Genomic DNA, 144,179 nt, shown 5'->3' with positions numbered 1-144,179 from the left:
CTGACAATCCATATTTCTACTACAGCCCTTTTGTCCTACAGGGAAGAAACAGATGTCTGTGCTTATGTATGTCCTTGTCCCTGAGAGCAGGGGGGCACTGACTATGACCAGAGAGGCTGCTGCCTCATCACTGTCTCCCACACTCCCTCTGGATGGTCTCACAGCCTGCCCCCACTGCTGCTGCCCTCTGAAGATCCCAAGTTCCATATCCTTCATTTGCATATTGTATTTGCATAATTGAGAATATTCCATTTGAAGCCTTGTATTACTGAAGATGTGACTAGTACTGATGGAAAGAGATAAAAGCAAGGAGAATGCAAGTGGGAAAAACATCTGTCCCAGAGGTTATCTCTCTTCTATCAGAAAAGACTGAGTACGTCTGGAGGCAAAAGGGAGAAACATCGCATAACTGGTGAAGCCCTGAGACTGGTCAGTATGAAGAGTTAATTGATACAAATTGTTAAGGAGTGACTCATTTGTCATGGCTTGCACAGTGCCTTGGATGAAGAAAATCCTTAAAGACAGAAAAGCATTTGCTGTAGTTGTGTGAAACCATTTGCTGTAGTTGTGGAGGAGTCTCTGGAACAAACTGCACATATGCTTTCTAGCTCTGCTTGATGTCTGCCAGAGCAAGGCTTTTTTCGTTCATTTTCTGGTACTAGTATGGATCTTAAATGAGCAACCATCACAGTTGGTGGCTGATGCTAGTTCTGGCTGGGAAGGATACGAGGAGCTCTAGCGATTGGTGCTGCATTTATTGAAACTGACTCAAGTGGATGGCAACACCGGCCCTGCCAAGAACGGAGGGAAGGGCTCAGCCAGGGAACCAGGGTGGTGGTGAAGGAGGGGATTGCAGGCAGTGCCACACAGACAGCATGCTGTCCTATGCCCAGTGAGCATAGCAGGGCACAGTCCATGACAGCAACAACAGACTAGGTCCAGGCCCCAGCAGAAGCAACCCAAAATGATAAAAAATTCATCTGTCCCACAGGTAAAGCATTGTGTCTTTTGTCAGAGGGAGTAGTTCTGGGCTTAGAAGAAGGAAACAACCTGAGTAGGAGTTTCTTTTAGCATTTTTGAGGATGGAGTTCCCACCTCCAGGACAGTACCTGCCTGCAGCCCTGTTTCAGGACAAGAATTGTTAAGGGACTTAGAAACAAGGAGTGAAGTGATATGGAGTGACATGAGACCAACTTCTGCAAGAGGGGATGCAATAACTTAAATTAACCCCATTCCTCCAGCCAATAGATGGTAAGTACTCAATAAGAAAGGAGAGATACAGGACAGAGGATAGCCTGAAAATCCATTCACTGCAGCCTGGCTGAAAACACAAAAAGTTTTTGAGGCAGCCAGCTTCATAGTAGGTGCCTTCTTCTAGGGAAGAAAACATGGCCAAGCACCTCATTCTGCTCCTCAGCACCAGGCCGGCCTGACACAGAGGACAGCAGTTGTTCATGCGCTCCTGCTCCAGCTTCCACTCTTGACAATCAATCATGCACTTTTTAGGACCTTACAATCTTTCTTTTGGGTCTGCAAGCCAACTACTTGGCCAGTTTAGCCTATCTCCAGCACAATGTGGTCCAAATACTCACTTCTTTCTGCTGGAATCAGACATTTTTTACTTCGAAGACCTCACCCAACACACAAAAATCTTAAGCTAGTGTAGAACTGGAGGTTTTGACATTTCAATTTACTTCAATGTAGGGGCGGAATTTTACGGGGAAGGGAGCTGCTAATCTAAGTTTTGCTATCAACCTAGGGAAAAAGCCAGAGCATTTACATAGCATGAACAAATACAGAGGTATTTACATAGCAATCTGTGCTATTATTTCTCATTTGGCCCAGTGATAAATTTGCATGCATTTTTCTTTAATCTGAAGATTGCTGATGCCCCTCCTTAGCTCCTAGGTTTACTTTCTCCATGCTCACTGACATGGCTGTGCTGCCTGTACCAACCAAAAGACAGTCTGGCACACAAAAAAATTACTTTTTCGGTGAGTTAATTGTTATGCAGAATAACTGGAACTGTGCAATAAATGAGATTTCCATCATAGATCTCTTCTGGTCACGTATAATAAAGTATTTCTCAGATTTGCTGGTTGTGGGAAATCATGATAACGTGTCAAGGCTTGATATACACACTTGATCTTCTTATATGTGGGTGAGGTCAAACTGCCATCGCTGATCAGGAGCAATTACTGCTGCAAAGATAAAAGTCATTTCCACCTTCAAAAACTTTATGTTTTTTTAAATTAAGATATTGGTTTGGGCTTAAATTGAACATACCTGTAAGAATTGTCCTTGTAAGCCAAATACGAATTATTACTAATAATATAATGTTATTGTTAATATAATATAATAATTAGCAATCACTAACGTAACAGAGAGTAGGAAAATATTACTGCTATGAAACTGTAAGTTGTAATTATTGCTGTTATCACAGTGCTTTATATTCAGAGTTCTCTTTTCTGGATACTATTAATGAAAATTGATTTGGAGAACAGAAAAAGAATTTCTCAATATTAAAAGCAGTTTAGCTGTATTTAAATCAAGACAGTTCCCCTTTTTATTTTTTTTTCTTCCTTTTTTCTTTTTTTTTTTTTCACTGCGTTGGCTGTATCTTTAGACCCACATCTAACAGCAGCTGTGATTTATTCTTAGCTTTTTTTCTTTGCATATTTAAAATGGTGTTTCCATATGGTGTGAAGCATAAGCTAGTGTAGCAATTAACTGGCAAAGAGACTGAGCTTTACAATTCCAAATAACTCAGAAATTAATTTCTGCTATGAATCAAAGACATCTACACAAAGTGAATAGTATGCTTCTACTACAGACACATTTGTAGATTTGTCCATTCAAGGGACTCAGCAGCACGTGCAAGCTAAATTCAAAAGAAGACATCAAGAAATGGATTTAAATGTCCATAACACCATGATACAAGCTGAACTGTTGTGAGGCTGTCTTTTTAATTCATATTATAAAAATTGAATATTGAAGAAATCAGCAATATCCTTTCAAAATATTTACCTTATACATTAATAGAGCATGATCCAAAGGCTACAATTGCATCTATATACAAGAATCTATGCAGGAAAAGCAGGCTTTTATATATAAATTGCAATGCTTCTCAGAAACGTTCTCTTTAAAGGAAAGGAAGCTCCATCTCCCAAGAGATGATAAACAACTTTTTCTTTGGATGTTACAGTGGTCTTACCAGTCTAGGTATGCAAAACATTAGGAGTTATAAAATATAGTGAGTATATAGATGGTTTTGCTTGACCGCGTTTAACCATTCCAACAGCCTCCAGTAGTATGGTTAGGTTGCAGTTGGACTTGGTGATCTTGATGGTCTTTTCCAACCTCAGCAATTCTATGATCCTATTACAGAAAGGGTGGTTAAGCTCTGGAATGAGCTCCCCAAGGAGGTGGTTGAGTCACCATCCATGGATGTGTTTAAAAACCATCTGGATGTGGTGCTCAGGAACATGATTTTGCAGAGGGTTGTTAGTGTAGGTATGGTTAAGCTGTGGTTGGACTTAATGATCTTTAAAATCTTTTCCAACCTGAGCAGTTCTATTCAAAACAAATGATGGCTTACAGAGCAAACTCTTTTTGTACTGCACTTACTTAGGAATTAATTAACAAATACACAAAAAGAAATAATTAATTCCGAGATCATAGAATCATAGAATCACTCAGATCTTCCTTGCTTTTCTGTTTTATTATTCTAAACAAATTTTATGGGTTTTGACCTAAAAGACACAAAAAGCCTTCACAATTAGAGAGCACCCTGAACTTATATTTGTGCACATTAGAATTTCAACAATACAAATCAGTGTGGGGTTTTTCATACACATAAAAACCCTTGGAGTCCTCTGTCCGGTCCATTTCTCTTTCACAGGCAAGCAGTTGTTTTCTGACCTCTGTGCCCTCATCAGCAGGGATGGGAAGGAAGGGCTTTGTTTTCCTATTCTGCTTTGCTCATTTACGCTGGTTTACAAGGCAGGCACTTTAAACTCATTGAATATCTTCCCAGGACGGCCTGAGACCACTGTAGGTCTCCTTCAAGCCTTTCCAAAAGCGACACTCCTTTACACAGCCAATTAAAAACCAGCAGTGAAACCTGCAGAGCTCTGGCCAGACACACAAATCTGCCTTCTCAACTCGTGGCACTCTGTCCACCCCAGCTTCCTCGCCCTCAGTTATCACTTCAGCTTGGCCTCCCTCCAAGCTGGATCAGATGTAGCTGGCTGTACCCAGTCTGAGCCCTCTGCTGCTTCCCAGCTCATAAAGGGACAGAAAATCCAGCTGCCTGCAGCACTTAAACTCTTAAGCACTTAAACTTGAGGAACGTTTTTGTGAGACACCTCAGCAAACGCTGTTTGTTAAGCCTGCCGTCACAGCAATTCCCTGGCACATGAGATAGACCCTAACTCCTCTTCATCATGCACATCCACTCCTTCCTCTCCTGTTCCTGTCTGAATATGACTGCAATGCAGTCACTGTTTTTAGAAGCACTGCCAGACGGGGTTACGCTGTTGCTAACTGCTGCTGTTATAGCAAAAAAAACCCTGTGGCAAAGGCTACTTCAGCACTCAGCAGATTTCTGCATAGCTCTGCTGGTTTTTTGATTGGTTGGCTGGGGTTTCTTTTTTATTATTATTATTTTTAAATTATCTGGAGTGAAATTAGACAAAACTTTTAAAAGTGAAGGTCTATGCTCTGCCAGTCTGAAGAGCTGTGCACCCAGGAATTCTGAGAACCATTCATTTATTTACATATATGAATTCAGGTATCCACTTTTTAAAAATTAATTGCCCATTCTACTTCTGTACTTGTATTTTTTAAAAGATAATACACTGGGTAATTGAATTCTCATGACAAGGACTATTTTTCTGCATATCTTCACTCAACTCTTCTCCAAATAAAACAAAGGTCCCCAATCTTTCTCTTTCTTCTCACAGTACTCAACAGTATCCAGTGTCCACCTTCAAGGATGGTGTGAATTTGTGCACAACTCCTTTTCAAGGACTTTTTCTCAGTTGTTATGGCTATGCTTATTGGAGCTCTGTAGGGACCTGCTCCCTGTTTTATTCTCTGTAATGCTTCGCTAACAGTGACAGGAATGGGAGAAGCTTGAGTGCGGGAACAGTGATTTGCTATCCCAAATCCAGGACAATTTTGGTCAAGGTAAGACAATTCAGAACAAAAATATTTGTGTTCTGGCTGCAATACTAGCAGCTTCCTTTATTGCAATGGGAGGACCCCTACGCCATCATTCAAATTCTGTTATAGATCAGGTTTCTGCATGCAGATTTACAGCTCTGACAGATTTATTGCGTGCTGAAATTCTTTCACCAACACTACATGATGCTGCAGCTGTGTTACAGGACATGCAATACAACCTCCATCCACATTGCATTGATGTCCCGACTTGTATCCATTGATCTTTAATGTATTTGGTGTCTCCCTGACATCCGTGTAGATACAGAACACCGCTATGTTGATCCTACAAACATGAATCTCCTCGGGATGTGATCAGCAGAGTTCTGGTCTGCGTATGGCATCCACTTTGATTAGTTTGTCCTCTTCCTTTCCTTCCCATTATGTATAGTCTTGAGAGATGTCCTTCTGGGAGCGGCCATCGCTTACAACAGCTGAAAACATGAAGTATGTTTTCACATCTTTTTGTGAAAAAATCCACAGCATTCAGGGGAGGAGGTTGGTATCCCATTACAGCATTAGGTGCACAGCATGCAACATGGGACAGGAGCTAGCAGAAGGGCAATGAGGAGTAGAATTCCACCTAGTTACCTCGGTGGAGTCACCTTCAGGCTGGTGCCTCATATCAGCTACTCCAAGTGTTCATGGCATTGAATAATTGTGGTAATCAGATCACAGTTAAAAACATATCTTAAGAACATGGGTGTCTGGTGGCAACATGTGTTGCATGATATAACTCACCACTTTTGGTCCTCAGTTCAGATGGTCGGAGCAGAGAAGGCTGGAGCACTCTGGAGAGCAAGGGGAGTAAAATTCCTCTGCTCCTCTGCCAACCAGAGCCTCCTACCCCACATTGGTGACACTAGTACTAATGCTGCTGTTGCTATGTGCCAATGTGCTTGGTAAGAAAATGAAATCCGTGGACTGCTGAAAAAGCTTTCATTGTTCATTCACACGTGATTAATTGTTTACACGGCCATCAAATGGCCCTCTGGAGGGTATGATGGGAAAATAAGTCTCAGTGATAAAGTACACTGTCAAAATTGTCCTCATGTAGTTTTAATTACTTTGGGTGTTAAGCATAAAGTCTACTCCAGCCGACAATTATTCCACATATATTTTATAATGGGTCTAGATGAACACATAAAATTAATTGATTTGAAATGGAATACACTATTTTGACAGCCAGCTTTTGTTAAGGAGTGTGCTCCTATCATTAAAGGAGGGAATATAGCTGAAGTAATTCATGAATGACAGCTGGAACATAATACTGAATAGCAATGTGTTGAGCATGCTAGATACCAGAAATCAAAAAAATATTTTTTATAATCTCTTTGCATATAGGTTGGTGGCACTTTCAGGAGCTATTCTTTCATCTGTGAAGGCTCCAAGTGAATATGTGAGAAATTAATTAATATGTCATTACACAATTTAATGTGTGGGACAGCCATAGCTTAGCTAACATAATTAGAGAAGACTGTCTTCCAGTGTTTCTATTTGTGGTGTCATCTGTGAAGCTGAAAATGACAGTAGCTGTCTGTGAGCTATCCCAGAAAAAAAAAGAATTTCTACCCCTGAGATGCCAAAATACACGTCTTTGTCAGAATAGCCATGTTCTGCCCATACAAAATCTCACCAGTCAGTAGAGTATGGCCTCTCCTTGGTGAAGCACACGTTGGACCTAGGCCACTTCTATCTTTCTTGGGTTTGCCATTTTTCAGTCTGGAAAGGAAAATGTGAATGTAGCATCTTCCAGATATCACTCAGGACATCAGAGTGCCATGGTGGGTCAGATCAAAGGTCTATTTGTCTAACCCAGTTTCTTCTCTCCAGCTGGCATTGGTAGCAAATGTCAAAGGAAGGGCATGAGAAAAGGACAAGCACATAATGATACTTCTATGATAGTTTCTCCCAGCTTCCAGTGAGTTGTGGCTCAGGGAATTCCTTAGCTGGAGGTGGTATTTAATAGCCTATTAAATGCACTCAACAGTAGGTACTTAATACATAGCATGTATTTAATAGCACTCAACAGATTATTCTTCCATTAATTTATCCCAATTACTTTTTTAACCCATGGAAATTTTTAGCATCCAACATACCCTGTGTCAAAGCATTTCATAGTTTAAACTACCCTGTAAGAAAACTGTTTTATTTTGTAGCTTTCAGTTTGCTGTGTATTAGTTGCATTTGTTGACTTTTCTTATATTAAGAGAGGCAAGGAATGATCATTCACTATTCATTTTCTCCGCGTCACTCGTGATTCTGAAAACTCCACTGTTTCTTCACAGTTGTGGTTGTTTTTTCTTTCTTCTTTTTATCTTATTTTTTTCTCCCTTGGTATACCTATTTCAGTTTTAACTTGTACATATTGAGATAGGGAGACCAGAAGTGCATACTGCATTCAAAATTCTGCATACAAGTAATTTTGGATTTGTTCTTTATTCATTTCCCTGTGTAATTCCTAATATTAGACTTGCTTTTTTATCATTGCCATGCATTAAGCTGATAATTTTGGATAATTATTTTAAAGTTTCATTCTATGTGGTTCAAGTTGGTCAGAAACCATCACTGTAAATATAGATTTTTTTCCCATGTTCTTTACTTTACAGTCAAATTTCTTCTTCTAATTCATTACCCAGCTCACTTAGATTCATGAAATCTGTCTGTATCTGTTCAGAGTTGTTCTTTTCTACACAAATACTTTAGGATTATCACGCAGTGCTACTTTGCACTTCTTCAATGCCCTCAGATCTGTTATGAATGTATCAAACAGTGCAATCTCCTGTGCAGATCTCTTCAGGGCTGTTTCCCTGGAGTAACATCTCCCTTCCGTGAAAATAAACTTTTTCTTTCTACTCTTCATTTGTTCTCTTTTAATTGTCATGCAGGTGAGAACCAAACTTTTACATACCATAATAGATCTGTTTTTAGAAGCTTTGGTTGAAAACTCTTTCAAACAGCTTTTAGAAGTCCATGTGGAATATGTCAACAGAATGAGCTGTTCACATTTGCCAACTCCTCAAACTTTAGTACATTTTGGAGATACTATATGCTTTCTTCAAAGCAGTGTTCACTCTTAGCATGTTAAATTCTTGATACATCCACTGACTCTGTTCTTTCTAACAGCTTCTATGAAATCACTTTTTTTGACCTCTTATGTAACCTCCCCACAGACCAAACAGGGCCATTCACTTGAATTCCCTATAAACGATGAGCATCTGTGATTTTCCTTTGGGTCTCCTGCATGACTGATGGAACAGCTGTCAAAACTGATTGTAAAGAAGTGATCTAGACACCTAGCTATCTCACTGAACTATGAATGGCCATTTCTCAGAATGCCATTTCCAGGTTTATTGGAGATGTGTGCAGGAATGTTTGCAGAGATAGCAGTCAGGTCAGGTCACCTTCATAGTATTTCTCTACAGCTCTGATAAGCACACAGCCTTCATCAGAATCATCAGTCCCATCACTCTTGTGATACTGGTATGCACACTACTGCATTCAGCCTGGGTCTGATTCACATCACATCCCTCTTGTGCTCAACCTGCGGGTGAGGTGCTGGAGGGGACACATGCATTGCAGGCAGTGGCAGCTGAGGGCTTCAAGCACACCTCCTAGATGTGACAGCATCTTAAAGACCCACGCCCAGGCTGTGGTCTCAGTATTCCTCTGCTTTGTGAGAAAGATTTTGGTACATCACTTCAATTACTTTTGGCTCACTGAATTCTATCTTAATTCTAGGTAAAGCAAGAAAAACTGTCTGGCTGCTCTCCCTTTATAAGCAAGAGGGAGGCTGGTACCATCTTGTAAGAAAGAGCACCAGGAGTTGTGGATTGAGGTATTACACTTGCTAGATTTACAATTGTGTTTTCATTAATCAAGTATTATACATTTTTCAGCTCCATAACTTTATAGTTTTTAGACTCAGATTAATTTTTTTTTTTTTCAGTCTTTTAGAAATAACCTTCTGCACAATTCTACCAGAAAGATCTGCATTTCAGAAATGATGCTCTCTGCATTTCTATGTTGGCATCTCAGTTCGGGTCAGAAGTCTGCTTATGAAGTGAATCTCTGATAGTACTCTACTGGCCATGTTTCATCTTCATCCTAGAATGATCTTTGACAGCATGAGATGAACTCCTTTTAGATGAGTCAAAACCAGAAGACACCTAATGTGCCTCAAGCACAAATGGGTATTCAAACCATAGGACCAGACCAGAACTGATCCAGAAACATGAACTCCCTGAAAGATGGCAACTTCTGACCCTCCTACAGAATTGAATCATAAACTTTGTAAAGCTACAGCTTCCTCATGGGGTGTGGATGGTGGGTCCTCATCACCCACTGCTTTGCTACACAAATCACTTCACTGACTGATGTGACTTGCTAATACAAACAAACAGCCTGGAGAGCATGGAGAAATCAGCAGCTAATCACAAAAAATCTGCTGTATTCAAATGATTGAGAGGAGAAAGGAAAAAGGATCAGGAAGAGTCCTTCTGAGTACCACGCTCTGAAGTGCAAGATTATCAGCTGTCCCCCTCCGTCTGCCACCAGGCCTGGTGAAAGCACCTGTGCAAACTGCTTGTGCTGCTTCACCAGAGAGGTTTGTTGGTGGTTACACCCACCTGTGCTTCTGCTGTGACTATCATACCAAAATCAGGAAGAGGAAGGAAGGCAGAGGCTGCATGGCTACTTCTGGTCTGGGGATTCTAGTAACAGAGAACGCAGTGCCGCAATTAAATTCAACTGAACATTCCTCAGTATGAGGGATCCAGCCAGACCTAACCCAGGAAACTCAGAACTAAATGTATTGAGCTGACAATCAGTTACATTTACATGATGAAATTATTGGTATATTCCTCCTCAGTAATCCATTTTTGGTCTTACCACTTTGAATTCTTTTGTGCTGAAATTCATAAGAGCAAGTCAGAATATTAAGCCCCTTCTTGTACAGCTAGGATAGTGATTTGCATTTAGACACAGCCATCCAGTTCTCTTGCTATTTATTCTCAATTTTAAATGTTTGTAAAATTGCAGCCTGTTTAACTGCATTTTGAAGGAGCTGCAGCTGTGCAATTCAAATACACGTGTTAGAAAAGAGCAACTTTAAAATAGTTCAGTAAATTGGGGGGAGGGGGAAATGGTACATCTTCTTCCAAGCTTTACCCTTTCTTCATAGAAATCCCACGTACCAGATCCTCAGGTGGAAGGAAAACAACCTCCATTTACACTGGCAGGGAATCCATCACGCTGTGCCTACCCTGAGCTGCTAGAAGCCAACAATTATTTCACATTCAGGCTCTGGTGCCAGTGCATAACCATGTGATGGTTGGTGTGGCAATACAGCTTCCTCATGCCAAATGCAAGTTTGCAGCAGTAGCTCAGAATATATTTGGCATAGATGAGGTTTACGAGAGGTGAATCACCAGTGACACCGTGTAATGGTTTGCATTTACACATAGAGATCTGATGAAACTGTTGTAAAACAGGAAATTTGGACACCACGTCTGTGCTGGTGGGCAGGCAACTGTTACAGCTAAAAAAAAAAAAGACAACAAAAGGTTTTTTTAAAGCACAAAGACACAGTAAAGATCATCTAGGACAGCTTCCCAGTGACAACAGTAAAGTGGAGTTTTTTGAAGTACTGGAATGTTTGCTAACCTGGAAGAAATGTGGAGAAAAATCACATATTTGGCACACTTTCTGTCTGAACAGCAGTGATATGCAGATGCACGCTGTTTCCTGCCTGATATCTCAAACAGAGGCGAATGAAACAAAACCAGAGAGAATGTTTGCACGTATATAGGCACGTATTTATCAGTGAGCAGACTCCCATATTCTAACTTAAAGTCAACAGAGCTGTATGTGTCCCCCATAACACAGAAAACCCCTTTGTCTGATGCTGTCCATTCTGGTAACCATTCCCAATCAGCCAGACAGGTGTCAATCAAAGTAATGCCTCTCAGCACAGAGCCAATCTGTCTGTGGTTGCAGGGTTAGAGCCAATTTAATTTAATTTATTGGAGTTGAAAGGAACCTTTGCCTCTGCGACAATGGGTGAGACAGTTTGTAATGATTCTCATTTAATTGATGAATGTAGACTTGGCACTTGACAATTAACCAGACGCGTTAAGACACTTGGGGTGAAATCCCAAAAGAATTTCACAAGCATCTTCATGGTGCCCGGGTTTACTTTTCTACAGCAAGTTCATCTGAGCCTCTCCCAGCTGGGCAGAGCAGGAGCTGCTCAGCTGCGTCCCACGGAAGCAGACATCCGCTGCTCAGAAATCATCTTGCTGTGCAGGCTGAGGACCCACATCCCATCTCCACTCTGTAATCCCACGCAGTCCTACACTACATAGACCTTTAGCAGCTGATGCACCTAAGCATTACTGAGGGACATTTAAATATGCAAAAGCTCACAATGAATTAATCATTCTACACAGTGCTGTTCTGAAGGAGAAATGTTGCTTTCTGGAAACACTTTTGCCTATTTTCCTGGCACTGAAACTTAGCATGTTTCTCTATTTTTTGTCCTTTATGGTTGTGTGATTTATCAACCCACTTTGAATAGATTTTCGCTATTAATTAATGCACATTTTCAGCCCTTCTAATCACATATTGCCCAAGGGTGGTTACTTCAGAGGGCACAGATTTTAATTCCAGACTGCATCATTGCAAGTTTCTGCATAAGTCCCTATGATTTTACCCTTTACCCTAGGAATGCCTGCTGGATGCCTATCAGCTGACCAAACGGAGCGTTTTTTAAGGAAATCTAATCCTGATTTAAAGACTTAATGCAAGTAACTGCATCCTGTCATAAGCTGTTTCACTGGTCAAGATCTACAATTTATTTTTAGCTTGAACTTTTCCAGCCCCGGCTTCCACGTGAGTTGCTCTAAAAGTAATGCCTCCAGCTTATTTCCACGGAAACCATTACAGATAGAAAGAGCACAATAAAACTATTTAATAGAGAAAATTATCAGCTATAAATTACTATTTTTGACTAGTCACCACCATTGGCTGTGTGTTTTCACCAGTGATGAACAAGAACCTGCATGCTACGCTTGTAAAAATCTGCACCATGGAGGTGATCTGCTGTCTCTGTCACCACTGCTGAAATGCATCACCTGCCACCTCACTGTGCTCCCAGCCATTGCTTGGTCTCCATAAACATTCAGCAAGCATCAAAGAATGTCAATGAGTGCCATTTTTTCTGCATGGAGAAATTCAGTGCCACACCTTTGCTTCATCTGCTCTTCCATGTCAGTCACCATTGTGTCAGACTGCCCCTCTGCTGCCATCTGTTACACACCAACAGCATGTAGTGGAATACTGGTAGGAAGGTTCAGTCTCTGCTGCTAACCACCAACATACACCTCTGATGTTGTGGGCCAACAGAATAAAATAGGAGACATGGAGGCATTACTCTCAGAACAGCCCTCATGTCTGCTAAATTTATAGGTCTTTGTTTTCTGAACTGTGTTATTTATAAACCGTGACTGATCATCTCAGAATGTCCTCATTTACAGATTAATTAGATTGTTCTGTAAATGTTCTTATCTTTCTCACCAAAAGGAAAGCCCTCATCCTCATGCTTGTGCCAGTGCCTCACAGCAGAGTCTTCAGATTTGCATGGAAGCTGCGTGGTTCCCTCCTATAAGGATAAAATGCCCTGAGGTCTACCAGACCACCACTGCCCTCTGCCCTGCCTGTCCTGGTGATCACCCAACTGGCACCAGTCCTGACTGCTGCTTCCATTTTTCCATCATCTTTCTGAAGTGCGGCCTCCAAAACTGCGATGCAATTCATGTAATGGCCCCAGTACTGCTGTATTTCTTCTTGGTAATTTCCTGCTTCACCAAGAGTCCCACCAGCTCTCTGTCCCCATGTGTCCAACAGGGAGCTCATGGTCACCCATGACCCAGGAGGCCACCTAAATCCTTTGCACAACCCCTGATCTCCCCGAAGCCCCCAGTTAGGCAAGATGTAGTCACATAGAATCCTATTTTTCGCTATTGTTAGACAACGTCTTCTTTTATCACCTTAGTCCAGGAGTTTATAATTCAATGCAATTATTCTGAGAGCTCTTCCATGCAATATTTGTAAGTCTAGTTAGCACATTTATCTCTGTTCTGTTCTCTAGTGCCTGCTCTGTATGAAAGGGTTTCAATATTGTTTTAAAAAGTGATGTTTAAACTTGTTCTGACATACTTCAGATTTGCTTTACCTCCTTTCCTCCTTTTCCCCACACATCCCTCTGTCTGCTGCCTACGTTTTCTGCCTGCCAGCCTAAAAAGAGATTTCAGAATTTTAAAAATAGCTATTTAAAGGCAACAAACCAAGGCTGAAATGAAATACAGCAGGGAAGAGCTGTTCTGGGGAAACACGGTTAGTTGGAATACGCCAGGGCTTTCCTGCAGGGAGACTGTGTAGCTGTATGGACCTAAACCCACACATGTCATTAGCTGAGCCATCACGGAGAGGTCTGTCTTGTATGTGAAAATAGCTAAATGCAGACTTACTTTGTGAGGAGGAATTCCAGAACCAAATTAATAAGTTTTATTATGTAGTCTTGTGTTTCTATGAAATCTCACTCCTTCATCCTCAGAGTTTACAGGTTAAATCTGGATTTAGATGCCACCGGTCAAACAAACAAAGTCAACCAATTTTGCCCCATAGTATTTAATGAAAAAGAAAATGACAGAAGATCTTGGCCTTTCGAAATAAGCAGCTGCAGAAAGATTAGTGAAGATATATGTATGTTCAGACTGTTCCCTGCAGCGAGGCCAGGGGGCTAGGGGTACATTCATCATACACATCAGGATTAACTCGGCTCCTCTTGTAGCACTGCAGTTCTCACTAAAATGTATCACCACTGACCTACTTTTCAGGAGGCTTGGTGAAAGTCACTCCAAATCTTTCTGACATTTCAGCACCATAAAATAGTAATGTTTTGCTGGAATAGAGCATCTTCCTGAGACTGCACATAGTACAAAGATAAGTCACACAACTGAACACAGAAACTCACCGCCAGGAAAACAATTCTAGTTTCTGTAACATGAACAAACAAACAGCAGCTGGCATTGAAGGCCTTTACTAAAATGCCCTTCAGGAGTTTGTCTCCAAGGGCAGACCATGTCCCCAGAGATCTTATCATCTCTGATGCCTTTGCTCTTCTGCTCTTCTCTTCTTTATAAGAAAGTTACAGGTAGATTCTGTGGAATTTTCTTTTACCTTTTTTTCTTTTCCTTCATGCAAAAGACTAGCTTTTAGTAACTAAAAAAAAGGTTTATGTTTATGCAGAATTATGCTACACAGCACCATCTATCTCATTTGAATACTATGTTTCTTGAGGCTGAGACAGCACCAGCTTTCTCCATAGTCCCCATACACTGCCAGCACTGTCCCTGCAAGACAGACACATAGGAGTGGTACTCAGCCTGGGAGCAAGTGCTGAGAGCCTGGGTCTGACATGTCCTGCTCCTTTGCTGCTGGTGGCATTCATATTCCTGGAGCTGAGCATGGGGAAAAAAGCTGCTCAGCATGGCAAGCTTTTGACACGTGGCATTTGCATCCTGAAAGACAAAGGGCCACATCTGGTGCCATCAGGCAGAAAAGCATGAGCTTATTGGGAGCAAATCCTTAATCACTCTCCTAAACACAAGGAAGACTTCTCATAAATTTAAACCTACCAGATTATTATCTTAAGTTCTTTGGGGATTTGCTTCTGATTTGATTGTATTGGCCTCAGTGGAAAGTGGAGCAACATTTTCTCCAGTGATGTTACAAACTTTCAAGTATGCAGTTGTACAGCAGGAGATCTGGTAGATATGAATCTGCTGTATTACCAGCACTGCTATGGTAAAATGAGCTGCTGCACCCCTTAGTCCTTTGGAGGCTCCAGTGGGGTTATTAGAGAGCATGTTTCTGCTTTCCAGCCCTGGCCACACAAGGGCTGCCCTACAAAAGAGGGCATGTACATGACTCCCAGGCAGCTGAAAATCCACATTGATTTGTCTTACCCAGTAATTACATTGGTATCTCTGTGGTAGGGTTAACATGTATAGCCAGTGGGGAAGGCAAGAAAAAGGAACTGGTGAAGGAAAAAAGGACAAAGTCAGCAAATTTATGTCACTCTTAGCCTGTAGGATACGCATATTATTTCTTCCTCATCTTTCTCAGATCTGGTCACCAGTTCACAGCATTGAAAAAAAATATTTAAAGTCATGTGTATTTCTATAAACAATGCTGGAAGAAAATTTATATAAATGATATAATAGGTCAAAAAGTGATCACAACAGCAGCATGCTGAGTGAGGGAGTTGACTGGCTCTGCAATGCTATGAACTGGGGCTGCTGAACAGGTTTTCCAGCTGCTGCTGGAAGGAAGGTTCCATTCGTGCATCCTCATTGCCATGGTTGGAACCACCAGAGGTTGGTAAGGACTTCTGCCCCAGAGGAATCCCATGCCCAGGCCCTGTCCAGGCTGGGGAACTCATCTGCTGGCAGAGGAGTGGTGCCAGGCAGAGAGACACCCTGTCAGGTGCCAACCCAAAGCCCTGATTTTATGAGCAGAGAGAATATTCTCTCTGCTGCCCTACCATGTATGTTAGCGGCAGGGAAACCAGCTCTCACACATCCAGCGTACCACAGAGCTACCACAGGATGAAACTCACAGCAAGACTGCAAAGGCAGGAGGCAACTGAGCAGCCTAAAGCTTGTAAAATATGGACACCAAAGAATATGATAATGTCTAAAAAGCGTTTGTATCCCATGATATAAACATTTTGTGTTCCAGTGGTACAACTGACCATCTAACAGGTCGCTTGGAAGTGAATTAGTACTTCCAATCCAGACATTCATTCAGCTTACTTCCTTTCATATTTGTCTTGTTACAACAAAAGAAGTAGCAGACACTTAGTGAGTGAATGTTGCATAGTGACACAGGGTAGTGGCTGCCAGGAGTTTAAAGAGAGTTCAGAAAATTGAGGATTAAATATCTTTCCTAACATTAACACTGTGCTAAATCAAAAGCATTACACTCCCTGAATTTGAAATAGATTTGCCTGTAAAACCAAGCAGATATCCTTTGAAACAGAGAGACCTTTTTATCAAAAAGGAAATATTGCCTCAGTTTGCCCAAGGCATGTTTCCTTCCCTAGGATTTGAGAAGGTGGGAAAAGAAAGCAGAAAAATCTTTCATGGAATTTATTTTAAAACATATTACATTTTTGCACTTCAAATAATGACTTTCTTTAATTTTATTCTGCCTGTAATTTTTCTCTGTGTAATGGATTTTGTTTGCCCCTCATTTTAAACACATCCCTGTCTCAGGGTACCTGGAGTATGCATTTAGCTCAGAATTAATTTCTGTAGTTTTAATTAATTACGATGGCTGTATTAAAACTGAACTTCAAGGTTATTTGTAAAATCCTTTTTTCTTACTTGTGAGATACTAACGGAAAGGACAGATACTCATAGCTATATAAATCATTCTCGAGGTCTAAATCACATTTATTAAATTTCTTTCAGGTGTTCCAGGCTTCTCTTCTGATGGTTTGAGAACTCCAGTGCCATCTGCAGAATCCTTATGACAGAGGGAGAAGTGAGAGGAGCAAAGGGGAGCCGGCCCTCAGGTGCCATGGCCGCACATGGGGTTGGGCACACCCAGGCACCACAGCCCATTCCTCTGTAGCCGCTGTGTCCCTGTGGCCCCACTGTGTCCCTGTGGATGGCTCATGCTGCCCACAGCCCCACGGCAGCACTGCCCGCTCCACGGGCCGCAGCCTGTCACTGTTTCACTCTGATCCTTTCAGTTGACCTCCAGCTTCCTGGTGAAGGAGGTCAGAAAGGTCAACTGCTTTAGGCCGTAATCCTTCAAACCGCTTCCTCAGTGCAGCCAGCTGTGAAAAGAATTCATAAGGTGGAGTACTTGTCATTCAAACTGAGCATTTGCTCGGCCCGAGCTCCTCTGCGCTGGAGACCCGCACCTGGGCCATGAATGCGTGTAGTGGGAGGCAGGCCCTGGAGCTCTTGGCACTGACAGTGGTTGCGGTACCTCATCCACTATGTGCTGGCCCTAAGGCAAGGGAATCAACCGTTTACCTCAATGTGAGATAAAGTGGCAATAGTATACTGTTTCTGCTTTCAGTAATTTTTCTTTCGTTTGTTCCTTTCCTTTTTTTTTTTTTTTGGCAAAAAGCTACTTTTGAGCGTTAATGGCCACCGTGTGTTCAGGTTCATTACTCTCGGCAGGCAGGCTATTAATTGAAATGTGCATTAGTGAATTCAGAAAATGTTTTTTACTCAGTTCCTCAGGCAGGTTTTGATTTGCTTCCAAATGCTCCCTCCGTGTTCTGGCCAGACATTCATAATGGGCTCTGCTATGGCAATGGCTTGGATTTCTTGATGTGTATTTTTGTGTTTTCAAGGATTACTTTAGCTTCCTACACATGATGCAACACAACTTTGTTGATATTGAACACCATTAGCATGTCTAGAACTTTGCTACAGCAAACTGAAATGGAGAAATTATCACATTTTCATTACAAAGAGAGGAAGCTCACACAAAGCAATCTGTAGATTCAGGCATGATGCTTGTCACTGCCATTAGAAGTCAGCCTGCCATCCTGCTAATTCGATTCAGATGGGGGTTCCTCAAATTCACTTGCTCTATTCTTTCTTCTCAAAAACAAACACTATGATGCTATATGTTCTTGAATAGCAGTTTTAAAAGTCTTGTTGGAATATTTCATCAGTGCAGTCTTCAAGATTTTATTTAAGGTAGCCATGCAAAAAAAAAAAAAAAAAAAAAAAGTAGTTAGGAACCATGTATGCATCTTTATTTTTAATAAAGACTTCTCTGACTGAATAGATTTCTAATACTTGTGGGGAAAATAACAGCTCTAATGTGATCTTTTTTTTAAACCAAAACATTTTCTCACTCAGTCACAGCCACTAGCTTTAATTTATTATTTTTGTTCAGTTTCTGAACCATCTCCTACAAGCAATGTTGGAGATGCATCAGTATACAACCTCTCCAGTTTCTATCAACATACTGAAAGATTGATACACAGAAGTTAGTTTAAGGGAAAAAAATCTTTTCCTTTGTTCTATTCAGGTCATCCCCAATGCTAAAAATAAATAAATCCATAAAAATAACAATATTTCTCAGTACTGATTCAAGACAAAAAGAACAATCAATTGCTCCTGCACAGCACTACTGAAGCGCTGTCAGCTGAAGTGCTGCCACGGACACCTGCTCACTCCCTGTAAAAATAAACTGCTGGATTGTGTCAGCAGAATTGATGAGCCCAAAACTCTAATGTCCCATGGCAATAGGATTCCTGTGTAGAAATCTGTTTGTGGAAAACCACAGTGCATATGCCTTGCTCTGGTCCCTTGTAGCTGCACTGTAGAGTAGTTACGGTGGGGTCAGGGCACTGAGACACGCAAAGCCCTGCAAAGCATTCAAATTCACACTAGGCTTTCAGAGCATACGAGCTCATTTGCTAAGTCTGATCTTTGGGTCTGCTTGGCAGACAGCAGCTACCTTATTCTTCTCCTTGTGTAATCACTGTAAAAAGCAAACTGTGTGGAAGTGGGCTTCCCCAGTGCTGGCATCACAAGGAATTACTTTGTCACTTTAATAAATTCCTCTCATTTGGAGAAAACCTCAGACCATTGCTTTTGTCAGAAAATAGCTCACTTGCCCACAGGACTGAGCATTAACCAGGATGCAGAGCTAACAGTGACTGCCTCAGACAAAGCGGCCATGCCAGGGGCCACTCCTTTGACAGAACTATTTTATGCACCTCAGCCATAATGTGATTTGTCATTGATTTCAGAGATGCAGCACATAGTCACCCAGGCTTTCACAGGGATTCTTGGCCTGTAAGAAACTTCTATTAGATTATTTAACGTCCTCTTGCCAGTGGCAGTTTCTTACTGCTGTGCTCCTTGAATGGAAACAATGCTTTCCTACTAGCCCCCACACATACCCATAAAGGCCTTTAGAGCCCCTTGTTCACCCATAGTGGCTCGATTTTCAAAGGTGATGGTATACTCAGGTCTTTTCTCTCCTTAAAGAATTACAGCTGCTCAGACCTTTGGAAATTCAAGTGAACAAGGCACATACAGAGGGGTAATTGTTATCTCTGTGGGCAGGCCAAGCGCAATACACTCTGCTAATTAATGCCAAAGCCCACATTAGATGGAGTGGGTGGGTGAGACATGAGGCAGGACAGAGGTGAAGAAGGAAACACACATCAACCCATTCAATGTTTTTTTTGTCAGTGTAAGAGAGGCTGGAGAATGATCCTCAGAGCACAGCATGCCCACAGTGTCACACTGAGTGGCGTAGCTGAGGGACACCAGAAGTCTCACTTTCACCCACAGCGCTTCTCTGCATTAGTCACCCACAGGAAATTTATACTGGTGGAGTTTAATGTTGCATGCTCGTTATAAGAGGTTTGCTTATACTACATACAAATGATAATTAGGGAAATAGCTCAATGTTTCTTCAAAAGATATTTCAGTCTCCCCAAACCGCAGAACCCCGCAGGCTGAGAACTCAGAGTTTTCCCCAATTACTTATTAAAACTTCTTTAACGAGTATTTCTGCATGAATAAAATATGTGGAATTAGGACCACACTACATATTACATAAAATAGGAAATAAATGAGCAACTGCAGCCACCTGGAGAGCTGCTTGCACTAGCAGAGCTTGTGCAGAGTTGGGTTAACATTTAAGTTGGTCCCTAGTGCTGTATCAGTGAGCACCTAAATGCATCCAATGGCTTGCCATTTTGCCATAAGGGGGAAATTTTGTTCCTTCTCTTCCTTTACTGAGTTACTTCTCTGTAACTCAGACCTCTCCCAGCCATGGGCCCTACCTCATTGCTTGTGATGGCTCTGGAACTTGTCCATGGGCAGCTTCAACTCACTGATCCAGCAGAAATCTTGGCACCTCTTTCTACCTGGGTCACGTTTCTGCTTGGTTAGTAACCAGCATTAAGAGAAGGAATTCTTTGATCCACAGACATCAGAGCTGAAACAGTGGAAATGATATGACTGCTGGCTGGAAACAGTGCTTCCTTGTTCTGGTGGAGATGAACTGATGGCTTAGTGCACACCATCTCATCTGAAACTTATGGTGTCTGAGCACCTCAATCCACTATAAGCATCCAAAAAGCAGTTCAGTAAAAGCACTTGCTTTCCTCCAGTGCAGCTCAGGCCATGCATCTAGTCAGAATGTGATACTAAGGCTGCCTCACAAGATCCACTGCTTCTCTGCCAGCCCCATCATAACAGATGTTGGCATGCTTTCACCTTGAGCTGGACCGGGAACGGATCCAGCTGAAAAATAACCTCTTCCTCCAGCTCACTTAAAAAGAGTCACATAGGAACAATGCGGGACAGTAGAGGGCTGAAAAAGGCGTCAAATGGGCTTCTCCAGGGTACAAGGTGAAGGTGGAACTTCACTTGGGATAGCTGCACGTTGGTGCTGCTATCCCAAAATGAGACCAGACAAAGGCTGGGACTTTCATCAGTTCTTACACCTTTGCTTCTTGGGTTAGCCCAGCATGACTAATTGCTACCAACAACAGCCTTTGGGCTGAAGGTTAAATTAGGCACTCAATTTTTCCTGATTCTTCAATGGGAAAAAAAAACAAAAACAAAAACTAGACAGAAGTGGCTGAGATGTATGTACATGATTCATATTTTATTCACATGTGATGGTAACTGTGAAGTTGTATAATACAGGTTACAATGAAGGTTTTCAGCTGCCCTTCCTCTCCTGCTCCCTTATGCTATATTTTACATTCTTTTGTTGCATTCTGCTCCACGCTAAATTATAAGGCCCTTGTGGCAGGGACCACATCACTTATGCACCAGTGCAATGCCTCACATAATGGAGCTCTAACAGCGACTGGGGCCTTTGGGAGCACCTGTCACAGAAATGACGAGAGGGAATAGTTTCACTCTTGTGGAGTGCAGAATTAATCATGCCTCAGAGTGCTTGATTTTTGCTAGCCTCTTTGAAGGACTCCATCGCTTCCTCTTGCCTGTGTGGGTCCTTTCCCTCCACTGCCTTTACACACATATGGACACGTGCATATGCTGTGACTGCTGGTCTTTCCCATCTGTCAAGAGACCACTGGACCATTCCTCTCCTTCATTCTCTCCATCTCTCCTGTCCTTTTGCTGATGTGCTGAATAGGGCTGCAAATAATGGTTAGTTAATGAGCAAACCTCAATTTCTCTGATTTTTGTTTTAAAGAAAAACTTATATTAACTCTTTTATCCCAAAATACAGGGAAAGATGATAAATTAAACCAAATGGCATTTGAGGCTGGAGCACCAAGGGGACAGAGGGGGTGGAAGGGGAAAAAGGAAAAAGCAAAAGACAGCTGCCTTTGGACATGATGATATTTGTGAGTCCCTTCCAACTGAGCTATCCTATCCTATCCTATCCTATCCTATCCTATCCTATCCTATCCTATCCTATCCTATCCTACCCTACCCTACCCTACCCTACCCTACCCTACCCTATCCTATCCTATCCCAGACTGTTTAGCAGGGTCTGTTGTGATAGAACAAGGGGAAATGATTTCAGGTTTAAAGAGGGTAGATATAGGTTAGACGCAAGGAAAAAGTCTTCTACAGTGAGGGTGGTGAGGCAGTGGAACAGGTTGCCCAGTGATGTGGTGGATTCTCCATCCCTGGATACCTTCAAGGCAAGGCTGGAACAGGCCCTGGGCAATCTGATCTAGCTGTGGACGTCCCTCTTCATTGCAGGAGAGTTGGACTAGATGACCTTTAAATGTCCCCTCCAACTCTAAGGAATCTATGATTCCATTCAGTGATTCTATCCTATCCTATGTATGGTTTAGGAACATTGTTAGTGGACATGGTGGCAGTGGGTTGACCGCTGGTCTTTCTAGCCTTAATGATTCTACAATTCTATGATTCTACCCTGTCTATCTCATCCTACCCTATACTATTCTCCTTTGGAACTGTGTTTGATTTTGTTTACATTTGAACAAGATTACAGGTTAAGATGCAAATATAGATTATTGTGGTAATACCTCTGTTAATAGTCTATGTGGTGACCCTTGTCTAACAGCAGATATATAGTTTTTATTTAACAGGGAAGTTTTTGAACTAATGGAATCTAAGTGAAAGAAGCAGCTAGAGGTCTGGGAGCTTTCACATCAGGTGGAGGGAGCTGTAAAGTTCCTACTGGCTTCACATGCTGGCATGCTTTGTACATCCTTTGTGAAGGCTTGAGAAAAACTGCTGAAGGGGAAAGCAGCTGGAACTTTGGCTTCATTCTTTTTGAACCTATACACTATTGTTTTCCTACACAATTTTCTACAAACCAACATGCAGTTTCACACTCTAAACTGAAAACCTTACAAAGGCACCAAATGGCCATGATGACTCTCCAGGATTTGAAGGAACATCGGAAATTCTTAGGCAGAGCTGGAATGTTGGAGGACAGAGGTAGAACAAAAGTGCTCAGTGAAGTGGTTGATCCCACACGTGCAAATCTTCATTGACTGCAGTGACAAGATACCAACACAGTTGGGTGGTAAAGTCATCCTTACAGTTGGTCTCGCTGCAAAGTCACTGTGTGGGATATGGGTGCAGATGCAGGGGGTTTCACAAAGTGTGGATTGGATGGGAATTCAAGAATGGCAGGCAAAGGAAAAAAGACAACAAAGTTGGACAAAACAACCACGAGGTCAGGTACAGGGCCTTGGCTATTACAGTGGCATGTGAAGAACAGAGAAGAAAAAATACCACCAGGGTGATAAAACGCTAATAACCAGCCTGGTACTGCAAGAGCCAACAATTACAGCTAGGATAACACATATTTTGTGGCAGGGGCCATGTGGACAAACCGAGGTAGGCTGGACTCTGCTTGACACAGACTTGTTGGGCAAAAAGCTTAAAGCATGTTTGGGAAAAATAAGCAATCAAATCAGCAAGGGACCCACCAGCTGGTAACACTGTAAAATGACATGAAGAAAGGATGAGCCCTGAGGATTCATTGGATGGATGTACATGGAGACGATACACTGAGACATAACCTTGTCAAAGATCATGATGCAAATGCTGATGGTGCTGCTGTATTGGTATTGTTTTAATTATTTTTATAAAAGCAAACCAAAAGTGACCAACCAGAAACCACCTTCCTGCATAGGTAAGCATCAAATGCAGACTCAGGCTCAGACCTGGAGCAAACCACAGACGTGACATACATATGTGTTACTGCAAAATAGAGTATGGGGTTTGAGCGTGTTCTCAGGAAGTAAGAACCTCACTGTTAGCCCAGTCCTCCCATGTGGGTGGAAACATGCAGCAATTGTGCAATTTCTCGAATAATTCTCCAGAGATCTAAGTTAGGCATTTGCTTTTGCAGCCTTTCCTGCCTTTGCTGCTACTGTACCTTTCACTCAAAGCCCTCGTGCTTCCCTGCGTGATGGAGAAGCTGGTTATCCCTTTCACCTAAAGACCTTGTTACATCAAAAAGCCACCCGTAACGATCTGGATGTCCCTTTTATCATAATACCTGTCTTTATTAGTCATGCTGGAATTAAAAAAAGAAGAATAAAAGGAAAGGAAGGAGGACAGGCAGCCCGCATTCCTCCTTGCCCTCCTTTTCCCAGCCGGCCCCCGGAGCCCCCTCAGCTACACCGCGAGGCAGCCCGGAGGCAGCTCTGACAGCCCGGGGTGCCGCACAGCCCGGAACTGCCGTGCCCGCGCCCCCGGCCCCGCAGGACGCCGTGCCCTGCGCAGCCTCCGCAGAGCAGCGCTGCGGTGCGCGGCGCGCAAGGGCCCGGGGACATGCGCACTCTCCGCGGACATCGCTCGGCGCTTCTCCTCCGCCTCCCCCGGGCGAAAGAGGAGGAGAGAAGGAGGAGGGAGGAGAGAGCCGCGCGCCGCAACTTGCTGCTGCTCCTCCCTCGCCGCTGCCCGGCCCCTGCGGGCTGCGCTCGGCGGGCAGCGCTCGGCGGGAGGCGGTAGCCGGGGCGCGCCCCGCCGCGGGGCCGGCGCCTGCCGGTGAGTTGGGGGCGGTGCGCGAAGTTGCTGCGTCTGCCTGTGTGTATGTATGTATGCGTATGTGTGTGTGTCCGCGGGGCGCTGCGCGGGGCTGCGCGGCCGCGGGGCTCGGCTGGTGGCTTCTGGGCTCGGCTGGTGGCCGCGGGGCTCGGGACGCACCGCCGGCTGTCCCGGTCCGGCCGCGCTCCCCGACTTGCCCTCACCCGGCGGCCATTTGGTGCCGGGGTCGGTCCGGCGGCGGCCGCAGGTGCAGCGCGGCGCGGGCTGCGGGAGGAGCGCGGCGCGGGCTGCGCTGCGGCTCGGCGGGCTGGGGCTGCTGCCAGGCGGCCCCGAACTGCGTTTCCATTCACATCCCGTTACGTGGTGACAGAGTGTAGTTTGTTGCGCGGTGGCATCTGCTGCTCGTCTCGGGAACTCTTGGAGAGGATGAGATCGGCAGGGGAAGGTAGGGGCTGCCGTTCAGAGCGTGGCAGAGTGCTGCGAGCGGCAGCGGGTCCGAGCGGATCGCCCTGGCTGCCGCTTGGAGCATCTCTTTCTCTCAATGCCTCTGACGGGGAAGAGCCCGGCGCGCGGTCGTGGCGGAAAGTTGTGCAGCGTTACGCGCGCTGATGGACCCGATTATCTAAATAAAGAAACCCAATGATTTATAGGTGTCTGAGCTGTAATGCTCTGAACGATAGAGCTCTTTAACCTTTCTTTCTAATCTGTCCCTCAGAGATTTGGTTTTAAGCAGAGCGATACATCATCTGTGGTGCTGAGTACTTGAGTTGATTACATTTGTAAAAGGAATGGGCTTTGAAATAATACCGAGCCATTAAGCAACAAATGCAGAAAAAGTGTGTGAGAGAGAAAGAGCAGAGATAACATTCAGGCAGGAAAGATTTTTTTCCCCTTCCTAGCAGACAGGCTCGATTAACTTTTATCTGGAGTTCTTATTATATTAAGCTAAAAAGAAGAAAAAAAAGTGCTGTGTTAAACCGGCAGCAAGTGCTCTTGAAATCTGCCTCAGCTGTAGGTAAGTCGTGATTGGAGCTGCGTTCATTCAGGGACTGTGCAGAAGCACTGCTGAAGATATCAGAGGTGTATTTGGAAGTAGTTTGTTGTTGCATCTGTTTCCCATAGACAGTGCAGAAGCAGAAATATCAAATTGCTGGGTTTCTTATTCTGCATCTTTAAAATTAAATCCTGATGAGTATCCCTGTATGTTAGATGTGCAGCTAAGTTAGAGCAAAAGTGCCTCCTTTCACTGGGAAAGGGATTCATTCAGCTCTGAGCTTCTTTAACAAGGGCCACATTCCGCAGCCTGCAGAGCATCTTGTGTAAGGGGAGAGTCTTTTGCTCCTGTTGAAAAACAATAGTGAGCACAGTATGTGCAGCTTTTTGCAGGCCAAAAATACAAAAGCGGCTTTATCTTTAACCGGTATTTCAGCACAGCATTTTATTAACATAAAATCAATATTCAGGTCAGCAATGAGGATCTGCAACTTCTGAAAGAGAAACTGGTCTGAAGGCAGAACAGTGAGTAAAGGTTGTGGGATGTGGCCCTACACAAGCACACCTATCTTTTACTAAGTTCCTTTTGTGAAATGTCATATAGTGAGGAACACATTTTAAGGCGCTGCTCCTCAAAACCCTCATTGCCAGGCTCTTGAACGTGCCTTTAGGTCATGCATTGTATGCAACTGACTGCTACTCCAGAACTACACTCTGAATTTATCCTACTATTAAAGTTACATTGATCAGAAAGTGGTAACTGGATTTCAAGTCCGAAATAAGGAATGCTGAATATCTCAAGCTAATTTACATTTTAAGAAGCACTATGCCGAGGAATCCACAGGAAACGCATTGAGTTTTCTTTGCTGGCTGTGCAGTGGCATTTCGTTAATGAAGGCTCTTTCCCGAGGCTGACTTCATTGGCACACAATGGAGTTAAATCTGTTTATCAGCTCGTTGATGGTGCTGGTAAAGTGCTGGAGAGCTCAGTGGGTGGAACAGGACACAGCCCTCCTCTTTCCAGTAGAGAAGGGGAATGGAAAATGGAAGGGCTTTTTCAAAGTAGTTCCAACACTATCATTTGTAACAGCAAAATGCAATGCAAGAATAAGATTAATAGACCAACTAGGCTCAAAGACATTGTTTAACATTTAATTGAAACCATAAATCATTCAAACAGCATTATCCAGGCTCCTGCAGTGATGCTTCTGCTTCCAGGTGTTGAGAACCCTACAGATTTCACTACTGGGATGTGCAGTGCTGAGGGGCCAGCAGCTCATCCTCAATGCCCCTGAACTCCACTGTGGTCAGGAGCCATCACTGAGCTGTGGGTCACCAACCTGTGGCTCCCCCCTCAAGTGGAAATGTTAGTGGGATGAATGGCTGTGGCCCTGCTGAATGAGATTGGTCACAAGGCTATGGCTGCTTGCTTCTCGTCCTCATGTCCTGAGCACGCAGGGGCTGTCTTAGTGCCGTCAGTTGTAGTCTTTATGTGTATTGCAGTGCTACAAATGACTGCTGTGGTCAGGGAGAAAGTTCAGGGCAGCTTCTTGTTCAGTTAAGACCACAGGTTTCTAAATGTTTATATCATAGAATTGTAGACTCTTGAGCTCAAGGGTCACTGAGTCCAATTCCCAACTCCACACAGCAACATTCAAAAATCAAACCCTATATATGAGAGCACTGTCCAAACACTCCCTGAACTCCGGCACTCAGGCCGTGCCCACTGCCCTGGGCAGCCCGTTTCATGCCCTCCGGTGCAGAACCTGTCCTTAACCCCCACCCACCCGTCCCCTGACGCAGCTCCATGCCGTTCCCTCGGGCCCTGTCGCTGTCACACAGAGCAGAGCTCAGCGCTGCCCCTCCGCTCCCTGTGAGGAGCTGCCATCAGGCCTCCCCTCGGCTCCTCTGCTCTGCGCTGAGCACACACAGGGACCTCAGCAGCTCCTCATACACCTTTCCCTCTTGACTCATCACCATCTTTGTAGCCCTCCGTTGGATGTTCTCTTAATAGTTTTATGTCTTATGTTGTGGCACCCAAACCTGCACCCAGTGCTCAAGGTGAGCCTGCAAGGAGTTGAATGGTCCGGTACTTTCAGCGAGCACCACAGTCAGCTATTGCTTACTGGCCAACATGTGGAATGGGAAGCACTGCATGCTCATTTGTGTAATGCAGCCGGCAGTAAGTTCTAGGCTTGGAAACCACTCTATGCTCATGAGGACTTGTGGAAGCCCTGTAGAAGTGCATGGATACAGCAGCTGCAGCCTTAAGACTCCAGTGCAGAGTTACTGCAGATATCTTCAGTTACTGTTGTCCATCTCTATCCTAATAGTGTCTCTCTCTGAGTGGCTGTGCCGTGCCAGGGACTCTCTGCAGGTCTCCCATGAGCACACGTGACACATCCCAGGGCCTCCCAGCTCTCAGAACCCTGTGCTGGGCAGGCAGCACTGCATTGTACAAGCTGTTCATGGACTCCGGTCAGCAGGAACTTCCAGGTGCTCAGTACCATACTTGAAGCATATGCTGCAAACCCCCACACAGTTTAACTGTGCTTTTCTTTAGTGGGAAAGCATTTTTTTTACAACACTGTCTCCACAGTTACTTGAGCAAACTGTGGTGCCCGAGCCAAGAGCATCAGTCAAATTTGACAAAGACCATACCCCTCTTTGGGAATGGACACAGTTTCCTATGGCCCAATTCAGTGGCACAGCGTAGGGGCAACTGGGTACGTGCAGTCCCCATAGCAGCTCCTGCATCAGGCTACTGAGTGACCAGGTGAAAATGAGGGGCAGGAGGCATTTCTTCATTTTGTGAGTGTGGTATATCCAAGGTTTAATTAAAACAGTGATGGTGGATTGTTAGGGCAGATAAATACTGCCTTGTTACAGCCCTCTTGGGTCATATGTAAGCAGTGTTCGTTTTAGAAAGGATGAATGAACAGTCAGTGTGGAGGATAAAGATCAGCATTGTTAATTGCGATCGAAGTCTTCCGTGGGAAAGTATAAACTCGTGAGGAATGATACTTCCATAAATGTCATTTAAATATTTACATAACTCAGGGATAAAATTTCTATATTAAAATACAAAGTCATGTTTGGGATCCTGTTGGCAATAACTGGGACTTAGACAGCTGGGCTTGGTTGGTGGTTAGTACACTGATTTCTTCTGTGTTTCCGAATGCTTTGCTTGTCTGGATGAGGAGCTGCGAGATATGGTTTAGTAGCTCGTGGTAGCAATGGTCATGAGAAGACGGTTGGACTAGATGATCTTATAGGTCGTTTCCAACCTTATGATTCTGTGATTCTATGATTCTAAAAGTAATCAAGAGCTCTTCTTCAGTATGGAAAGCCCTTAACTGTTCTTATTTAAGAAAAGGGGGGTTTAATTTTGTTTTTTAGATACTTGGGAAATTATATTCGCATAAACTCTTGTGTTTCAGGTGTGATTAACTTTTACTTTTTGGTACAGTATAAGAATGCAAGTCACCATTATCTAAGCTTAGGTGCATAGTGGTTGATCACCCACTGAAGCTTCTGGCTGTTGATAAGTCTGCAGAGTGGGGAGGAATTGCTCCATGTGGGAAAGATTTTTCTCACCCACCATAAATAACTGGAAATGGTAGGAAATGTTCCTACACTGCTCATTGATGTTACAGTTCTCACAGAAGTTTCTTTTGTCCCTTTCCAGTTCTCAGAATGTGATACAACCCTTGAAAAATTCTGTCTACTTTCATGTAAACATGATGAAGATGAACCTTTGAGAACATAGCTTATGTGGATAAATAAACTAGCTTGGCCAGCGTAAATCTTTTCATCTAACTTCAAGAGCTACTGTATTGAAGTAAATATAGATGTACTTAATGTGCTCCTTTCATCCAAATACATAACAAACACTCTAATCTACTGCAAACAAACCTAAAATGAATTTCTAAGTGGTTTTCTTCTTGGTACTGGACAAGTTTAATCTAGCTAGGGTAGGACAAGAGTGGACATTACTCCTGGAATTGTCGAAGTGCTGAGGTGAGTGCTGATCTAAACAGGAGGGGTGGAGAGCACATGGTAGACCTAGCTCTTCTGCAGTTCTGTGAAAGAGGAAGAAAGTGCTTGCTCTAGAGTATGTTTCTGATGAGCTTGTTCCCACAATCATCCCTTGGAAGGCAGCTTGCAGATGACTCTTGGGTTGAAGAACCTGCAGTGTTCCTGCATGCCTCCCCCCTCAGCAGCCACACAGCTGAGAGCCTGAAACCAGGTTGCACCACAAGAGCCCTGTCCCCACTGGGTGTGACTTGCATGAGCCCTCTCCACGCAGTGTCTGTAGGGCTGCCTGCGAGGCAGCTGCACGTGGCATGCAGTGGTATAATGCTGGGGAGACTCGTTCTGTAGGGTATGTCTGGCTGTGCCTGAAACTTTGTTTCATGAAAGACTTGAACTCCATGCTAAAGGTGGCCCTGAAGCCATCTTGACATTTGCTATATGCACTGAATGATGACTACAGCAGCCTTGGTGACACTGTCAGCATTGCTTTGGTTGGAATGTCCGGGAAGGAGGAGTTGAAAGAACAGTTGAAATAACAGTTCTGCAAACCTGAAGGTGTGACAGCAGGTTTGTTTTTCATTTCTAGATTTCCAGGATGACTGTTTGCAGTGACAGCATGTTTAAATAGATCATCAACTTGCTGTGGAAAGCATCCTTAATGCATGCAGTGATTTGGTTCCATAGTACTTGCTTCACGAGGAAGACCACCATGTATCATAGAATCATAGAATGTCTTGGGTTGGAAGGGATCCTAAGGATCATCAAGTTCCAATCCTCCTACAACAGGGAGGGGTATTTTATATATACACTTGTATTTTCCATATCACAAAGAGTCTTTGGATCTTCTGTTTAAAATGGACAGTAGACAAATAGAAAAGTAAAATGTTTTGTTTTGAATAGGATTAAACCCTGTTTTGGAGGAAAAGACCATAGCTTGGTATTTTCTTAATAATAACAGTTCAGGTTCATTTCATTCCATTGTGGAATAAAATTCCATTCAAAACTGGCTGATATGTTTGTAAGATTTTGAAAATTGCACTATTTAGAGAACTATGTTAGTGTAATTACAGAAAATTTTCAGTATGAGCTTTTTCTCTGTTGCAATCTTGATGAGTAAGAGATAATATAAAGAATGATTTCTTTATGAGTTGGAGAAATGTCGTGAAAGATCTTTACATTTAGCAGACTCTTGTACTTTAAATACGTAACAGTGATATACTGATGCCCAGATTCTGCTCACCATTTGACACCACAAACAGACATTCAATTTAGCTCATGTCTGATTGCGTTGTGCCATGTGTACAGAAGTGAAATGTATTAAAAACTGTTCATCTTTGGATGTGTTCATCTGGGAATTTACTCATAAATAATTGATAACTCCCTGAAACAAAATCTCTTAATTACTCCTCGGATTTCTCACTTCATCCCTCACGTGCTCATTGTTCTTGTAGACACAGGGGAAGACAGAGGCACGGCTTTAATGAGGATGTGTGTCAGCCTCCAATGCTCCTTTCAAAAGGTCACCCACCTGAGCAGGGGAAATGAAATACATGGCAACAAACATTTTATTGTCCTATGGAGGAAGGTGGCATTTCAGAACTTAGCTGTTCTATTTAAGACTTGTTTTTATCCCACTGTAGGAGCAGTGCTTATGATGAATCACTAAATCAGTGAAATGTTTGCATCTAGTGCCCTGCAGGGTGTCAAATTAAGGGCTATTTGATGTGCAGTACCAATTACAACTGTTATATTTGGGCTTGATATGTCAAGATTTTAGTGTTTTTGAGTGTCCTTGCACAGACTGCAGTGGAACAAGTCTTTGTGAGTAGTGGCCTCTCAGTGGAGTAGGGGTTTACTTGATTGAGCTCTTGTTTACCAGGCATTGAAGCATAGTGATGAGTTTACTTTTCTGTTATAAAAAGGAAAGCCTTTCTGCTACCCGTAGACTTGATAAAGCACATTTGATTACTATCTAACAAAATCTCATTTTAATGAAAAAAGTATCCTATTGTAAGATAAATTCATCTTTCTGATGACTTTATTGCTTTAAAGATACTAGCCAAGTTCTGTAGCAGTCTTGGTAGGAGCTATTTGCTTGCAGTTCAATAGCCCTAACTATAGCTAATGTACAAGAAATGTTCAAATAATGTAAGTAAGAGAACTCTAACAAATCTTACAGCTATTTTAATGTGAGCTTTCAGATGTTACTCGTGTTTAATTGAAAGGTGAATGCTGTAAAGTCTTTGTCAGTCTGCTGTTTCTGAATGAGAACACGTTTTATGGACTAAAGTCCCAGAGAGCTGATACCAGCTTTTGACTTCAGAATTCATAGCTCAGGTTCTTCCATTTTCACCTGGCAGAAATGTGCATCTGTGGTGCTATCCAGACTGGTGACTTCCAAAAAGTACTGGTTTTGGTCAAATAAAATGTGAAAAAAATTCTTCCTGATATTGGAGAAAAGGCGGCCTTTGCTCCTTCTATAAACCAAAAGATTAAGCTTGCTTATAAAGGATTAGCAGAGCTCTCTTCTGTTAATTCATAGTGGTGTAGTAAAAGTGCCTGATTCTACATCAGTGGAAAATCAATTATCGATCAATGGGAATTTTACAGCTGAAGCCAAAGGGATTAGGGGGCTCATCGTTTGGAAGTCACTGAAGAAGAGAAAGAGCTGGATATGCTTGTTGTCACATGGCTGTGAGCCACCACTGCGGTGCGGCCACCAGGAATGGCAAAGCAAAATCCTAGGTTGCTTCAGGCAGGCTTTTTCAAGAGTTGCATGAAAGGACATGGGGCAGGGCTGTGGAGAAATCTTGTTTGGGATAGTGCTGACTGTCCTACTTACTCACCTTTAAGAAAAATTATTTCAAAATGAAAGAGAAGGTGACCTGAAGTCCTGCAGATTGTGCCGTTGTGGGGGAGAATTAATGTGAAATAAGGGCCCTGGTTTGAGGAGGTCTGATGTGCAGGATTTGGTTAAAGCAGCAAGGAGAAATACAGATCTGGAATTGAGGGCTGTGTGGAAGCAGTGGTGCCTGCACCTTGCTGCCACTTGGAGACATTGGTTTGAGAGGTGAGCTTGAGGAAGTGGCTGGAGGAAATGACTGCTGGTGGTATTGAAGGTGGTGTCCTAGCAAATTACACAACCTGCAAAAGGTTCTTTCTTTCTGCTGCTTTTCCTTCTGGTTGAGTGCATGGACTTAAACTCTTACTATTAGAACTCTAAGAAAACACATAGTTCCACGCTACTTTAATTAAGAATCTTCATGAAGCACATTTCTAAATATAATTTTGTTTTCCTTTTAAACACTGAGCATAGTTAAAAAGTAGCTCTGATCCAAAGCCAAGTATTGGATGAAAGCATGGCTTGCCCTGTCTTCTGTTGCAGCATTTGGCACGTACGTTCCCAAGGATGGTACCTAATACATCATAGAATATTGTTCAGAGTAAAGATTAGATTTCTTATGATGATATTTGGTAAATGTAAATATATTGTTTTTATCTGTTATAATAGGCAAGATTGTGTCATTTAGCATGGCAATTACAGAGATTAAATTAATTTCATTTTCCTTTATTCTTATTAAATGCAAAGTAATTGAGCTCACATCATAGAAGGTTGGGACTTTGCTGTTTGTAGCTTCATCATTTATTAATCTAAGGCATTAGATGAGAAGCTTTATAGATCTGCTTGCCTAAGGAAAAAGGAGAGGAATACAGATAAAGGCCAAACTGGATCTGTGTATTCTGTTTCGCACTTTGAGATACTGTCAAACTGTTGCCTCATTTTTAGTACATTTTTGTAAGAAAGAGCACTTCCCCCAGAATGGCTAATTGTGACTTAGTGCTTTATCAGTCTGGGTACGCTGAGATTTGGACAGACAAAGTTCCTTGTGCAGTTCCTTTGCCCTCCTCAACACACTGCTGGTATAGAAATGTAGAATTGTAAACGGGCAGGCAAAATAAAATACAGAAGAGAATGCTGTAAAAAGGTATGTTTTGTACCATCTTGGCCATCTTAATTGGCTGTCCTAGTAATGGGAGGGAAGCCAGAAAATAATATTGGCTGTGTTGCAGTAATCAGCTCAGAAGTGACAGAAGCGCTCTTCTTTCTTACCTTGATGTGGCTGAAGGGGGGGATTGGAAATTAAACATTTGTCTCTGCAGCTCCACGTAGCCCCAACACTGCCAGCCACAGATTAGTAAAATAAATCCCTCATGTTCATATTTAAGTGGAAAGTATAAAGAACATTTTCTGCCTTTTTTTCTCTTTTTTTAATGTGCCATTTATTGGCTGGTACAGTGACCTCCATTTCGTGACTCTAGTGATGTGACTTGTCACACAGCTTTCCTGTGGTGATTAATTAATCGCACTGGGGAGTAGTGGCATGTGGCATCATGCATGGGAGCTTAGGTAAACAGTTGCCTATAGACCACCTGTATTGAATCTGTACTTAAATGTTATCTATTAATGCAGATTATTATTTTTTTTCATGTGATTTTCATTCCTGTTTGTTTTTTTCTCTCAGCGGTGTCCATGGTATTCAAATGGCATGCATACCTATCAGCACCTTTTAGTGCTGCCAATGTAACCGGTTTGGAACAGGATATACCTAGCAATTAAGGATATGGAATTTGCCAATATACTGGGAAAGGGTTTTGCACTAATTATGTGGAGGTATGGCACAGCAGTTCAGTCTTCAAGAGTATCTTAGTGGACAGTCTGTCCAATCTTTTAAATTGTTGTTCCAGTCAATTTTATTGACTGAAGTGAAAGCACGGATTAATTTTTCTTTCCATTCTCAAAATTAAGATTTCACTTCATACTCTCGATTTATATTTCAGTATTAGTTGTGTATTTTGATTTGTGTGATTGAACCCTGAAGCCCTTCCTCACTTGAGAGTCCACCTTTAATTTGTTTAACAAGTTTGTCTCATTTCTGAGCAGCCCGTACATGAGGAGCTGATTCATATTAACAGACAACTTGTATTGGAAAAAGTGATGTCTGTATCTGGTTATGAGAGTGTGTTAGTATGAGCTCTAACCAGTCAGTATGAACTGATGGATGTTGGTTTGCAGACGACTGTTGGCATCTTCCTGAGCAAGTCTGGTGACACAGTCCTAGAGAAGTGCTGGAGAAAGCAAACTAGCCTACAAGCAGAAGATTGATTTTCCCTTCAAAATGAGAAGTAGTTATTGTGAGGAAATTAGCTGAATTGTTTACAGCAGGCAGATAGCCAGTAACTCAGCGTTTTGTCAGCATTTAGACACGGTACATGCACTATGTGGTGCATTTCATTCCTGGACGCGCTAGCATCAGCAGTTTCAGTTGATGGTTTCCAGAAACAGCTGGGTTTGGCTGGCAAGTGAGATCCAACCTACGAAACACATGATGGCCTTCAAGCTCTTGTTTGGACAAGTGGACAAGGGTAGCCTTACCAGAACTGCCTGGCTTCCAGCAACTCCAGAGATGATGGCAAGGTAGAACTGCAGCAACTCGGTCCTTTCTGCTTTTATTTCTGGAGGGAGGTGACCTGGGGGTTGCGTTGCCAGCCATGGAGCACAGGGCCTGGAAGTGCCAGAGCCCTCCACAATGTGAGGAGCTGGTTGGAATTACCTGGGCTACTAAGCCTTGGGGTTACAGGCCTCATGCTTGGTTGTCTGGGAGCCTGGCAATGCTGGGTTGGCTTTTGTCAGCTCTTTGCTTCTCCCAGCTGTGGGAGTTGCTGAAATTGGACAGTGGTAAAATTAGCAGCAGTTATCAGTTTTGATCAGCAATCAAGAATATTTTATTCAGGATAGACAGTTGCAAACATTTTCTGAAAACTTGTTTTCAGAAGAGGACAGAAATTACATTTTGCAAGTGCTGTGATTCCATAGAGCGAGAACTTCCAAGGCTTTGCAGTTTCTGTGTTCCACACTGTGAGAGGCATGCTCTTGTTCCACCGAGCAGTAGTATTTTCTGTATTGTATATTAGCTTGTATATTTAATTATACTAATGCTTAAAAAAAAGTAGCAGCTTCAAACAGAAAAGGCATCCTTTCACTGAAATCTAGAGTAATAGAGACAAAAACCAAACACTCATTAATGTCTGTGCTTAAGCTATCTGTCAGTAGAGTAATCAGTTTTCTGAAGTCGAACTCTGAAATGTTCATTGAATAAAAATAATGCACCCTGCAGTTCATCAGCAGCTTACAAAGATTGACTTCAGAAAAATAAGTGTGAAGATTGGTGTAGATAAATGATGAGACTTAAACACTTCGCTACCACAGCCTCGTGTGTGTCTGCATCAACCTGATTTTACATGGGTAGGAACAGGCTTTTTGAAAAAATTCTATTCTTTTAAGTCAATCATATACTAAGGATGGGACTACCATGGAAGGGAGAAGTGCAGTGTAGCATTCTCTCCCTGCAATTCGTGTTTCAGTCTAAAATCAGAGAGGTGCTGAAGATGTGCACCGCATATTTAAACTTGCTTTTTCCTCACTCTTTCAAGTCATCTTCTCTTACGGATTTTTTTTCACTTAGCCCTGGCAGCAGAAGGGATTTGATGAAGGAAGAGGTTAACCTCCAAAAGCATGGTTCAGTGATTTGGTGTGTACCAAACTTTGAATTAGGGGATGTTGATATTGCGAGTTGATCTTGCAGGTGGATGTAGCTAACTGGGGATTTAGGACTATAGGTAGTTTATACTGGGAGAGAAAAGCCTGGCTTCCGGTGAAACTGTTGCTGGCCTCAGCTGGTCATTGCTGTGTCCACAAGACATCAGCTTTGGCTGTGTTATGGAGAGTAGCCAGGTATTGTCACATATTCAACATTTAAACAAGTGGGAATGACTTTGCAATAAGAGAAGGTGCAGAGTTCTGCATCTGGGGAGGAACAGCCCCAGGCACCAGGTGGAAAGCAGTTTTGGAGAAGAGGACCTGGGAGTTCCGGTGGACACCATACTGAACGTGAGCCTGCAATGTGCCCTTGAGACTAAGAATTGGTATCCTGGCTGCATTCTGCCAAGTGTTGTGGACGGGTCGAGGGAGGTGATCCTTCCCTTCTGCTCAGTACTCGTGAGGACACACCTGGAGTGCTGTGTCCAGCCCTGAGCTCCCCAGTACAAGAGAGATCTGGATATGCTGGGGAGAAAGAGTCCAGTGAAAGGCTGTGAAGATGATTAGGGGTCTGGGGAGCACCCCTCCTGTGAGGGGAGGCTGAGAGAACCAGACCTGTTCATCTTGGAGAAGGCTCATCAGGGATCTCATCAGGATCCTGAAAGGACACTCCTGAAGGGAGGGTGCCAAGAGGATGCAGCCAGGCTCTGTTCAGTGGTAGTCAGTGCCTAGACAAGAGGCGGTGGGCACAACCTAGAACACAGGAAGCTCCCTCTGACCACCGGGAAGCACTTCTTTACTTTATGGGAGACTGGTATAGAGAGGCTGTGGAGTCTCCTTGGAGATCTTTATTAGCAGCGTGGACATGGCCTTTGACCCCCTGTGCTGAGTCCCTGCTGGAGCAGGGGTTGGGCCAGAAGGACCCAGAGGCCCCTGCCAACTTCATCCATCCTGTGATTGTGTGACCAGACCAACTGCACTTGAAAGCAGCTGTGCTGGATGAGTGGCAGGACCACTTCTATGCCATCTTCCGTGCAAACAGAACGTTTTTGAAGAGAGCCTGTTCTTAAATAACAGTTCCCTGTTTTGTCCTTTAAAGAACTTGAAGACGGTTCTCCACTTGCCCAGAAAAGACTATCAATACATTCTGGGTACCTCATGTCTGCTTCTCAGTTCAGTTCTGCTTTTTCAACCTCAATTTTTAAAACAGAAACTCTTGCATATGTACACTAGTTTGTTCAGCAGGAAAGGTGTTTGTCATTTTATCCTGTACGGTGTACACAAAAAGATATTTTCATCCTGCTATGACCACAGATGTGAAAAAATAAGCAGAAATCTCATTCTTAGCAGTGACTTGAGTCTCTAAATGTTATACAGATAATGTTTATTGTGCTTTTCACTTGTGTGGCTTTTTCTACAGATTTCTTTTTTCTTTAAAGCTCAGTTCGTAGTAGCTGTATTTTTGCTGCCAGCATCATGTCACATTTGTTTCCATGGAATGACAAACTAGGTGGTGAGCTTGGCTGTCATGCTGATAGCCCGTAAGCAGTATCATAGCCAAGATGCAAGGCAGGAGACTTTTATCGATACAGGCCTACGGAGAGTGTTTTTGTTGTAAAACACAAAGGTGTGCCACTGAATTTGTTTCTTCGTTCTGACAGAGCTAATGGCAGCCTGGAAAAAACTCTCAAAATGCGCACCTTTTTATGCAAGTGGAAGCAATGGAACCATTATCTGTGACCTTAGCTTTCTCATCTTGTTATGCAAGCTAATTTTATATTAATTTCAGGCATAGTTTTAATCTTTGTCAGTAGGGCAGCAGCAGTGGAGTTACCCTTTAACTATTGATTTCCAATTTGTTTTTATCTTCTGACTCTCTGCTTGCAGAATGAAGACTGAAGCATATTTTTTTTCATTTTAATTTATTTCCAATATTGGAATTGTTAAAGTTTGCAAAGAGACTGATCTTGGATATATCAGTGCTGTCTTCTCAGTGTAAATAGGATTGTTCAAGCATGATCCTTGGTGACTGTGGAAGGCTTTGCAGGTCAGGGATAATGTTGTTTGAGGTAGAAGAGGAGCAGTCTTAACGTGAGGTGTTTGATTTTCCTGAAGGAGAAGGAGAGTTGCCATTTTAGAAAACCATGAAATTTAAGCCTTTACTGAGTTCTCTTCAAGTTGCATAAGAATAATTTCAGTTCTGGATGTACTTGCAATATCAGAGACTTCAAAAGAGAAACAACTGCATATGTAACCTGGTGGCTTAGACCTTCACGAGCGACAAAATGGGTGACATTTCCTTTTTCATCAAGATCTGAACTGCAGAGTGGATGCGGACTTGAGTTGGAACAAGTTTAACCAACAGAGGGACAGACTTTTCTTCCTAAAGAAAATAGATATAGTTCTTTGGTTTTGGTACCTACAGCCTGTAGTGTGGGAAGAAGTAATGTTCAGCAGGATTGGAGCTTATATGGCATTTGAAGTCATTTTAACATGTTTAGAATGGTTAAGAAAGTAATCTTTTTGCTGGTTGGTTTTTTTTTTTGTTCTTTTTTTTTTTTTTAAAGCTGCAAAGGTTGACAAGCCAAAGTATACATGAGCTATTGAGGATATTTATTTCCATGATAACTAAAATGTGGATTTCTTAACACTTTGGGATTTGCATTTTGATGCTCTGCTGTGGCTTCAAAGGGATTATGTGTATAAACTCAGTGTGCAGTGGTGGTTGCATGTGTGAAATGACATTTGGTGCTACATTTGCTTTTTATTATATAAGAATGAGGTTTGGTTTTAGTTTCCGTGATTTAAAAAAAGGTACACTCCCGAAGTTGAGAAGTTTAATGATGTTTCCTTCTCTTTATTGCTGTAAATTGGTAAGTGATGCTAATATCTGAAGATAATAAGAAAATAAATCAGATTTTTTTTTTGTTATGTTTTATTTGCCTCATTACTGCACATATGATACGAGAAGCAAACTCAAGAATTACACTTATGTTACCCTTAGGAAAAATTGCTTTTTGTTCTACAATGGAAATACACAACAACACTTCAAAGAGTCTCAGAAAAGGTCTGAGATACAGTGCTTGCATATCCATCTTTTAGCTTTAAGGGCTTTTTAGAAACTGAAATACCTTTCCACACACAAATAAAAGGAAACTAGTTGAAAACAGAATGATGTCAGGAGGGAGAAAATTAATATCCTCAGGCTTGACATGGGAGGCTGCTTGGGCACATTGTATAAGTCACGTGAGGCATCTGCATCGGAACATAAGCAGGCTAAAAGAGTGATCTGCTAAAAGCACAGAAGAGTTATTCAGACTACAAAGCATGAGGATATCTGCCCCTAACGAATCCAACAGAAAACAACTGGACTGTGTTGGGTCACACATAGACTGAATACCAAGATCTTAAAAGGACTTTGAAGAGCAGAGAGTGCAACGTAAAAGTAAATGATAAACTGCAAGTGTATCAGAAAGTGGGTAGCACTGGTGGGCATGTAGGATGATTGGGCAGCTGAAAGCACATTTAAAAAAAAAAAAGAAAAAGTTATGTATTTTAGGGGAATATGGACAGGTGCTTCACTGAGTGAGAAGATGAGAAGGTGTCATCTGCTGAGAAAACTGAGTACGGAGGTGCCACTGTGCATCTCAGAGTGTAGCTCATACTCTGAGGAGGTGGCATTGCTGGCAGGAAGCGTGCTGCGTGCCATAGTGCTGCTGCTGGAACTTGTAAATCTCCATGCTGCCTTTTGGGGATTTCACTTAAAAGAAGATGGAAACTGGCAGAAAGCAAGCAGTGATTTTGAATAGCAGTGATGGTCCTGAGAGGGTGAGAGCTTCCCAGGGAGCAGTTTCTCTCCTTAGCACACTCAGCTCACTTCTTTTGCCTTCTCCTTTCTTCTTGTGGGATGAGCACAGCCATCCTGCTATGCTGTTCACAAGCCCATAACTAACTTTACTGCATAAGTCCACCCTTCCCAAAAATTAGCTCTTTCTTGATAAATGTTCATCTTCAGCTTCTCCTGGATTTGTGAAAGTGGAAAAAAAAATAATGGCAAAAATAGCTGGTTAGCCTTTTGGGTATTTTGTGAGATAACCGTATTATTTATAAATAATTTATGACTTTGAAGCTACACTCTTTTTCTCTCCGGATTATATGTCTTGTATAACCGAATGGTATGATTTACCTTAAATTGCCCATCCGACATGCATCACAAATCTTTGCACACCACTTTCTTTTCTCCTGCATGGCCTTCACTTGTGGATAGGAGATTTGCATAAAATGATTTCTTCATGTAAATGTGATCAGGCAGAGACTCCAGCGTCTTGTTATAACATATGTACCAATTCCCTTGAATTGGGTTAGCATCTACCTCAGTAATTGAATCTATTTGTTAGTTGCTGTAGTTTTCAGAATTAGCACCAAGGAGGATGTGTGCTCTTTGGTGTTTTTGCAGCAGTCTTCTTGTTTTTGTCTTATTCTAAGACTTCATTTAGATGAAACACAAATGAAGAGATGAGGGCAGGAAGGGATCCTTGCTGAAGCTGCCTCCGGCTCCTGCCCAAATGGCTGCAAGGGCTGCTCCTCGCCTTATCTCCACTGGCCCTGACCAGGCAGCTGGCCCCAGTGCAATTAAAAAGGTGTGTATAAGCTGGAGAGATAAGGGTCCATGTCATCTAAGCAGTGACATTGGGCCCTTCAGCAGAAGAAGAGCACTGGAAGCTGCATTTAATCTCTAGGAGATAAGGAAGCATTGAACGATATGTTGACTCTGAGCTGAGTTCTATGGCAATATGTTTTGGGAGTAACTCTCTTTAAATGCAAAGCTGGTGGTAGAAGTCCTGAGCAGGTACAGTGATGATGAAAGTCATGGTAAATATATCCAGGATTGGCCAAATCTTGCTCAGGCAGCAGCCTTGGGAACTGCCTTGAGTGACTATGCGGAAGTGCTCTTCAGTGGGGATTGAGTCCCTTTTCTTTTTCCTGGTTTGAGATAAAAGCTTCTTCCTAACCTTGAGCATAACCTCATTGAATCTCCACTGTTGCAAATTGCAGGATTGTGATTGTCTGCTGTTCAGATGACAGGAAGAGGTTGATCAGAAGGGAGCTGAAGGTTGTCTGAGGAAATTAGCATGAGAAAACCCTGGTAGTTTGGCACAGGTTCAGTTTGAGTTCAACTTTGCCTGTCTGTGGAGGTGCTCATGCAGCCTGCTTTCAGCCAAGGAGCTGAGCAGGACCAGATACCAAGGTGGATGGATCCTGGTTCATGTGTCATTATTCCCACAGTAATGCAGGTGGCTCTGCCTGAAGCTTCTGGTCTAAAGACGGTCTTGCAAGAGCAGGACCTATATTTGTATTGTGCTGCCCTGTTGTAACCACCTTTGAGTCTGAGTAATCCAGAAACTGGACATTATTACCCTGGTCCTGCTGGTTTTAGCCCTGCCTTTGTATAGCATGGAGCATTGTTGTTTTTTTATTTTGTTTTTTATTGTTTGTTTGTTTGTTTTTATATCAATCATGGTTTTGGCAGAAGCTCTTAATCCATGGTCTCTCCTTCCATGTTCAGTTTGTTTTCTTTCTGTTCTTCTAGTTCCTTGTATAGCCGTCCCTCCCCAGCTTCTGTGATCTTGCTCTTACATCCTTGTCTCTCCTTCACCTGAAGCATGAATAAATGAGATAATGAGACACAGGCCAGTCATCCCAATTACTCTGTATATGAATGCATATGTATGCTCTTGTATCTCTCTCATCTCTCATCTTTCTGTCTTTTTATATGGCAGTCTCTGGAGGATAGGATTATCTTTTGGTCTGTATCTAGCATGTTGACACTGCTACCGTATGAACAGAATTGACTAATGGTATACATATTTTGAAAAGCTGGAGCTGCATTGCAGTGTTCATCTGGACTAGTACTGCCCAGCACATTACCATGAAACCTTAGTTAGTCATCACTGTCAAGTATTTTCCTTCATCCAGTCTCTGATTGTATAGTTCTAATTTTTGTACAGCTTCTAATAATTTATGATGCATTTTATATTGACGTTAATGTGTTCTGAGTAAAAGTTTATGGGAAAGATATGCTAATATAAGTAATGGTGATAGCATTTTGGTCAGGTATGTAGAAAATGCAGAAATTTGCAAGTAATTTTTTTTCAAGGCTTCTCCATCTTTCTGTAATTATCAGATAGATAATATGAACTTGCCAGATCCAACATGCTAATGATTGCCTTCCAGCTTTTAAGAGGGACAGAAATTATACACTAACTGTATCTGAACAAGATTCTGCTTTGATAGCGTGATAAAACATGCAATACTTTGCTATCTTGCACTTTCATAAACATCTATTAGCATATCCCTGGTCTGTCAATAAAGAAAATAATATAGATGAAGCTGAATCTACTTCAGGAGTACTCAAATGGTTATTGATGGCTTAGAAATGCTGTGTTATCAATAGCAGATGAACTGCTTTGCTGTTGTCTGACGCTTTATAGGGGTGTCTCATGAATCATTTTCAGATAAAAGGTAAATGTTCTTGCTGTCCAATTTTGTTCTTCTTAAATTGCTACATTTTTCAGCTTTGTCTGCACATTTCCTGAAGGAAAGCTTCCCTGTGGCAGAGGTGCAGGGTATTTTCTTACTCAGATGCCTTTTTTGAACTGGCTCTGAATTGTGTTGCTTGATTAAAGGCAAGTCTGCTGAGATCTTAGCACGCGATGATCGTCTGCTGTGCTCTGTATTCCACAGACAACTCAGCTCTGGGCTGGGCTGTGCCATTAGGAGGAAGATAAAGAAAGGGTGATGGGTATCCTTAAATGTACCACATACTCTTGATGTCTTGCAATTGAATCTGGAATAATTGGTAGGAGAGCACATTGAGTCTGATGCCACTGGCCATTTTATTTGTTACACCTCACTGTATCTCACTTATAGAGGAATAATTTGAAGCCCAAAAACTCCCCTGCGATGGAGAGAGTTCTTTCCAGTATACATTTTCTTTTAAAATGCAGCGGGAGATCTATGTAGAGGGACACAGAGAGCTCGGGTCTCTTTTCTTCGTTACTATTGAGCTGGGACTGTGTAGGCAAAGGAGCAGTTGAGGGTGGTACCTCAGCTGTTAGATGAAGAAATGGGGGAAAAAAAACAGTGGTAGAAGCTGCAGCAATTCCTGACTCGCACGAAGTCATCTAATCCACAGTTAATGTAAAACACTCCTAAAATCACCACAGCGTTTGATTATTTTCTCTGTTTATGAAATAGCTGTTGAGGCCCCAGGGCAAGAAATAGTGTGAGTTTAGTGGGGTACTGCTACACAAAGGCCTTTGGGGATACAAAGCCATAATGCCACTTTGATGTTGGGCTCCTGTGTGAACCAGGTCATGCCTTGTTGGAGAACACTCTGCAGAATGTGGGGGGAATCCTGGAAGAAAGCTTTTATGAGCCCATTCTATTGGAGTTACTCTGAAAGCAGAAAAATGAGATTCTCCCATTAACAGTGTGTGTTTTAGGCTGGTCTGTACTGAGAATAGATGAGGCCTATGCACAGCTCAAAAGTTTTGGTCTCTGGAACTACTGCAGCCGAGGTGAGGGCTGAGGGGTGGATGGTGCCTGGAGCTGTGAGGGCAGTTTAGGCCCAGAAGCCTCAGTTAATGGGCAGCGAAGAGAGGAGGTGAAACACAAGGACATCAGCTCTTATATTTTTGACTAATTGGAATACTGTTGCTTTTTCTCTTGCCTTTCCTGTCATTCCCCTAATTTCCCCCACCCTCTAGGATCTCCTCTTGAATTGACTCCAGCCAATTACATGAAATTAGGCTTTATTATGTGAAATTAGACTTTACTGGAATGACTGCATCACAGAGCGGTGAGATCTCTCCCCTCATCTTTTTTCCAGAAGCTGAAGAGGCTGCTGTTGACATCTAACTGTATTGCTGAGTTGCTTTAAAAACTACTTCTGTGCTGGGTCATGGGAAAGGTTTCCAGTGCAGTATTTTATAGTGATGCATCTATAACTCTAGCAGCAGCCATCAGCAGCGCCGCTACCTTCACTTTTTCAATAAAGAAATAAATCTCAGTCATTTTTCCTGGGCTCTGTGTGCCAGCTCCATGAATTAAAATTCACAAAGAGAATACAGCATGAGGAGGGGTGGTTGTGTACTTACTTGGTTGCCATGGCAATAATTAAGGGCACACTTACACCAGTGGACCCAGGAGCACTCAGATCTGAGCATGCTGTATGCATGACCCATTAGGATGAGTCTGGGGCACGTTTCCCCTTTTCCTTCTGCCTTTCCTCCCAGTGTAGTGAAGTTTCCCTCTATATGCAGCGACAGCATATAGAGACAAGGCCTGCCTGGTGTCTCATGGGGAGAAAGGACTGAGGGGACCCTCAAGCCACTGGCATACCTAACTAAGAGAGTTTGAACAAGATCTGCAGCTAATATAAATTGATATAGAATTGTTAACAGAAACAGTGCATTAGCTTGTCATCGTTTGGAAGAACCATTCTACAGCTCCATTAGATTATGTTGCTACATCACGACAAGTCTATTATATTTTCTATTGTTTTGTGCTCTTGGTGCCAGCTATGCTAGAAATGTGTTAAAGCAGAAAATATGTTCCAGACCAATTGTCTCCAGAACAGCTGTTTGTACTTCCCTCTGTAGCCACTCTTCCTCTTTTAGTGATCTGTGCATTTCCTCTTTTACCCCAGATGGACTTATGTTGCCTTCCTGTCACTCACTTGACTCTCTCTTGTTGCCAGACCCTCTCAGGTCTCAATTGCTGCCTTCTTTGCTCTGTGTCCTTCTGCATCCATGTGGTTACCAGTCTTTTTTACCCATTTTTTCTTCCTAGCTTTTGCCTAGATTGACTGGCTCTCACCATTCTTCCTCCCTAGTTTTTTGCCCTCCACCACCTTGCTTTTCTCCCTGTCTTGGCAGCCAAATTTCCTTGCCATTCATCCATCATCTTCCCCGCACGTCTCAGTCCCAATTTTCCCCTTTTCATTATTCTTTTTTTTTTTTTTCCCTGTTTTCACATTATTGCACCCTTCCCATTTTGGGGTTCAGTAAAAGCATTTCTCTGACAAAAAGCTTTTTTCCTGTTTCATGTCAAGGCTGCTTCAAAGATTAGAGGTACTAAAACTTTTCAAAGAAAAAGGATGCCAAGACCTTTTCACTCGGGCAGGGATAGGCATTTTTCTTTGGCTTTATTTTCAGAAATATATGCAGTGCATTAATGGAGGTACTGAAAATGAAATTTAGCACAGGGCTGCATATTTAAACAGTTGAAAATGGCTCTGAGAAAGCAAAGTGCCAGACAGCTTTAGTAAGCAGTGCTGCTGCCAGCCTCACCTGTTACTCATCATCAGGAAATACCATTACTGTCTTCCAAGTGCTTTTTCTCAGCGTATTGGCAAATACATACTCTTGGAAGATCATATCGATATCATATTGATACTGCAAATTTTGCAAGGTTCTCATTAAGACTCAGTTGTACAAGGAGAAGGAGCTGGGTGAGTAGGGAATTGCTGCCTGCCTTGGCATCTTGGAAGAGGATGTTTGGGAGTGAGAGCCTTACTTTGGAAGTAGGCATTATTTGGGAGTCCCTTGATGTTAAGACTGCATGTATGCGTGTGCACACACATACAAACAATCCTTGCTCCAAAACTAGTTCTGTATAAATAAAGACATCTCATAAATTACAGAAGCCTTTATCACCCTAGCCTTTCATTTTTACAAAGGGGTCAGATTGGAATGCTGATATCCAGAAGACAGCTGGCAATGCTGCTGCATAACATTTGCAACTGTTGAAATAGTTTTTGGGATGCTTAACGAGGAAACTCAGAGAGCAGTTCCACCAGTCTTATATTGTCTAAGGTCTGTCATGACCCCCAGTGAGTTAATAAAAATAATTCTTTCATGCTGGGAAAAAAAAGGAAGAGAAAATGAGCAGTGTGAGATTTGTCTGTGACATTTAAAGTCTAAGTCTGAGTTTGTCTGCGTAATTTATCTTTGGGTATTTGCAGGAGGGAAAGCAGGAGAATATGAATGAGAGCATCTCAATTGTGTCTGAGTTTTTCTGATGAAGAGAATTTCTGGTGACTCCGTCTGGCTAGAAGGTCTATCTGTGTGATCTCTTCTCTGGCAGATGGAAGATAACACTAGGAAGAGTCCTTTGATTATCCAAGCACAGGAATGACTCCAGTGCAGTATCACCCTGAGACACTTCTTTCTTTCAGAGTGACAAGTGATGTTTCTGAGATGTTAGAGCCGATTTCCCCCTGCTGCATTGAACATGTGTATGCCAGATTTTCTTTGGCAATATTAAACCTATCCACCTTGCCTGTCTCTTGCTGGTGAGAAAAGCAATGAAAATACAAGGTATCTGTATAGACAGCATAGTGAGTACAAAGAGACTGAACAAAGAAGATGTATTTATCCCCTTCATTAATATAGAACAATATGTATATATATATATATATTTTTTTTTTACAAAAGTGCCTAGTTTCTTGGAGTTTCAGTGAACTACTTTTTGAAATACATAAAGGATGATTAGACTGACATTAATTGAAGTCTTTCTTTGAACATAAAGGTTCTCTCTCCAAGAACATAGCTATTTTTTTCCCCCCACTGTTTTTGGCTTTCTACTTGCACATGTCTGCAACATCCCACTGAGTATTCTCACATGTCCGTCAAGATTTCACCTTGCAACATGCAGTGTTGCAAATGAACCTCCTGCAGTCTTCCATTCAGACCTTTCCAGACCTGAGGGAGGGTTACCTTCCCCATCTACTCTGCCCTGGTGAGGCCACATCTGGAGTACTGTGTCCAGTTCTGGGCTCCCCAGTTCAAAAAGTGGAACTTCTAGAGAGAGTCCAGTGGAGGGCCACAAAGATGATTACGGGCCTGGAGCATTTCACTTACGGGGAAAGGCTGAGAAACCTGGGACTGCTCGTTCTGGGGATGAGAAGTCTGAGAGGGGATCTTATCAATGCTTATAAATATATACTGGGGGGGAGTCAAGTGGAGGGAACCAGGCTTTTTTGCAGTGGTCCCCAGCAACAGAACAAGAGGCAATGGGCACAAAATGAAGCATAAGAACTTCCATATGAACATGAAGAAAATCTTATTTGAGAGTGACATAACACTGGAATAAGGTACAAAGATTGAGGAGTTTTCTTCTCTGGAGATAATTAAAACCTTTCTGGATGTTTTCCTCTGTAGCCTACTGTAGGGAACCTGCTTTAGCAGGGAGATTGAACTACATGATCTCCCGAGGTCCCTTCCAGTTACTTTAATTCTCTGATTCTGTAGTTTTTAAGAATAACTTAATTCTTCATATTCAGCTTGTTCTTATGAGTATCCAGAGATAATTAATGGAGCCTTCTGTTAATTGCATACCACTTCAGTGTCAGAAGGTGTCTGTGAGTGTCAGTGCTTGCTTGGAGGTAGAAAAGAGTAGGCAGCCATGGGAGCCGTGCTTCAGCAGAATTTCCTCTGGTGTCTGAGAAGATACGTGCTGGGGAAGACAGCCTCTATCCTTTTATGCCTGTATTGGCCTCTGTCATCACTCCCCTTGCTCTGGTGGAGGTTAGAAGTTGTTTGAAGTAGTTCCTTCCTACACACAGATTGTCTTTCCCAGCTTACCCATACCAAACCTCTGCAGTTTGGAGTCGAGAGTTAGTTGTCTGAGCTACACCTCCAGCCAAGTTAATAAAGATGTATATGGATCATCTTTGGTGATAAGAATACTTATCAAAAATGTCTGCCCATACGACTCATATGAGAAGGATGTGGAGCAGAGTCCAGAGGAGGGCCACTAAGATGATCAAAGGGCTGGAGCACCTCTCCTGTGATGAAAGTTTGAGGGTGTTGGGCTTGTTTAGCTTGGAGAAAAGAAGGCTCTGGGGAGACCTTATTGCGATCTTCTGATACTTGAAAGGAGTTTACAAGCAGGAAGGGAACCAACTTTTTACTCAGGTAGATAGTGATAGGACAAGGGGGAATGGATTTAAACTCAAAGAGGGGAGTTTTAGGTTAGATGTTAGGAAGAAATTCTTCACTCAGAGGGTGATGAGGCTCTGTACCAGGCTGCCCAGAGAAGCTGTGGATCCCCATCCCTGGAGGCATTCGAGGCCAGGCTTGATTCCCAGACAGTGATCTAGTGGTTGGCAACCTTGCCTATGGCACAGGGGTTGGAATTAGATGATCCTTAAGGTCCTCTCCAACGTACGCCATTCTATAATTCTGTGACTCTTAATGGATGGTTTTGCCTCTTTATTCCTGATTTTTTCTTTGCTATTCATGTTGTCCCCCAAGGTGCTCTCTGATTTTTTTCTTGGCATACCATTCATTTTGATTTGATTTTGTAGCTGATAGCATTATTATTTTATCAAATAATGTGATAAATTGTTACAGCTATCCTGCCTAACAGCCAAAGCAATGATGCTTTCTAATGGCACGCTTTACCTCTGCTGCGTTATCACTGCCCATTTCATTATTTGCACATTGATTACAGCTATGCTTCTCAAGGGCTATGAAATATTCAGCAGTGTGGAGTACTTCAAGTGCATCACAGTCCTCACAACCAGACACCTGCCCTCAAAGGCAGGGAGGAACCAAAACCTTTGCAGATTTAAAACTGACGTAAAAAATCCTGCTTTGCCTTCGCTTTCCCTGCACCACTGGCTGGAGATGCATGCTAATTAAAAGTTGCCACTTTTCTTGCACTTGTGATTAGATGGGAAGAGAATAAGGATAAATATACAGCGAATGTATTTCTACCATATTTAACAGGCTATGACAAAGAAGGAAGGAAATCTTGTGGTAAAACTGGTGTCTGTGTGTCGCTGTGAAGCAGCTGGCATCATGGGTGGAGTTGAGAAAAAAGCTGTGTTTTAAGGGCAAAAATGAGCACTGCAGGTCATTTTCTCACGCTTTGTCTCTCTGCGGGAGTAACCAGCAATGATTGACTGAAATGGGCAATATTTTACCAAGTAGGAAGCAGATACAAATTTTATAAACAGGATACTTCATCATTAAAGAAAAGAAACAATTGCATTGACCTTGACACTGAATGAGTAAGGCCAGCATTGTGATAATTGAGAATGTAACCAAGCAACAGTTCTGTAGTCACTTGCACTGCATGATTTTGTATAGAGCGTGCCAGTAATGGGGAGGCCTGAATCAGCAAAACAGCTGGCTAATGCTTACAAAAAAGGAAATTATTTCTTTGTGCAGGGGGGTTGAGTTGTAATACGTGCTTATGCTGATTGTAATTTGGGCTTACGTCAAAAGAAAGTAATTGAATCAGTATATCCTTCTGAGCAGGCTGTTAGCCCAGCAGCATCCCTCATTTCTTAAGCTGCTTTAGAAACATGAGTCTGTTCTGAAAATTAGTGCTGTAGAAGAGATGGTATATTCCTTCGGAACTAGCCTATTTTATATCAATTTCAGTTTACTTGGCAGTACTGCACTTTTAACTAATTTAGTTTTGAAAGCCATTCAAGTAAGTTATTGCAACCAACCACTGAAGATATGCTCTAACTTCATTTTAAACTAGTCTTCCAATACTACAGCAAGGCAGTTCCCTACAGAGTTAAAGGTGGAAGATCTTTTACATCTGGAATAAGCATCCAGGAAAAGAAAGGTATTTACTTCTACCTAAGTCAGTTTACAATCCAAATTAGTTAAATTTGGATTAGTTAAATTTGGCAGCCACGTGGCCACCACATTATCCCATATCAAGAAGTATGCACTGCAAGGCTGGTGCTGATGGAAACCTGCAACCTCCACACCTTTCTTTATGCTTAGCAGATCTCTCATCGCTGCCTTCGATTCTTTCTTTCTAGATACCAAACCAGTACAGTCACTAATAACAGTGAGTTTCTGGGCACAATAAAGTGCAGAAAGCACTGCAGGATACTGTCACTGCATGGGTATAAACTACCCTGTGTACAGGTGCCTTTCATATTAATTTGGTCTATGAAATCCATGTTATTGTGAACATTATATAGACAAGATAATAACGATTTCAAAATTCAGTCTAACTTCTTTGGAAGAACTTGGAAAGTCAGAGATTTTAATAAAAATAATGAGAATGAGTTTAAAAATGACAATAATTAGTCTGGGGTATTTCAAATAAAGGAGGGAAAACTTTTTCTAAAAGTATTTTTCTTTGAAATTGATTTTAAATTCGAAGTAACAGGAGATAATGTATATTCTCTGATATGTTCTTATAGCATGGCATAATTGAGCTATGTTCAGAGTTGTGAAAATTTCTTCTTTTTTTTTTTTTACCTAGGAGGAAGCATTTGCCGATACTGTCCATCACTGGAACATCAAGCTCTACAGAGACTCTTAAGGTAATTATTTATCTGATTCCTTTTTGTTTCCTGTGGTGATGAGCTTGGCTTTAGTTCGGCTTTATGAAGACGCCCTCGATTTATGAACAATGTGATGCTAAGCAATCACATTGAGTAGCAGCAATATTAGACGTAGATTTTACAGAAGCCTTTACTTACAGTTTCATGAGCCATGATTTGCTGCGTGTTTGTGTATAAAATAAAGACATAATACATTCTGAAAATACAGTTGTTTCTATGTCTTTAAGAAGCAGTACTACCATTTTCAGCTGAAAGACTTGAGATCAACTAGATATGTTTTTGATGCTTATTTAAAAAGCCTTTCCTTATCTCTCATCTCCTGCCCTGGTGCTAGGTGATTTGGTTGGTAGATCTCTTTTGAAAGAACAAACCATGGCTGCCTATCAGAGTCTGTCATCTTTGCTTACTTTGCCAAGTTCTTAAAAGCTGCTGCTGCTGTGAGTACTGTAGATGCTGCAGATCTATACATTGTGTTTGCTTGTTTCAAAGCCTTTCTGAAAGCATAGCTAATGAGGTCTCCATGATACGGACAGAAAATAAATAACAAAATAGCTGAGAGCCGTATTTTCTGTTGAATTTACAAAGCTATCCCACTACAGAGGATATGAAGAAGAGTGCTATGGTTATGAAGTTGCCCTGGGAATGCAAACCTGCAGATCATATCTTGCTCCTTTGCATGAGGAGCAATGAGATCAAGTCTTCAGTATGTAGGCTGGTGCTGCTTTACATTCATTTACTGAAGGTCTGATGAGACTTAAGCAACATCACATTTATACTGGATTGCTGTTCAAATAATTAAGGACTCCCAACACTTAGCAGATGTGATTTTTTCAAAAACTCTAGTTGTTTTTTATTCTAGGTATCTCAGACCTTGTGTAGCTGTTTCTAGTAAGTGATGTTATGGTACTGGACCAAAGATAAATCCAATGGCAGTAGAGCTAAACTTCTGCTTCTCGTTCTTCATAATGGCAAGGTCACAAATAGATCTTCAAAGTATTAGCTATTTTCCTCACCTTGGCAATCATTTGCTCTTTCCCTATTATTTATTTATTTATTTACTTCTTATTTTTTTGAGCTGAACTGAATTCAGAGAAAACAAAAACATTTTATATTGGGCAGAGGACAGACAACTGCTTAGTGACTGGTGCACTCATCACTTGTCTGAGAATTAACTTCTTTACATAGAATACACTTTTCTTGGTGATGGTGGGTTGTTGACATTTTCTAAGCTAGTGATTGTAAATCATGACATTAGTTATTATTACTTTATCAGCCAGTCAGCTGACTGATCCCTCGTATTTGCAGTTTGAGGGATTTTTCTCAAGCAGTTATATTAGAGCAGACCAGTAATGAAGGGGCATTCAGTTCCTTCTGTATATGAATTGTTGACTTGTGCAGTTTATTTAGTCGTATGTAATGCACTCTGTGGCTCAGTTCAGAAATGCTTTGTACACTGTAAGTCCTTTTCTTAGCACAATTAATAACCTTGAAACTTTCGAGAGAATCAGTTCTATTCTAAGGCATACCAAGCAGGTGTTCCTCGCTTACAGCATGTTGATGAGACTGCAAGTGAAAAACTTTAGAAGTAATCATATTGTGCTGGCTGACTGTGTGCGTGTTCCTAGCTTTTCCTAAAAGAAAGTTCAGTCTGGAGAAGAGAAGACTGAGAGGTGTTACCACCAATGTTTATTAACATCTGAAGTGCAGGAATCAAATCATAGAATCATTAACATTGGAAAAGACCTCTAAAACCATCTAATCCAACTGTCCACCTACCATCAGTATTACCAGTGTCCTTAAGTTCTACATTTACCCTTCTCTTAGACACCTTTAGGGATGATGACTCTACCACCTCTTCGGTCAGTCCAATGCCTGACCACTCCTTCTGAGCAGAAATTTCTCTTAACGTCCAACCTGAACTTCCCCTGATGCAACTTGAGGCCATTTTCTCTTGTCCCGCCTCTGTTAACTGAAAGAAGAGGCTGAAACCTACCTTGCCACTGCCTCCTTTCAGTTGTAGAGAGTGATAAGGTCTCCCCTGAGCCTCTTCTCTGGGCTAAGCAACCCCAGCTCCTTCAGCCACTCTTCATTAGACTTGTGCTCCAGACCCCTCGCAGCTTCATTGTCCTTCTCTGGACATGCTCCAGGGCCTCAGTGTCTTTGCTGTAGCAAGGAGCCCAATACTGAACACAGTACTCAAGGTGCAGCCTCACCAGAGCTGGGGAGAAACTCCTGCCTGCTCCTACTGACTGCGGTATTTCTGATGCAAGCCAAGATGCTGTTGGCTTTTTTGGCCAACTGGGCATGCTGCTGGGCTCGCGTTCAGCCAAGCATTGACCTACCCCTTCCATACAGTTTCCAGCCACTCTGCCTCAAGCCTGTAGGGACAGAGTGGCTGGAAAAAAGCCACTCTCAAAGAGCAATACCTGACACTTCGCATGCAGTCAGCCTCAGCCCATTGGTCCAATCTGCCCAAGTCTCTTTGTAGGGCCTTCCTACCCTCAGACACATTGACACCTCCCCCCAGCTTGATACAATCTGCAAACTTACTGCGGGTGCTCTCAATTCCCGCATGCAAGTCCTCATTAAAGATATTAAAGAGACTGGGCCCCAATACCAACCCCTGAGGACCAAACACCAGTCACCAGCTAGATTTAACTCCATTCACCAACACACTCTGGGCCTGGCTCTCCAGCCAGTTGTTTACTCAGCAAACAGTGTCCTTGTCCAAGCCATGGGCTGCCATCTTCCCCAGGAAAATAGATGAGGCCAGGCTCTTTTCAGAGGTGTGCAGCAACAGGACAAGGGGCAATAAACTGGAATACAGGAAGTTCCATATGAACGTGAGGAAGAACTAATTTACTGTGGGGGTGACAGAGCACTGGAACAGGCTGCCCAGGGAGGTTGTGGAGTCTCCTTCTTTGGAGATAATCAAGATCTGCCTGGACACTTTCCTGTGCAACCTACTGTAGGCAACTTGCTTTAGGAAGGGATTTAGACTTGGTGATCTCCAGAGGTCCCATCCAATTTCTATGATTCTGTGATTTGTTCAGACAAAATTAACGGCTCTACTGATTTTGGAAAGCAGAAGCTGAGAGCATACTCAGTTACCACAACTTGTCTGACTTGATAACTCCAAAGCTACAGTGAATGAGTTCGTCTGAATATACTCGTTTTTTTTTTTTACTATCCACACATAGTGCAGAGATGCTTCAGTCCCAGATCTTGTGCACACATGAAGTACATAAATATAACTGGTATATAATCGATGGAGGCATTGCTTTTTGGTAGTAATTTTCTTTAAAAAGAATATAGAAATCAACAAACTTCACCAGACACCTTAAAGATAAAATCCATATGAAATGAGTTTAATATCACACATGCTTCTGGTGCCTTTGGAAGCCAAAGGTTTGTGATAGTTGTCTTTAATCTGCCAAAGATGAAGCCTTGTAATTCTGAATTTCTATTCTCTGTAAACAATACTCAAACCTGGAAATGAAACACCTCTGCAAGGTGAGGGGGTTTTCTTTCTGTTTCCTGTTGAATCACTCATCACTCATTGGAAATTTCTGTTTGTAATAAGAGTGGGTTGATGTTTCTAAAGGACCTGGATATGCTGAGCACTTGCACAGGAAATTGGGAATTGTGAGCAAGTTATCATGCGCTGTAATACTCTATCAGTATTAGACAGCAAGACAGCATCATTGGAGCAGAACTGTAGTCCAGTGATTTTTTTTCCTTTTTCCTCACTGCAAAAAAGTTGGGGCTGTCGGAGCTGAAAAGAAGGATTGATGTTGGTGAGATTAAGGGTCTTTTAAAAATCTGGATTTATTTCTCTCTCACACCACCCAGAAACAGCTGTTTGGCCTTGAGTGAGGACAGGATCCTTTCAGCAAGCCGCTGCTGGAGGAATAGCAGCAAACTGCGCTCTGGTCACGGGGGATTTTTGACTATGTAAAAACCAACCAACCAACTCCGGTCACATGGCAGCTGTGGTTTGGAGAGTGGCTGAAGGGTGTTCAGGAGGTGAGGAAGTCAGATGATAAAGGAGGTGGGCGAGTGGGGAACTTCTTTCAAATCTTTAATCCACAGAGGATCTCTTGTAGTGTGAAAGCACACCTCAAGATGCCTCAGTGCCTGTGTGGAACAGTCTGGGTATTTCGCTGGTGTTCTTCCCCTGGGTGGTTGTGTGTCTGGCACACCAAGCTGAGGAGATTACAGGCAGTAATCTCTCACTGACATTACAGTATCAGTTGTAGTAACCATCACTATTCATTCAATCTGTCATAAAAGCATTTTTGGACAATTTATGTCATGCTGTATTTTACATATAATCACATATCAGATCTTCCTCTCCATGTCTTTAGCATTTCACTTCTTCCGATTTGTTAAAACAGGTGTTCTGTGTCTGTGTTGATGCCCATGGGCTCCCCCCATGCTAGCGTGCAGTGTAAGCCTCGGAACACCTCAGCTGCAGCTTCTGCATGTCTGTGCGTTTCTTTCCCCGAGATATCAGGCTTCCTTCTGCTTTCTTTAGATTGCATTTCCAGATGGTCAGCTCTACTGCATGAGTAACTGCCCCAGGCCAGCTGCAGCTCCTCAGCCTAAAAGGGTCATCAATATGTAAAGTTTGTGCTTTTCATTATGTGTATGTAGCAGGAGGAGCCACTTTGTCAGCGTGCTCCCAGAGGGAGGATCTGCATTTAAAGGTCTGCGTAAAGGCAGGAGAGAAATGCCTTTTGAAGGATATGTCCCTGGGCTGGACATGAGTGGCTTGGAGCCAGTGTCTCAAAAGTCAGTCTTTACCTCTTCCTTCTCTTCCTCTGAAGCTGTTTTGAGCTGTGGAGTATGTAAAGGAGTTAAAGACCCTGCCTTGTGATAGGAGGTACGTAAGGTTGTCTTTTTTTGATCTGCATTGAAAAGGCAGAGTGGTCCAGATGTCCTGTAATAGAATTGAATCACTGGGGCTATGGTGGTGGATGCCAGAGCCACAACCTGAGCTGGGTGTGGAAACAGGCCTGCGTTGCAGGAATGGCCAATGCGATTACAGAGCTGCGTGAGTTTCATCACGCATCATTCAGTTTTGATCCCAGGTCTGCTGCAAAAATATAAGGTGTTTGTGGAAGAAGATATTTTACAAATAAAACTAAGGCAGCGATAGTAGCAGACAGCTTTATTACACGGATGTATACCAGAACTGCTCCAAGTGGAACAGACTAAAAGATTAGTTGCTGCCGTATCTCTGCCACATGAGTATTAGAAATTTGTAGATAAGTAATAACCAAACACTTGGCAATCAGAGAATCTATTTGCATTTTAAGAGGACAATATTCTTCTTCTTCAAAGAGGATGCTCAGTGAAATAGCATCAGAAATAGTGTTTCTTAATGACACTTCTCTAAGCTCAGTTTAGAGAGGATTTGTTTTGTTATTAAAATTACTCTACATATTTGAGACAGATTTCAGCTGAACAACTGCCTAACACATGCTAGACACATATTGATTTTTTTGTCTTAGACCAACGTTTCCCCTGGGCATGGTATTATTTATTCATAAAGCAGAAATGATGTCTGACAGGCAGTTAGAAGGGTGTATATCTCTAGTCCAGAAACAATGTGCAAAGCTTTGTGAGGACCCCAAGAAATCAATGTGCTGATGCTGAAGAAGCAGCTTTTTAATTCTGAGCACACACTCTCACAATCGTTCAGTGTGGGAAAGGAAATTTGAATAACAAATAGTTACTATTAAAACTGCAGGCCTAAATTTTCATTCATCTTTATTACCCAAGCCAAACTGGAAGGAGAAGGCAGATAGCCAAGCCCAGACACCTCTAAGCTGTAAAGCAGGCTTGCTGCTCTCCCAGTTTGCATGTTTGTATGTAGAATCCTGTTATCAATACAGATTTTAAACTCAAGCATTGTTTGGAGAAATTCTAAAACGTGTGTGATTCATAAGCACTTATTCTAATTGAATATTAAATTGATGTCTATATGGCAGATTAAAATAATGAATAGCTGGTCTATTTGTAATGTGAGCTGAAACATTTTGGTTAAGCTGATCATTGTGATTGACCTGTTGGAAAAAAATAGGCAAAAGGAGGTTTGTTCTGATTTTGTTCATTCAGAGTTAGATCACAGCACAAGTAGTATTTGCTGGTAGAAAATGTATTTTCAAAAATGTTTTGTCTACTTAATAAATCAAGCTCAGGATGTTCTTAAGTAGTATATTTAAAATGAGATGGGTATCTGAATATCTTGTCAAATCAGGACATTTGAGAATCTGCTTGTTTTTACTTAAACCACAGACAATTCAGTAGAAATATGTTATCAAATAATTAAATATTTCATCATCACATGTAAGCACAAGAGAGCTTAACTGTTTCATTTGTTGTGGCGTTCTTTGACTTTCCAGTGCTTGGCCCTGAACCTGAACGTAGCTTGATATATTTAGGAGTTTTGAAATTTGCTTTATGTATTTGGAGACAACAAAACAACAAAAGCCCCTCCTTTCCGTTCAGTGGGCATGACAGTTCCTGTCTCGGTTAATTAAAAAAAAGTGGTGTTACTTAAACTGAAACCAAGTTAAAATTCTGAAGCTAAGAAATTAACATGTGTTCCTTAAATCGATTTGCAGACCGCCTTATGGTGGTAGGGGAGGCTTTGACCTCTCCAATCCCAAAGCATCACAATAAATGCAATTTTAAATCATTCAACTGGGACGGCGTAATCTCTGTTCACCCAGGGCATGTAGAAGTACCTGAAGCGTGCACACTTATTTGTTTTTCTCCAGGAATTGATGTGGCCTTAAGAAAGAATGAGAACAGAATACCATTGAGGTATCTTCTAAGAAGTCAAATGGCTGAACTTTCATAGCCGTGAAGACAATACCAGGAAAACACTGAAGTGTTTTCATGTGACCCTTTTGTGGATTTGAAAATCTCATTTCACTTGGCTTGATCTGAAGAAAGTATCATGAAAATGACATTTCTGTGGGCTCTTGTACGTGCTGCAGTGGACACAGTTTTTATGGTTGCTATCTGATGAAAACACAGTTGTTTGATTTACTCTTGCCACTACCTCTGAATGCTGCCGTTAACTTGCAAGACTGACTGTGTATTTACAAGCAGGCTTCAAATAACAAATTTACTGCATAGCATTACGAATATCTGAATGTTAAGTAGCAACTTTAAATGTCAGTTTTCCAAACTGTTAAACTGGAGCTGTAATAATAATTCTTTTAATCTCTTTAGATATATGGGAGGCGGTCAGTTAATAAGGTTTGTTCATCTGATGCTCAGTGCATCTCTCTGCCTCTCTGAACTCTATTTTCTTAATTTAGTTCTGTCATTACTGCTGTCAGGAACATAATTCTTTGCTTTTGACAGCAGAAGAATACACAGCCCCAGATAAAGCACTGCAACATGAATGCACACATTTTCTGCTTCACCAGCCTGGAGTGCTCTTCAGGACATTCAGCTGGAGGATGTCTGCACCAGGCCTGGTCACTCCAGCTCTCCCCCTTGTCAGTAAAGGGAAGTAACTGCATTTAGGACATGGTCCATTTAACCTATTTAGGAAGCTTATTTTACTGTACAGTAAGATGCATCCTACAGGAACCTTCCAAGGTGTTGCAGTCCGAGGGGAGCTTGGGGACCCAGATGTGGGATGGAATTCAGTGCCAGGCTGAGACAGGCACGTTCAGTTATTTATGAGCAGGCAGGTCCTCGTGGAAACACAGCGTCCCCATTTTGAGTTGGTGTAGTTGTAAAGCAATGCCTCTCTCTCCCTGAGCTATTTGCTGCTGCCTGCTGTGCTTCATCACCCAACATGGGTGACCGACCAAGAATGATTTTCTTGTTACCTTTGTGATGGTTCTCAATGTGCTCTTCCAGCATTCAGAAATGCAGTACAATGGTATGCTAGCAAACTAGAGTGTTACCTACCAACTTTCCTCCAGTGTTGATGCTTACTAAATTTTAGAAGAGCGCTAAGCAAAAAAATTAAAGGTAATCCACATGTTAAACACACTTTGTTAGTAAAGTTTATCTGATTACAGTACAGTGAAAAGAGTTCACTTGGTTTTACGATGTGTTCCTAAGATGGCTTTCATCTGATGCTTTTTTGGAACTTCAGATGAAAAGTGCTTGATTTATGAAATTTTTAACAGTAGTTTTCAAATGGAAATAAGATTTCTTCTTCATTTTTCTATTTATATCTTTTCTTTTTTCCTGAATAGTAATTTATGGAACCTCCACACGTTTTTATTGAAACACATTGCTTCAAGCAAACCAACAGATGTTTTGGGAGGTTTAGTAAGAGGTCATCAGAGGTCATCCATCTCAAAGGTCAATTGCATAAAAGGCAGCACTGCTGCTGAGATTGTCACGTCAAGAAAGACGAAAGTGTTTTAAGACTCAGTTTTATTATTCAGCTCAGACTGATCTCAGATTCCATTGCTCTATTAACTTGCACGATGGCTGAGCTAAGGAGACAACAGAAAAAATTCCATCTGGAATGTTTTCAAACAGAATTAAATAGCAGGTAGTATAAATGTAAATAAATTTATCAAAGGCCACAATAGTCCTAGAGCACAGCAGTTGCTGGCTGTTACAAACAGGTCTTTTAGGAGTTATTAAAAAATGAAAACTCATGAAAATGAACAACACAGCTAATGGTATCCTAGGCTTAAAAAATCAACTGTGAAAGGTACTGAGGCATGTTTCTTCCTCTAGAGATGCTGGTGGGCTGAGATGTTTGAGTCAGCCATGGGGATGCCTGTGCTCATTAGATGATGCTTCACTCCTCTGCAAGCATGGTCCACATAAAGCCTGTGTAACTCTTACCTTATTCAAACCTGATTTAAAATAGAATTAATTTTCTTGTGAGCATTTCTGTAATATTTATCACTCTCTCTTACAGTAGTGATAGTAAGAGGCAGCCTGTTTTAATATCCAGAGCTCATCTGGCCCATCCATCCATGCATCCCTCCACTTCACCTGTCATACTAGCTTCAGCATTGACCAAGTATTCAAACCAGCATCAATGTTTTACTCTTTGTTGTTAGTAAGTTAAGAATGAGCTCTGGGCAAACATCAATCCACTTAGCTTCATTTTCTCCTTTTAATTCCCTTCTTAATATCTCCTCTGCCATAATCCCTGGGGGAAAGAAAAAAAAATAGGTTAGTGGCGTGTTACAACCACTGTCTCTTTGTCAACCGTCCATATTCATTTATTATCCTTCACTTTATGTTTGAATGTGACCCTCAGAGACAAGAACCATCTTTTTCTTCTTCGTAAGCACAGCCTCCAGCGTGCCTGTGTCCTGGCCCATGACTCCTAGAGGCTACTGTAGCCTAAGGAAGAGAAAATAATTACGATGGCTCAGTGCTTCACAACTTCCTTGAGCTTTTTTACAGCACCATATGAGGAAAATGGATGCTATTATCATACAGCAAATGTGACAAATGAAGACATATGTCCTTAATAAAGAATGTTCCTCAAATATTTCTATAAATTTTGTATGCCTGAGCTGAAGTACAGTTTTTGTTTGTTTGTTTGTTTTTTCTGGAGGACTTATGGCTTTTCTCTGTATTCAATATCAGATCTTACAAGTTAGATCCTACAGTGCTTCCATTTACAGATGTGTGTTCAGTGATGCTGCAGATCAGGGGCTTGGGAAGTAGGAGGGCTGAGTATAGATAGACGTTTGCCTAGCAGGTGGGGGCACTGCAGTGTACCAGACATGGAGAGGTGGCAAATAACAATAGTTCGAAAATATTAAAGAAAAAAATGTATGTAAAATACCTTACTGCTACTCCTTAGCACTTAAATCTAACTTCAATATCTTTTTTTTTTTCATTTCAATAAATGTTATGTTAATTGAAATAGCACATTTAGTCAACAAATGTTTATTGAGGGACAATAGTCTTGCTGTAGATTGCATAGTCTCTACTATGCTGTTAAAAGCATTCATTTCCTTTTATTGAAATGCAGAGTCCACACACACAGTATGTGGCAGTGCAGGGTGGGGGATCAAATTTTAGTTACCATTTAGCGTAGGAATATTGTAGTTACCATTTAACCTATTTTTGAATGTCTTTGTTGGCAGATCTGAGTGTTGAAGTCTTTTCATACAGAATCTTGTGGTGTTCCTTTTTTGAAATCATGCTAAATCTAAAAGTATGGCTTTTTTGGTGTGCTTGAGCATCATCATCTTAAATGTCACTGTGTGACACTTTGAAACAAGCAGGCTATCCCAAAGAGATAGGTTCCTTTTCAGCAGTGTTCACACTTCCTGATGTCTTCAGACAAGTTGTTGCTTTCTCTCTGTAAAGAAAGTACTCTTCTGGCTCTGGGTACTTTGAATTTTTGACATCTAGAATGTCTCATTTTTCGGGATAGAAAACGGGAATGTGACAGGCTGAGTCACTGGGTGACAGTGGATTCACATTGCTTGCATTTGCTGCCAGGAAACTTAGTAAGTAGGAGAAATACATAAGCATTACTTACCATGTGTCCATTGTTTGTTACATTGCATGTCTTCTGTATGTGCAGGATATTTGCTTTGTCTGCATGTATGTGTGTAATGCATTTTAATTGGCATTTGAGCAAACAAATATGGGCTACTCCAGAACACATTACTGGAGTGAAAGAGGCTGAAGGGTGAAAATTCAAGGTATAGAAAGCTCAATCTCTAAAATATATATGACATAATATATTTCTTGCTTGTTGAGGAAGTCATGCAATGGGTCTAGAAATATAAATCATTTAAAAACATGAAATCAGAAGTCATAGTTCAGGCTTTTCCAAACTGAATTCAAATATACTTCAAAGAAGGTCCCTAAGACATAGAAAAGAGAATTTATTTTTTTTCCTCTTGAGAATCTGAACTGGACATTCCTGTTCTTGTGGTTTAACATGGCAGATGGCTAAGCACCACACAGTCATTTGCTCACCTCTCTTCTCAGTGGGGGGGGGGAGAGAATTGGGGGAAAAAAACAAAGTAGAACTCATGGATTGGGATAAAAACTGTCTACTAAGACAGAAAAGGAAGAGAAAGTGCATCATCATAGTTATAAAAATAAATATATACATGTTTGTGTTTGTATTTATATATATAAAACAAGTGATGCACAAGCAATTGCTCGCCACCCACCGAGCAATGCCCAGCCAGTCCCCAAGGAGCAGCTGCCTGCCTGCCCAGTTCCCCACAGTTTTTAAAGATTTTTTTCACATGATGACATGTGGTATGGAAAAACCCTTTGGCCAGCATAGGTCAGCTGTCCTGGCTCTATCCCCTCCCCCAACTCCTTGTACCCCCTAGACCCTCTGCTGGCAGGACAGTACAAGAATCTGAAAAATGAATATGTCCTTGGCTTTTTACAGTGCTGCTCAGTAGCAACTAAAAACATCCATGTGTTATCAGAATTGTTTTTCTCCTAGAGCCTAAACATAGCATCATACCAGACACTATGAAGTGATTTTTTCCTTCATGAGAAACACCCTGGCTGAAACTGGGACATGTATATAGAGCTGAAGAGAAGTTCAGTGCCAGCAGTACTCCACCTTGAGGATCCTCACCCACCACCTTGGAGGATTTGCGTCTCTACAGATGTTGTCAGCAAAGCTGCCCATTACAATGGTGTTTGCTGTGGTGTGGGTCCCAGTCAGGCTCAGGCTGTTCAAGCAACCATCCCGATTGTACCGACTGTTTCTGTAGTGACTTGATCTCCTAGTTATCTTCAGTTCTGTGACTAAAATTTCCTATGTTTAATACATTACATTATTATTACTTGGGATTTTAGATTGACTAATGTTAATGAGTTTAATCAGTTTAATAACCATATGTTTCTTCTCTAGTTTTTCTAAGGAAAATGTTTAACACTGTCTACCCTTGACACCACCAGAAGTTGGTGTGGGCTTGGGCTTTCAGCCTTAGCTCTGCATTTTCTTTTATCTGTATATTAAGGGATTCTGTCTTTTCTGAAGCCATCAAAATTTTTTAACTTATTTTGTGGCCATCCATTGAAGAAAGCAAGCTGCAAACATAGCGTTGATACCAACTTTCTTCAGACCTACTGATGGATACCTTTTAGAGCTTGTGAAGCTGTAGTCTGCAGCTTGCTTTGAAGTAGCTGGAAAAGAGGATGGGAAGAATCAGTCCTTACCAATATACCATCACTGTATTTGCTATTTTGAGGCCAATTAAGCATACCTTTGCAAATTGTTGCCTTAAAGCTTTAAATATTCTTGCACTGCTGAGCTACATTTTCAGTGCTTATTCATGGCGTATACTCTTGGCACATATACCTGCAATCCACGTTAGGCAGAAATCCCCCTCAAATTAAATGGGCTTTTTGCCTGATATAGTCTTTAATTCTAAATAAATTAGCAATAATAGGCTTGAACTATAAATTATTTTTTTACTATGGGCAGCTTCCCTAATAATTACCTTCCACTAATAAATACTTCACCACATCGCTGAGATAACAAGAGCTTTTTTTTCTAATTCTTAAAACTCAGAAACCGCCTTTTATTTCAGGTATGGTTCTGTTGGAAGGGGAGTTTGGTTTGGTTTTATGGTAAGAGGAAAAGCAAACTTGTAGGTATAATTAGGACATTACCTTATGAAGCTACTGCCTTCTGATCCTGAAATTTTAAGTTCTTACCCACTAAGCATTTTCTGCATTAGAGGCTGAGGTGGCCAATTCTAGGAAGGCTAGGTTGCTTTTTTTAGTTTTCCAGGTATGCATTGACATTGACAACAGGCTGATTCATGCTAGACTACATTTTTAATATGGATTTAAATCCACCAGGAATCAGGGTAGTGAAACGTGCTGCATGGCAGCTGGCTCAACAGCATTTTTAATCAAATAATAGATTCCAGCTGGTGGGGAGTCAACTGAGTTCTGAAGCAGATGTGACTTAATGCAGACCTTCCTCATTTCTTCAATAAAATGCATTAACTTTGCATATTGAGCAAATGTGAATGGAGGAGGGGAGCTGGAGGAAAGCAAATCTGTAAGTTTGAGAGAAATGAAATGGATCATTATAACCTCATATATATAACCTTTGTGAATTGCATGCATCAGTACAGGTTAGGGGATGACCTGCTGGAGAAGAGCTCTGTGGAGAAGGGCCTGGGTGTCCTGGTGGACAACAGGCTGGCCATGAGCCAGCAGTGTGCCCTTGTGCCCAAGAAGGCCAATGGTAACCTGGGGTGCATTAAAGAGAATGTGGCCAGCAGGTCAAGGGAGGTGATCCTCCCCCTCTACTCTAACCTGGTGAGGCCTCACATTTAGACTACTGTGTCCAGTTCTAGGCTCTCTAGTTCAAAAAAGACAGGGATCTCCTAGAAGGAGTCCAGAAGAGGACCACAAAGTTGATCAGGGGTCTGGAGCATCTCCTGTATAAGGAAAGGCTGAGTAACCTGGGTCTGTTCAGCCTGGGGAAAAGAAGACTGAGAGGGGATCTGACAAATGTTTATAAATAGCTATAGGGAGGTGGGAGGCAAATGGGTGAGGCCAGACTCTTCGCAGTGCTGTGTAGCAATAAGACAAGGAGTAAGGGCCTAAAACTTGAACGTAGGAAGTTCCGTACAAACATACAGAAGAATTTCTTTACAGTAAGGGTAAAGGAGCACTGGAACAGATTGCCCAGAGAGGTTGCATGGTCTCCTTCTATGGAGATGTTCAAGACCTGTCATGATGCCTACCTGTGTGACCTATTGTAGGATACCTGGTTTAGCAGGGGATTGGAATCAATGATCTCTTGAGGTTCCTTCCAATCCCTGCGATTTCTATGATTCCTGTGACTTATACAAAAGAGAATATGGGGTCTTGCACTCTGCGCAACAAATTAGCTTAGACTCTTCATACACATCCACGTACCAGAAAATGATTTCTGGTTTGCACATGTGCTTGCCATTTTAAGACTCATTCTCTGTGCTCTGTCCTTGAATACTGCATTTGGTACACTTTAACTACATATTGCTGTCACTGCCAACAGGACTCTCCAAGTCAGTTGTTGGTCTCTGTGGTGTACTTAACAGGAGAAGCTATTGCACTGTGATTTGAACAGTTAACCCCAGCAGCAGTGTGTGAGTCTGTGTGGAACTGAGTATTGTTCAGTCCTTTTTCAGTGACGTCTTTTTCTCTGCATTCTTTAAAAGTGTAAAGATTTTGATGGAATTCAGATAATGAGGATCTTATTGACATGTAGAGCTGAAACAACGTAATTGTACTTCAAAGCCAAATATAATGGCATTGGAAAGGTTAGTACGTATTGAAACATGTCAATAGGTGCCAGATTTTCAATGGTTTTTCTTGTTATGCTCTGTCTCATGATCTAAGCTAAGCACTTAGCCAGGACAAGCAAGCCATTCATAACTTGATGCTAGCTGGGTCGCTGCTGAAAGAAACTGCAAATGACACAAAAAGAACATACATTGGCTAAAGCTCTCTCTGCTTAAAGATTCAGCCTAGCCTGAGATCGTTACGCTAATTTTCTGTTATTTCACGTTGGGCATTCCTTGTGGAACCAAGACAAAGTTCACTATTACTCCATCCACATCAGTGGGTTTTCGATGGGAGAAGATATTACAGTGTCCTGTCCTCAGCTGAGCATGAATCCTTTGACAGCTCCTATCCCTCAGCTGGAGCTGCAGAGGTTTGGTACTTGCAGTCTGGCCTGAAAGTAGGGGATGAAAAAGCACGTCTGACCTGAGAGGCCTTTTCTGAGCTGAGTGATCCCTGTCTCAGTCCAGCTGAGGTCACTTGTTTTGATAAGGAGTTGTTGCATGACAGCAGAATCAAATCCTTTCCATTTTGTGCCAAAAGTCTGCTCTGAGGTAAGTTCTCTTTAAAAGAAATCACGTATTTTTACTTTATCCGTGTGTTCAGAATTTATTGTCAGTAAAATCCTATGGTGGAATACTAAGGAGTAGTTTTATGTAGATGGTTGCAATTAGGTTAGATCTATTAGTCTTTGCTAGCAGGAGAATATTGATTCTGGTGTTTTTGCACTGCCTTCTGACAGGATAGAGAAGTGATGAGTGAAAAACAAAGCCAGAGTGGTTTCATAATTTCAGGAAGTGTCCTGAAAATAAAAACAGATGTTTATATAGCTTCATTTTATTGCCTTTATTACTACCATCATGCTTCCGTAGCCTCTACCAGTTCCTGACAATATTACAAAATATATTTGAAATCTTTCATACTCATCTTGGTTTTGCCACGTAAGTTGCCTCGTTTCTTGTATAGCTTATTGATGCCATAAGTAAGTTTAAATGGTTCTGAACATGAAAAATGCACAGAAAAAGTAAGAAGTAATCCGAGACATAAAGAAGGAAATACTGATAGGGATTTGAAGTAATAGGCAAGCTTTTATATAGATGCTATTAAGAATTCATATTAGGTTTTCTGTTGTGTATTTATAGTTCAGGGGACTCATAGAAACTTGCTTGTTTTTGTCTATGACTGGTTGTATGGAGCTGCTGAATCACAGCCTGAACCTCTGATTGATCACCTGAGGCGAGCCATGAGTCAGCCACGGGAGCACAGGTGAAGGCAATTCACCTGTGCTGCAGGAAGGGGTGGAGCCTGGCTCCACCTCTCCTAGACCCATTTAAGAGCTGACTGCCAGTGGGGAAGGGTCTCTCTGGAGATCTGCTCCATCGGAGTTCATCTTGTGAGCCCAGGACAGGGTGAGTGACTTTCTCTCATCTTTCTCTCGTTACTCCAATATAAATTATATTAGCTAAGCTCCTGGAGATATATATATATATATATATATATATATATATATGTATATATGTGTGTGTGTACATATATATATATATATATGCCATCTGTTTATCCATTGACTATATACCATCTGTATATCCATTGATTATACACTGGTCCAAAACAAACAAAAAAATCAGCAAAAATTGTTTTGCTGCAAAATACTAGATTTGAAACTTGCTTTTCTATCATACAAAAGCAAAACTGAACCTTTTGAAAAAAGTAGAAAAATTAACCCAGAGTAGCTAAGTGTATTTTGTCTAGGCACTTCCCTCTTGGCACCAGGAACCTGATTTCCAGTCATGGTTGATACACCTTGAGTTGCTCCCACAAATCTTAAGCTACAGCAGGAAATATTTCTAATACCAGCTTTCTCTGAAGGTGACATACTACTGAAAAAATACAGATTTTCACTGCTTTCAAAATAAATATGATAAATTTATAGGCAGCTTTGTTAATGTAAACTAATGTAGGTGAGCACTGGATGCGTTCTCATTTTCAGAGGTATGCTATGAGCTAGCAGTCTGTCTTGCTCTCTAAGGTATATGTTGATGCCCACTGAGGTTACGAAGGATTAATTTCCATGAGGAAATTAAAGATACAAATTGGTCTAAGGCCTTATTGACTGGAAGGGCAATACACTGCTTTTCATTTGGATGCGCTGCATTCCATTCACCACATGCAAAGGTCTGACCAACAATCTGTTGGTTTTAATGAGGTTGTGTCAGATTCACAGGATTCGTTGCAATGAAAGCTGAGAAATGAACAACGCATTACACATTGGTTTAAGAAAGCAGCAATTTCAGAGCTAATTAGTCTAAATGGTCTAATATTTTTTAAATGATTTGTTCATTTCTTATAAACAAATACTCGTGCTTGTAAATGCTAATTATATGAGCAGAGCCCTTCACTTTGCATGGGCAGAGCTACATTTGTGTTGAAGTGTTTGTTGTATTCGTGCCAAAAAAACAACTGAAAAACCTCATTAAGATCTGATCTTTCAAACGTGCGTGTACTTCACTTGACTGCTCAAATAATGCTGCTTTGGCAGTGTTGATTTCAGTACTTTGATCATGAAATACTTCATTTAAAGGGGAAAAAATTAATACAGCAGTAGTGTTGATCTGTATAAACAGCTGTTAATGAGCACATGTTACACCCTTCCCTGGAGGTAGAAAACCATGTTTCCTCTGAGTTGGTGAGTGATGCTCACCAAAGATAATTATTGTTTGATACCCATTTTGCTGCTGCTTTCTTAGCTGAAGATCAAACTTCAGAGTGATAGTTTCTGTGTTTCTCAAGGAAAAGGGCTGCGTCCTGTTCTCCAGTGTTCAGGCTTTCTGTCCTGTTTGCTATATATTAGCTGCAGCAACTTCAGCACAGTCCCCTGAGCTAGTCGAGGAATAACACATAAAGGCATTCATGGAAGTAAACAATTAGTTGACTGTCTTCACAAATAGCAGAAGATAATATGTGTGCCCAGTGAAAGAGGAATGTTTACTATCTAGTAAGAAAAGAGCAGTACTTTCCCTCTAGGTTTTAATAACCAGGAAGAGTTACTTCATCTGAAAGCAACCTGGATCCCCGGAATATCTTATGTTAGATTCCAGCAAACCCTCATCTGAAGTTAAAGGGATGCAGAAGACGAGCTGTGGGATCTAGCAGGGAGTGGGACAAGAGCACTGAGAAATAAATTTGAAAAGAAAAGTGAAGACTGAAACAAAATTAATGAGGGGTGAGGAGGTCACCAAGGAGATGGCAAAGGTGAATTTTTGTGCCTGGCACTCCTGAGGGGATGGCTAGCAAACACTCCCACCTGACAGCAGTTTGTGTGCCTTTCTGCTTGGCCAAGATCTCATTTATTATTTTAACAAATTATCTGAATTTCTTCAGTATTTCTCCTTTGTGGAGTTCTTCCTGCATTGGTTTTCATCTTTATTTTCTTAAAGAAGAAAAAAATGTGCAGACTGCCTGAACATTCTAAGAAGAAAAGCCAGCAGTTTATGTAACTTTGCTCTCAGTGCACAGAAAGTTGCTTCCAAAAGAAAATGCTGAAGTTTGGCTTTAGACTTTCCTGGGAACACAGATAAACTGTTATGTATTTTTTCTTTTTGTAAATTTTGTAGGTGTTTTTATTTCCTCTCCATTCTTTTAATTTTTTTTTTTGCTACTTACCTAGCATCACGCTGATATTTTTCTTTGCAGCGAGTAATTTACAATGAAGATATTTACATGAAGATATTCAGGGTTTTCTGAATGTTTTCTTTACCACTAGACAGAATAGGAAGCTAAAAGTAATCTGTTTTCCATTCCGTATCTGTTTTGCAGTGCATATTGAAAGACATATGCTGTTGCATGTGTGATGAGGCTAATTCTGTCTTCGCCTTAATGGAGCTGTGCAGTGAGCATGCATTCTGATTAATTAAATGAGAAATTATGAATTTAGATTTACAGAGGTCTCTTAACTGCTTCGCAAAGCTGACTTCTTGCTCAAAGATCTGTGAAACCCCTCTAGCCCCAGCTCCATCCCAGCCTGCTGTTTCTTCTGTCCTCATTTAGTTTTCTGAGCCTCCTGATGGCACTCCCAGTACCTCTGTAGCAGAGATGTGTGGAAATTGAGTAGCTATAATGGTGACTTTTGCATTTTCTCTTTTCTTGAGTGGATGGGTTCAGCCTTGGCTGCACAGCCATTGTAGCTTGTCCAAGTCACGGATATTGCAGAGGTGGACTGTGACCAACCACATGGTGATTTTGGCTATCCACATCTGAGCCTCACTGATTGGCATTTAAGGACTTATTTTTAATGGGCATGTTAAACATGGGCCAAATTTAATTTTACTGCTGTCATTTAAAGTCATTCCTGTTACAAATGATTTGCTGGCAAATGGGACCTTGGGTCTGCTGTAATTTGGGACTCATCCAAATTTCTGTTCCTCTAAACACAACTGATCCAGCTGATTGTTCAGCTGTGCAGTGCTGCTCAGTGTGTTAATGGAAATAAGTCATTCTGGCCACGATGAGTGCAACAGCTAAAAACCCAATATATTAATAACAAAATGTGTCTGCTATCACCTCCTTTAAAAAAAACCTGAAATTTTGGTGTGGTTAGCTGTTACTTTCATGCATTCCAAGTGGAATCTGCTTTAAACAAATGCATATCTCAGGGATTTCCATGGTTTTTTTTTTTTTAGTGTAGAGTATAATGTTGCTACTCAGTATATGAAAAAAAATTACAAAAATTGTTTTTAAATAGTAATGAAAGTGAGCAAAGAAATCAAATTTGGCCTAAAAGGAGATGAACAAAGCTTAGAATAAACCCCGTTATGACAAAACATATCATAATTAATACATGTGTTGCACGTGTGTAGTGGAAGTGTCTACCATGAGTTTATGTCCCATTTAGATTCATGACGACCTGTCTTTTCTTTTTACTTTTTCCCTTGACTTGTAGTTTCTGAAGTCCCTGAAGATTCCAGGGGCAAAATGCTTAAAGAGCTCTTTAATGCTTGCAGCAATGCTCTGATGGTGTGAGACATGTTTTAAGCACGATAACAATTGAAACATAATGCTATACACACTGGAGAGGGTTTACAGAAGAGGTAAAATGGAGATTTTGTGGCTTACGGTGGAGAGTCTTTGGTATAATTGCTTCAAAAATTAGATTAGGGTGTACATCATCTGAAACACTTTTTCAGTAATGTTGTAAATTTAATGGCAAGGTTTTGTTGAAATGAGCTCTTGTGGTCTGCAAGCAAGAGAATCAATCAGTCTGTGCCTTTTCATTTTTTCTTTATATCCTTGGTAGGGATGCAATTAAATTCAGTAAGAAAGGTCACAGTGTGGGGTACACATTAACCTTACACTAACCCTGTATATGATACTGCTACTGAGAATGAGTTAATAAAGGTACCAGTTGGAGCTGTACGTTTGTTCTCTCTTTTCTTCATATCTGTGTACACACTCACTCTTCTAATTACATCTATGGGCACTACAGCAGTAGATACCTAGAATATTTGCAGTGCTGCTAATTAGGTTGTGAGCTGGAGTGTAGTGGGAGAGACTGCTGAGTGCCACAGCTAGTGGCTGAAAATGCTTAAACTCATTTGTTGAAGTTAATGTTTATGCAAGGACATGTTAGTGAGACAAGACTCCTTCATTTCCAAACTCTGCTGATGTTTAGAACAGCAGCTGCAAAAAGTGGAAGTGGGTTTAATTCCTGTGTGCAGTAGGACTATACACATTAGTTCCAGATGAGAGAAAGTAGATTTCTTATTGAGGAAACTGGACAATTTCTTAGAGAGTGAAGAGAATCTGATCTTTCTGACCTTTCTGATTAAGGTATGGGGAGGAAACCCCATTTGAAATTTTAACTGTAAAAAAATAAAAAAATAATAGTGCAGTATAACACTAAGAAGAATGATGCAGTTTCAGGTACACGTTGGAAAAACATAGTAATCAACAATTCTTATATGCAGCACCTCTTCTCCAAAGATTAGGAGTACTTCAGGAGAAGTTATCAAATTTTACCTTTAAAAGCATTTCTACTGCTGTGTGAAAGGACAATGATATATGGGATTGCAGCGTTTCTAATAAATACACTGAATGATGGGCAATGAAAATGAGAAATATTAAACTTGTTTTTCAAATTATGAGATAGAGCAAGGGAAAGGGGATTTGGAAAATAATACAGTATGTATTTGATATAATTGCTTCAAAAATTAGTCTTCAAACAGTAATAATACAGTATGTATTAAAGCAAATTTTGAACAAGGTGACAAAGTCATGAAAGCAAAAGGAAAATGAGATTGTAGTTGACAAGTGTATTGCACCAAGAGTAGCTGTTTCATCTTCTTCCTTTCTGTTGCTGAGGAAAGGCAACAGATGTAATCCACTTCAACTTTGATACAAAACTTGAATATGGCACTCAAATGGAGAATTATCAGTGTGATAAGAGATCTATGAAATAAATTTTCAATAGGTAGAAAATTGAGTAGAGAAAAGTTCGCAACGCTTCTATTGAATCTTAGAATCATTTAGATTGGAAAAAACCTTTAAGATCATCAAGTCCAACTACTGCAAGCGCTGCTCAGCAATTGTCAAAGCATTGGTGCAACATCAACACTTCAGGTGCAATGCACAGCACTGTATGGGCTGTTGTGGGGAAAGTGAGCTCCATCCCAGTTAGGCCCAGCCCCCTTCAGCTTAAGCCAGCTGTGCTGGTGCCAAATAGACACCTCAGCAGCGGTACCAGAGGCTGCCAAGGGGAGGTTACTAATACTGTTTCTCAAAGGAGATGAAACACATTGAGTATCTTCCCTTCATTGGCACACATAAGAAGCAGTGCACTTACGGATTAGCAGATGACTCAAAGATAAGAGTAACTAGTATTTCAGAAGAGGGTCATAACAGTGTAAAAGAAGGAGTTTTTCTGCCAAGACGGAGTAATAGACTTGGGATGAAATGTAATTGTGTAAAGTGCAAGGTCATTGTGTATACACGTGTTCATTGGAGAATAACCATCTGAATTTAGCCTGAGAACTAAAACCTCATCAGTTGAAAACCATGCAAAAGTAAATGCAGCTATATTAGGTCATCCAAGACCAAGGTCCTGCATCTTCTGACTTATCTTAAGCCTAGGATTCTGTCAAAGATCAAGTATGCTGCTGCTGTTAATAAGATAAATGGAGCAGTACGTTTATCTTATTAAACATAGAGGTATTTCTGGCAGAGATAGGAAAGTATTAACAACATATTTTAAAGTGTTGACAAAGCACAGTGAGAAGAGTAATGTGTACCATGCACATTAAAGACAGATGGTGAGTTCTAACTGGAGATGGTTTGCAGAAGGGCTCTCAGGACAACTGGGGAAATGATGGATCATGTATTGTACCAGAAGGCACCATGAAAGCTTGGTTTGTTCAGCTAAAAAAAAAAAAGGGCTGAGATGCTGCTGTCTCCAAGAGACTCGATGTATAGCAATACAGCAAATGCCAGGAAAAGAAAAGAGCTATTTAGGTTAAATTACATTGATGACACATGAGGCAGCAAATGAACAAGGAGTGAAGTAGGGCCATGAAATAGAAGACAGTTGCTGGTAATCCCCAAGGTTTGTGATCAGCATTTCCCTGGTGCAGTGGAGATGAAAATAAAGATAATCTCTACGATGGTGTTTTTCCAGTTTATAGAAGCGATTTGGGAATTTTCTGTTCTCCTGTACTTAGTTAAGGTGCTTCTCTTGAGGAATGGGATGTCCATGTGCACGGAGTGCATGTGTGAATGTTTTAATTAAATTACTGGTTGCTTTTGCATGTTTGGAGCATTCCTCAATGGTATTATGTGTCTACATGGTGTAGGCGGTGTAAAAGAAGATGTGTTCTTGGGCACAGGGCTGCCACACAGCAGAAAAGGGAAGCATGTGAGAGACTACAGCTTCTGCATTTCCTGAAGGGACAGTTATCAGCCACATCTGTTTTTCCAAGCTTTTGTAGCAATGTGCTGAGACTCTTCCGCATTTTCTAGTCACAGCAGCACAGCCTAAATATTGATCTGCCTGCAGAGAAATAGAAAATCTCCCTTCCTAGAGTACGCAGTTTTACTTCTTGGAAGACTGTCTTTGCTGCAAGGGAAATTTCAGCAGTTTCACAGACTTATCAGAAGGCTGAGGTAGGAAGGGACATTTGGAGCCATCCAAACTTCTGCCCAAGCAAGGACACCCAGAGCAGATTGCTTAGGCCACAGCAAGGCTGCTTTTTAGAGTCACCAAGAAGAAAAACTCCAACTGTGGAATATCCTGTGGAAATGGTTTGAAGTCACGCAGATGAACATTAGATGGGATGGCATCTGGTACCTACAGGAAAGCTTGGAGTTGGAGTGAGGATGAGCAACTCAGAAGATGCAGGAGATGATAGAGAGCCAAGTCTTGGTTTTGCAGTGCAGATACCATGTGCCATGCTGACATGGTTCCTTCCAAAAGGCAGGTTTAATTCAAGTTAAGCCTGGACAAGTTAACTTTGGGCACCAGTCATACTGGAGATAAGTACTGTGCTGACAACAGAGCTGCATGTTTAGTTGTGTTGTCAGTGCTCTGACCAAAGAATGGCTTGGTTCTGTTTTCATACTGATGCTGGGGAGGATCTCAGACATACGAAATTGAGAGCATGGATATGAAAGGAGGATATTGCGGGTTGCTTATGTGGCCTCAGGGTTGTCCTACCAGCAGACCAGGGCCGTGCTTGAAGCACTCAGATCAGGGCTGATGCCCATTTTCCCCCTATGTCAGTCACTGTTCATCTTCTGTTACTGCGTGTGGTCCATTGAGGTTTGTGCTGATCTGTGGATTTTAGAAGAAAGCATGTGTCATGATTTTTGTTCTCCTTAACCTTGAGGAAAAAAAAAAACAAAACAGAACTTATGATTTAAAAGGAAATCCAGCAATTTGTTTTGTCCATTCATATGTTAATACTCATGTTTCTTTAACTGGCAAGCAAGAGAAGAATAGGGGTTACAATTTATTCCATTTCAAGCATGCAAAGCTTTCTTTTTGGATCAACCATAACAATGGTTATTATTACTTGGGTGTATCCTATGTATAAGCAGCAAAAGCATCTGATTCTTTTTTTCCCCTTAAAATTATTCTCACCCAGTTTCCCTGCTTACATTGTTTACCCTGACATGACTATTTATTCCAAGTATATTAAACACATTAATTAAGATTTCATGGCTGAAGCAGGTGTAATATGTATTTTTAGGAAGGTATTGGATGTATTTCACTGTTGCTTTTCAAAGAATTTTACATGCTGATGTACTCTGCTTTGAGAGTGAGATGATGTCTTTTGTGTCAGACATGCAGCGTGGCAAGCCAACAAATGTGAGAATCAAGAATGACTCAGTGCGACAAGCAAGAACGTGCAATTTTCTTGTTTCATTCCTTCATCTAGTTCTGTTTTATAGCAACAAAAATGGCACATCTTCCACCTGTGTGTGAGTACAGCTTCTACATTTCTACGGTACATAGGAAAAGCTTAATCAGGGCTTTCCCTTAAGGGACAGAGGAAACCATGGCACTGTCAACCAAATCATCACTTCCCTGAAATAAATTTGCTTTACAGCTGAGCTGAGAAGGAGTTAGGCTCACAGGCAGGTATCTGCAGTTTTATTTTTCGTGGTACAAAGACCTATGAATGTGTGCTGTAACTATGCACTTCACTGTATAATTTTCTGGTTAATGATGCCTTAAAATTGTAGAGCAATTGTATTAATTTTTATATGGCAGCATGGTGAGAGTTCAAGAACACTACTTAACCAGTATTGAACTTCAACTTGTACACTGAGGTTCATGGATTTATTCACTTAATATCTCTTGATATTAGTACAAATGATAATCACAGGGATAAAATAAAGGGTTATTTTATTCTTAGGGAATAAAATAACTACCTCCTCTTAAGAAAAGCAGGAAGAGATACAATTTAGTGTGCTCAAATGTGAGAGAGGGAAGTGATGATGGTCCTCCAAAACCTATTACATGAGATGAAGAAGATCTGTCCCCAAATTCTCATGTTACTGTAATTATAATGTAGCATGGGAACTATTCTTTTTGTTTCAGGACTAAGGAAATACATGTTTTTACAATCATATCAGTCTATTTTATTATTTTGATATTATTACAGTCAGCATTATGATTCTCTTAGATACCCGGATACTACTACTTGGTCCTCTGCTTTTAACACTTCTCTCTGTCTGATTGCTGAAAGTTGCTTCGCTGTAACGTGGAACTTCTTAATGGTATCAACAAAGAAATGTTCAAGTTAAAATATAAATTTGCAGCCATTCTTATCCATGTGGCGGAGGAAGGATTTAAGAAGATTACATTACATAAAATTGACTTCTGATCTTCATGTAAAGTGAAATCTGTTTCTAATCTCGTTTGAGATAAGAATTCATAATGACCATCTGCATGAAAATTTTACCGATAGTAATTTACTTAAGAAGAAATCTGGCTTAAAATCTCAGCTTTTTTTTTCTTTCTTTTTTTTTATTTCCCCTTGAATAAAATGTCCTAGTCTGGCATCTCCAGGAAGAGCATCTGCTGCAGAGATGTGTTTGGAAGTTGTAAGTTATGACACTTTACCTTTTTAAACAAGTTTTTCCATTGTGCTGCCTCTTGGAGCCACTGAAGTCTCCAGCTGCTGTGAAAAAGCTCTGCACTGAAGGCATCATTCTGGTTTGGGCTGACTTCATTAAGATTAGATAAAATCCCACTTCACTGCTTAATATGAATATCTTTGTTCATCTTTTTCCCTAAAAATAATAGTCTGACATTGTGATTTCTTTTCATTAGAAATAAATTTTGAATATTCCTTCTATTAAAAATGGGCACGTCTCATATTTCAGCCTATTAAAAAGAAATTTATTTACAACAGTCAGGGGACTAATAATATTTAGAAGGTCCAGTCTGCTCTACATTTTTCATCAACTTTGACAACTTGTCTAGAAATCCTGTGTTTGCAAGTTCAAACCCAGATTTTCAGTATGTCTCAATGAATATGTTCATTGGGATTTACAAAAACTTCATACTTCAGCTGTATTCTATCCCCACAGGAATTTTTTCTCCAACGGACATTCAAATAATTATCCTTTATTTATATAATAGTTACGCAAATATTCAAAATTCACATTACATTATTTAATGTGCTTACATTAATGTAATATATTGACACTAACCTAAATTCAAATGTAAAATGTTAATTTAATATACTTGAATATTCTCACTGCAGTCTTACAGCAGGCTAAGGATGCTGTAGGGGCATCAGAGGAACACCTGTTCATGAAACTCCTTGACCTGCTTCATTGCAAGAGAGCAGTTCTAAGCCAAACAAGGATCTGAAGATACCTTTCACAGTTGTGACAACACAACATATGTTACTACTTTGTGTGAATACAAGTAGAGATGATTTAAACTCTGCTTTTGGCTGATTATTCTTCTGGGGTCTTTTCTTTGATAATGAAGATGCCATTGGCAAAACCTATTCAGAAAGGACAGAGTGGGTATTCCTGCAGAGACTGCCGAGTAGATTGGGATGCTTCTGGCATACAGATATTTGTAACAGATGTTTCCAATTAACTGCAATAATGCTGGGAAAAGAATAAATGAACTTTCTCCAGGATCTTCTAGATGAATATTGATGCAATGCAGTTCTACTCAGGCTGGAAGGTTTTAATGTACAGATGCTTGGGGCAGGGGTTGAAAAATCAAAGAGAAAATATTTGGCTCAAAAGCTGACGTCCTTTCTGTGGAAGCAGGTCAGGTTCAGGAGAAACCTTCTGTCTTGAGTTCAGCTACCTGTCCTGGCTTGTCCTGTCCCCATCCTGAGGACAGTGCCACCACTTGTCCACAGAACCCTGGAGTTGCACTACTGAATAGAATTTAAAGTGCAAAACACAATAAGGTTTGTGATTTCAAGTTATCTGCAGTGGTTTCCCCATCCATTTTAACCACTGTCTAGCTAGCAGGGCAGAGAGAACAAGGCTGGGGTCACCTGGAACAATTTTCTGCTCATTCCAAGTAATGCTTGTGCAGTGTGGATGAAGCACGAATGTATGAGATCAGATCCAGTGATTAATGGCAGATCAGTGCTGGTGGTGCTTTGGGTTTGGGCAGAAGGGGGCTAGAGCTGCTGGAGAGGGGAAGAACAAGGATGCAACTGCAGCAAGGCGGGAGATAAAGAAAAGAATGGGAACACAGGAGAAGGAGTCTGAGGTGGTGGGACACAACTAACTGAAAACCTTATCTCTATTGGTCTGTTAACTGAAAGCACAAAACAACTGTTACACTGGATGATAGATGGCTACTTTATCGGGAAATGTAACTTTAGCTACTTGTCTGCATCTTAGGTATGAGGGTTCTATACTTGTGAGATAACTGCCCTTCACTGAGTTTATTTTCTTGCTGTCCTCTGAAGTTTGAAAGAAAAGAGATTAATTTTCTGCAACTTGATTAGCCGTTTATCATGGAACAAAATTCTTCCTATATGAATGGGACTGTGAGCAGTGATGCTTCCCATTTGAAGAAACAGGGATTGGTGGGCCAAGGGAAACCTGCCAAGCTGCTGTTCCTAAGCAGACTTACGCGAGCAGAGATTCTGGCTTTGGCTCACTGTAACTTCTGGTGCCTCGTACAGAGAGGATGCTGACAGCGACACTAAGCATCTGCCTTTAAAAGTGATAGTAAAGGAGAATTCATATTTTGTCTTTTCCCTCCCCAGGCAATGAAAAAGGAGAAAAACTGTAATGAAATCCATTAGAAACCATGAGGAGGGCAGTGAGCTCAGCAAGATGATTTGAGTATCATTGAATTATTTACACAAAACCATCTTCGGTGCTGCGATAGCTGACAGCTCCAGAGCTCTCAGGGCCACCTCTGTCCTTGTGCCCATCTGTGGTGGAAGGCAGGAGCTGTGCAGCCAGGCTGGGCCAAGGTGTAGACATGTAGGGCCTCGTAACATCTGCATCCCCATCCAGACTTCATGGGGAGTGTCTGACTCCTATCCGTCTGTCCCATCAGCCTGCTTTGGTGTGGGAGGGATGACCTAGTGACACCCGTATAGTTCCCATGAGTTTAATGCAAATACTGAACAAGAATTTCAGGATTTGGTTAGGTGTGGGGGTTTTTATAGGCAGGCTGATGTGATCCTCTGTGATGTGCAGTTACATGTTCTGGCAAAGCTTGCTTATTTAAACAAATCTCATCATTGTTTGCTGTTTTGTCTGGTGTATTTTGTGCACTGCAGGGTCTGGAGGTGAGGAGCAGACTTCAGCTAACCCTGTGGTGCATCAGCAACTTAGTAGCCTCACCTTAAGTACTGTGTGCTGTTTTGGGTGCCATAGTACAAAAAGGACATAAAGCTATTAGAAATTGTCCAAAGGAAGGCTACAAAGGTGGTGAAGGTTCTAGAGGGCAAGGCATACAAGGAGCGGCTGAGGCCTCATGCTTTACCCGGTGCAGAGCAGAGGAGCTGAGGGGAGGCCTTATGGTGACTGCAGCTCCTCACAGGGAGTGGAGGGGCAGCAACAGGGCCTGAGGCAGCAGCACGAGGCTGTATCAGTGGAGGGAGAGGTGGGGGGTTAGGAAAAGGAGATGGGCATGGAACGGACTCCCCAGGGTAGTGGTCATGGCACTGAGCTGGAGTTCAAGGAGTATTTGTACAGTTCTGACAGATACAGGGTCTGATTTATAGGTGGTTCTGTGTGGAGCTAGGAGCTGGACCAAGTGATCCTTATGTGTCCCTTCCAGCTCAGGGTATTCTATGATTCTTTGTAAAACTGACGGAAACTGCACTTAAGGATCGAAAAATTCTTGCAGTCCACATGGCCTTGCAGAGTTTCTTAAGTGTCTTGTTCAGTTTGCTGATGAAATGGTTTAAAGGGTTATTTTCTAAAAACAGAGATGTACAGACATCTTAGGTTGTTCTTCTTTTGCAGGTGCTGGTCAGAGCAGTGATGCTGTGTGCTGTCTGTCCATCTGCACTGTCTGTCAGCTCCCATACACAGGCGTCCTGGGAGGAAAGCAAGACAGAACCTTTATGAACAGATATAAGAAGGGAGAAATTGGCGATGTTGTATGTTTTATTTTAGTTTTTGTACTTCTTTAGGCTATTTTTTTTAATGACCGTAACACAGGTCAAACTCTTGCAGTATTGCTACATTTCATGCCATTGCCACATGAGGCAGTGCACAGGCAGGCAGCTTGCTCTGCTTTGTCCTCTGGATGCTTTGGAGTATGCTGTAGACAGCTTTGGTTGCGTAAAGAAGTGTTAGGAATAATTAGCCAACCTTTTATGTGTCTTTGGTGCGGATTAAGGTTGTTCATCTTGTTTTTTCCTGCTTTTTAAAACAGTTTTCTCTTTTGAACGATAATCAAAGAGACTAAAAACTATGAGCTGGTGATATTCTATTCCATTTTTCCTGAAATGAGTCTTCCAAAATTAAACGTTATCTCAATTCACTGTGGTTAAATCAAAGTTTATACAGATGGATTCTCTGCTTTGCCTTGCCTTGCCTTCCCTTCCTCACTCTCCATTTCCCTCTGTCTTTGTGTCTGGTTGATCCCCTCTTTTATGAACAAACAAATTCCACAAAGATCTTCAGTACTGATTCAGTACTTAAATAAGCTTCCAGTAGTTTTTGCAGAGCAGTAGATCTGGTGGAGGACTGGTATACTTTGTGTTAATACTTACTATACAGAGATTTTAATTTTCATATTTTTTTATAAATAATAAATTTGTTGACACATTTTTATCAGTTATGCTTTTGCTGAGTATGATGCCATTACCCCTGGCAACAACATTGGGATAATTCTGACAGGATCAGGACTCAGGAATACAAGTTAGCTCTGGGCTCCTGGTGATGAGGCTATGACACAGGTATTCTTTCTCTATCATAGCTTGTCAACATATGACAGAAGGATATCATCCTTTATCTCCTTTTAGCATTTATAATCTCAAATCCTTGATTGATACCTAGATTTATATTTTCTGGTGGCTGTTTTGCCAATTACCATGGTATCATTTCCATTTCCAAAACCTCTGTCTGCTATAGTCCTCTGTAGTCTAGCCAATTATTTTGATGCACTTTAATCAGATTTGACATTTAAAAATAAACATATGATTCCCTTGTGCATTTATGGTTTAGCAATTTCATTGCGATAATCAGATCTTGTCCATATATTCAAATAATTTAGGAGTATTTCTCCTGGTTAGCTAAGACAATACTAGATAATGGATTTACGCTATTTTTAACCAAATCTATAAAGATCTGAATGTCAGGAGTCTGAAAGAGCTTTGGCAGGAAATGAAATTAAAAAGTGGAAAATAGGAAAAGTGAGAGGATGCAGAAGAGGATTAACAAAAAAAAAAAAAAAAAGAAAAAAAAAAAAGAAAAAAAAGAAAACTGCTGGTCATTGCTCCTGCTAAATACAGTGGTTTAGAGTGCCCATGTAGAGTTAGGCCTTATAACTGGGGTACGTTTGAAGATTAAGAGGAGTGGAAAATGAAATATCAGTGATGCAAAATTTTTCTTCATTTTAATAAAAATGAACAAGCTGCAAGGAAAAATAAAACACAAGCTGAAGTTGAAGGAAGCTCATTTGTAGCCATCCATGTCCTAATGAGTAGCACTGGGAAACCACCTATACCATAGCATGCTGAATTACTTACATCTTTGTAGTGCCTTGACTTGACTTCTGGAAGAAGGGGCTTATGGCATAGTCCCAAATTAAAATCCAAATATCCATAAGTCTTTATGCAGTTTGTGTAAGTGATATATTCACCTGACTTAATTGTGAGCCTTCGGTGGAATATCTGACCGTAGACCCAAATGGCGTGTGTCAAATAACACAATTCAATGAGATAGGTAGTTCAGTGTGAAGTCCATCCTTCTTCAGCAAGAGCACAGTCCAGAGCATGTGTGTCTTCATCCTCATGGTTTTCATCAACAGCAAACTCCAAATTTAGCTAAGATTCCTTATCTAGTGGGTAGCAACCCAGCCCATTGCAGGGGAGTTGGAACTAGATCATCTTTAAGGTCCCTTTCAACTCAAACCATTGTGATTCTATTACCTCTAGGGCTAAGGTTCTGTTAGCACCTGCTGCAAGCTAGACACATCTTTCTTTGAAAATATGATGTAACACCAATGTAGAGAAGTAACTTACAATTGTAACCTTTACCTCCTTGGACCAAGATGTTCATAATTTTCTTAAGGGTGTTTGCACTATATTTGTAAAGAATGAATTTGATATCATAGTATTAGAATGTCTATACCTGGATTTTGGCATACGTTATTGGAGAGGGGAACTCCTGCTTTGTGCTTTCTGAAAACTGTATGTTGTAGCCCTCTGTCTCTTAGTTGCAGATTTGAAGTGGTGTGTGTGTGTGTGTGTGCGTGCACGTGTGCTGTAAAAGACTGTGATCAAATCAGATTTTAATGCCCCTTATTGTCCCAGGAAAAGCATGCATGTTTTCACAGAGAAGTTCTTCTATGAAACTTTCTGGAGTTCCTTAATGCATTCCTCCACTGAATGACTAAACTCTTTTGTCACCTAGAGTGCCCTGAGCAATATCTTTGTGTTATTATCTTTGTGTGTTTATTGAATAGCTTCATGTTTTGAAAGCTAAGTGTGTGTGAGATAAAGATGAGAAGGATTCTGATCTCCAGTGGATGGTATACATCCAAAAATACAAGAAACTAAGGGATTTACATCAATGCAAATGAGGTTTCCTGCAGTTGAAAATAACTGTGAGAATAGTCTGAAAGTATTAATTTTATATGTGACACTAAGAAATAATGGCTGGGTCTTCACATGCCATAAATATGGTAAAAGAAGACAATAAAGCCTTTAAAAAATAATAGCCAAAAGGATCACAAAGACCCAGAGAGAAGAATCTAAAAAGTAAAAATTGATAAACTGTCACATATGTAAATTTACATGTATGTAAATGATAAATATCAGTATGTTACCTTACCAACATAAATGCTGTGCATTTCTGTTTACATGACTAGATTTATCTGCGCTAAATACAACATGAGCCCTTAGCAAACTAGATCTGCAGACAGCTGAATTGGTAGAGGTGGAATGAGGTGGCACAGGCAGTCTGTAGCACTCTCTTCGGCTCCAGACTCAGCTTTCCAAGAGAAGTAACTGTCATGAATGTTCTCAGCTGCCTCTATGCCAAAGCACACCGCATCGTACAGACTTGGTGACAGGCAGCTTGTTGACGTTGTGTTGTGGTTCCCAAATGTTGCACAGTAAAGGAGGAAAATGCTATGAAAGTAATGCCAAGGACTACTGATTTGTGTAGACTAGAAATTTAGAGAAAAAGAAATTGGAGGGGAGATAAAGGTGACTTACAAGATATTGCTCTTGATTATTTTAGTTGGAGTAATTTAGCTTGCCACTAGCAACAGGCATTTCCTAATGTGCTTTAGAATTAGGCATCACATCCTTTAATATTTATTGAATTGTGTCTGTAGGCTGGCCTCCGTGCAGTTCTCTGCTTTGGGGCATCTTTTTGACTTTAAACAACTGCCTCAGCACTTTGTTGTAAAAGATAGAAGTATATGGGTTTTTTGAAATTACATACATAGTTCTGCAGTGCAGAGAGAGACCTCATCTGAGATCCATCAGCTGTGATACTCATCTGGAATCTAAGTGTGTGTGCTACTGTGAAATACGTACTGGATATTTATGATGTTCTGTCAAAGAGCATCTCACTTTGTTTATTGCCATAGTCATCTGGCTCTGCTGGTACAAAGCAATCTTGATCTTCCTTGAGTCCATTTGGCAAGATGCTAAGGCAAATACTTGATCTTATTAACAGATCAAAGGAAAAGGCTTTTCTTAAGAAGTATTATTAAATAATAAAATTAGAAGAGATGGTTGCTCATTTACAACTTTCTTTTCTCAGCTGAATTTTGATTATAAGGTACACCGGGGCTATTAGTATCTACTGAGCGCTACCGCTCAGCTTTCTTGAACAAGGATGCTGGAGTTTTGTCCTCAGCAAAATGCTTTCAAACAATCAAGTTGCTTTTAGGAAATGTTCAAAAGTGTCCACCTAGGAACGTCTCATGGTGCAAATTCACATGCAGTAACTTGGAAGTGGCTGACATACCTGTGACTGTTCGTCAGAGCAGCCTTGGCCAGTTCCCCCTAAATGTAACAGCAGAGAGCACATGTAGCTAGTCCTGCAGTGCTGCAAGCTGCTGGCTCCCAGGCTGACCTGATGGGGCCTGCTAAAAGGGTGAGAGAGGGGGGCTGTGAGGGATTGACAGCAAGGCATCAATTAGCACTAATTGCATGGGAAATCATTCTAATGCTGCGATGGTTCATCCAGGCGCTGGAATGAGTTGGTGGTTGTGCTGAGCCCTGAGGACTGTGTGTCCCTTGCTGTTTGTTACTAGAAGAAAACTCGTTGTGTACTGCTGTGATCGGTGGCACTATTTTAGGACCTGAATTATAATTAGCGTAAAGAAATGTGCAACAGCCATTGTGTACCTTCTAGCTCAGCATGGGAAACTTTGAGTTAAATTGCAAAATTCCAGTTGGTTACAGCAGGGATCATCACCAGCAGGGCAAGATAACTTTTCATTTTCTGATAGGAAGGACAACAAACTTGAAGTTGTGTGAAATGTATGAAATGCACACACAGCAGTCTGTCTTTTAAGAGGAAATAGATACGGGCATATCAGTTTAAAAGGTTTGCTTTTTCAAAGTGCTGCCACCTTCCTTTCACACTGACAGCTGCAAACATCTGTGGGACCAGTTTTCTCCATGCAGTTGCTTGGTGAGGTGAGGATGTGCCTTTTCCATGGTGAGCACAGCAGTCTCACATGCAGAGGGTGACCGGCCAGCCTGGCCTGGAGCTGCAGGGTAACAGAGCCCTGCAGGGATGCAGCTCCACATGGCTACAAATGGATGCTGAACAGGGCTGGAGTTTGGGCTGCCAGCCACGGGTTGCAGCCCTGATGGAGCACTGACCTGCTGGATCACCATGCTGCCGGGTTACCGTCCTGCCACCTCACTCACTTCTGGGCTCCAAGTGGCAGCCAAGGCTTGGAGTCCTGGGGTAACTCCTCCTCTGCTCGGGATGCTTTGCTCACGCAGCCACCCACGGTCCAAACAAAAATGTGCGAGGCGAGGCAGGGAGCCTCCACCTCCCCTCCCACCGCCGGCATGCGCTGACAGCGTTGCACTCCTCTTCACACTGCTGGTCTGGAGCACATCGCATTTTTTCTCCCTTTGCTTCTCATCGGACCAAGCAAGAAGAAAAATAAAGGAAGAAAAGGGGGGAAAGTGCACGGCTGTGCATTAGGACGTCTTTGTGGCAGCCAAGCACGGAGACTGTTTTTTGCAGGGCTGCAGTGCACTGGCAGTGCCAAGGTGAGGTTCGTGCCTTGTGTGCAGAGTTGCAAGGACACGAGGAGGGGGCTGCTGGGCTGGGAGAGCTGGGCTGCTGACGTCTCCTCTGGCAGGAGGGAGAAGGTAAGGCTTTTTCCTTCCAGGAGCACAGCGTGCCTGCTGCTGTTTGGGTGTGAGTTACAGCATGTGCAGTATGGTGGGGGGAGAAGTTTGCAGTCTGCTTGGCTCTGCAGGAGAGCAGCATTAGCACAAGCAGTGTGCTGCAGCTGGGAGTGTTTTGTGATCACCACCATCAGTGAGAAAATCAGACTGCGTTCCAGTCACACAGAGAAAAGACCATTCTGTCTCGCACTTTCTTTCTTACTTTCTAAGCCAAAAGCTACTATGCATATGCAATATTAAATGGGTTTTGCTAATAGAAATACATTACCATACAGCCACTGGGCAAGGTAGATATTTCTGCCTGTTACCAGAGACAGCTCCTCGCCGCTGCAGGTACTGTGGGTGCACAGGCTGTGCTGTGCCATGGGAAAACGTGAATGTTTGTTCTGCACACTTCAGCAGAAAGAGACACGTGGGGGGTTTTGCAGTCGCTTTGGAATTACTGAGAACATGAAGACTGTGCTAAACAGATTTTATGCTGTTGTGCTGCTATTTTCCCTGTGTCCTTACTGCTTCAATGATATTTTTAGTGGTCTGGGAGTTTTTAATTAGTGTTATTTTTCTGTTTTTAAAGTGAAGATCCTTTTTGTATGAGCAAATCTCCAGGTCTTTTTGCTGCTATTTGTCTCTTGCAATTGTTAACTGTGTTTCTGAAGTTTGTATAGCTGTGAATCATAGAATCATTAAGGTTGGAGAAGACCGTAAGATCATCCAGTCTAGCTGTCGCCCCATCCCCGCCATGCTCATAAACCATGTCCCTCAGTGCTACATATGCACATTTCACGAATACCCCCAGGGACAGTGACTCTACCACCCCTCTGGGCTGCCCATTCCAAAAGTGAGCATGGCCGTGGCTGTGACCACCAGCAGCTGTTGCCCAGGTGGATGTGCCTGCAGGAAGGGACATGAGCACTGCATGTCCCTAACACAGCTCTGTGCTTGCAGCACTTTCAGACAGCGTTTGAGAGATTGTGTGGTTTTTTGGTATATTTTTTTTAGAGGGAACAGAGAGGGAGAGTGCTGTTGGTGTGCCATAGGGCTTTGCTCTTCGCAAAAAGTAGAACCAGAATAATTGAATCATAGAATCATTTCATTTGGAAGGGACCTTTAAAAGTCATCTAGTCCAACTCCCCTTCAATGAATAGGGATGCCTGCAGTTAGATGAGCTGCTCAGAGCCCGCTCCAGCCTGGCCTTGAATGTCTCCGGGGATGGGGTATCCACCACCTCTCTGGCAACCTGTTCCAGTGCTTCACTACCCTTATTGTAAAAAGCTTCCCTTATATCCAATCTAAGTCACCCCCCTTTTAGTTTGAAACCATTTCCCTTTGTCCTATCACAGCAGACCCTGCTGAAGAGTCTGTCCCCTTCTTTCTTATAGCCTCCCTTTAGACACTTGAAAGCCATTATTATATCTCCTAGACGTGTTTGGTTGCAATTGAGTTGGTTGCAGTTCAGACCCATACTCCAAAAGGTGCTTTACTACAGGCACTTGTATCTGGAAATGAACGTGTACCTGGAGAATTACACTTCTAAGTGTAATCACCATTGGTTGTTTATTAGCATGACTACACTGGCTTAGGGAGGTATAGGGCTTTACTTTCACTGCTGTGCCTTAATTAGCAAACAGCTACATCATCTCTTTTGCTGATAGTTGGGAAAAGTGGAGCAGCTATGTCTCCCACACAGAGCACTATCCTGTCTAAAGTTTATTTGCTGAGGCTGCATGCCTCAGTTATACAGCGACTGTTCCAGCCCATTTCCTCCCAAGTACACGGCGCTAAGGCAGGGTCCATTTAAAATAGGGAGCTCTTCCTTGCATAGTCAACTTTCATTTACTGTGTATGTTTCTGTAAACAAGAAGATGCAGCAGTTTGTGGTGAGCGTGAGCAGAGGCACAGCTATGCAGTAACTCCTCATCCTGAGTGTCTCCACTTTTTGGCAGCCCGGGAGCCATTGCTCCTTGCCAGGCAGTCGGCACATAGACCTGCTGGGAGGTAAGCAGTGTGCCTGCTGTGGGTTGGGAATTCGAAGCGTTTCTTTCTCATTTTGCATTGCTACTGAGTTCCCATTTGAGGAATTACTTCATCCTGCATCTGTTTTGCTTTCAGAAGGAAAAGTTAACTGTTTGTTGTGTAGATGATAATGCACTCTATATGACACTGAAGTTCACTGCCATGCACACCTTTTTCACCCTGTTAGCCTCAGGCAGCCCCTTCAGGGTTGTTGGTACATCTTTTGTGCGTCAGTTTCTGCACAGCACTGCAGTACTTTGTTCAGCTTGTGTTGAATTGACAGAAGGGAGTCAGGTTTGCTTTCTGACAACACTGTGCCCTTCCCTGGCCAGCTGCAGCATCACCTTTCCTTCTCAACTCTGTATTCACTTCTGCTCCAGATTTCCTTCTCTCTCCAGAAGTGCTGTTCCTTGACTTTTTTCTGCTCTGTTCAGAGGGAATTCATCTGCCTTTCGTGCCACCACACACAAGAGCAGCAGGACATTGCAGCCTTGCTTGGTGGCAGCCCATGCTTTGAGTGCTCTCTGCCCACAAACTGGTGGCCAGGCTGCCTTCTTGCCTCCTGTCCCAGCACCTACACACATCGTGATTCAGCCCACCTCATGCACTGAGTGAGTAATAGAGGATCTCTTTGAAGTATGGTGACTAGAGAATGTGTAGCTCTGCTGATTTGGGGTCTTATAAGGCATGCTTTCATGCAGTGCTAGACAGATGACACAGCCTGCATGGATACTACAAAGTCCAATGATGATGGCATGGAATAGCTGTGCAGTTTCTTGCCCTGATCTGCTTGTGTAGAATATTTATCCTAATCATCTGCTTCTGTTTCAGAGTAAGTACAGAAGGAAATACCACAGACAGCCCTGTCACTGGGAAAGCGCATCATTTGAATGTGCAATGTAAATATTTTAACTAACCAAATGTAAACACTGATTCTCTTTCAGTATGGGAAAGGACTGATGCAGTCAAAAATGAGCTGGCATAAAAGTGACCCTTTATAAAGGAGATAGAAAATTGCGTTTGCGCATTATGGTAATCAAAATAGAGTTCTTAATGAATTGCCTAGTGTGAAATGAATTACGAATACAAATGTGCCTGACACAAGATGATCGGAAGTCGTTGCTGCATTAACTTGAGAGGGAAGGACTTTGTGATTCATGGGGATCTGAGGTCATGGGAGGGCTGACATGTGTTACAGGGAGGCTGAAGACTGAAGGAGAGTCTAAACCACAAGTATGGGCTGCTTATCTCCTTGTCTCTGGATCTGCCATTCTTACCGTGCCAGTACTGTAAATTCAGAAGTTTCCACAGGTTTGAAAGATGGTAGGAGCAGCAAAGATAGTAGACACAGTAAGAAGTGCCTTATTTCATTCACACGTCTGTTGTGTGGGTGGATTCAAAGGAAAGCAGAGGAATTGCTCATTTGTTCTGCCTACACTGGGTTCTTAGCTTCTTGAAGATAAGGCTTTAAGGATGGCTGTTCTGTTCATATCACAGAGGTGGTTGTAAGCAATTGTGAGACGCCAGCAGTATTGAAGATCATGCCATGGAGAAATTGAAGGACAGCAGAAAAAGGACCTATAAATGCTTAGTAGTGTTGCCTGAATGTGAAGGCTGTAGTGCATAAAATAAGCAGTCCTGTGGCTTTTTATCTTTCTCATTGAGAAGGTGGTTAACTGATATTTGATAGAAACCAGACATGGGGTTTGACTTCCAGTGCTCAGTAAGGTCCAGAAAAATACTGCTATCGCAGAGATTACAGAGTCCTCCAGATACCACTCAACTTTATCATGTAGTAAATGTTGAGAAGTAGAGACCTTACATAGTAAAAATGTTCCTCAAACTCCTAAGCAGAACTGTCTGGAGGTGATTAATTTGGCTCTGTGTTCTAGTGAGTGGATTATGAATACCAGAAAAGGATGAAATGACACAAAGGATTTGACTAGACTTCATCACTCATGCAAAATTAATTAGATATTATTTCTGTAGGCACAGGTCCATGTATCCATGTGTCCAAGCAAGTAAACTTTTGTTAGTTTTTTTTTTTTTTTTTTTTTGTAGCTGAGGGATATTTTTAAAGTTAATTTTTGCTTATGTTAAAAGAAAAAAAAGGATAAGATCTCTTCACCTGCCTTGTATTTGCTGCTACTTTCCTCTAACAGCTGGAAACTTACGTTTGCACATAGGCCTAAAAATGTCATTCCCTAGGTAAAAAAAACAATATTGATTTTTGTTGATCTCCTTGTTAGGGAAGGAGAGATGGAAATAGAAGGAAAAAAAACAAAAGGGAAGAGTAGTCCCCCATGGTAAATGCTTGCAGTTGCAGCACAGATTAATCATGCAGTGTGTAGCCTAAGAGTCATCACCTGCCATTACTACTGTAGGCCAGCTGTAGCCAAAGCAGCAAATCTGTTAAAAGTTATCTATCTAAATAAAGTAGAAGCCAAACACCTTGAGCCACCAGTGAAGAGAATACAATAGTATTATTTTCAGTATAGACCATTTTTTTGTGTGGATGCAAATTGTTTTGTGTAGATGAGAATAATTTTGAATAAAATTTCTGTTGCTGGTAAATTAATCATTTTATGCAATAACCTCTTATGACTGTTCTCTCGAATGCAGATCATCCAAATGTTCTTTACCTCCCAGACAGATGTATCAATTTTCATGGGGAAGTGTGAATACATTCAGAAGAAAGCACTCCTTTTTTTCCCGTTGGGAATGGAAAGCTCATAAACTCATGCATTTTTGTTAGGGGAAAAAAAAAAAAAGAAAAAGAAATAAGAAAAATGTGCTCATTTTAGCACACGAGAAAAGGTAGGAGATTAGTTTCTTGTAGAGAATTCATGGCATTGCACTTCTGGAAGAAAGTAGCACTATTTGAAGAAGGACTTTAGATCATTGAAGAGAGAATTCAAGAGAAGGGAGCAAAAGTGCAGCTGAAAAATCTTTGGAATGACACTGTAAACTTCAGGGAGAAAGGGAATTAGATAAAAGAATCTGTGAGAATGGAAATAGTGATGTGAAAGGGAACAGATTGTACTGGTGAGATCTTTTGGCCTGAGTTTAAGAAGAATTCAGAATATGATCTGCATTCTGTGTCTTTGTTTGGGAAGGGGGAATGGACCTTTCTCCATTTATGGTAAAGTGGACTGTTCAAACATCTTAAAATCTGCTTCAAACCAACTATTTATTGCAGCTTTAAAGTACAGAAGACTGTCATGGTCAGAAGAAAGAGAGGAGCTCCCAAAAAGTGCGTGGAAGTATAATTTATGTTCCTCTTCCAAACCAGAAACTCTGTGAGTGAGGAGAAGAGTGCTGCACTCATCCATTGCAGCTCACTCATTCAGACTTGAGATTTTTTCAGGAAGCCTTTCTGTATATAGCTATAAATTTCAAGGTTCAGGCCGCCTGCAAGGGGAGCTCGGATGCCCCCATGAAAACCAGGGCTGAGTAAGATGCATATTTTGAGTCTGAAGGTGCCACTTGAGGCTAGCTTCCAGGCACATAATGACCATGGCATCCCAGGCATCCCTGGCACACACCTGGAGCTGCCTTGTGCATGACAGCATTTCTGCAGCAGGTGGCTGGGCTGTCCGGCAGCTCCTGTGCCTGCAGCTGCTTCAGAAGCCACTTTTTGACTGTGGTGCTGAGCAGTCTCCAGCCTTTGCCTGCTTTGCCATTTCTGTGGATCACAGGATCTTCAAATCTGCATGTGACCTATTCAGGTGAATGGCAATAACTTTCAGTGTAGGTAACTGTGAGACAAATTTATACATACGCTGCCATAGGCTGTCAGTAGCTGTAGACAAGCCACTGTCCTCAGGCTAAATTAGTTTCTTAGCCCCGCTCTTGTGGTGCAGCCAATTCCATTTCAGAGTATGTCAATTAAGTAGAATATGCTCTAATAATATTTTACGTTTACACAGCACATCTCATCTCAAAGTACTTTATAAATCACGTATTTTCAACATCACTGACCTTTTGCAGTCCCTTGAGTGCGGAAGAGCAACCATTTTACAACAGCAGTGCAAACCATTGGAATTTTTTTTCTCTGTAATTCTGAAGTGACACATTAATTATAGAATAAATTATATGTTCTGTAAGCTACAGCTCCAGTTTTTGAAGATCCTCATTCTTTACCAGGAGGGTGATGAGACACTGGAACAGGTTGCCCAGTGAGGTTGTGGATGCCCCCTCTGTGGAAGCATTCAAATCCAGCCTGGATGAGGCTTTGAGCAACCTAGTCTCGAGGGAGGTGTCCCTGCCTATAGCAGGGGGTTGGAACTAGGTCATCTTAAAGGTCCCTTCCAACTGAAACCATTCTATGATTCTATGATTCTCATCAAGATAAGGAACATGACCCTACATTCTGTGTACAGCATGAACAAACACCTAATCCATCTTCCCAAGACTAGGCCCTTGGAAACAATTCAGTCTTGCTTCTAAATGAAGTATGACATCTAAAAGTGTCAGTACCTGTATACCTTGACTTTAATTTTATCTGTAAATTGTCATCTTTTGCTGTAAGAATACATCTGCCAAAAAGCATATAGTCTGTATTCCTTCTCAGCTTTTGAGGATTCTCTCATCTCACTGTGAAAGGTATGGAAAGTCGATATGCTAGAAAACCCATTAAGTCCCAATTGAGCGGTTCACGTGTAACTCATCTTTCAGGGTGCTGAGACCAAGAAAGTGAGCATGGCTAAGTGTTGGGCCAGCATGTGCAGAGGACAGATGAGTGAGGCCAGAGAACAAGAAGGAGGATAAAGATGATGATACATTAATGTTCCTTGCATTCAGTGTCCCTTGCCATAAATGTTCAAAGGGTAGTCCAAAGCTTGCTGAGATTGGTGTGTGTCTGTTCTTGTGGCACTAGAGCCGTGGGGACTGGCAGAGGTCTCTGAGGGAGTGCTGAGGTCCTTACTCTGCTGGAGCATCCTTCCTGGGATGTGCCAATGCTCAGCTTGTGTGCAGGACTCCCTGGGTGAGAGCACTTTTCCTCTATTGACTTTAAGAAAAAGCTCCCGGGGAACTGCTTTGCTTATTGTTAAGTCAGAAGGTGGATGTGCGACCTGCCATGTCACAGTTCTGCCAAACCACCAGTTTTGGAGGTTAATTTGGGCCTTATTTAATTTGTTGTTTTAAACAGGAAAATAGCAACATTTCTGTTTTAGTTGTTCAGTTCAACAAATGGATTTCAAAACCACATTTAATGTGAATACTGTGGATGGTAAGTCAGTTAATAGTACATTAAAAGAATCTTTAGGTTTTCAGTGTATTGTTTTGTCATTTATCTCTTTTCATGGCTTGTCTGGGTTTAATGCAGTTTATCCCATTTAGGAGCATTACTGAGACAAACTCCATTAAAGCAGGCATTATTATAGTCCTTGTTTTGATTAGCACTCAAGGCCACTAGAAAATGATCCTTAAAAAGAAATCCATGTTTCTTGTGGTCATTAGCACTGTGATCACCACCAACTCCTATGCAGTTTAAGTCTGGTTTGTTTTTTTTTTTTCTACTTTAAATCCCAGAACTGACTGTGAATGCCTTTGTTGTGGTCTGTGACATTTGAACTGGAACATTTATCTCAGAAATAAGTTTGTGAGCTGTCAATGCTAATACTTGTAAGAAATCAGATCTTCATATGTAAGTCTTGTGGTTAAACACTTATCATTACTAGCTAGTGTTCTGCAAAGCTACCTTACTGAGTCTATTTTACTCCATTTTACTTCATGGTGAGGCTTTCCAGGCATTCAAGTACTACGTATTCTTCTCCGACAACTCCCTGACTTAAAAAAGAAGTTTGGACCATTTGTACCATGCTAGCAAGTAGGACCATTTCAGTCCCAGGCTGGTACAGGCAATTAAAATAATTTTCTCACATCATGTTTAAAGCACTGACATGTAATCCTAGACAGAGCCTCTCAGCACCTCTTTCCAACACTTTTCTGCACTTGAAGGATGAGCAGCTGCTATTAAATGCTAATGCTTTTCAAGGGTGAACGGCTGTTTTAAGATGTGTTATTAACTCTGTGCAGATGGGTGCATTTTCCAACCTATTGCACAGGGCTGGTGTCATTTGCTGTTTTCTTTACAGGTTTTAGTACCGTTAAGCAAAAAGAGAAACATCAGTGAGAAAGCCAGTGAGTCTGAAGTGTCTTCTTGGCCTTGGTGGGAATCCATAATTAAATGATCCGGCCATTGGAAACAGACCTCAAACCTTACAGGTGTGTGGAGTTGTCTGTCAGGACATAATGCTGCTCAGGACAATTTATCAGCTCATTTTACCAGTATTGCTGATTTTACGTATTGTAGATGAACACTGGTGTACCTGAAAAGAGGCACTTAGCCTAGTCTTCATCTTTTATTTTTAAAGACCAAAGTAGCCCTGTCTTTTCATTGACTTGCCAGCTGCAGTGTGAGAATTCAACTGTAACCTGAGGTCCTTTGAGTCACTCATCAAAGCCTCAGAGCAGGCTGAATGCCTACTTTCACAAGCTTATTTCTATATAGAGATAAAAATCCTTTTTTTTTTTTTTTTTTTTTTTTTTTTATTTTAAATTCTGAGTCCTCCAGAGGTGAAAAATGGCACAAAAGGGAATGCCATGTGGAGCTTCGAGAGATGTGTCTTGGCTTATCTCCCTACCCATATTACCACTGATGGGCTGTAGCCATGCTCTTCCTGCCCCTTTTCCAGCCTTGCAGTGGCCCTGACTGTAGACTAACCTAGCTCAGGAACCTTTTCTGTTTCAAAGACACGGCCTTCTGGGGCTTGCCTTGGTGCACATTGAGTCATCTCACATGCCTCTGAGGTGGCACAAGCCAAGGGATGGTGGACAGCAGGGACAAGTGGCTTGGAGTGCCTTCATTCAGTGACACAATCAGTTAGTTATTCAGGTTTTAAAAGGAAAGGAGATAAATTACATAGAAAATGTTAAATTTATTTCACCGCTTCTCCATTTTTTCTACCAACATAAACCCACTGAGTACAGAAGCCCTTTTTGCCCTTTTATTACAATGCGGCCTGAGTCACTTTACTACTTCTTCTTTGGTTTGGGAGTTTCTTGATGAATTCTGCTCAGTGGGCTCCCAGTCCTGCTCTACTCGTACCATTTGTTTTGTCTGGCCTTTACAGAGTAGATAACTAACACCATAGTTAAAATACCATCAAGTTCGTGCTCTTTACCAGTAGTTACACATTAAGAATGAACTTCAGGGTGGACAGCACTGGATTTAGTACTCAACTGGGCTCCACATTAATTTGCTGTTGTTATTTTTATTCAGATAGTTGCCACAGATAAGCTAAAAGGCATCTCACAATACCTAAACAGCAAAAGATAACCAGATCACTGGAAGATGGTATCATAATAAAATCCATTTTAAAGTGTTTTCATCCTCATTTGTGAATTCCTGATAAACCAGAATAAATTCCTGCAGTTTATGATTTCTCCTAATTTAGTTAATCTATATGCCATTTTAACTATGAATGAGGCTTTAAAAACCACAGGGACACAATCTTTGCCCTAAAGAGATTGTAGCTGAAATTAGACACAACATATAACCACAATAATGGCTTCAATGGACAAAGCAGGATTACACCAAACAAAAGTGATTTATATTGTGTATAATTGTATACATTATATGCTTGTAATAATGCTATTATTTGGAAAAGACCTGTTTTATCACCCCTCAACATGGTGTTTATTAACAAAGCTCTGGAATAAAGTTGTCATTAGTCTTCGCTGCTTTAAACTGGAAAACCTTAGATGCTACTAATTAATTATTCCTTTCATAAGGGCAATTATAATGGAGAGCTGGATTTGAGTCTTTAGTGACATATTTGACTTTGTAGGCCTCCAGGGATCTTTGCTCCATTTTTGGCCTTTTCCTCTAGGCTACTAATGTCAACTTTACCTTCAGTGTTTTACGATGAAGGTGGGGCCTCTTGGAGGCTCCAGCAGGACTTCCACGGTAACTTCATTATGGGTACGCAGTAGAAAGAATCATAGGATCAGAGGATAGTTTGGGTTGGAAATATCTTGAATATCCTGTAGTCCAAGGGTTGGCACCCACTGGATTAGGCTGCCCATTCAGCGTGGCCGTGAATGCCTCCAGGAATGGGGCAGCCGTAGCTTCTCTGGGCAACCTGTTCCAGTACCTCAGCATCCTCAAGTTAAATAATTTCTTCCTAATATCTAACGCAAACTTAGCCTCTTTTAGTTTAAAATTGTTACTCCTTGTCCTATCACCATGCATAAAGAGTCCTTCTCCGTCTTTCCTGCAGGCCTCTTTCTCTTCTCCAGGCTGAACAAACCCAACTCCCTCAGCCTTTCTTCATAGGAGAGGTGCTCCAGCCCTCTGATTATTCTTGCGGCCTCCTATGGACTCGTTTTAACAGCTCCATGTCCTTCTTATGCTGGGAGTCTGAGAGTTGAATGCAGTACTCCAGATGGGGCTTCACAAGGGGGACAATCACCTCCCTTGTAATACTGACCATGTTCTGTTGAGGCAGCCCAGGATACAGTTGGCCTTCTGGGCTGCAGATGCGCACTGCTGGCCCATGGCCAGCTTTTTGTCCACCAGAACCCCAAAGTCTTTCTCCCCTGAGCTTCTCTCGATCCGTTCTCCACCCAGCCTATATTTGTGTGTAGGATTGCCTCACTTCAGGTGCAAGACCTTGCACTTGGGCTTTTTGAACTTCAGTAAGAACTCACTGAATTTTAAATAAAGGAGTGCCTTACTCCATACTTGGAGAGTGGAGTTTAAAGTGTCCACATCATGCTTTTTTTCTGGGAATAAGCCCTCACTGTGCACTACATCATTGTTTGAGTGTTCCTCAAGCAGAACTTGAGGTGACCATCCTCACTTAAGTACTGAATATACTTAGATCAAATCCTCGGGTTCTATTTGGACATTTGAGTAACTAGTAATTTTGGACGTTTAAGTGAGGTTTGGTCAGTTTCCAGATCCCATGCAGTCCACAGAGCAGAGGAGCAGCTGACACATCAGAGGTCAGAGCAGCGTGGACTGAGCAGGGGGCCTCGGGCTGGAAACCTACCCCTCCTGCTCAGCTCCTTCTGCAGGAAAGGCTCTTTTTTTCCCCCAGTAAATTGCTGAGATACAAAAAAAGTTAGTGTATCCCACAGGCTTTTTCTGTGGCTAATTAGTCAATATTTACACAGCTCTGGGAAAATGCTTTAGAAGTGCCAATTATGAATTATAATTATCTTGCAAAGATGATTGGGAGTCCACATTGGCATGTTGAGTCAGGCCATGGGAGTAAACCTTTCAAATAATGTTTCTTATTTAAATGCCTTACCTATTCCTTATCTCTTGCTTTTTTTTTAAAGGATGATGAGAAGCATTAGTTTACCCTCAGGAAGGATCAGGTCTGACTGTTTTTAATAATGAGTTATGTACTTAGTCACAGTAGGTAAATTTACAAACCGAGCAGGACATACTCAGAGATCGATTCTGTCTGTTCAGCAGATGGTTTTACACCATAGGCATCAGGACGAGCCTGCTGAGGCTTTAAAACAAACACTTGTAAGTAACATTGCCATAAGCCTGTTAATATAGTGGCAATTCCTATTTTAAACTCTGCAGAGCTACTACTTTATTTATATCCTATCTATTTACTAAAGTATAATAGATTTACTCCGAAAAGATAGTAAATCTCAGCAGACTTATGCTGAAGGCTGACATTTAAGTGTCAGCTGACTTTCACAAGATACTAACTAATGCTTAGCACTAACCACAGGGTACCTGCATATATTTTCATATTGGCACACCAGTAATAAAGGCAAAGGGAGATCAGCCTAAACAAAGAAATACATGGCGTGACTTAAAATTTTTGTAATTCTGTTGCAGCAAGAATATTTTTGTATTTTTTTCTAAGGTCTCAGTATTTTCTTGTACCTACATTATTTTTTTTCTAGTCTCACTAACTGGATAATAAGAGGCTTTATTATTTACTTTACTTAGATGTAACTTAATAGGGCAAATAATTTCTTCTATTGCAGTTTTCATTTTTAGCATGTAGAAACATGTATTTGTTAATAGTGCATTAACTAAAAAGAAACGTAGAGTTGCAGGTAATTCCACAGAAGGGACCACGTTCTGCTTTCAGTATGACAGCAATTGAGAACAGAATGGGGCCAGAAGTTCCCTACATACCTATCTCTTTACAGTAAGATAAAATTTTAATGGGGAAAATGTACAGGGAAGTGAATATTTTGTTTTAAAAGGCTCGTAAAGGGAGAAGAACATGTTTTTGAATCAGAGTCTTCAGACAGTTTGTAAATTTTATGCTTATGCATGCCTTCTGTAGCTGCATGGGGATGTTGAACACGATGTTGGTATGAGCATACACACTGATGCTCCACAGAAGGGTGTTAAATATTCATATGATGGCCGGATTCATGTGGTTTTGTTTGCTTCTCCTTTTCTACCCATATTCCTAAGCACCATCAGATAATTAAGCATTATAGGCTCTGTGGTACTGAGTCTTTCAGAAAATCTGGTCATCCACTTTCTGCGATGCCAACTGGAAAGGAGTGCAATGTTCTGGCATTGTTCTGCTTGCAGAAAATAGGTTCTTTGATACCGAACCAAAATGTTTCATCTCTAAATAAATCCGTAAGGCTTTCTAATAAGGGTTTGGTGGTAACAGCGTTCAGCCCTTGAGTAGGAAATGATTTTAGAGAAAGATCTGTGTAGCACTTACGCATGCCGTTACTAATATGGGATTCAACTGCATATTAAGAGTCTTTATTGCAGGCATCCTCCAGCCCCATTACAGTCATTGGAGATGAAGGCCTCCATCAACTGATCTCAAATTGCTTTTTGGGAAGCATGAGCCTGTAGGTCCTGTGCCCTGTCTGCCAGCCAGGTCTGGGTGCTGTGGATGTCCTGAGAAGGTCACAGTCACACCTGATACTCTGTGCATGCCTCAGTGCAGTCAGCAGAGTCTGTGGGGCATTTGAGGTCACCCCAGGGTGAGTCTCTGGAGAAAGGTTTCATCTGCTTAGAGACCTAAAGACAGGGTGCTGGGAGCTGTTTTTTCAGTGCCATTGGTTGTGTCAGCCAGCCTCCAGTTGCTGTGCCAGCAGGGCACAGATCTCCTGCCATTCCTGCATCAAGTTGTGCATCCCCACTGACATCTCTGCCAAGCTGCATCACAGAGCTGCCTCAGGAAATCTGGTGTCCCTGAGGCTCCATCGCTGGGCAGCACCAGTGCACTGAGATAAATCGGCGTCCTGAAGTGGGTCACAGGGCTTTTTCCCAGATAGCAGTGGACACTCCATGGTAACTGGCTTGCTTCCTCCTCCCATTGGGCAGACCTTTGAATTTTTAGTTATCATTTTGCCTTTTCCTTGCCTTCGCTTCACTGGCTTTTGCCAGCAGTGCTGTCTTAGCCTGTTAGCATTTGTGTACCAGCTGTTGTGCTTTTTCTTTTTTTTTTTTTTTTTTGGCAGTTTCCACGCAGACTTTTCTGTGTGGCCTCTTGCTTTTTTCATGCTTGCTTTTTTCCCAAAACATTTTTGGTGCTCATCAGCATTTTATCTGTTTGAATGCACTGGGGAAGGATAGGAGCCATGATTTATTTGGGTCAGTGCGTGCCTTTGTGTAACAGTTCCAAAACGGGGAATTTTGCTAAGAATAATGACTCGCTCACTGGTCTGGATTCTCATTCTTGCCCACATAAAGTCTATTAGCTCCCTTCTGCTATTTTTAGGCTTGTGAAACTGGGATAAAGCGTGTGAGTCTTTCTCTTGTTTTTGCTTTCTTTTGACCAAACGTAGGCTTGCGTTTCTCTTGTTGAAACAGAAAGGCATGGAGTTCATCAGCTGCTCCAAACTCAGATCTCTGGTCATGTCTTACTGAAACTCAGAAAGAATTGTCTGAAAAGATAACATGGCTGTTTTTCTGATGGTAGCACATCAAGTAGATGCTGCGTCTAAGGAAATTCAGAGCAGGATGACCTCTGCTCTGCAGGCAGTTACCCAGCTGGCTGGCATAGTCAAGAAAGTATTTCAACAGAAGCAAAAATCAACTTACTGCTGCTGCCATCAAATTAACCTGTAAGCATTTCAGTTTTCAGTAACTAGCAGTCACCCTCTTGATTTGTGAATGCTTTCTTTAGAAAACTGTCCCACTAAACTGTTTTCCATTTGCAGAATCTGATTACTTTAAAATAAAACTGTCTCCCTGAGCAGTGGAAGAGAATGAAAAGAGATTTGTTCATCATTAGTGTTGGGTTATCTCTTAAAATGACCCATATTCAGGAGGGCATTACATTAGGCCTGAGCTTGGCAAATGGTTCAGAGCATAAAGATAAAGCAGATGAAACACTGCTTGGTGAAGGAAATTCAGACCTGACCACAGTATTGTGAAAGTGATGTAATGGTGAACTCTAAAACATAACTAGCTGCTGAAACTGGGGAGTTTATTCTAGCAGTGTATGGTCTGGAGCTGATTTCTCATTATCACATGTATGTTTGTGTCTTGTGAGTTACTTGATGCTATTTGTCACATTTTAGGCAAGCTGGCCTATTATTTCATCTCAGTTATCTCTTTCTGAGAGAGTGTCTTCATGTATTTCTTGTTGTCTGCCCTTTTTGTTTCTGATATGCCCTGCCTTTTCCCACCACTCGAGTATCCGAATGTGAATGAGCCACAAGCAAAGTGATCAGTGATTGGTATCAGTACTGGTAATTCTCTAAGGTCTTCATGCAAGTATGTTTGATTGATACATTAATATAGAAAAATATTTGGGGGAAAAGGGGTGTAAAAACAAACACGGTGAGAAATACTCAGTTAGCTGTAGGGCAACTGTGCCCTGCTGGATGTAAGCACTGAGCCCTGTGGGTGGGTGGGCGATGGGTGGGGGCTCATGGAGCAGTGCTGAATATGGATGGGGCTGCGGCAGCAGCAGCCGGCCCTGCAGGTGGGAAGAGAAGTGAGGCACTGTGAGGACAAGAGGGCTGGGCAAGTGAATTTACCTGAGGGAGGCAAAATGACAGAGGTGGGGCCTTCCTCGTCGTGTCAGAGCGGAATCAGTGGCTGTTATGTGGTGTGTGTCCATGGGGTGGTCACATCTTCACAGCCAACAGGCTCTGTAAGTAGGAGGTGTTTACAGCTGACCGGCTGTGCACAGCTTTCAAGCTTGCTGTTTGCTTTTCCCCTCGTATATCACCAGTGTAAAACTACTCTTCTTACCAGCTCTGTTTTCACTTTCTTTCCTCTCTCTGGAGAACAGTTATCCTGCATCTGATCTCATTTTTCATCAAATTCCCATCTTATTCTTTGCCTTCAAAGACTTAACAAGATGGATTTCTGTGGGGAAAAAAGAGTAATGACTGGGTCAGCACAAAACCAAAAAATGAAGGAAGAAAAGGCAGACCGGTTATCGATTGTGGGAAGCAACGTGATGCTCCACATGTCTCACCTAACAGCAATTGCTGTCTGTCATAATGCTTTGGCAGTTCTTCACTCAGAGCAGTAGTAAAACTTTCTGCAGCAGGGGTGTTGTATTTATCTCTGCAGCGGAGTACATGTCGTGGGTCTCCCTGTTGAAGTTGTGCTAACGATAGCAGCAGGGCAGAGCAGGGAGGCAGGGGAGGTTTCACAGCATCAATACTTACACTGCAGAAAAAATTGATGCCGACAGGCAGCAAAATGAGCAAACTGGAGCAAAGGGAAAAAAAGAGATTTTTTTTTTTAGTCAGTTGATTGTAGATGAGTAAGTTCAAGTTACAGCTGAAGGCCCAATTCTGTCTTCCCATTTTTGCTTAGAAGCAAAGAGGTGTTTTTTTTTATTAGGCATTATGATTATTCTTGTCAAGGAAACACCCTATTTATTCCAAGCACAGGTTACAAAGTGGTAGTACAGGATATTAAGACTACGGATTTTCATTGCAATGATACGAGAAGATACTTCGTTCACGAAGCCCATTTCCCTTCACAAGTGTTTTCCTGCCAGCGCTCTTCAGCTTAGATATCTCCATCTAATATCCAGAAGTCATGAGAAATAGCCCAGGAATGTGTCAGGCAACTGGCTTTGCTGGATATATACATGCAATATTCATACATAGCTCTGTGGAGAGTTTCTTCTTTCCAGCGCATGAACCAAACATCTCAATTAAACCTCGAAGGAGAAGACCTGTTTTTCATTAGCTGTGAAGACGTTCAGAATTGCATTAGTTGCAGCTCATTAGATATTATAATTATATTTGCTGTGGAGGAGGGAGTGAGGGGTTTGGGTGTGCATGGAGGGAGCCCTGCTCATAGATCATTCCCACAGGACCACAGATTAGCTTTTACTGCCTCAGTCCATTGAAATCAAACCAGAGCTTTATGTTTCCCTCTTCACAGCAGGAAAGCAGCGGATAAAATGCCAGGAAGCCCTTGTGGAGGCAGGAAGGAGTATGATTAGCATTGTCCTGTTACCTCCTCTGTGTGGAGGCGATGCTCTAGGATGTGCGGGAATTTGTCTTTTGCATTGCCCCGTCTCTTTCCCTGGTCACCACTTCCAGCTGGAGCAGCAGAGTGACATCATTGTGCTCTTCTTGGAGAGAAATTGCAATTAAATGGAAGAGCAGCAGGAAGCCATGGAAGATCAGATCTATGAGTGCTGCTTGCAGCATGCAAATGCTCAGTCATGGTATCCATTTGGACATGTCAGCCAAGAAAGTAAACTCAAATGAGTGTGTCTGAAGACAGGAATTCAAACTGGTATCCGTGGTACATCACAAAACATTAGTCTCTCCTGCTCCTCTTTATAGATACCTCCTAATTCTAACTGTCAAAGAGCTTGAGGTCTGGTCTGTAACAGGACACTGAGTCTGATCAGGACTAAAGGTACCGTCTCTCTGCAAGCAGAAGTTAGTCTCTGCCAACTGCACAGACTATACAGGCAATCAATTTAGACTATTTTCTAATGAATGAAGCTAAGTAAGGCCACAACTCCCCTCAAGGACCACCAAGTTGTATTTCCAACTTGAAGGAGCTCCTCTCAGTTCTCTTCTCTCCCAAAGGTCTTTTCAACAGCTACTGAAGCCTTCTCTGTCTTGGACTTCTTTCATGAGAAATTATTTATATGGAGATTCTCTAATGTGCTGCATTGTCCTTATCTATATAGAATATAAGTGCTTCAGGATCTGTAGTAATGCAGAAGGCCTTGCATATGTGAAATTTTTTTCAAGATGGCATTTTTAATGAACCAGAAACGCAAAGTGGAAAAATGACTTTACTGAATGGAGTGAATAACAAGAAATTTGAGGCTAAAGGAAATCTCGGCTTTATAAAATGCATGACAGTGTGAACACTTCTTTTTTAATTAGCCAGATCACTGACTGCTGCTTCTCTTGTTGCAGGAAATTACAGGGCTCCATTCTCGCTAAATCCTCCTTCTTTGAGATTATTTAATCTCTCATATAACAAGTCTTTCTGATGTAATTTGTCCTTTACCTCCAAGAACCCTCCCTTGTCTTCCTTCCTTTCATCTTCTGTATCTATAAATTACATGCCAGTGTTGTCACTCAGTAATCTGGGTTTATTAGTTTTAAAATTCTTTCACTTTGTTTTTTCAGAACTGGAACAATTTTGATGTGCTTCGTTTTAGAGGTACCTCAGTTAAGATGCATTAAAGGCTCTAATATAGATACAGTGATAGATGGCATTTTTAAATTTCTCAGCTAAGGTGATCTCAGCATATGTACTTAAGTGCTGCCATTGTGGAAGTTAAGTATCTAGTTAGTGGAAGTCATCTGGTGTTCTCCTGTGATTAGCACAGAGGTGAGACCTCTCAGCTGGGATCCCTTGGATAGTGTCTCTGTGAGCAGCAGCCTATTTTTAGAGATCTGAACGTACAGAAGTTCTTCTATAGTCTTCTCTAGCACCATTTCATCGCAGACAATCAGAACATTGTGTTTTGCTGCTGCATATTTTGCAAGCTTCTGTATCTTTGAAAGTTCAGGGTCTTTTGGAAGTCAGAGGTAGCCTATGGAAAAGTACCGTCTATGCACTGTGTTTTGTGGGCCTGATTCAGACATCAGTTTGAAAATGAGTGAGATTGCCATGGATTGTGAAGGTCTTTTAGGTCAGATGGCAGAGGCAGTCTCTGTGTGTATGGCTGCTTTCCGGATTAGGGGGAATTTCTCTATTTCCATGATTATTATCTGAGTTTGACCAAACCACTTTATATAGAACGTTATTGCACTGCAAAAGCTAAAAGGGGACTTGGCATGGTAGAATTATAACCAGCAAGGAGTAGTTATAAACAGGCTGTGTTTAGTATGAAATGGCATCTAGTTCCAGGAAAAGCACAGCTATCAGGAATATTAGTGTCAGAGCTGGAAAACACTTCACAAAGACAGCTTTCATTTCTGTATGCTATAAAGTATGCAGTAATCGTGGTCTAATTACCTCATTGCAGCCAGAAAGCAATATGGCATACTGTGGGGGTGTGGGAAAGAGAATAATAGGCTACAATTAAGCTGTAATCTTTGGCATGGTCACTCATCAGATAAAGCTTTTCAGCTGTAGCGTTTGAGACAGTCATTACTTGGCTGCCGAAGCCTGGGGAAAATATGTGGTGGAGTTCCTGCGAGCTGTTTCACAGAGGCTTCATTATCAGTTTATCCTCTAGCAGCCGCCCAGGCCCCACTGATGCTCTGTGCTGGGAAGCTCTGTCCTCAGCGCTGCCCCGGCCATGCCTGTGCTGGGGTTCTTGCATCAGTGACATGGGGTGATGTGGTCACCCACCCAAGCATGAATCCATGAGCTCTGAGCTGCTGGTTTTAGCATGGGTTTGCTTAGGTCATGATTTCTAGTGCAAGGTGCCTTCAATAGAGATGCGTGAGTGCCTGGCTTGTACACAGGAGGACCTTGGGGATGTGGCAAAGTAAACATGCTGGCTGTGGGACAGGTTGGGTGTGTAGTTATGCACATTTATTAAGCTCTGGATATGGGCTGTGCTTTGCTGGGACATAGTCATGTTCGCATGCAATTGTGCTCTCCCTGCTTTGGAAATCCAGTTTTACAGTCTGCTGGAAAACCTTCCTGGGGCATCACTTATTTTCTAAAATCCCCCACTGTTTTAACAGAAAAGATTCTGCATCCCTGAAGCAAACTCTTGAATTCACAGACTTAATTGTTCTTATGACCTTCTTGATCTTTCCCACTTTCCAAAACATCTTTCTGAGTATGCCTACAGTGCGGGGTTATGTGTAATTATAATAAATTACACAATTATAATAAAAACTCTGGAGCATGGGGAGGGTCAAGAAATGGGAGCTGCAGAGGAGAGGAGGGCTGTGACAGAGTGAGTACAAGGAAAGCCAGCAGAGGGAATCAAGGAGGCAAAGCGTGATGTTGTTTGGGATGCGCTGTAGTACAGCAGAAGTGCAAGTGGCAGAAGTGTGATTTTATGATGGTCTGTTGGATGCTGTGGAATTGGAAGGAAGGTATACAGAAAGAGTATGTACCTAAAGATGGCTCTGAGATTACAAATTGCTTAAATTTTATTAGGAGTAGAGAATAAACCATAGAAGCAGAAGTCAGTTCAACTTAGAAAATGTGGACCTTGCGGTGACAGGGTCCGACATGGCAAGGAGCAGGGGTACAAGTTGCAATGTGCATCAGCATTTACAAAGGCAGAGGCCTTCTCTAATTTGTTCTTAATCATAAAATCCTTTGAGTTGGAAGGGACTCTTAGAGGTCGTCTAGTCCAGCTCCTCTGCAATGAACAGGGACACCTACAGCACAGTAGAGTTGCTCAGAGCCCCGTTCAGCCTGGCCTTGGATTTTCCAAGGATGGGACATCCACCACCTCTCTGGGCAACCTGTTCCAGTGCCTCACTACCTTTATAGCACAGGTAGATGGTTTCAGAGAGACTTGGCTTCTCTACAGAGTCTTAAGATTTAAAAGGAGTTAAAAGTGACCAGTAGTTTGGGACTGCTCAGTTTTGTGTTAGATCTGTTTTTTCAGTACAGAACACACACAGATCCTTTGATAAGCCAGCTGTGGTTTCTGTAAAAGTAGATATGGGCAGGGAGGATTAGATCAGGACTTCATCAGTCTGCTGTTTTGCAGAGCAGAAATATGAACTGTTTGAAGGCTTATGGCACACACAGCCTCAGCAAGGCTTGTCTGACAGCCTACAGCAGCGAACTCCATGTCAGTAATTCCTTCCAGCATTGGGCTTTCAGGACCAGCCAGTAATTATGTGCACAGCTGGTCTGCTGTAGCAGTTCTTGACTGCCTGCAATAAGACGTGTCTTTTTGTCTTCAACTGTTCCCATTACATGGGTGCTGCTGAGCCAACTAGCTCGAAATGCAGCTGTACTAGAACAACATTAATCAGTCAAGGGAAAGAATTTGTCCTGATTTTGTGCACACCAGCTCCAAAGTGAAATGCAGTAGACAGACATGGGTAAAGGTGATCTTGGTCTTTGTGTTTGCGTAGTTCAGTGCTGGCTCCACATATAATCAGCTAGAAGCTGGAACACAGCAAGACACAGGCAGAAAAATTAACACCATCCAGTTTTACAAGTTTCCTATAGTGGGTTTGGAGGAGGCTCACAGCCTTCATCCTGGTGTCACAGCACTGTAAAGAGAGGTTCTGCCAGCAGAACCTCAGTGCAGATGGCAGTCCTGTTACATATTATCTCCGGCAGCATTTAATGATGTGCAATTACTCTTAGGTACCCAGCACCAACTTAAAACAAGGATAATGATTTTGTGTGTTTATTGCTATATTACCATTGCTTTTGTCACATATAACAGAGGGGATTGCCTCTGGCAACATACAGAAGTGAGAACTTGAGAAGAGGGATGGGAGCTGGAAGCTGATGAAAGGAGCTGGGCTGAATGGAAAGCTGGGCACATCCTGTGGTGAGGGAGTACCAAAAGGAGAGAAGGAGTTCTAGCACGAGGGATTGAGGTCAAAAGGACCCACTTTTATCAGATTCTTGGTCTGAGATAAAAGCAGTCTGCTTTTAATGCATTAGAGCAGCCAGAGCCATACTTTTGGCTGCAGTCAAATGGCTCTTTCCCAAGCACAGCTCATGAGCTATATCTCAGACCAGGGGCCACTCCTGGTGAACAGTTGGGATGCAAACACCATTTTATGGAGAAGTTTAACCTGGACTGTGCCATGCCAACTGGCTCCAATATAAGACAGTTATCCCAGTTGTGTTAAATTTACTGCTATGGACCTAACCTTGAGCACAACTCCCACTGGAGGTATTGGAAATGGAAGTAGCAGGCTGGTAGGAGACCTTACGGTCTGAGAAGGAACAGCTCTTGCTCTGAAAGTTTACAAGAGAGAGCTGTGATCCCAGTGTTCATCTTGTCCTTTTGCATTTGGGTTCTCAGATCTGAAGTTGTTCGGTTGTTGGAACAATTTTTGTTCCTTTGCCTGGTCTCTATCTACAATTCATTATTAAAACCAAAAGAGTGGAACCTCCTGGGTCACTGGGTCCTGTGTGCACTGAACCTGTCCAAGCCATTCATTCCCAGGCTTGTAAGAAATTCAGGAGTTGGTCTGAGCTTTTGCAGCACGCCCTCACTATCCAAAATCCTCACTCCCTGCACTCCCCAAAATTGCAGCTTCCTCACACTCTTTTGTATGTCTCACTTCAAAACTCTTCACCCTGGATGCATTTTCTATTCTCAGTTTACCAACAAATAAATGCTTTTGCATTGTACCCTTCTGTCCCCACCAAATCACATTGAAATGCCTGAGCTGTGCCTTGTCCTTGCAGCACCTGTAAGGAGAAATAACACATTATTCAGGGACAGTGCAGGTCGTGTAATGAAATGCCTGTCTTTCTGAACCCACGAAAAGAACTGTGCAGTTAAGTGCAATTTTGAGGAAGTGGCTATGGGTGTTATTTGTCATCCAGGTTCCACTAATTACAAATATTGATATCTAAAAAGCAACAGAAAGTTCCAACAAGAAGGAGAAGTTCTGTTCAGCGTAGAATAAGAATTAGTTTTCTGAACTGACAGTGGTTTTGAAACGTGAATGTACCCCACCAGTGCTGCCATTTTGCCGTGGATGAAACAAGTCTCCTCATCCAGGTATCCCAACTCTGACTTTGTTACTCTCTTTTAGAGTTTTGTGTCACTGGTAACTTGTGTGGAGATTTATGAACCAAGGTCCCCTTGCCTTTCTCTGGAAAGAGTGCAACTAACGAATTCATCTTCAAAGGTCTTTACATACTAAAAAAAATAAGCACAGCTGCTCCTTACTGTGTTCCAGTGATTATTTCACGAGGTTAAACCATTCCAGTCTGGCAGTCTCTCAGAGGTGGCAGCAGGACATCTTGTCGAGCCAGGTGATTACACACTGTGTAGGCTCCATCCTTGGCAGCAGGATTTTGTGTTCACCTCTGCAGCACCAACACCAGAGCACTGCAGTGAGGACGGAACACACACATACCTTTCCCCTAACAGAAAGCTTCACCAGAGGGCAGCACGGGATAGCTTTTTATTGTAGAAGCAGTAGTTAACCATTTCAGGTGTCTGAGGTCTTTGATGTTAGCTGTTTGTTGTTCCGTGGGCATGATTGCATGTACATTTCTCTTTAAAGCTAGCCTCTGAGGCTGCTCAAAATCAATTACATTAGCCGTGCATTAACCTTGCTGCTCTGCATTTAAAGCACAACTGTTGCACAGCTTCTAGGTGTTCTTGCACTGATGCCAGACTCCTGCAGGAGCCAGAAGTCACTGGGGCACGCCTTGCCTGCCGCGCTTCCGTTGTTTAGGGCTTCCTTCTTTGTCAAGCTCTTCCAGCTTACTGAGCTGTTCTGCTTGCGCAAGTAGCTGCTGTCTCCAGCAGTTGCCTTTCCTGGTTCAAATGCCACAGCATTTGACCATCTCTGACTACTTTTCTCTCAATTTACAGTTGAAGCTTTGGTATCTGCATTCTTGGGCTTTCACTGCAGAACAAGTACAGTTTCTGTCCTTGGTCATTTACTCCATTTGGCTTCTGCCTGATGGAGTTTCTCATTTCTGGCTTGTGTCTTACACTTCTTGGCCAGCCAGCCTCAAACTTGGGCAGGATTTGCTGCTCCACCTGGATGCATAGCAGTCTATGGGGCCCAATGGAATTCATCGCAGGGTACTCAAAAGAACTGACCAACTTCACTGGGAGACCTCTCTCAATTGTTTTTCAATGGTCTCGGGAATCTGGAGAGACCCAGTCAACTGGAAGCTGGAAAATGCTGTCCCAGTTTTCAAGAAGGGCGAGAAAGAAGACACCAGTAATTACAGCCTGTCAGTCTCACTTTGATGCCTGGCAAAATTGTGGAGAAAATTATTCTGGGAGTTACTGAAAAACATTTGAAAGACAGTGCAGTCATTGGCCACAGCCAGTGCGGGTTCATGAGGAGAAAGTCCTGTTTGATGAATTTAATCTCCTTTTATGACAAAGTCACCCATCTGGTTGACCAAGAGAAGCCAGTTGATATAATCTCATTGGGTTTCAGAAAATTCTGAATTCTGTTTCTTACAGCTTCCTTCTGAGCAAAATGCCCAGCATACAGCTAGACAGAAACATAAAGCAGTGGCTGAACAGCTGGCTGATGGGTTGGGCTCAAAGCATTACAGTAAACGGGATTACATCAGGTTGCTGACCATTCACTGATGGTGTTCCTGACTAAATCTGATTCCTCATCTCTGAAGCTCTTATACCGCTGTAGCCAGTGATGTGACAATGACTCATTGTAAATGTAACCTTGGTTTTTGCTTTAGAAGAGAGATAAGGCAGGGCTATATCAGAATTACATCTGCTATGTGCGTCGTTTCTAGAGTGGTCCTCATTGCTTTTAAAGGTTCATTTTTTCTTTCTCTAACAAAATAACTGCAGAAAGAGATTGCTAAGCATGGCAGCAAAATCCACCATAGGAGCTGGTCCAAAGTAGTCATCTTCACTGAGGTCTGCTGCAGTGGCTATTGGGTGTTGGTTCTCCAAGTAAAACGTGTTCTGCACTTCCACAATATGTGAGATGCCTGCTGCTCCCTGTCCTTTCTATTTTCAACATTGCCATAAGCCAACAATGTGTTACATTAAGAATATGTACAAATGTTTATAACACAGTGTATAATAAAGATTATGTATCATAATGCTGTTAACCCAGAATGTTTATCCAGGGGCTTCTATGCTGTAGCAAAAGTTCTGTTTATCCAAGTTCTTAAAAACCGGTGTCTGTTTTTCTTTTTAGTTGTTATCTTAGATTTGCACTTAGGTGGGGAAAAAGCAAAAAAAAAATTCAGTATTGCTACTTTTCAGACCAGTGGTTAAGAAAACAAGTATTTCACATAGAAATAGGTTAGCAGATTAGAGCTGATCTGCTGTGAGAAAGATTTCTGTGGTATTCTTTTTAAAGCCTTATGTAACTTAGTTGTCATTGTACTTTAAACGCTGAAACCTTTGCAGACAGGAGACAGGGACTGGAAGTAAAGTCCTGCTGCAACTCTATCGTGTTAACTTTGCAGTAGTTGTTTTTTGAAAGCTCACTTTTCAATGAAATTAACAAATACCATTGCGAAGTAGACTACTCTGCCTTGAAGTGGATTTGTAAAGTTTCTTCCTCAAGAACAAGTACAGAGATAGTACAGAGATATTGTGCTACATTTTATTCGTGCTGAGATTGTAGATATGTAACAGGCTGCATTAATATTTTACAAGGTTTGTTCTATGTCGCCATCGGAATTGTAGCTGAAGATAATCTTTGTCTGGCTGCCTTACACTCCGAACTGTTTTTTTTCTAAGATCTCCAGCTGAAAATCTCTCCTGCCAGATTTGGAGTTGTCAGATTCATTATCCTCAAAATCTATGTTAACTTTTTGCAGACACGGAAGCTGTGTTCAGCACAGATGCCGGCCTTCTCCAAGAGGTAGCCTCTTCATCCGCAGTGACACCAGCTCCTGCTACTATCATGGGACCAGACAGCGGCTTCCTCAGCAGCGGACGGGTCCACGTCATCCTGTGGGGAAGCTTGGCAGCTGTAACAACACTCTTATTCCTCACCTTCCTCATCTTCCTTTGCTCCAGCTGCAACAGGTATGACTCAGGAGCTTAGGAAGCAGTAACATTTCTCAAGTAATTGCATGGACTGAAATAGCTGCACCGGTAACTAATTAGTGAGAAACACTGAGAACTTAAGTGCAGAAGTACCTAATTATCACATTGTAGTAAGTTAATGCAAAGTAGTCACTTCCATTTTTGGAGAGCTAAGTTAATTCACACTACCCTGCCTTTTCCATGATGTGCCCACAGGTATGTCTGTGGGTTGGCTTCCAATAGTGTTTTACCCTCAGGGTGATTTATCTGGGAGCTCATACCTGACAGTATATTTGTTTTCAGAGCAAACCTGAATTTGAGCAGTTCATACTGTTTTCTGCTGCAGAGGAGCAATTTAAAAATATATTTTCATTGTGAAGGAGTAATGCTGTAGTGCTTGCTAGGTGCTTTCTCATACCCTGGGGAGGCTGACTGTAATGATGTGCTGGGAAGGGGACCAGTGGTAGTACCAGCCCTTCTTTAAGCACCGTCCGTCCTGTTTCTCACTCATAGATACCCTTGACATATCTTGGCCTTCTGCATTCTCCTGAATATCAGCTCACACAACACACAGAAAGATCTATCTAAAAACATTTTTTAAGTTAATACTTAAGCCAAAACTTTGATAGGGTGAGAGATAATGGCCTCACATTTTACCAAAGGAGGTTCGGGTGGGATGTTAGGAAAAATATCTTCTCAGAGGAAGTGGTAATGCACGGAAAGCAGGGAGGTGATGGAGTCACCATCCCTGGAGGCATAACAAGAGATGTATGAATGAACTGAGATACAAGGTTAGCGGGCACGGGGGGGATGAGTTGACTGTTGGACTTGGTGATCTTAGAGGTCTTTCCCAACCTTTATGATTCTGTGATATTTCCATCTATACTGTTTCTTTACACCAACAGTAGCATTAAATGCTTCTTTACACCTAGCTGGAGAAATGTAAGATGTCTCCTGGTGAAATAAAAGCAGAAAGAAAGAAAAAAAAGTAGCTTTTTATGCTGAAATAGTGCAAATGCATCAAAACGTTTTATAAACCAGGAGGCAGAGCTGATGTGAGCAGGCGAAAGGGAAACAGGCTGTATTTCTTGATGTGACCTGGAAGGATAAGCCACACAGCAGAAGTTGTCTTCTGCTCAGATCCAGCAGTCCTCAGAGTTTTGCAGGACAGGAGCAGTACGTTAGCACTAGTCCCTGCTGAGGAAAAGTCAGCAGCCACCGTCAGTCCCTCCGTCCTGCTGGGAGATGCCCTCTTCTCTCCTCTCTCGAACACACAAACATACAGCTCCCTCTTCCTGACTCATCGTTTAGACTTTTGGACTTGCCGGGTTTTTTGAGAGAACAGGTGGTTTCGCAGAGTGATCTGGAAGTAAAAGTTTCCATAACCTGTTATCAGTTGAGAAAATGAGGTGAACTGAACAGAATGGAAAAAGCGTAGGTGAAAAGGAAAGGAAGGTCACTTCTTTGTGTTTCTGCTTTGCTTTGGCTGGTGGGTTCAGTGCTGAGTCTAGCCTCTCTGAAGGGTTGGATCCTACAGGGTCTGTCCTATCTTAGAAGACACCTGCCTGGAGGCTGAATGTACTCTTCAGGAAGCTGTACAACCAAAAATCCTATTCCGGCATAACATATGTCTACAATGTAAGGCTGTTTTACAGGAGAATTCCTCTAATGCTCACACGGCAAAATACAGTTGTGGTCATCACCAGCAGCTGTTTGACACCCTAAAAAGCTGGAGCTGGAAGGTGTAATTTCACTCCAAACCTTGAATCATTGCTAGAAAGATGTTCTTAAAACCAAATCAAACGACTGAGTGTATCCTTGCAGTTACCCAGATTCATTGTCAGAAACTATCTGGAGAAGCTCTTTAATAAATGATTGTGTTGCAGGTCTACACGCAGTATCTTTTACTGCAGGTCATTGTGTAGGGCAGGTTCTTTATGCATAAATGCAATTATGTAAAATTTCTTCCTAGCTTACTTTTTAAAAATGGTTGAGGACATGGAAAACTAAACAAAATCTTCTCATTCTAAAATGTCAGAGTCAGAAAACTTCCAAAGAACTTTAAAAACACTTTAACAATAGTCTGTATGATCTGGGCATGGCTGCAGACTTCCTTGCTCTGTTTTCTCATTTCACAATCAGGTAGAATTTTAACTGTTGCTAATGTGGGAAGTATGGTGCATTACAGACTTAAAAGTATCATAGATTTCATTTCATCAGTATTTTCTCACCTTTTTATTTGCCTTTTCACCTAGGGGAGGGAGCATTATTATTTCAAGCTTGTCATTTATTTACAGTATTTCAAAATAAGAACCTATAAGAAAGAAGGGGACAGACTTTATCAGGGTCTGTTGTGATAGGACAAGGGGAAATGGTTTCAGATGAAAACAGGGAAAATTTAGATTGGATGTAGGGAAGAGGATTTTTAGAGAGAAGATGATGAGGCACTGGAACAGATGGCTGCCCCATCTCTGGATTCAAGGTCAGGCTGGACAGGGCTCTGAGCACCTCATCTAGCTGTAGGTGTCCCTGTTCATTGCAGGGAAGTTGAACCAGAAGACCTTTAGAGGATCTTTCAAACTCCAACAATTCTATAGTTCTATTTCCAAAGTTATAGAAACTGGAAACTCAATCCAGACCTTGAGTACTGCAAAGATCCTGTTGAAGCAGAATTCATCTAAAAGTGAAGTTCAAGGCCTCTGCTACTATGCAATTTGTAGGCTGCTTGAACTGCTCATGCTCTCATGCTTATTAATTGTAGCTGACATCCTGAATAGAAGTAGGATAAATTCTGTGGGTTTCTTCTACTTCTTTAAAAGATAGACATGTTTATCATGACATACATGACATGCAGTTTAGGGAACCTCACAGGTCATCTGTTATCAGAAGACATGTATCATGTATCTCCGAATGTTTCAGATATAATTCAACTGATGATAATAATATTGTGATTACCATCAGTAACTCTTTAGTGTGATCTTACATTAAACAAGAAAAAAGGTTGGTGTGTGTTCACTGAACCTCCTCAGGATATGTTCACCACCACCCTATCTTGCTGATGACCTAATGTTGAAGCCATACCTGTCCCTGTAATCATCCTTAGTTATTCAATTTGTAATAGTGTTGTGAATCAGCAGCTGTGTTCAGCTCCCTGCAGCTGTGTAAAAGCTATTAATGATTGACTTTTGAAGATTAGTGTAATATGTAGTAACATGTTGTACTTCTTCGCTAAGGGAAAAGAAGTCCAAACATCAGAATGGAGATCATGAAAATCTGATGAGTGTGGTAAGTGTTTGTTTCTGATAACTTGTATCTTCCTTGGGGTTGGTTTGCATCAGGATCCTTGCAAAATACTGCAGGTTGGAAAGCAGATCAGCAGTTTGGAGGCTATTGAGCAAGGGAAATTTAGAAGTTTTGGAGCAGTAAAAGGAGGACAACTTCAGTCAATCTCAATTTTTTTGTTGTAACTCCAGATCTCCTGCTTTCCTTCTGCTCTGGTGGCAGTGCAAGTGTGGTTTACCCATTTGTCAGCCACTGTCTTCTAACTGTTCAAGTGGTGATGATTTCTATTCACAGAGTTTGGAAGGGAGATCACCTTGGGCGTACTTGCATTGGTTTGTTTTAACATCTGTAAACATATAAATAACTCTTGGAGAACAGTGTGCGTGATTTGACCTTCCTGGCAATAAAACATGCAAGTCAGCACTCCTGAGATGAGAACGAAATTCATTATGTATCTGTTCTTGGAAACGAATGTTCCCGCACGTCGATGCAACCTACCTGCTTTGTGTTGCAGCCTTCCGAGAAGGAGGTGTTCAGCCACTCCATCACCAGCTCTGCCACGGAGCCGCCGCCCAGCAGTGAGCAGAACGGCGCGCTCAGCAACGGCGATGGTGAGCAGCACTGCTCTGGTGGGCGGGATGGCCATGAAGTGCGGTGCCCACGCTTAGAGCTCCCACCTCAGCCGCGCTCCGAAACTTACTGTAATTTGTAATCATGTCTTAGGTTTCCAGCCACCTGCTTTCCTTGGTGTAGTCCTGTTGTTTGCCTGAATACCCTTTGTTTCCCCTTGGCTCCCTGGGGGATCTGGCACAAAGTCGGCAGCCACAAAGCTACAGGTGCACATAAGCCTGGTCACCAGACACAGCCTGCTGGGTTCCCATCTCAACCAGCTATGGGGCTGGGATGTGACCAGAGGTGCGGCTGGACCTTGGTGCTTTAGAAGTGCTCCTCATGTCTGTGGAAATATTTCAGGTCCTTCTTCAGGGACTACAGCTTTGGGTCATAGACCCGTGCTGTAGGAGGCTGTGATTTGTGTTTTTGTATTTTAGGAAACAAATACAGTTTCTTTTTTTCTTATTCTTTGTTTTGCTGAACACTCAAAAAGATTCACACTCATTGGAAGTCGCATATCACTGGAAAATACTTTGCTCAGCTGTGCCTAAAAATAAATGTGCTCTTGGTTCAGCACTGGTGAGAGCCTATGGCTTGCTGTGGCACCGGGGCCATGTCCCTTACTTGCACCTCCCTGTGAAGCTGGAGGGTAAGCTATTAAATCTTTAACCCCCCGAGACAAATAACCAAAGGAGTTTCTAAACATTGCCATTGCATTTCACTGCAGTTCCCATACACTGGCTTGTTGCTTTGTTTACATCTCCCAGTGACTCTTTGTGCAGAGCAGAGCCCTGTGCAGGGAAGCATTCCTGCCTGCCAGCAGTCACCACACACTCGGCTGTTGGAATCTACCGCTAAGAGGCGTGCCGTCAGCTGTCAGGCAGATTCTGCACTGTTTGATAACATTCAGCTTACAATGTGTATAGCAACCCTTTCACATAACAGGAACCGATTTACTTTATTTTATTATTTATGCTTTATGTATCATTTCTGTTAATATTTCTTTCTTTTCTGTTTCTGTCTTTTGAGAAGGAGAAGCGCTATAAGGGCAGCACCATCAAACACGTTATTTTTTCTTTTGCCCAACCTGCCAGCACTGTGTTGGCGACTGCTTATCTACCCTTATCTGCCAACCCTTCTAGAGAGCACAGATATCCCCAAGGGCCAGATGGGAAAAACATGCTGCAGTTTCTCCAGGCTGGTTCCTGCTGTTCTTCAGGAAGCCTGCAGGGAACATGGGGAGTGAACTGGACACCTTGCATGCGTCTTACTCCTCCCCAGGTCTGCACAGGAGGCAGACGAATGGAGAAGGATGTTTTCCTTTTCTTCTCACATTTCCCATTCCTATAGCAATTACTCACACCTTAAGTTTTTTCCCGGGTTCTGTTGTCAGATTACGGCTCCCAGGGGAGTTGGCTCTGTGAGTCTGCATGCCCAGAGCACAAAATAAAGAAACATACTCATCAACCACCAAATCAATGGCACTGATTGCTTTGGTAATATAATGGACACAATTGGTGTCATAATGTCAAACACTCTAAAGAAAATGGAAGAATGGGTAGATTTTTCCAAGAGAATGACATAGGAACTGTACTGTAAAGCTATTCAGAAACGATCTTTGAAATAAATACTGTCGCATAAAGTAACATACCCTGTATTATTTGAAATGTGCTCATATGTGCATGTGTATGTATACATCTGCGAACACAGGCAAATGTCTTATGTGAGCATCGTAAGATGAGAAGTCCCATAAATTTCAGTCCTCAGTGCCCTATTTGTGACAGAGACATGTGGCCCACTTCTGTGACTTAAACACATTCTACCAACACGACTTTGTGAAGTCTAATCTTCTCTTTTGTGCGTATGGCTGGCTCATTAGTAGGTTGTCAGCCTACGTTCTGTGCTACAAGACTAGGAGAAGTTTGGCACAGCCTTCCAATAACTTGCTCTCGATGTTGTGAGCTGTGAGGCTGACTTCAGCAAGGTTGAGTGAGGTGTGGATCAGATGAGAATTTGGCCAGCGTGTTAAACAAGGTGAGGCTGGGTAGGGAGAAGGCAGCAAAAAAGTGTTTTTTGACTGCAAAATAAGGAAGTGGAAAAAGGAAAATCTCTTCAAGATATTTTAAATGCAATTGGTTTGAGGCCTCCTGCCAGTGTTCCCCTTTGGAGATGACTCAGCAGTCTAAGCATTCAACAGAACCAAGTACGAGCCAGCTAAACATATCTGTGCCAACCCACCCATTCTTATTGTGAACGCTGCTGTGTAAGTGATGCAAGGGTGCACAAAGCATTTAAGGTGCTGTCAGAATAATGTTTTAATAGTGGAGTGCAGAAATCTCCATAAACTAAAACTTCTGGTAAACTGAAAACATGACGACTTTTTCAGGCATTACCATCATTTATCCTTTTTAATGAGAGATAAAACTGAAGTAATGTAGAGAGTACCAAACCACATTTGCCTTTCTTAGTCATGCGGTTGTTTTAAATACTTCTTTAATCATTTTCTGTAGTGCTCTCAGAGGACAGTACAACTGCCTGTATCCAGCCTTATGAAGAAGTACAAACATCTATTTCTGATCTGCTAGAACAGGATAGTCTTGGGAAATCCTTAAAATGTCACCAGAGCCGGGAACTACCCAGTATTCCCCCTAACAATACCATGGAGACCATCATCTCAGCTAGAAATGCCGAAAATGATCAAGGTCTTGGAATGGAAGGGCCTTATGAAGTCTTGAAAGACAGCTCCTCTCAAGAGAACATAGTTGAAGACTGCTTGTATGAAACTGTGAAGGAAATCAAAGATGTTGGAGCAGCAGCCAACATGGAAAGAAGCTGCAACAGAAAGTCAGCGGCTTCAATGATGGTTACTGAAGATCAGGATCAGATTCCTGAGTGCAGAATTGAATCAGCAGAGTATGCATCTGTTGACCGAAATAAAAAAAGTCGCCAAAGTGCTAATTCAGAAAGCCCTCTGGACAACACACCAGATATAGAGGATGAGCTTCCTCCTCCAGTACCCATGAAACTTCTTGATGAAAATGAGAATGTGCAAGAGAACGAAGTGGATGAAGGAGAAGGGACAGAAGGAGCAAGTAAACCAGAGAAGGTAAATACTACTTGACCATGTCCAACTGCTAACAATAGCTAGAGAACTTACAGGGCTGAGGACTTTTTTTAAAATAGCAAAAAATGCCAAGAAATAAAAAAACACTTAATGTTAGGCAAGACTAAAATAGGAAAATGGGAAAAATGCACAGCACAGCTTCTGTATTAAAGGCATGTGTTTGTTTTATAGGAACCTATAAGCAGAACTCTTGAGTATGCTTTTCATAAAGCTTTTCCCAAATATTACATGGAAATGACATAGAAATATTTAATGGTGTTATATTTCTGGGTACTATTACAGTAGGTATCTGGTGCCTTTGTTAACAGCTATATGTTGTTCAGACTCTCAGTCTTGTTTTGTGCTGATTTTTTGTTTTTTTTTTTCTAGTAGAAGCTAAATCTGCAAAAAAGGGATTGAGACATTTTTAGTAGATGCTGTAGCTTTAGATGTGCCTCTTGTGTTGGGCCACATCAGCCTCGCTGTGTAACTGCTGTGCCACTCAGTGCCACTCATCTGGTCTCCCTCTGTATGAAATGATAGGGACAGCAAAAGAGAGGAAAAGAGACTGCAGTAGTAGACCTTTAAAACGTAAAATCTGCTTTTGGTCTTGTAGCTGCTATTCAGCAATTCCTATGTACAAAAGATCACAGAAGAGAAGTGCTAAATTAAATATCTCCATTAAGCCAACCACAAAAGCTGCAGTAACTCTCTAAACCCGTAGATTTTGTATTGTCAAGTTCTGTTTGTCACACATAACAATTCTTACCTCAGCCGAACATTATGTTCTCTCAGAGCTCATTCTTGCTCCCGGCCTTAATGGCAGACCCCTTGAAAAACAGTGATGATTTTTTCAGTGATCTTACCCATTTTCCTTTTTCACTAGAATCAGTTCTAAGAATCCTTTCAAATAATCACACAGTTGTCTCGAATTGTTGAGTTTGCATTTTTCAGGACTGGTTTAGAAATTTTGTAACTCTGAAAAAAAAAAAGTTATTTTAGCAGGTTAATATAGTTCTGGATTCTGATATTGATGAGCCTTTCCAAAAATTCTTGAAATTTGATGTGATATTTAAATGTAAACATTTATCTGAAAAATGATAGGAGAGCTGAGGTGTTATTACTTGCTTCTCGTTGTCCATGTGGTTGACATACTTCAGTAATCCAGGCAGAGGGCAGAAAAATACGTGTTTAATACATGTTAGAATCCCCCCTCCCTGGAAGCATTCAAGGCGAGGCTCGATGGGTCTTTGAGCAGCTTGGTGTTGAGGGAGGTGTCCCTGCCTATAGCAGGGGGTTGGAACTACATGGTCTTAAAGGTCCCTTCCAACCCAAACCATTCTGACTCTATGATTCTGTGTTTAACCGTATAATGTATAGAACCCCAGAGAGCCAGTGTGAATACAGAGAAGACTTAAGATCTGGACATTGTTCATTCAGGCTCTTCAGTGCACATTCTTACAAATAACAAGCTCATTAAGGAGTAAATTAATATAGTGTGTTGCTCATAATCCACCAACACTCCCCTCTGCCGACTTCAGGTCGTATGCAATTTCTAATTAATTTTTTAGAGAAACAGCTCTCAGAACCAGTGACATTTTCCTTTCTAAGTGTGAAAAGTTTCCAGAAAATCATTGTATTTCCCCATCAATGATACAAAAGAGGCATGTTTGCTGCCCGGGAGCTCCCAGCACACCGTGTATACAATGTCAGTGTCTGCAATGACTGGGAATTGATTAAAATGGTTCAGGTTTTGAAGGATTAATCAAGAGATGGCACATACTGTTCCCTAAGTGCCAGAAAAAAGGTGTTTGTCTAATTAAAATTTATTCAGAGCTAATGTCATCCTGAGTTAAGCCTTGGCAGCATCAGCTCATTGGTGAGCCCTCTGCTAGATGCATGCATTATGCATTGAGGCGTGTGCCTGTCCTGTCCTTGAGAGCTACAGCTGCAGCAGAGTTGGAAATGGTAATTGATTGAATATATAAATGTCATTATTGTTGGCATTGTATGTGGAGGTGGGTGCAGGAGTGTTTTTCTGTTGTGGTGATAATTTTTCCCTCACTTCTGCTTCTTGAAGCGATGCACTGCAATGCTTGTGTTTTCTGATGTGGCAACCAGGAACAAGATGTTTATGGGAATAATCTTTATGTTTGTAATTACTTTAGTTAGGTGGACTTCACAGCTCTGTCTTCTCTATGGTTGGACTGCAGCACAGGTGTCCAACCTTTTGGTTTGCCTGGTCTGCATTGAATAAAGAGGAGTTGCATTGGGCCACATATACAAACACTGCTCCAAAAGTAATGCCTCCTGTTTATTTCCATGAAAACTACAACAGCTATAAAGAGCAGAATAACACTGTTTGATAGAGCAGATTGTTATCTACAAAATCATTTTTCCATACAGTCAGCACCATTAGCTATCCATTTTCGCCAGTGATGAACAAGAGCCTGCATGCTGTGCTTGTGAAAATCAGCAGAGGTGATCCTCTGTCACCACTGCTGAAACCACACACTTCCTCACTGTGCTCACATCCGCAGTTTGGTCTGTACAAACATCAGTGAATGTCAGTGAGTGCAATTTTTTCCACATGGAGGTATTCAGTGCCACACTTTTGTTTAATCCATACTTCCATGCCAGATGCCATTGTGTCAGACTGCCCCTCTGCTGCCATCTGTTGCATGGCAACAGCATGCAATGGAATATTGGTGGGAAGTTTCATCATCTACTGCCACACCACCAGCATCCACCTCTGACATTGTGGACCAACAGGATAACATAGGAGGCATTATTTTTGCACCATCCTGGGGCACGCCTGGCCTAGATGATCTTAGTGGTCTTTTACAACCTTAATGATTTCATGATTCGATGATTCTTGCTTCTTGCTTTGGAAGAGAGCTCAGTGTGCCAAACCAGAGACCACTCCAGCATGATGTTCATGATCTGCATGAAGAGGAGCCCCATGCAAACAGCGGTCCATGGAGCTTTTTCGTTTTCCAGGAGGTGTGCCCCTGCTTGTGCTAAATGATCCAGCCCTGCTGGGGCCCGAAGGAGCGCAGTCCTTGCTCAGGGCTCTCCTGTGTGGCATTGCCAGGCAGTGGTTGCAGGAAGACAGATCGCTGCCAGGGCTGGGTGAGGAACAGATGACAATTCATTCTGTGAGTTGGTTGTTGGCTGTGACACAGACAATACCATTGGAAGGTTTTGGAGAAGAAAGGCAAATTTAGTAGCACAGTGCCTCTCACAGGCCTTTGCAAACTGGAAAAACTTGGGTGTAGTTCTTCTATTAAAACTGGAGGGACAGAATACTTTTTCTAAAGTTTTTTTAATCAGAAAAGGCAGCACAGATCTCCTTTTTCTCCCAAGTCTCTTCAGAGTGAGCAAACACAGGAAGAGTGGTAGAAGTGCTCTGTGTGTGCATTTGGCTGTTGCCCGTCTGATTTCAGAGCAGCACAGCATGAGGATGGGCAAAGCATCTCTTGCTAATGCACCACAGGAGAATGGTGTCCTTGTTCTGGTGCCTCAGTCAGGAACATAGCCAAGCCAACGAGCACAAAATGCACTGCTGTCGAGGAACTAAAGGAAAGGGGATAGAAAACAAGGACGTGTTCTGTTTGCATTGAGGTTTCAAATGTGATTTATAATATTGCTAGGTACAAACTGTTCAGGAGCGATTTTTTTTTTTCAGTTCCCAACATGATGATATCCTTCAAGACCAGTGTCATGGGTTCTGTGCTCAGAGGAAAGAATGCTACTTAGTATGAAAACAAGTGCAGGGCTGTCAGCACGTGGGGCTATTTCTCAGGACTGGAGTGGGAAACTGCAGAAGTGCCCACGGATGCTCTAATAAAAAAATGACTTCACTGCAGAATTTTGCTCACACACATTTGTTTTAGCGGATAACAGTGATAATATTCAGCTACTGCTCTGGATAGAAAACATCCTACAAGTAAGAAAGAATAAGCCAAGCTGCTGCAGTATAGCAGATCCAGTAAGGGGCTATGCCAAAATGAATTTGAACTTTATATTTTATTTTTCGTTTTATCAGTGAGTAAACAAAGCCCAGGTTGAGGAGCAGGTTCACCAGCCAGCAGGTCAGCAGCCAGGAACCCCAGGGTTGACTTCAAGGTCTTCATCAGACCCATCTCTGGGGTTTGAAGCTAGGAATTTATTAAAAGTAAAAGCACCAAGAAAGGTGGAAGTAGGAAGGAATTTGCTGTAAGGAACCTGTAGGGAAAAAGGTTTTGTGTAACTCGTATGTTCCTGGAAGCAATATTTCAGTGACCATGCTAAAATGGTGGAGCTCTGTTTCTCAGTCTTGGTCTGCACTGGAAGGCATCTGATATTCAAGGCAGAGAATGTGCATAAAACTCCAAAACGTGGCCTGTTGCAAATAGTGCTGAAGGCTCCCTCCCAGCCACCATGAGCCGGAGGTCCACCAGATCTTTGTGCTGTGGTGGGGAGGAATCCCACATCTGCTGGAAGGTGGTCAGGGTAGAGGTTCTCAGACATTTTTTGTAGTTGTCAGATGATTTTTCCAGTGTTTCATGTTTCTTTGTTTCTTTCTTCCTTTTTTTTCCCCTGTGCATTCCACTTTGGATTCTTGAAGTTACACGAAGCCTCTATTCTTAGGTCACTTTGGCACATGAGCTGGACCAGGCAGACCTCAGAGAATGTAGCTTCCCCTTTCAAGCCGAGTTGAAGCAGGTTGTGTCCACATGTGTGGCTCTGAGGCCGGGGGCACCTCTGAGCAGCAGGTGCATGGCGTGGTGGAGGGATTAACTAGCTTGCAGTGCTTCCAGAGCCACTGAAGGAAGGGCATTTCCCACGAGGAAGGCACCAGATCATGTAGTCCTTTTGTATTCTAGGAACGTACCTGAAGATGTACTGTAGCTCACTTTTAATTGCTCAAAAACCTTTGCAGACTCTTTCTTGCTTCATTGGAAGTCTGAAGGCAGGGATACAGCACAGCAGAGTTTGTTTTAAGCATTACATTGTATTTGCCCTTTTCAGGTCAGCGTAAGAGCAGATATATTAAAAAGCTCTACTAACCTCAGGGCTGTTATCTCCAGAGATGTACGCTGGAAATTAGCTCCGTGAAATGGAACTAGTGAGCAAATGACCATAAAATACAATGTATTGATTGTAGTGCGAGGGTTTTATTGTAGGTATCACACTGTTGACTGGTAATGAGCCTTTTTTTCTTTCTTTCTCCCTTTTTTTACAGAGGCTTAGTTCGATGTCTTATAAGTCTCGAGAGGAAGATCCATCTCTTACAGAAGACGAAGTAGGTTTCTTGTATAAAATTCAATAATGAGCTAGAGACCTTTTTTCAGGCAGAAATTAGCATAAGCTCTGCATGATTAAGCAGAATCTGTGGTGAAAATTGTCTAAAGAGAAAATGAAAGCCTAAGTTTTTCTGTATAGAATTCGCACTGCCACATTCCTGAAATCAGAAGCATTATAGCATATGGCTTTATCAGGCCAACAGGATGAAAAAAACAATCAGAAAATAATAGGAGTCCCAACCAGCTGATGGTTAGGGCAGCTCTTGGTTTGGATTCCGAGTTTGAAACGTGCCCCACCTTTCTCTTGCAAAATGTTTGGGGCTCTGAAGCACATACATTGTTATTTTAAGTGTTTATTGGTCAAATAAATTGAGGAGATTGAAACAAAGATGAAAACATGAAACAAAAATCAGATTGCATGTAATCATATCCAGTGCTCCCTTACAGTTTGCAAGTGTGTTCTCTGGACATAAAGCAAACACAGCCCTGGCAGTGAGCTGGGTGAGCTGTGCTTGTTGCTGGGGAGGCACTCCCAGACAGGGATGAGCACACTGCTCTTTCTGGGTTCATGCCATTCAGTGCTGAAAAGGGGATGAAATATGAATGAGCAAAAAAATACTGTTTTGAGTTTGGTTAGCTAGCTGCTACTATTAAAATAAAAGAGGCAAAATCGGAGAGCATCCTTCTGCATTCCAGCAGCTAAAGCTGATCACCCATCTGATGCTGCCTCCTCATTTAGTCCGAGTTGGTTCCAGGACCATAGTAGGGCTTTCAGGAGCTCACAAAGCCAGTCCTTTTTGTCTTGGATCCGATTTGCCTTCATTTCTGGAAGGAAAGAATCGCTGCATAAATGCATGCTAGACAAGCAGTTTTGTAAGAAAGGATATGTTTCTATTGGCAGGTCTAGTAAGTAGTCATCATCCCGGTGGTGGGAGGGGTCAGACTGACACACAAGTTTTACAACATGTGTAAGTACTCAGCGGCATCTCCTTTTCCCAGATCTCAGCCATGTACTCTTCGGTGAGCAAGCCAGGACAGGCCATCAGGGCAATGGATTCTCCTTACACCTGTATTCAAGAAATCACATCTCAGAGGTCCCCGTCTGTTTGCAGCGGCCTCTATGCGAGCGTGAAGGACTTTGAGAACACCCTCAGTGCTACCACTGTGCCTCAGTCGGCGGGCAGGCCCAACGGGGAGCTGGAGCCCGACTACGAAGCTATCCAGGCAGTGAGCCAAGACGAAGACAGGACCTTGTCTGTGCCTCACACAAACCACATTGCTCCGTCGGGAGAGAATGACTATGAGAGCATAGGGGACTTGCAGCACCACAGGGATGTCACCAGACTTTAACTACTCCGGCATCTGGGTTTCAGCCTTTGTGTTGTCTGCTGGTGTTTCAAAGGAGCATGCGAAACAAGGAGAGGGAAGCGCTTCTCATTTTGAGGAGCAAAAGCTAGGTGCAGAAGAGAAGGTGTGAAGAAGCCATGTACGTTTCAAGCCAGCGAGTGGTACCTATGGGTGATTCTGGGCGGTAGACAGAAGCTTACAAGAAGGTTAATTTTTATTGTTGGCTTTTTATTGTTAGTTCCTACACGGACAGAATTCAGGAAGGGGTGCTGTGTTTGTCATCCTGATAGGGTTACGTACCAAAAAGACTGCCTTTACGCAAAGCTAGCTTTTCATTATAGAGGATTATTTTGTGTCAGTTGCTTCAATGTGTTTTTCAAGAATCATTTTTCATCCACGTTCAGGAATCCACTAAGCAACTTGCAGACCGCCATGCCTCAGTCAGGCGGACTCTGAGGGCTGGGAAAGGTGTGTCAGCATCTCCTGGGGAGCTCTAATTCAGCCTGATAGGACCGTGAGGGTTGAGGTGGGGTCAGAATTCCCATTCCATTGTCATTGCAACTAAAGTGTAAGCAACAGTTACTTTACATCACAAGGGACATAATGCAAATGTACTTGAATTAATTCCATAGACTTTTTCCCCCTACCTCCTTCCACCCTCCTCCCTCCCTCCCTCCCTCCCTCCCTCCCTTCTTTTTTCACATCAGGGGCTGTAGAATGTGTACTTGCAGTATTTGAGATGCGTACTGGTATTTTTAGGATTTTCCATTTAATTATTTGTGAAATACTGTTTTAAAATGGTAAACAGCACCCTTAACATTCTCACTCTATCCCCCCAACATGCAAACATGTACCTGCACATACACATGCAAGACATCGGTCATGTTGCAGAAGGTTGTACAGATGAATATTACCATAATGTTTAGTCTCACCTTAATAGTGTTGACTCATCTTTCGAAGAATTTTGCCCTTTTTTGAAAGACTTAAAGTATTTTAATATGTTTGACTAGTGCATTATATAGGAAAATTTCTGTACTGTGTTGAGTGGATGATGTTTTTCATTTTTACAGCACATTTTCATCTTCAAAGCTTTTGTAGGTTAACTTACTGCTTTATATAATGAGAGGAATCCTGTTCTTTCTTTGGGTTTTATTTGTTTTTGGCTTATATCTTTTTCCTATTTTAGAAGTATGTAAAAGAACAAATCTTTTTTTTTTTTTTTTACGTCTTCTTAAGCAGGGTTGTGGAGAACGCCTTGCTATTTTTAAGCTCAAAATAGTGGAGTCTGTATAAAAGAACACTGACAGAAGGCCAAAAAGAAGGCAGGAGAGTGTATTTTGTGTGGGTTAGCCACAGGTCATCCTTGTTCCTCAGCTAGAAGGAGCAGGTGAGTCAGAACTGGTGGGACCAAGAACTTCTTGGGGTTCTGAAAGCAGTTGGAAAGCCAGAGCCTTTCCAGAGATACGAAGTTTCTCTGTAACTGTTGAAAACAAAGTACAGAGATGAAATAAGCAGGTACTGGACTGATACTCTTGTTTTCTTCAAGAATAGTACAATGAACGGTACAGTAGTACAAGAATAGCCCAACAGTAGAGAATGTACATTATATTATATGCATCTGTACACAGTTTTGTGTACATTTTTGTGTGTCCCTGTGTATACTCACATACACAGGTGCCTTGTAAACAGGCATAAACTGCGGTCTAGACTGGGTAGCCTTCACATAACGTTCACATAGGTACTATTGGCATGTGCTTGAAGGGTAATTTGTTTTAATGCAAGGTAAACAGTACTTAAACAGGGATTGTCTCATTCTGTATCAGCCTAGCATGGTTTAGCATGGGTTCAGTTGGTACTGAGGTTTGATGCATGAGATTGAGTCCTTCTCAGACCACTGGCCAGTGCGCAGTGCTTGGTACTATAAAGGGCAAACACAGCTCTGGTACACACGCTTCTTAGAAGTAAGCTTATAACTGGATGAGATGCAGTGGTTTATGGACACTGACTGTAATGAGCATGGCTTTGAGGAGCAGTGCAGTTGGATGCCCACAGAGGAACACAGACATCATGGAGCCCAACCTCACACACAGTGAGGTGACACACCTGGGCCAGGCTCTTCCTTGGAGTGAGGTCATGCAGTCCAGTCTGCATCTGCCTTGTTCTTGGTTGTGCTGCCGTGCTTCCACAGCTGCAGCCTTTGCTTTCACCTCACTGCAGTGCTTTTTAAAGCTGACTTTGGTCTTCCTTTCCTGTCAGTGTTCCCTTGAATGTGAATTTGTGAAGTTCACCTTTGACTGTTCTGTCCTTCTGCTTCACATTGTTTAAGGCCAAAGAGAAAATGCTCGCATTTCAGAAGATCTGTGCCAAGTTTGGAGACTCTTTGGAGACTTAGCTCCATGTTTGCTCTTTGCTCCGTGCTCTCTGTTCTCCTCAGACACCTACAGCATAGTGGGAGCCATACCCCACTCTGTGGTTCCCACATACATCTCAGGATGCAGTTATCCTTTGAGGACTATCGTACTTGTGATGTGGATGACTGCTTTTGGAGAAACAGTAGCAACATGAGGTTTGTCAGGTTCACAGATGCAATTTCATGAGCAGTTTAAAGATCAAAAAATAATAGCAATTAATAGTAGCAAAGAAAAACTTGGAGGTCCTGCTTGCAGAATTTTAAGCTGCAAAAGAGAAAATAAAGCATCACCCTCAAAGTAAGCCTCACCAATATCAGCGAGTCCAAGGAAGAAGGGCCTGCCTGCTCATATTCATTGTCTTTCAGAGCAGAACCAGGAGTGCTGGATGGGAAGAAGGGCAGTGAGGCTCAGCCCATTCTTTCCTTTCTTTCCCCTGTTGGGAAATGCTTTGTCTGCTTCCCCACTCAGCCTCCAACTTTAGGTAGGTGACATGATAATACAACCACTGTTCCTTACAGCATTCAGTCCCAGCTGCCATCCCTGATCTGTTTGTGATCAGGATTCAGGCGCTGGCCAGGCCAGTTTCCTCTGAACTCCCCGCAGGAGGACTTGCTTACAGCCCCACAGACCCTCAGCCTGCTCAGGCTCAGACTCTGGGCTGCTGCATGCACGGCTGCCCTCACCCCCAGACCCAATGAGCCACGACGGGAATTATCTCCTGAACAAGGGCAGGTAAGGAGTTACATCCCTGCAATCCCATTATGTAGTCTAATGCTAAAGAAGAATTATTTTAGAATTTAGTTCAAGGTTCTGAAATGAATAGTTATATCACTTGACAAAAAAAAACTTAGTTTTCGTTTCCTCTCTCCAGAACTAAGATCTGCTCTTTGGCTGCTATTGCCATGCTTCTTTTTCACTAGTATACTGGATAGAAAGATTTTTCTAGCAGCAATCTTCAAATACGTGAATTTTACTGGAAAGTAAGGGGAGTTTCTTCTACTTATCTCTTCATTGCCATTTGTTTCACTTTCATCATATTCCCAAATAAAAAGTCAACATGCTGAATGAAGTATTTGTTACGTGATGATCTTTTCTGGGACAACTTCACAAGTGATTTCTTTACCTCCATTTGTTAGCATCATTTCAAGAAACTCAACTTTTCTGTAGTAAAGCCAAGTAAAGCTGCAATGTCAGTGTACTTACTCTACTGAAAAGATCACTTGATTCCCTTCTGGGGACAGGTAGTAATAAGACATGCAGTTTGGATGAGCTTTCCTGAACCTGTCTCCTGTGGGACTTCCAGCCACACGCTGGAGCCAGCAGTCCCTTTCTACAATGATGAGTTCAGAATCGCTTTCTCAGTCACAGTGAAATATTTGTTTAAGGATACCTGTGCACGGGCACGAACATAATTGCAGCAGTTAGATCAGCTATAGTGCCTTTTTTACCAAGTACTTCCATACTCTTTTTTCCACACTGTATCTGACACAAAACCAAAAAGAGTGTTTCCTCCATTTTTTTGTGGGGGAAACAGCTTTGGAAACAGTTGGAAACGGCTTTACAGTCACATCAAATGCACTGGACCTCAGTTAGCCTCAGTTTAGCAATAGCCTCTCACAAACTTCCTCTAGAAAGCCCAGCAATGTAGCTACGATAATTAACCTTGCAATAAGCATGATCAATCTTCTTTTGAAGAACAGATGTTGTTCAACAGTAAGTATTCAGGGAGATGTGGTCTGTGTCCATATCAACTGTGAACAATTGGCAGCTTCAGTCCTTGTACTGGCATCAATTACAGGCTTGCTGGTATGCAGCAGGCCTTGCAGGGTGGGGGAATTGCAGAGAGGAATGGGTGCTGGGGCTCAGGTCCATCAGTCACACAAAGCTGGGCCATCCCACAAAGCGGGATGTTCCTTAGGCCCTCGTGTACTGTGCCTCCAGGGAACCCATCTTGCCAGGATTCCTCTGGGCTCTGTACTTCTCCATGGCTCCCTGAACAGCTCCTCTCGCTTGTCTTGATCAAAATTCTGTATACACGGTGCTCTCTGTTCAACCTTTCAATGGTGCTTTTATACAATGCTGGATAAATAGGTTCAATGTGCTTTCTGAAAGCTGACATGTAAAGCTGTAGCACAGAGTGTTCTCTCTAGCATTTTCTACTTCACAGAATTTAGTGTTAACTGTGTTGCTCTGCAAATGGCTGTCAGTGCTTCCCTGTTTCTTGCTCACCTTGCGCAGAACTGTCACGCCTAGCAAACCCAGGTTGGGTGGTGGAGTTCAAAAGCAGCCACTCAGGTGGAGTACCTTGGCCTGAGAGCAGTTAGGTATGTGGCAGTGTGCAGTGTGAGGCTGGAAACAGCACGGATCCCAGCTGAAGGGCTTTATTCTCTCAGCGTGTACATAAATTTGTTTGCACAGTAACTATAAGAATTCTATTTCAGCAACAAACAATTTAATTTGGACCAAATGCCAAACAGGGATTTCTGCTCTTTGGTACTTAATAGCAGTTATTTCAGAACAGTGTTATTTATTCAGGTTGGGACATGCCTTAGTAAGGCTGCTGTATGCTTCACGAGTAACTTGGTGTGTGTGTAGTCTGTGGAGAATTAGAATGGTGAAAGGTATTCAATCTGATGGCTGCTTCTGGGGTGACATGCTGAAGACTTCCAAAAGCAAATCTCTTCCTGGGAGCAGGGTGCATAATTCTATTAATGTCTTTATACGCTTGTGCTGAAGTTGATTTGCAGCATATCTTCTGAGATGGTCCAGGCTAAAGACATTGCCAGAACTTATCTCAGTCTCAAAAATAAAAACAAATAAACAAGCAAACAACAGAAAAGTATTTTTCCATCCCTTGCTACTCAGCCAGATATCAACTTGTTGAGGATTACGCTGAGAACAAGTGCTGTAGGTGGAGCATCATAGAGATGAAAGCAGTGGGTTGCTTTTCTTCAAGGAGAGAAAACCCCATTTGGTTGAGTGAATATGAAAGATCCCATGCTCAGCATTCATATACCCTCAACAAAAAGTATTAAATTAATTGCCTACTTCCCATCAATTGCATTAGGATATCTTGTACCTCCCTACACTGCTCTTCCATATGGACGACAGATGGATGAAAGCTTTTTTCTGATGCAGAGTTCTTGTAGTTGACTTGATTAAGCTTACTGTATGTGTAAGCCATAGATCAGCAAGAGAGAGTCTTCACAACGTAGATATATTTCACCTAACTCTATATGATTAGTTGTTGTAGGCAGAATCACTACAACATCTTCAGGGTCTACGCTTGCTTTGACCTGCTCATATATCTAGCTTGAGCATTACATTTTGCTTAGCAAATGTATGGATTATCATTGTATTATGTATCCATTAGCTTGCCTGATGTATGGACGACATAAATCTTACCATTCTGATTTGCCAAGGTTTGGTTTCTGGAAGTCTTCAGTTTCAAACTGGCCAGAAGGACAGTCACATAATGGGGCTTTGGTCAACCTATTTTAATGGATGGTGTTCCTGCCCATGGCAGGGGCTTGGAATGAGGTGGTCTTTAAGGGCCCTTCCGAACCAAACCATTCTGTCATTCTGTGATAGCAAAGTGCTGAAAAATAAAGATATTTGTGTAAAGATAAACATGCTCACTGTTAACTGCATAGCAGTTTGTCAACTATATGTGCTACTCCTTCGCTGCACGCATTTCTAAATACCAGCTTTCATTTGTGATGTTTGTTCATTGTTATAAAAACAGTCTGATAGATTTTCATCATCTAATTTTATCTAGAATATTTGTTATACAAAATATAAAATGAGATCTTTGTTCAGTCTAAAAGGCAGCTGTGTAATTTCTTATAGTTTATGACAATGAATCAACATGCTTAATGTATTTACAAAGCACATAAGTAAGATGTGACTTTAAAATGCTTTGTTTTGGATTTCAGAATGCTTCCCTTTCACTTCATGATAATGTTACCAACTTTGTAATTTTAACCTCGTAACACTGGAGAGGGGTTTTAAAACCTTACAAATTTGTTATTTTAAAAAAGAAAAAAAGCACTGGTGTTTAGCCTTCCGAATGTGTATGAAGAGATGCTCTTATTTTAACTCTCAGCATAGTTTGGATTTTATTTACATAACTGCTCCTCCCTGCCATGCTTAGCTGTCTCTGTCAGTTTTCTCTTTTGTCCTTGATGAAATACGGTACCTGGCCACTGTCCAGTGGGCACAGAGGCTGCGTCGCTTCACAGTGCTGCGTGGGATCTTCCTGATGTGCTGCTGGGATGTAGAAGCCTGGACTCGCGCTGTGAAGTCACGCATTTTGGGGCAACCACATCCTGTTTTGCAGACTTCTGTGGAGGTCTTCACTTTCTTTCAAGTTCAGCCGAAGTTCTGCAGCTTGCAAGCACTCAGCTGACGTGTAAAGATGTACAGTAAGAGGTGAATTACCGCAGCGTTTAAATGCATTAGTAAAAAACACCTATGAGCACAATAACCTCCTTTCTCACCTGTGTGAGGACAATATAACTGGGTCTTTACCTACTGGAGAATGGCCACAGAACAAAGCTCCTCTGGATAACCTACCAGCAGGCAGTTCCATGCAGCTATTTCTGACTGTGAATGAGCATCTGGATCACCCCTGTGGCTCCCCATGCACCACCTTCATGCTTTCCAGTAGGCTTGTGGTGATGACACCTGAGATGTGGTGATGACACCTGAGGAGTGATGACAGCTCTGTTGTGATGACAAGGAGGAATGGTCCTTGGCTTCACAGGCCTGAGCCTTGAAGCTGAACGTGTGCTCAGAGTGAGCCTGCAAACCCAGGGAAGAGCATTTAGTGGCAGGGCAGGGCAGGTATATCCTACTGTAGCAGTTTGGAAGAAAGAGGTCAGAGGAAAAATAGCTGAGCGTCATTTGTGCTGCATCCATCTTGCAGACAACCTATTCATAAAGGTAGAAGAGATTGCAGTGAAGTTGCCAAGAATCACGTAAGGGATGGGTGGAACTGCTCTCAGTATTCCCCCAACTCAGAGGTAGCGTCAGGTCCTCTGTGCCCCTGATCTTTTATCAAGCCTGCAGGCAGCATAAATGAAACGAAAATAAACTGTATATGCATGTGCTTTTGTCCCATGATAATCCCCAAATGGGCAAATGTAGGTGCACTCATCTAAGTACCATCAACCATGTGCAGATTTGGACTTCCACAGATGCTTTTTTAGCCAAAAAAAAAAAAAAAAAAAGTGAAAACTGGATGACTTCACTGAAAAATAAGTTGTATGAGATGAGGGTGCAGGATTAGACTCTAAAAGTTTAGGAGATGTTTGGTTTGTTGCTAGGTACTTTTCTTTGTATTTTCAGTGAAATGAATTTTCTTTGTGGACTGATATGACTTCCATAAGAACAACAAAAAACACAGAGTTTGGTATGTGGATATTTATCTCCAATAGCTGTTACTAAAAACCCACCTCAGTAGAATTCACTTCAAATTGGGTGCTATAGGAGCTTCAGCACAAAATGTATGGAACGTTGCCTACTTAGAACATAGTGGATAAGTATTTGCAATTACAGACACTTGTTTATTTTAACCATTGTTTTATAATGGAAAAAATATTTATTAGCAGAGTGGTTTTCTAGCAATATTCTCTCAAGGAAAGTTCTAGCAGCAGATTGTGCTTTCAGGACAGCTATTTGATTTTCTGGTCACTGAAGAAGAACTTCAGACATCCTCTAACCAGCATGACCTTCTGAACAGAGAGGATTAGATCTGGCTCTGGCTCTCACAGAGCGGATACAGTTAAATAAGCTGCGCAGTTCAGCTCTGAAGGTAGCAAGAGCAGTTCAATGAAATGACCGTAATATATAAACCTGGAGTCAGTGCATGCAGACTTCCAAGCTGGCACTGCTGAGCCTTGTTTGCTACACGATTGGTTATTTGGCTTGCTACCTTTTTGAAATCAATATGGTTTTATTAACAGCACTGCAGACACCGAAATGCTGTAGTATTGCAGAATGTGTGCTCCATAAATTGTAGCTTGACTGTAATTGCAGGGCTTATGCTACTGTCAGAGCAGCTCAGAGCCAACGCTAAGTTGCATTTTGTAAAGTGATAAATGCCTTGACGTTCCCTTCGATGTTTTGTAGGAGTATACACAAGTTGATGTAATTTAGTCATACCCTTATTCAAAGAATCTTCATCTGATATTTCTAGCCAACCCAGCTTTTGGCTGCTGAAAGCACAGTAGGTTATTATGGTTATTTACAGTAAACGTAGATGAGTTTTATGTAAATATGTCGGGGAAAAAAAAAAAGTGACTTAAACGTATGAGGCCGTTATCTAAAAGTCAGAACATAGGTCAATGATATAAAATGCAGCATTCATTTATGTACAGCAGTATCCTAATATTTGCTTCTTTACATGGGGGGAAAAGAAATGTAAGATTCTGGCCTGCATTCTCTGAAAGCATTTCAAATTGGTTCTGCTATTTTCTCTGGTTAATGTATTTGCAAATGCCTTTTGAATGGATTGGAAATCCGTGTCAATTATGTTGAATGAGAAAAGCTACATTGCAGTGAAATCAGTTGAATTAAAAAATCCTGGGAAAACAGATTGGACTGAAATCTATATAAAAATCCAGTCACCAGATGGAATAAAACACAATAAATAAGATTTGTCTTTTTTATTATTATTATTCTGTGCCTCTTTTTTTGCTGTTGTTCATTTGTCTGTTTTCTTAACAAATGCTTTATTTAGTCCTTGCAGACACTTGCTTTTCTGCATTGTAGAGTCTGCATTATTTGATAGACTGTTGCTTGTTCGAGGCATTTTCTGCTGATTTCATTATCTCAGGAGAACTTTTAAGTGTTCTTTGTGTTATGCAGCACTGTACTGCCCCCAAAGCCACAGTCCTGTCAAGATTCAAGCAGGCACTGTGCAAATTTTAAATTGCCTTTAGAATAAAGCAGAAGCTCCTTCGGATAAGGTGGCACTGTGCTCTTTAATGAAGGTTAAAACATTGGTCTTGAGCCTGTGAAAGTTACATAGCTCTCAGCATTTTTAAAGAGCAGCAATTACCAGCTTAATGGCTTATTTTCTGAACTAGTTATGGCGTTCAGTTCCTTTTTCTTGGCTGAAGATGCTCTCCAGGTAACATTCCAGCCATTAGCAGTGCTGCTCTGTCAACAGCAATACTCTCCTTTGTGCAGAAATACTTGCAGAGCATCCTGAACCGTTTCAGAATCAGCTGAACCAAGTCTGCAGCTGAATACATAACACAAGTCTGTGTTCTGCACCTAAACAGCACAAGGAAATCTCTTCTTTGAAGTATTTCGCTGGAGCGAGGCTTCTTCATACACTACAGCATGAGGTTCAAGAGGTGCACAGCCTGCTGGGACTCAATGTTTCCCCACGGGTCGGACCCTTAACCTCTGTATCTTCAATTACAGATGAGAGAAGAGCGGCTTTACCCAATTAATACCACGCCAGTAGCAGTGAGTGAGCTCCTGGAAGATTCACCATGCAGCCAGTGGTTAGTTATACTGGGATGGGAGGCTGAAAAATTGCATTCACACAGGAAAACAGTGTCTGTTCACTGTCAAGATAATGGTTCTTTAACCTGTGTTCGTGTATCTTAATATTGCAAGATACAAGCTTGTAGGTTAAATAGAAGACTTGTAAAAATCAGGAAAATGTGAAAAATTCAGTATCTGAGAGTTTAATAAATTGCTTTTTAGTGAACATTTTTTTCATGAACCAAGAAGCTGCATGAACAAGAATACATAACCTGATACAATCCTTTGATGAAATAACTCGCTGAACATCACCTGATACCTAAAGAATGCATACATGATTCTCTGTAAAGAGAACTGTATAACACACATGTATTTCTCTTGACAAGAATTAACATGTATATATAGTATATATCTATATATACGTATATATGTATACACACATACGTATATATATAAATTCCAATTGCTCTCAGCTATAAAATAGCTATATTACCATGGCTAGCTTCAGGTTTGAAAAAACTGTGTAAAACTATAAATGTGTCTGGTTTAAATGCTGAGCAATTTGCCCGGATTCCAGCTAACCATGTAGCTATGTGCAAACATTTGGGAAAGGGAAGTAGGAGCTGTCTTTGTTCTCCACTCATCTTTGACATCGCTGAAACCAAGCAGGAGTATACTGCAGTGACACCTGGTGTTTAAAATAGAATCATTCCCTGTGAAGTGTGACAGTCAATTTGCTTTTAATTGGATACACTCAAACACTCATAGTTCACCCCGTGTTCCTGTATTGAACTAGAAAATGTTGGAGCTAAAGAGTGACTTGACATTACTTTATATAAAAAGCATCTGACAGATTTGTTTCAAAAGCCCAAAATTGCAGGAACATGATCTTTCTTGAATGGCTGTTCTTCCTAGCACTTTAGCTGACAAGATACTTTATCACTACTTCTCAGCTGATTATTTCACAAAAGGGATTGACCCTTAATATAACTCACACAACTGGAATTTCCATGCAGCCTTTGTGGAAGGGCTGATAGACAAGAACAGAGAACTGCCAGTTCAGACAGAAACCAGGAACTCTGCATCTGTTGCAGTGCCAACAAGGGTATCAGAGCCACGACAGATGCTTCTGAAGTAGTCCTGCTAAAGAGCTCACTGACCAAAGTAGTTGAGACCTATGCATTTACAGACGCGACTGATGTGGAATGCAAATCACATCAACACTTAAGGTAATTCAGGATTATTAGGATAAAATAAGATCATAGCAATCATAAGGAGCATTATTATCAAGGAATGCCACGAGAGGAAGAACAATTAAAGATCTAGCAGCAATGTGTATAGACTGCTTGACAATTTCTATTATGTAAAAGTTTGTGTGACTTGCTTTGAGCCGCACACACAAGCTCCACATTTATGTAGTTAATCTTTGAAATCTGGCAAGGACATAGCCCTCAGGCTAGCATTGTATTTTTCACTTGTCATACAAATTCTGTAAGGGTTTGTCTGAGCTGCAAAAGCCATATTATATTGGGAAATGATGAGACATGAAGTGTCTACCTTGTACCCCAAGTCAAGCAGCAGAGCACCAAGATTTCTCTAGCACACACTCAAAGGCAAGCACTCCTTCTAGCATTCAGAGCTCTTTTTCCTCTCTCGCCTGCAGCTTATTTCTAGCAGCAAAGGACAAAATAGAAAGGAGCTGTCTCCAGGTCCTGTGATTTCTGAAGGACAGTCTTAGTGGCAAAGATTGAGCCAAGGTGGCATCCAGTACCTCAGCTTTTGCCATGTCACCTTTAGCAGCAGGCCCATCTTTTCCCTAATTAAACTGACAGAAGCTGCTCCTGTTGCCATTGATTCCATCAGAGGCATTTAGATTAAATTCCAGTTGAGCTTTGGCATTCTGAACTTTGTCTCTGCATGCACAGCATCTCAGTGTCCCTACCAGGCTACCTGTCCCTGCTTTCACTTTCTGTGGGATTCCTTGTTGTATTTGAGTTTGGCCCAAGAGCACCCTGTTCACCTCAAGGCAGTTTTGCCTGATTTTTTGTGCTTGGGAAGCACAGCTTGGAGCAGGTGATTCTAGAACACTAATCAGCTTTCTCAGACCCCTCTTCCCTCCAGGCCCTTATCCCATAGCATTCTATCAAGCAGATCCCATTCAGCCACCCCACCATATAAGGGGATTCCTGTGGAAAAGTATTACTGTGATCTTCCTCTCAGTCACTTTGTCCTTAATTGCATGATCAGGTTTGTTGAGTTTGTTTGTTTGATTGTTTTTTGTTTGTTTGTTTGTTTTAGTTTTAGATTGTCTTTGTTTTTGTTTTTCCCATCAAAACAGATTTGAGTTTTGAGCATAAAAATAGCAAGAAATGGTACAAAAATATGAAGGTACAATGGTATGAAGGTAGTTGTAAATCTGAGATGTCTTTCCCTCCAAATTTTGCAGCCTAGATACTACTTAAAGGTTTGCTACATGACTAAAAGATGGTAATTGCTTCATGTCTGTGACATGTCTTTAAGGGACAGTGCAAGGTGTGCTAAATGGAAAAGGAAGAAGACAAGGATCCTATCCTTAGTAATCTGCAACTAAAATATTCTTTGGGCAGTTGAGTGGGAAAAATCTGTTCTCACGGGACAATGCCTAAGGTTTGTTTCCACAGTTGCTAAATCTCAGCTAGGTCTTCTTGGGTTCGTATACCCAAGGGCTTTCCAATGGATTTGGTGTCTGGAGAGCATCCTAGCTCAGCCTGCCTTTCCCACAGGTTGACACAGTGTAATGTGCCCTGAGCTGCCCCAGCCTTGGCCAGCACCAAGCCCCACTCAGGAAACTTCCTTGGAGCCAAGCAAGCCTGTGCAGAAGGAGTTAGTGTGTTTCTGGACCAGCACTGTGGTTAGGCCACAAATTAGGTAATTACCACACACAAAGGAGATAATTATGTAGGTTTTTTTTGTTTATATATGTGTGTGTGTGTCAGAGGGGGAGAATCCAGAGAATCACACATTTGATATCATGTAACGTTCCTTTTCAAAGCTTTCCTTATGTACCTTTCCACTTTGAATAGCACTGAAAGCCAGACAAGACAAATAATGACGTGTGAAGTGTAGTTAATTCACCTGTTCCTCTGTAAAAAACCTTTTCAAAAGAGGAAAAGGAATGAGGATGCTATCATACCACAGAGGGGTTCTTGCTACTGCTACACTGATTCATCACAGTTTGAGGCAGGTAAGTGAGCAACAGGAATTTTCTTCAGCCAGAATTTCCCTACATCTGCTTGATTTCTATTTACGCATTCATTTATGTCCTACCCGTATTATTGTGAGCAATATTTGTGCTGCAGGGATGTACCTCTCACTCCACCAAGCATAAGAGATAGCACGAGTCCCAGAGATCATTCTGGACCAGCATGGCCATGTAGGGAGACCGCCATACCTCCTGTCCCAGAAGGGAAGAAGGTGGGTGCTGCAGGGTATAAGATATTATTGTTAGTGCCTGATAGGATGAAAGAGCTAGGAGAGGAGGGGAAAGGAAGGATAACAGAACATGAGCATGATTAATTCCTATTTCTAAGATTCTAGAGCTGAATCCATGATTAAAACTTCAGTCTCGCTGTGTTCTGGCAGATAGGCAGATAGGCACTCTTCACATCTCTGAGTTCTGGGTTTTGGGTATGAAGTGCAGAACGCTGACTTCAGTATTCAATAGCCTTGGCAAGTGTTAAGAGGAAGACTTTGGCATAAGGTTTAGGAACTCAAAAAGAACTGCTGCCAAAAGCTGTAAGTGTCACACTCAATTTCTCTTTGAAACGTTGTTTCTATTGCTGTTTATTAAAGCTGCTATTCCTACACCTGGAAAAGCAGAGACAAAAGAAAGGGAGATGATGAGGCTCTTAACATCGAACAACTTCTTGCATTCCCATCCCTAGGTGTGTACTACCTTTGGTGGTACATTTATAATTGAAATAAGTATTCACCATGCTTCCCAACTTGAATTTGGTTTGGGCAGTAACAAAGGCTTTTTGGAGATGGTCTTAATCTAGAAAGTGAGAACAACACTCAGTGTCTGTTAAAAATAAACAATGTTCTTATTGTTTGTTGAAGTTTGGGTTTTGTTTTTTTTTTGTTGGTGGTGGTGGTGGTGGTTTTTTTGTTTGTGGTGCTATTTTGAGTTCTAGCACATCTATTGTATGCAGGCTGAAGAGCACACTCTGGTTGTTTACAACAATTTTCCTTGCATTGCCAGGCTTTTCTTCCATCAAGTGTAATTTTATAGCCAAATTTAAAAAAACAAGCCACAACATAAATAAACCGAACATGTGTGAAAAGTGTTGGCTCGGTACCCCTCAGATCTCATCTCTAGCTCTAACGCCATCATGAGAGCAGGAAACATAACAAACCTCAGGTTGGATTCAAAAGCTTCAGTACCTACTGGCATTCAATGTTAAAAGATTTATTGTGTTATTTGAGAAAATCTGGAATTGAAAAGATTTGTCTAATTTCAGTGTTGCTGGGTAGGATCTGGTGGTTGGCCAGATTTCACTCTGGCTCTGCTGAGCTCACTGTGGTCACAGCTGCTGCTGTCACTGAGATTACTAACACTGCTGATTTTAGGGCCGAAGGAGACTGGATGCAATAGCTAAAAACATTGATTTTCTGGTCAAATCTGTGAACTGAGAGTGGATGGAAGTGCTCTGTTCCACTGTATTTTCTCATGCACTACAAATGGTCTATCTGGCTCATTTGATGTACACCTGGAACTTGCTGACTTTTTTTGTTGTTGAACTTTACTGGGAGATTATTAAGCAGCACATTGTCTCATGGTGACAGGGGTCCACCAGAGAAACAAGGGAGAAGTTAAGTTATGGGGAGTGCCCTTGTTACCACATCCTCACCCTCAGTGAAAGCTCAGTAGGTGGAGACAGCACAGCACCAGAGCCTGTCCTCAGCAGCGTAATCCGTCACACACCTCAGGCACTCCCACTGGCCCACTGGTCTCTTCATCTGACATCATTGCTGCAAGAAAAACAAGATTTAAGAACCACTATCTGAAGGATAAAAAGGAAGAAAAAAAAAAAAAAAAAGTGCAACTGCAGCACTTCTATAAGGTTTCCCAGTTCCACAAAAGAGAACAATGCAGGTGTAGAAGAGAAGAATCTGCCAGGCCTACCAGCACAGGTATCAGTAAACCAGTTGCTTGTGGTGACAGAACTCCCCTGTATCCCACAGGTGGTCTCCAGGGACCGAACAGGGCATATCATGTAGATATCTGTTTCTATCTGTTCCATGACTACAGCTCTGGAGGATGAAGATTTTCATGTGGCTTGCAAGTTTCTTACTGGGACGGACACCACTGTCTTTAAGGTAAGAGCTTTCCCTCAGATCAGCACACAGGTTTCTTCCAGAGCAGTTGCTGAATGCTTGGAAGCCATTGCTGCCAGAATGGCCTCTCGTCTGAATCTGAAATGTTGAGGCTGGCCCTAAAAATGGTGGAGTAACTCAAATGGCATTTTGGTAAACTGTGATCAGGAAAGTGGTCACAGAAAGGAATATCCCTTTCTATTTGTGCTGTGATTTACTTTCCATGTACATTTTCCACTTCCATGCAAAGCTAAAGAAAATGCTTTGCTTCGAGAGAGGATAAAACTTTCCAAGAGGGAACTGCAGTAAATTGCTCGAGGGAGCAACTGGCTTGCCAACCTGATGATATCAAATGGGAAAGAGAAATAGATTCCTCCCCCTCTTTCTTCTTTACTACTAAGTCTAAAAAAGAGAAATTTCTAACCACAGTGAGACGTTGATTTTAAAAGTCTGTCACTGAATCATTTTCCAATGTTTTCAGCTGTAAGAGCTGCTTAACTAGCAGTGACATAGCAAAAGAATTTTATTTCTCCAGGTACTTAACACTTGGGGTGGTCGAAGAATACAGTAGAACCGAGACTAATTTGCTGTGAATGCTGGTGCACTAGACCATGAGGTTGGGTGTCAGTAGAAAGCTGCATGTGACGTGCAGATTATAGGCTATTTTTTATTGTCAAACTCAATCCTTCATTTAAATGAATACGTTGTCAGAACCCTAATTATTTCTGTTAGAAACGCTGCAGCTTGTTAAGAAAGGGGCATAAAAGTCCTTCTCTGTAAATTCTTGATCATTGCATTACAATTCTGAGCCATTTATGAAATATTCCATCATTTAATTTACAGCTTGTTTCTCTCCATGTGGGCTCTGATTACAGAATCATCAATCATTATACAGTATTAGCCCCGTGATGAACCAAGTGCTTTTTTTTTTTTTTTTTTTTTTGCTTTCACTAAAATAATGCCATTAGTTTCTTCCTCATTAACTCCTTTTCCTTCTAATTGCTCACAGGCAAACTGGAAAACCTTTTACTCAGTCATCTTACTCTTCCTCAACAGTGAGAATTTCAGGCAGACTCTGTAACAATCCTTCTGCCTTCATCTAGTGCTATCAAGTTGCACGGACAGATTTTTCAATTTGGCATTATTAGTAAAGCGTTTTGTGCCTCATCCCTGATTGTAGCTCTGCATGGAATTAAATCAACAGAATAATTTCAACAAATCCAGCCCTTTGGTGCATGTCTAGAATCATAGAATCATAGAATGGCTTGGGCTGGAAGGGATCTCAAGGATCATGGAGTTCCAACCCCCCTGCCACGGGCAGGTCACCAACCTCCCTATCTAATACTTGACCAGGCTGACCAGCTGGCCTTGGGAATGCAGGTAAAGATAGTGAGTAGATGTACAAAGATTTGCCTCAAAGAAGGCTTTGAAATGCCATGAATAAATTATATCCTTTGCCCTGTATTGACTGGGAGTAAAGCAGCCAAATCCTGAACAATTTCCCCCTAGAAAACTATGAACGCTTATTTATTATTTTTTTTCCTCAACATTGCTTAATAACTTCTACTTCTCTTGCTTATATTTGTTTTGGTGGATCTAGGTTTTCTGTGAACTAAGAGCTCTGAACGCTTCTGCTTTCAGTTTCTGAGCAAGTTATTTCAGTACACTTTGTTAGTTTAGTATAGAATTCACTGTGCTCATTCATTTTCTGAATCCGGACCCACCTTTGGAGACTGCTGTTCTCCTGGAGCAATCAAAAGAGAAACCAACAGTTCTACCCGGCAGTAACACAAGGCTTTAGGGGTCTGTTTGTTTACCAAGATCTTAGTATTTTTGAAAGGTTTACAATTTTCTCTCTAAAACTTTGAGATGAAATAATACACCTTGTCTTATGGAATTTTGGGAAGGAGAAAGATGCTGATCACCTTTCTTAGAGAAAATTTATTTTTTTTCTCGCCAGAATCCTGTTTTATTACAGAGATTTGTGTTCAGTGGTTGATAGAACTTGTGTGATAAACCTAAATACAAGATATTGTGAAGCCACGTGGTATTTCTTACTAGCAGAAATGAAAATAAACCTGAAATTGCAAATTTTCCCTCTTTGAAAAAGCATTATTCCTGGTTCTACATCTCTAGATTTCTTCAATTTTCTAGATCTCTTCAGTGGAAATAAATGAGCAACATAAAGCCTTCTTTCCACAAGGAAAACTGTCCTCATAAAGTAGAGGGTAAGAGTGGTGCCCTCCTCCAGCTTTCCAGAAAGGGAAATGCACAAATGCAAAATACATAGACTTGCACCATTGCTACCCATTAGAAAACCTTACATGTATGTTTTGCAATGAATAATTTAAAGTTGGGTAAGTTTACCTGTCACTGCTTTATTCTTAAATGCAAGCCCTCCAGAACCACTGAGTTCTAACTACTGACCAGCACTTTAAGTATTTTCATTTCAGAAAAGAAAGACATTTTAGAACTGAGGACAAGGAGGGGCTTTAAAACCCAAATGTTCCAACAGTCAGGAGCCTCCAGAGAACATCAGAGACTAGAGGTATAAACAAAAGTTGCTGGAAATGGCAGCATGTGCTGTCGTTCATACTCATGACTGTAACTGGAAAATCAGAAATTATGATGATGGATGCTCTGTTTACAGATTTCACTGAATGTACTTTGTGATTACACCATCACAAATAAATTCCCATCTACTTCAGTTATCTCCTTCAGTTATCCCTCAGAAAATGTTGGGCTACATGTCAGCGGTAAGCAGAAACATATTTTTTTATGTTACAGCAGAACTGAGAGAAAAAACTTTACAAAAAAACAATACTGAAAAGATGATTTGAAGAGAAATGATCCAAGTTCAGAAAGCATTCTTGTCACTAATACATCAGTCAGACTTAACAGCTCGGTGAGGTCTGTAAGTGTTGCCTGCAAAATGCTGAAGAGGTTAATTGAAAAATTGGTTTGAAAAAATAAATGGTGTGGCTGATCTGAAACCAAATGGAAGGTATGGCTACAACAGGGCACGTAACTGGGATCTCCCTCCTTTAAAACCACTTGCCTCTTCCTGTTCAATCAAAGGACAACTTCTGTCAGTCATTCCTTGAGAAAGAAAGCTCAATTTGCTTCTACCCAGAAGAGGGAGGTAACATACAGATATTTGCAATGTATTTGCCTAAAAGAAAAACAAAGAGGTAAAGGAAAGCTGCATTCAAGGATTAAACACATGAACAAATGTGTTTATGTATTTCAAAGAAGCAACATATGAAGGAAGACTTTTGAATTAAAATATTTTTGAAAGGGATGGAGAATCAAGCAGCAATGGAAAGCAGGACTACCAAGGTATTATCCATTCAAAGGCAAGAACATGCATGAAAATGACTACTAAATCCATTGTCACAAATGTCTTTGAGATCAGTGAAGCGAAGATATTTAGTGAGTTGGCATTGCTCAAAACCTACTAATCTCCATGAACAGACTGAGATTCAAAGCAAACCAGAGAGCAACCCTTTGTTAATCATAATAAAGAATTTGCTGTATTCAAATGAAGTTACAGCAAAGTGGATGCGTGCCAGTGCAGCACCAGTGTTCCAAAAGAAAGGCAAGCTAGGAAATTACAGACCCTTCATCTCAATGCCTGCAATTTGCAAAATAAAGAATACAACAGAGGAGTAAGTTTGCAAAATGCATGTGCAAACGCAGTATCATTCTCTGTAATCTAGTTGCAGAAAACTAGTAGGGATGGATGGTGTTGGTTAACTAATCTTTTTTAAACAACTGTGCAACGCTTTTGTTATTAAACTTAAAATACTCAAATAATAATTCATATGGCACCTAATGCTCTGTGGTAGAAGAGGTTAATTCTCTGCCAAAAGCAAAGTATCTTTTTCTGCAAGATGAACTTTCTGATACTGTAAAAAAGAGGTAATCTAGATCCCAAACATTAAAGTTTGTTTGGTTTGCAGCCAAACAAATTTCCAAGCAGAAGGGATGGTGTGACCACAGACATAGAAGTACAGAATAAAAATGATCCAAATATTTTATTGGAAGCTGAATCCAGACATCTTCAGGATACTTAGCTATGTCATAAGTAATTACTTGCGGCCTCCCATCGAGGGGTATGATGCCCATTTGATCACCTACTTCTCCTCTGTCCCCGTAAACTCTATCAAAGAGTTGTGTTCAAGGAAAAAATATAGGAAAAAATAAACATCAGAAAACAAAATTTTTTGTTTCATCACCTCTGCTTTCCCTCAGTGCCTTACAGCTACTCTCTTTCCAACTGCTTGATCCCTCTTAGCCTCCTGCTCCTCTTTTGCTGTCCTTCCTCTGTGGCTATAGGCAGACATCCTTCCTGTGTGTCCTCCATCTCTACATTGTATTTTATTCTTTTTTTCTGCTTTGAGATTGTTTATTTAAGTAACGTGTTCCAAATGATTAATTCAGCCAAAGCAGTAGATGCTTCATTAATTTGTCGCTCAAGAAAGACTCATTATCTCTCCATCTACATCAGACTTGTTTTAACTTTTTGACCCACCAGAGGCTGGTGGCCTGTGGGGCTGCTGGGCACAGCTTTTCCTCCAGCCCAGCCTCCCTCTGCGCCTCCACAGCACAGCCTGCAGGAGCAACTCATTCAAATTCTAAAAAAAAAAAATGTTTATACACAAATAAGTTTGTTCTGTAAACACTGAAAAAGAGCCCTTTGTATCTGTAACACTTTCCGTACCCGCAAGGTTTCCTTCTTGCCCACACAAATCACTCACTACAATGCAACACACCGCTACCAGAAGAAGCCAGCAAAGCAGAATCCTTCTGGTGCTTCTAAACAGAACGTTGCACTTGAAAAAATAATCAGAAAAACTCTACACAAATGCTTCAGAATTCAATGTTTTCATTATATGAGATTGACCCTCCCAGGACTAAGCCAAAGCCCCCAGCAGCCAGAGAAATCAGTGGGATGCAGCGTGGCTGTGTTGGACTGCAGCAGTGTGGGAGCTGAACTTGTCACAGCTGTGGCTGTGCTGTGCCCTCAGGAAGTGCATCTCCCCCAAACCCACAGCGTGTTCCATGTCATGTGCTTACATGTGTATTATGTCTGTAAAACACCTCACTACGAGGCTACAAACTGCCCCAATCTAAATGAGATCGTAAGCTGAGCCTCCCAGTTTTAGCTTGAAAATCACAAGACGTGCGCGAGCTGAGTTTTGCTCATTGTTTGTATTTGCTGACTGCCAAACTGTTAGCTTACATCGACTTTCTAAACTTTTTTTTTTTTTTCTCTCGCAGAGAAGGGTTGCAAAGGTTCTATTTGGGCGGTTTACTGAAGGAAGCTGAAAGTCTTACACAACTCTGGCTCCATTAACTGGGATTTTCAGATGTTTATTTATAACCAATTATAAAACCGACTCCGGCCAACAACTGAGTAGCGGTTCGCCGAGGCGCGGTGCGTTGGGGCCCGGGCACAGCTCGGCCCGCACCGCCGCCATCGCGTAGGAAATGCGCAGATAACCTCGCGGGGGCCTGCACCGAGGGGAGGAGGGTAGGGCGGGCACAGCCCTCTGAGGGAGCCCAGGGCTCGGCTCCAAGGGGGGCACACTCGCTCCCGGTGCCCAGCCGTCGCCTCTGCCCGCGGCAGGGCTCTGCCCGGCAGCCGCCGCCATCCCGCGGCGCCGCCGCCTGCCCTCAGCGCGTCCCACACAGCGCGCGCGGCGGGCGGGAATGGCGGAGCGCGCTGACAGGGCCGCACAAGTTGACGGGCCGCGCTCTGCCGGCGGGAGGAGGAATCTGAGGCAAAAGCCGAACAGGATCGCGGGCGGGAGCATGGATCGAGGGCTGCGGGGACTCGCCGGGCCGTCAGGCGGCCGAGGGCAGCGGTACGGGCGTCGGGGAGGGGACACGCGTGGGAAGGGCTGCGCCTCGACGCGGTGCGTGTGGCGGCGGGAGGCTGCGGGCTGATTGCTCAGCGAGGCGGCTGCGTCCGCGCCTGCAGTCCCGTGAGGGGAGGTGGGTGGGTTTTGAAAGAAGGAGA

General features: G+C 41.9%; 1 protein-coding gene across 10 annotated transcripts; it reads left to right on the top strand.

Moving 5' to 3' along the window:
• Nucleotides 1–24,147: 24,147 nt before the first annotated feature.
• PAG1 (phosphoprotein membrane anchor with glycosphingolipid microdomains 1) lies at nucleotides 24,148–131,979 on the top strand. Of its 10 annotated transcripts, none has more exons than XM_085221338.1 (9): nucleotides 24,148–24,299; nucleotides 50,230–50,290; nucleotides 92,280–92,409; nucleotides 109,046–109,256; nucleotides 112,490–112,541; nucleotides 113,053–113,149; nucleotides 115,661–116,256; nucleotides 121,481–121,540; nucleotides 122,541–131,979. In XM_085221338.1, the coding sequence occupies exons 4-9, from the start codon at nucleotides 109,132–109,134 to the stop codon at nucleotides 122,889–122,891; spliced, it is 1,281 nt and encodes a 426-aa protein (XP_085077464.1). In that variant the 5' UTR covers nucleotides 24,148–24,299; nucleotides 50,230–50,290; nucleotides 92,280–92,409; nucleotides 109,046–109,131; the 3' UTR covers nucleotides 122,892–131,979. The 10 variants fall into 10 exon arrangements, with proteins under 10 accessions (XP_085077464.1, XP_085077462.1, XP_085077461.1 ...); XM_085221336.1 differs by lacking the exon at nucleotides 92,280–92,409 and adding an exon at nucleotides 78,569–78,705; XM_085221340.1 differs by lacking the exons at nucleotides 24,148–24,299; nucleotides 92,280–92,409 and adding exons at nucleotides 34,495–34,803; nucleotides 78,569–78,705.
• Nucleotides 131,980–144,179: the final 12,200 nt, after the last annotated feature.

This window comes from Meleagris gallopavo, chromosome 3 (genome assembly GCF_905368555.1).
Source record: "Meleagris gallopavo chromosome 3, MGAL_WU_HG_1.1, whole genome shotgun sequence".
Lineage (NCBI taxonomy): Eukaryota > Metazoa > Chordata > Aves > Galliformes > Phasianidae > Meleagris > Meleagris gallopavo.
This window is presented reverse-complemented; position numbering and strand designations above follow the sequence as displayed.

Bases quoted from the DNA above. Each gene is read 5' to 3' on its own strand.
- PAG1 (XM_085221335.1), top strand. From the start codon at position 109,132: ATGGGACCAGACAGCGGCTTCCTCAGCAGCGGACGGGTCCACGTCATC. The intron at 113,150-115,660 runs GTGAGCAGCACT...CATTTTCTGTAG, and splicing joins CGCGCTCAGCAACGGCGATG to TGCTCTCAGAGGACAGTACA. The intron at 121,541-122,540 runs GTAGGTTTCTTG...TCCTTTTCCCAG, and splicing joins CATCTCTTACAGAAGACGAA to ATCTCAGCCATGTACTCTTC.